Genomic DNA, 144,179 nt, shown 5'->3' with positions numbered 1-144,179 from the left:
CTTCTGCTCTCTCAACCACGCTCTTTTTATTTCCACACATCTCTCTTACCCTTACGTTACTTACTCGATCAAACCACCTCACACCACACATTGTCCTCAAACATCTCATTTCCAACACATCCATCCTCCTGCGCACATCTCTATCCATAGCCCACGCCTCGCAACCATACAACATTGTTGGAACCACTATTCCCTCAAACATACCCATTTTTGCTTTCCGAGATAATGTTCTCGACTTCCACACATTTTTCAAGGCTCCCAAAATTTTCGCCCCCTCCCCCACCCTATGATCCACTTCCGCTTCCATGGTTCCATCCGCTGACAGATCCACTCCCAGATATCTAAAACACTTCACTTCCTCCAGTTTTTCTCCATTCAAACTCACCTCCCAATTGACTTGACCCTCACCCCTACTGTACCTAATAACCTTGCTCTTATTCACATTTACTCTCAACTTTCTTCTTCCACACACTTTACCAAACTCAGTCACCAGCTTCTGCAGTTTCTCACATGAATCAGCCACCAGCGCTGTATCATCAGCGAACAACAACTGACTCACTTCCCAAGCTCTCTCATCCCCAACAGACTTCATACTTGCCCCTCTTTCCAGGACTCTTGCATTTACCTCCCTTACAACCCCATCCATAAACAAATTAAACAACCATGGAGACATCACACACCCCTGCCGCAAACCTACATTCACTGAGAACCAATCACTTTCCTCTCTTCCTACACGTACACATGCCTTACATCCTCGATAAAAACTTTTCACTGCTTCTAACAACTTGCCTCCCACACCATATATTCTTAATACCTTCCACAGAGCATCTCTATCAACTCTATCATATGCCTTCTCCAGATCCATAAATGCTACATACAAATCCATTTGCTTTTCTAAGTATTTCTCACATACATTCTTCAAAGCAAACACCTGATCCACACATCCTCTACCACTTCTGAAACCGCACTGCTCTTCCCCAATCTGATGCTCTGTACATGCCTTCACCCTCTCAATCAATACCCTCCCATATAATTTACCAGGAATACTCAACAAACTTATACCTCTGTAATTTGAGCACTCACTCTTATCCCCTTTGCCTTTGTACAATGGCACTATGCACGCATTCCGCCAATCCTCAGGCACCTCACCATGAGTCATACATACATTAAATAACCTTACCAACCAGTCAACAATACAGTCACCCCCTTTCTTAATAAATTCCACTGCAATACCATCCAAACCTGCTGCCTTGCCGGCTTTCATCTTCCGCAAAGCTTTTACTACCTCTTCTCTGTTTACCAAATCATTTTCCCTAACCCTCTCACTTTGCACACCACCTCGACCAAAACACCCTATATCTGCCACTCTGTCATCAGACACATTCAACAAACCTTCAAAATACTCATTCCATCTCCTTCTCACATCACCGCTACTTGTTATCACCTCCCCATTTACGCCCTTCACTGAAGTTCCCATTTGCTCCCTTGTCTTACGCACCCTATTTACCTCCTTCCAGAACATCTTTTTATTCTCCCTAAAATTTACTGATAGTCTCTCACCCCAACTCTCATTTGCCCTTTTTTTCACCTCTTGCACCTTTCTCTTGACCTCCTGTCTCTTTCTTTTATACTTCTCCCACTCAATTGCATTTTTTCCCTGCAAACATCGTCCAAATGCCTCTCTCTTCTCTTTCACTAATACTCTTACTTCTTCATCCCACCACTCACTACCCTTTCTAAACAGCCCACCTCCCACTCTTCTCATGCCACAAGCATCTTTTGCGCAATCCATCACTGATTCCCTAAATACATCCCATTCCTCCCCCACTCCCCTTACTTCCATTGTTCTCACCTTTTTCCATTCTGTACACAGTCTCTCCTGGTACTTCCCCACACAGGTCTCCTTCCCAAGCTCACTTACTCTCACCACCTTCTTCACCCCAACATTCACTCCTCTTTTCTGAAAACCCATACTAATCTTCACCTTAGCCTCCACAAGATAATGATCAGACATCCCTCCAGTTGCACCTCTCAGCACATTAACATCCAAAAGTCTCTCTTTCGCACGCCTGTCAATTAACACGTAATCCAATAACGCTCTCGAAGGCTCAGAGTGGGGTGCCTAAATGTGTGTGGATGTAACCAAGATGTGAAAAAAGGAGAGATAGGTAGTATGTTTGAGGAAAGGAACCTGGATGTTTTGGCTCTGAGTGAAACGAAGCTCAAGGGTAAAGGGGAAGAGTGGTTTGGAAATGTCTGGGGAGTGAAGTCAGGGGTTAGTGAGAGGACAAGAGCAAGGGAAGGAGTAGCAATACTCCTGAAACAGGAGTTGTGGGAGTATGTGATAGAATGTAAGAAAGTAAATTCTCGATTAATATGGGTAAAATTGAAAGTTGATGGAGAGAGGTGGGTGATTATTGGTGCATATGCACCTGGGCATGAGAAGAAAGATCATGAGAGGCAAGTGTTTTGGGAGCAGCTAAATGAGTGTGTTAGCGGTTTTGATGCACGAGACCGGGTTATAGTGATGGGTGATTTGAATGCAAAGGTGAGTAATGTGGCAGTTGAGGGAATAATTGGTATGCATGGGGTGTTCAGTGTTGTAAATGGAAATGGTGAAGAGCTTGTAGATTTATGTGCTGAAAAAGGACTGATGATTGGGAATACCTGGTTTAAAAAGCGAGATATACATAAGTATACTTATGTAAGTAGGAGATATATATATATATATATATATATATATATATATATATATATATATATATATATATATATATATATATATATATATATATATATATATGAGATGGCCTTGATTAAGGCATTCGGTTGCCTGTGTTCGTCTTAGCTAACAAGAAAAAGTAGGTCATATAATGATAATGATTATGAAAGATTAAATGTATGAACACTGAAACGTCAAACATGAACCTTGGGAGGAGAGTAGCTTACGGAGAGAAACAGACAGCTTCACACCTCAACTGCTTCGTCAGACAAACTTCTCCAGTGAAGATCTTACTTGATTCGACAGCTTCGATGGTGAACAGTTGCATTATCGGTTCACTAACTCGGCCTACAGCTTCTTTAGTGACCTACTTTGATGCAGCTGCAGTAGTTAAATGTTCCGTTAAGCAATAGTTTTGATAACTGGATCTTTCCTCAGCCAGTATCGTTATCACTCAGCACTAGGACCTCTCACGGCCTGCATTAGTCCACTCTCAGCTGCGTTATGAAATACGGCCTCAGGTGTTGTGAGGGTGTGGCGGGCCCCGTTCCACCACCACAGTAAGGGAGGGAGGAGAGACAGCAAGAGACGAGAGCACTTCTATCGCGACCTGCGACCTCTGGAGAACACCCGCCCCGCCAATACCCACGTCCTCTCACCACCGCTCCACCATAATCTCCAACAATCTCCGCGGTTCCCTCTTGACCATAATTCCACCGGTGGCCCTTCCCTCCTTCCCTCCCCCAAATCATCCTGAATACAGAGCATAAATTACGTGATGCGGTTCATATAACTGCTAATGGCCATGTGCACAATGCAATGACTCAATTGCGCCTCAGGATTACCACGACGAACCAGTTACAATTGTAGACGGTGGACGGCAGATCCAGGCTCGCCTGGGCTGGGGTCGGCTCATCTAGGAGTCTGCCTCTCTCCCGTTACTGATAATTACTATGACCTGCTCATCATCATACTCATCATCATCATCATCATCATCATCATACTCATCATAATCATACTCATTATCATCATCATCATACTCATCATCATTATACTCATTATCATCATCATCATACTCATCATCATTATCATACTCATCATCTTAATCATTATCATACTCATCATCATCATCGTGATCATCATCATCATCATGATCATGATCATGATCATGATCATCATCATCATCATCATCATCATCATCACCTTGAGTGCATCACTCACCAATACCTGTCATCATGATAGTCATAATGACAGTCAACATGACAATCGTAATGAATCTTATCATATCGGTGATAATTAGCGTCATCATGACACACATAATGACGGTCATATTGAGTCATTATGGCAGTCAGAATGAGAGTCATCATGATCATCTCAGTATTGGAAGGAAGGGAAACGACACAATCTATATACAATAAAAGGAAGGTCTTGTATTCTGCATGTAGACGCACGATGACTAACCCCCATTCACAGTTGCCAATACTTCAACCATTTCCTGGGCAGGTTGGTGATGTGTTTTCGAGAAAATATGTTTATGTTTGAGAGAAAAGGTTATGCAGGCAATATTGTAGATAGAAAGAGGAAAAATGACGGGGGATGGTTACACACACTGGAAAACGTCATTCCGCCTTCCTTACTTAATACAAGGTTTGTTGTTGTCGGAGCAACTGCTTAATGTAAGTCCGAGTCTAAAGCTCATTGGCCAGGTGGCCAGTGGTAACCCAGTCCTCCGCAGGAGCAAGCAGATTATACATACATACACACATACACTTTCGTGTGATGATCACATCGTCAGGGGAGATACAAGAATGAGATAGAAGACGTAGAACAGTCAGTTGTCGTACAAGGGATGGTAGTGTTCGGGTTGGTGTTGTTTGGATCTGGCAACATGCCTGTCACAGAATTTTTTAATAATGTGGACAGGAGAGGGAACTGTTTACAAATTTTGCCTACGACAAATCAATCCAGTTTGTAAAGACCACTAATATTAATGTTACAACTTCTTGTGTATCTAATAATAGAAGATTCAATGATATTGCTCGTAGTAAATGAGTTACCGTTAATAAGTGAATTAAAGTTACGACAGTTAATACGATGACGATAATTTTCAACATGATTAAATAGAGCATTTGATTTTTGTCATGTTTCTATACTGTATACAAGTTGCTTAAGTCTAACACAGAGATCCTTACCAGTCTGCGCAATATAAAAGATATTATAACTTTTAGAAGGTATTCTGTAAACACAGCCGTCAGAATTTTCTGGCAAGTTTTATATCAAGGTATTGTATTATTGTTATTACTGAAGGCAACATTTAGATTAAAGGATTGAAACAAATTAGGATTATCATAAAATTATCACTAAAAGGGCGAACTAAAAGATTCTTGGTATAAATGGGAATTTTGGTTTTAACTCTATAAAATGAGTACGTTGCCAACTTAAAAGATTTATCAATTAAAGATCTAGGATACTTTAACTTGGATCCAATAGAATATATCTTAAACTCATCAATAAATTCTAAGTGCATGTACGTAATGCCCTAAGAAACATCGACTGGAATAATGATAATTTAACTCTGTCATGTTGAGTTGAGCAATAATGAATAGAAGAACAAACATTGGTAGGTTTTCTGTATGTGCTAAACTAAAACATGTTTCTACCCCTATGGATCATGCAATCTAGAAATGGTAGCATACTATTATTTTCCACTTCAACAGATTAGAAAGAAGGTACTTAATTGTTAAGTAGAAGGAGAAATGCTTGTAAATTTTCATTTGTTGGCCAAACACAAAGAACATCATCTACATACCTGAACCAAATTGCCTTAGAGGGTAAGATATCCCTTAGTAGTTTCCTTTCAGAGAATTCTATGTAAATATTACTTGATACTGGTGAAAGAGGGTTATCCATGACCATACCAAATTTCTAAGCATAACATCTATCATCAAATTAGAATACACAGTATTCTATACACAAGTTTCTCAATACAATAAACAAAGAATTTGAAACAGGTAAATCAAGATTATCCAAGACATCAACCAGATATTCTTTTAGCTCAACAACTGAAACTTTTGTGAACATGGATGACACATCAAAACCTACCAGTTTGAAATCAAAATAAACATGGATATATATAAGCTTGTTACCAAAATCTACATTGTTCATGATATTAGAATTTAAAATGTCACCAGCTAGTGGGCTTAATATAGAAACAAACTATTTTGATAATCTATTTGTTATTGAGCTCAATGAACTCACCATGGATCTTGCTGGAAAATTTGGCTTATGTTTCTGATAAGTCCATACATATGTGGCAATAAGGAGACAATGATATAAATCATTTGATGAATCATTATCTTTCAATATCTTCAGTTCTTTATTGAAGAGAAAATTAACTGCTTCTGTGGGATTTCTACTGATTTTTACAATGTGTTGTATCATCACATAAATGATCATTCACTTTTGACAATTGATTTTGTCCATAAAAGACAACTGTGTTAGCCTTATCTGCTTTAGTTATGTATCTTTCATTATCATTCTTCAAGTTGTAACAGCAATGATGAATCTTTTTGGACGATTTGGAGCAGCTGGTTTTGACAAACTGGCTACACTACACCATCACATATGTTCAGACACGTCAGGTCACATAATTAGTGACCACCTGCTCTCCACGGGGATTAGTAAAGCCACGTCTCAGTGCTGCTTGTGTGCTTTTAAGGACTTCAACACTTGTATCCCTCCACTCTGTGTGAGGACGTAATAAACGAAAGTACTCACCGTTTCGTATTTTCTCCTTCAAGTGGTAATTGTGCATATATCACTTCACGGTGAAGTGAAGGTTCTGCATCTCTCTCTCTCTCTCTCTCTCTCTCTCTCTCTCTCTCTCTCTCTCTATATATATATATATATATATATATATATATATATATATATATATATATACATATAGCGTATATATAGCGTTAATCTGATGGCCTTGATCAGGGCCTCAGCTGCCCGTGCCGTCTCACCTAACCAAACATCTCCAGGGTTTCATTACAGACATGAGAGATGTAACCTAATCATGTGATCATAACGTTAGTGTCGTAATTCCACGTTCAGCACTACCCCATAAGACAGGCAACACCTTCCCCAGCCACCCTACACAGTGTTAAGGACAGAGTGATCCTCAACGTGACGAGATGAAGACCTTGAGAAAGAAAAATGAAGAACTTGAGGAAAATAACGAGGAAATAAAGAACATACAGAGAACTTCTGGAACGTAACGGGGAAATAAAGAATGTACAAAGAACTTGAGGAAATTAACGAGGAAATAAGTAATGTACAAAGAACTTGAGGAAATTAACGAGGAAATAAGTAATGTACAAAGAACTTGAGGAAATTAACGAGGAAATAAATAATGCACAAAGAACTTGAGGGAATTAACGAGGAAATAAATAATGCACAAAGACCTTGAGGAAATTAACGAGGAAATAAATAATGCACAAAGAACTTGAGGGAATTAACGAGGAAATAAATAATGTACAAAGAACTTGAGGAAATTAACGAGGAAATGAATAATGCACAAAGAACTTGAGGAATATTACAGGTAAAAAAGAATATGATGAGAACTTGAGAAATACAATGGGGACTATGCAAAGAACTTGACGAATATTACAGGGAAAAAATATACTGAGAACTTCAGGAATATAATGGAGATTATACAAAGAATTTGGGATATATAATGAGCAATAATACGATTATTGCTCTTCTGGAAGAGGAAGATAAAAACCTATGATGGTGTCGCTGATCCCAGGCCATGAGCGGATTTTCCAACCCATGAAAGAGGTGCTAACCTCACTAACTGAACCCATGGAGGGGTTCCAACTGCCCTATCCAACTGTACCATCAGTCCGTCATACGGGCCACACAGAATAACTGAGGACATGGTTAATGCAGGCAGCATACACAATCTAGAGAAGCTGTATGTTAGTTAAGACACTTCAAGAGATGGGGTCCCACCAGTATAAAACTCTCTACCCGTACGATACAAACAAGTAATTACACACACACACACACACACACACACACACACACACACACACACGCACTATCCAAACGGAACAATATCATTTCACGAGCGCTCAGCAAGGAAGCTCTGGCGTTCTCATGCGTCGGCCGTGCCTTTGCTGTGAGTGGTCACTTCCTGAGGCTCTCATCTCGGTCTAGCACAGCCCAGTCCTGGCGGCTGCTTGGCCCAGGCCTCAGACTGGGGAACTTACTGAGAAAAGGAGAAAATGATCACTAACAGCTGCACGAACGAGGGAAGGCTGATTTAATGTAAATACGTTTGTTACAGAAATGGTACAGACAATAGACAAGAGGTGAGAGTGATGCACGCACATAGGAAGAGATAGATGGTTGTTAGCAACAAAATCTGACCCTCACCACCACAGTGACAGTTGGGTTTTTATACCAAAATGTGTCACACGGATGGATGTTGGCAACAACATCTGGTACCGCTCCCCGAACATCATTAGCTTGGCCAACCGCTCTCCAAATAACATCAGCTTGGCCAGCCGTTTCCTGAACATCGTCAGCTTGGCCAACCGCTCCCTAAACATCATTAGCTTGGACACCTGCTCCCTGAACATCTCAATCTTGGTTAACTGCTCCCCAAACATCATCAGCTTAGCCATCTGCTCCCAAAACATCACCAGCTTGGCCAATTGTCACCTGAACATCATCAGCTTAGCCAACCGCTTCCTGATCAACATCAGCTTGGCTAATTACACCCCAAACATCATCAGCTTGGCCAAGCGCTTCCCAGCATCATAAGCTTAGCCAGCCGCTCCCTAAACATCATCAGCTTGGCCAACAGCTCTCCGAACATCATCAGCTTGGCCAACCGCCCAGAATTACATCATGAAACACGAACAATTACACTAAAAAGCTAGATTAAGTTTATGCTGAGAGAAGCACCCACGTCTCACTACCTGCAGGAGACGGGGCGACACCTCACCACCAGCAGGAGCGACTTCCTCCTCAGCCAAACCTCACCCTACACACGATGACGATGGTATCCAACCTGGGCCATATGCACACTAACATACATACCAAACCACATGAATATATGTGTATGAGAGAGAGAGAGAGAGAGAGAGAGAGAGAGAGAGAGAGAGAGAGAGAGAGAGAGAGAGAGAGAGAGAGAGAGAGAGAGAGAGAGAGGCTTACGGACTGACACTGTACCTGCTGCCACGTCGAGGAAACATTGCGTCATGGACATTGTAATGAAGACAAAATGGCAGACATCAAATATCAAAATTATTTCAAGGTACACGGATATGTTCAGCAAGCTTCCCACACTATATATAAAACCCACAACAATGTGCTTCTCGAGTCTGGCCGCAGCTCTTCCAAGAAGCTCGACGAACAAGCAGAGAACTTCCAGAGGAGAACAAGAAAAGATGGTGTTCGTATCAAGGACTCTGAGTTACATTGAAAGGGTAAAGGATCTATGTTTTTGCCCAAGAACAGCTTTGAAGTTTCCAGACCAGTTGGATGATGTCAACAATCAACAGTTTTTTGAGAGAAGTGAATATAAAGCGATCAGAGTTCGAGTAAAAGAAGCAAAGCAAAGAACGTGCTTGAAGAGATGTAAAAAAGATACTTTTATAGTATGAGAGTAAAAAAGGAATAAGGTGACTCATAAAACAATGAACGCTGACAGTATACAGAGGTTCTAAAACTGCTAAATAGTAGGGAAAGTTCAAGAGATGGTGCCCCTCGGGTGTAGAACTCCCTCGACGTTTTTAAAAAAACAGGGCACAAACAAACAAAACAACTCACGGGGACATATCCTTGATATGGAAGATTGAAAGTTGGACGTCTTTACTGGAGTCTACACTGATGATCATTACCGCTGGTGCTGGTGGCTGACCAATAGACACTGTGGCTCTACCAAACATATGATACCATTTTCACCTCCGTCCACAACACAGGATCTCTTGCTTCTAGCGTCCTTCTCTCCTCAAATTTCTACTTTGTCTCTCACCTTCTCCACTCACCTGGTCCTCTTCACTTGTCCCTCGCCCGTAACATGACTTCCTCAGAGTCATCATCCGCTGTGGTGGGTGGCTGGGCTTCCTCCCTCGCCCTCCCGTCGCTGATCTCCACGTGCCAGCATGATCTTATGTGATTTCCTCCCAACCATCGCCAGGTGTCACGCCACTTAATCTCACAATTTTATTTCACTGTTAATCCAAAACCAACACGTAGGTTTGTCTCTCTCTCCATCTTCAGAGCGGCGGACGCTGGGAAAGGCTAACATCCTAGTGAGGGCGCCAGCAGTCAAGCGCTTCCTGTCACTCCGTGCGTCGGGAATAAGAACGCAGACAATCCCGCACCTGCAGGGGGCACCGATAACCAGGCAAGACTTTATCACAGTCCAGATGGCAGCAATAAGCAGTAAGCTCCTCCTCAGCACTACGTGTTGCCGGCAAGCAAGCAGGTGCGAGCCATTCCCCTAAAGAGGCGCCTCTCCTCAGGAGCCGTCCCTCGGCCGTCGCCGCAGCGCAACCTTAATGTGATAATCTGGAGGAAAATTGAGGCGTTGGTCGGAGGGTGTTTACTGTGGGTGGCGGCTGGCGCGGGTGTCGCAATAAACAACAATTACGTGGGGTCCCGATTCTCGTAGCACCGGGGTGCATGTCGGTCCTCAGGGGGGCAGACGACCACAACTGATGACGATGGGCAGAGGAAGAGACCTCATGATGATAGTGAATGGAAGAGATAGTGATGGGAGGAAGAAAATGAGGTTATGGCGTCGCTAGTCTGGGGAGAAGATGATTTGACGTGATGATGAGGGAAAGAACTGCTACTGAATGCACGATGGAGAGAGATATAGATAGGTAGTAGATAGATAGAGAGATAGATAGATAGATAGATAGATAGAGAGAGAGAGAGAGAGAGAGAGAGAGAGAGAGAGAGAGAGAGAGAGAGAGAGAGAGAGAGAGAGAGAGAGAGGAGAGTCAAGAACAAAACCAAAGTGTGTTAGCACTCAGGCAAGCACGTGAACACCATATAGAAACATATATGTATGAACCATTAAATACTACAGTAATACCAGTAAGGACAGGTACCTAAGTCAGTATCTGAAAGCTTGACACGTGCTGAAGAATATCATCTAAATCAACATTTACCACTCCAGGGCAGTCTGACGCCATACTGGCTTACAGCGTTGCCTTAATACCCTTTCTTCCTGTAGATCAGCCTGAGGAAGCAGAGAAAATTTGGTTGAAATAACCAGAATATTATTCACATGATACTGAAAAAGATGATTGGGATTGTCTTCGTTCGACCCAAGCAAAGTTGGAGGACACTAGCCCGATCATATCATACCACAATAAATGAGTAAAGTTAACTCCTCTCTGCTTTCTCTTCTCTTCATATAAGATTCTTATTACTATATTTAAGGGCGATAATTATTCACCAAAATTTACGACCACACACGCAAAAAAAAAAGAAATACTTCTCATTCAAATAACCTAAGCAGCGTTACGAGCCGAGTGTCGATCGGTAGCGGAGCTATTTCGTTCACCACTGGAAATTCTTCCAGAGTATCATCATAACCACACCATCTACAGCAAAAGTTTCCGTTCAGTTTAACCAGGCCTCCAGGTGATGAAATGATGAGCTTGGGAGTAGCCAGCCAGCTGTGACAGCGGCACCTGTCAGTCCCACCCAACAGTCACTGTTTCATGTCCAGAACCTACAGAGACTAACTCATCATCAGCGAAACACAGCGATACATGCACTGGAGCATGACAAAATTAATCATGTTTAAAAATCATGTGATTAATCTCTGCAGTTTAAAATTCTATACTCGTCATATTACGTCTAAAGGCGTATAGGCAAAAACAGAATCAAATTTGAAATATAAAGTTACTAAGCTTAATACCAAATATCGATAAAATAAAAGATTATCGGACATGAGAAGGCGAGAATAGGCATTTATACGACGCCCAACGTTTCTTTCTTTTTCTCGTGAAAGGAAATTCATGGTAACAAAGGAAGCTAAGGCGACTCACAACGGCTACAAAAATAATGAGCGAGATTTTTTGAACACTTCACTGCAAATGATACCACAGTGTGATTGGAGACGAGAAGTAAATGAGACATCTTGGAAACCATGGTCAAGGTCGGTAATGGCAAATGAACGAACAGATAATTACCATTGTTTGTTGGGTCAGTTAAACATATGATCCACAGCCGTCGTATATGAAGTGTCAGGTTTACAGTCATTACCTAACCAATCAGCCAGTTATTATACACGAAAAACAATCGTGTAACAGTTCAAATTGTTCGACTGTGTGACATGAAAATGTCTTGTTGCCATTAGCTATCTTGATACCCTATATACTGTCGTGGATTTACATTGGGAACAGTATAGTCGGACCTTATGATGTCATGTTAGTGTTAAGAGGACATATACGCCACACAAAACCATAAACCCATGGTCATAAAACGGGAGAACACTAAGACGTTCCACTCCGGGGGTCGGCAAACTCCATGCACGATTTCCAAAGGTGGCAAGCGAAGAGTTTGTTGTGATAATGATAATGATACTCATTACTAAAATCTATAAATGATAAATATTTATCATTCAAAGGTACGCTTTTTTTCTATTTACCATATGTACACCTGAATTTACGTATTAACCTAACCTGCATACACCATGATAAATGTGTTTTTGACATCATACTGTACACCGCATTTGGAGTAAGACATTGGTGTCGCTCGCACACACTCTTGTGAGACAGGATGGCATCCATACAGCAAGAAGTTGTGTCCTGGTCTTTCCTCTCCTCACTTGACTGGAGCACCGTAGGACGACGCGCGTTAATTGTTGATACATTACATCTTTCTGTGTGTGTGTATGTGTGTGTGTGTGTGTGTGTGTGTGTGTGTGTGTGTGTGTGTGTGTATGAGTGTGTGTGGTGGGAGGGGGGTAAGAGGATAGGATCTGTTATGGGCTAACATACGATTTTGAATAGCTAGACTCCATACGTAGTTTTATCATGAGAGTGTCTGTATGATTGTGTGACCCAAGATATAACATATCTATAGTGATCCAAGATCCACACATGATGTGATCTCGGGCACAATACATGATCCAAGATCCACACATGATGTGATCTCAGGCACAACACATGATCCAAGATCCACACATGATGTGATCTCGGGCACAACACATGATCCAAGATCCACACATGATGTGATCTCGGGCACAACACATGATCCAAGATCCACACATGATGTGATCTCGGGCACAACACATGATCCAAGATCCACACATGATGTGATCTCGGGCACAATACATGATCCAAGATCCACACATGATGTGATCTCAGGCACAACACATGATCCAAGATCCACACATGATGTGATCTCGGGCACAACACATGATCCAAGATCCACACATGATGTGATCTCGGGCACAACACATGATCCAAGATCCACACATGATGTGATCTCGGGCACAACACATGATCCAAGATCCACACATAATTTGATCTTAGGCACAACACATGATCCATTCATTATGTGATCTCGGGCACAACACATGATCCAAGATCCACACATAATTTGATCTCGGGCACAACACATGATCCAAGATCCACACATAATTTGATCTTAGGCACAACACATGATCCAAGATCCACACATGATGTGATCTCGGGCACAACACATGATCCAAGATCCACACATAATGTGATCTCGAGCACAACACATGATCCATGATCCATTCATTATGTGATCTCAGGCACAACACATGATCCAAGATCCACACATGATGTGATCTCGGGCACAACACATGATCCAAAATCCACACATGATGTGATCTCGAGCACAACACATAATCCAAGATGCTCACATGATGTGATCTCGGGCACAACACATGATCCAAGTGTGATCTCGAGCACAACACACAAGACCCACACATACGGCGATGCAGGACACAGCGCACCTGGTGATCCAAGACTCGACATGTCATGTGATCTGCCACACGAGTCCTCCAGTAATCCCGAACACAACACAGTTTTCATATCTAAAAATGTCATTAAGTAATGGATTTACACGAAAAAATAATATGATGTAAAACTTCCAATATGAAATTTCTAAAACTCAACAAAATAGGATATTGCTTAAGCAGTTAACAAAACCAACACGCAATTCTTAATGTTTTTGAACTTTTTTCTGCTAGATTATGTGTTGCAGAGTAGGAAATATCAAATATTTCTTAGAGCTGATATTTTCCCCTCTGGATATTAAAAGATTTCATATTCAAATTTACAATTCAATTATGAAAAAGAAAAATATTAGTTCTTAAGATAGTACTGAACGTGAGGCATTCACAGGGCGAACTGGGTCAAGACAACATACATTCGAGTCTATTTGCGGCAGTCGGTCCACACTCCACACCGCTGTTCATCTTCCCGAAGTGATTGGTACAAAAATTGAGGACAAGGCTCAGGCTAAAGCACACACACACACACACACACACACACACACACACACACACACTCATATGCACCTGTGCACCTGGTCATGAGAAGAAAGATCACGAGAGGCAAGTGTTTTGGGAGCAGCTGAGTGAGTGTGTTAACAATTTTGATGCACGAACCGGGTTATAGTGATGGGTGATTTGAATGCAAAGGTGAGTAATGTGGCAGTTGAGGGCATAATTGATATACATGGGGTGTTCAGTGTTGTAAATGGAAATGGTAAAGAACTTGTGGATTTGTGTGCTGAAAAAAGACTGGTTATTGGGAATACCTGGTTTAAAAAGAGACAGACAGACATGTGAGAAGGAGAATTGGTCAAAGGGGTACCATGGGACTACGTGTTGATTGATAGGAGTGTAAAAGAGAGACTTTTGGATGTTAATGTGCTGAGAAGAGCAGCTGAAGGGATGTCTGATCACTATCTTGTGAGGCGAAGGTGAAGATTTGTACAGGCTTTCAGAAAAGAAGAGATTGTTGGGGAGAAGAGGGTGGGGAGAGTAGGTGAGCTTGAAAGATTGAGTGTAGAATGGCAAAAGGTGAGAGCATATGACGTGAGAGGAGTGGGAGAGGGGTGGGATGTATTTAGGGAAGCACTGATGCATGTGGTATGAGAAAGGTGGGAGGTGGGCAGGTTACAAAGGGTAGTGAGTGGTGGGATGAAGAGGCAAGATTGTTAGTGAAAGAAAAGAGAGGCGTTTGGATGATATTTGCAGGGAAGTAGTGCAAATAACTGGGAGATGTATAAAAGAAAGCGGCAAGAGGTCAAGAGAAAGGTGCAAGAGTTACAAAAGAGGGCAAATTAGAGTTGAGGTGAGAAAGTATCATTAGATTTTAATGAGAATATAAAGATGCTTTGGAAGAAGGTAAATAAAGTGCGTACAACAAGAGGACTAACGGGAACATCGGTGAAGGGAGCAAGTGGGGAGGTGATAACATATGGTGATGGAAAGACAGGATAGAGTGAGCATTTTGAAGGTTTTTGAATGTGTTTGATGATAGAGTGGCAGATATAGGGTGTTTTGGTCGAAGTTGTGGACGAAGTGAGAGGGTCAGGGAGAATGGTTTGGTGAAGAGAGAAGAGGTAGTGAAAGCTTTGCGGAGGGTGAAATCCGGCAAAACGGCGGGATTGCATGGTATTGCAGTGAAATTTATTAAAAAACGGGGTGACTGTGTTGTTGACTGGATGGTAAGGATATTCAGTGCATGTATGGACCATGGTGAAGTGCCTGAGGATTGGCGGAATACTTGCATGGTGCCATTCTACAAAGGCAAAGGGGATAAATGTGAGTGTTTAAACTATAGAGGCATAAGTTTGTTGAGTATTCCTGGGAAATTATATGGGAGGGTATTGATTGAGAGGATAAAGGCATGTACAGAGCATCAGATTGGGAAGGAGCAGTGTGGTTCTCGAAGTGTTAGAGGATGTATGGATCAGGTATTTGCTTTGAAGAAATACTTAGAAAATCAAATGGATTTGTATGTAGCATTTATGGATCTGGATAAGGCATATGATAGGTGTTGATAGAGATCCTTTGTGGAGGGTTTTAAGAGCATATGGTGTGGGAGATAAGTTGCTAGGAGAAGTAAAAAGTTTGTACCAAGGATGTAAAGCATGTGTACGAGTAGGAAGCCAGGAGACTGATTGGTTCCCAGTGAATGTCTGTCTGCGCAGGGGTGTTTGATGTCACCATGGTTGTTTAGTTTGTTTATGTATGGGGTGGTTAGGGAGGTAAATGGAATAGTTTTGGAGAGAGGGGCGAGCATGCATGCATTCGGTTTTGGATGAGAGGGCCTAGGAAGTGAGTCAGTTGTTGTTCGCCGATGATACAGCTCTAGTGACTGATTCGTTTGAGAAACTGTAGAAGTTGCTGACTGAGTTTGGAAAATTGTGTGAAGGGAGAAACTTGCGAGTAAATTTGAATAAGTGCAAGGTTATTAGGTTCAATAGGATTAAGGGACAAGTTAATTGGGATGTAAGTTTGAATGGAGAAAAATTGGAGGAAGTGACGTGTTTTAGAAATCTGGGAGTGGACTTAGCAGCGGATAGAACCATGGAAGCGAAAGAGTAACTTGGTGGGGGAGGGGGCGAAGGTTCTGGGAGCGATGAAGAATGTGTGAAAGGAGAGAACATTATCTCGGAGAGCAAATATGGAAATGTTTGAAGGAATAGTAGTTACAACAATGTTATATAGTTGCAAGGCATTGGCTATAGATAGGGTTGTACGGAGGAGGGTGGATGTGTTAGAAATGAAATGTTTGAGGACAATATGTGGTGTGAGGTGATTTGATCGAGTAAGTAATGTAAGGGTAAGAGAGATGTGTGGAAATAAAAAGAGTTTGGTTGAGAGAGTAGAAGAAGGTGTGCTGAAATGTCTGGGACATATGGAGAAAATGAGTGAGGAAAGATTGACAAAGAGGATATAAGTGTCAGAGGTAGGGGAAAAAGGAGAAACGGGAGACCAAATTGAAGGTTGGGGGATGGAGTAAAAAAGATTTTGAGTGATCGGGGCCTGAACATACAGGAGGGTGAAAGGCGTGCAAGGAATAGAATGTATTGAAACGATTTGGTATACCGGGGTCGGCGCGCTATCAGTGGACTGAACCAGGGCATGTGAAACGGCCGGGGTAAACCATGGAAAGTTTTGTGAGGCCTGGATGTGGAAAGGGAGCTGTGGTTTCGGTGCATTACATATGACAGCTAGAGACTGAGTGTGGACGAATGTGGCCCTTGTTGTCTTTTCCCATCGCTACCTCATGCGCACGCGGGGGGAGGTGGGGTGCCGTTTCATGTGTGGTGGGGTGGCGGCGGAAATGGATGAAAGCAGCACGGAGGGATATGTACATGTGTATATATGCATATGTCTGTGTACATATATGTATGTATACGTTGAAATGTATAGGTGTGTATATGTGCGTGTGTGGGCGTTTATGTATATACATGTGTATGTGGGTGGGTTGGGCCATTCTTTCGTCTGTTTCCTTGTGCTACCTCGCTAACGCGGGAGACAGCGACAAAGTATAATAATAATCATAATAATGATATATATATATATATATATATATATATATATATATATATATATATATATATATATATTGGAAAGGATCACAATTTTGCGCGTGATCAAGATATTCCTATGAGTCCACGGGGAAAATGAAACACGATAAGTTCCCAAGTGCACTTTCGTGTAATAATCACATCATCAGGGGAGGCACAAGAGAGAAATATAACAGTCTCTTCGATGTATATCAACTGACTGTTATATTTCTCTCTTGTGTCTCCCCTGATGATGTGATTATTACACGAAAGTGCACTTGGGAACTTATCGTGTTTCATTTTCCCCGAGGACTCATAGGAATATATATATACATATATATATATATATATATATATATATATATATATATATATATATATATATCATTTCACAATCGATCGCCGTTTCCTGCGGTACCGTCAGGAACAGATGAAGAAAAGCTGCCGTCGCTCACATCTATTCTCCAGCTGTCATGTGTAATGCACCGAAACCGTCATCAAGAGTTTTAATGTCTGCCCTGCTGTAGCACTGTTCGTTCCTTTTAGTCGAAGAAAAGAAAACTTTAATGTGCGACGTGGCTGAATGGAAGGGGTGAAGGAGTGCATATAGGAAGCGGAGGATCAAGGTTCGGGATTAAACAAGGAGTTGTGAGAAGGATCACTTGTACAGATGAAGTACAATCGAATCCCAAGAGGACTGAAGAACGAGGACTGAAGCCTGTAACCAGCACGTTGGTCAGACGTGAATCAACACCTGTGTACGCCACATAAGGCACAGAAACACACACAAAGAACTCAGCAACACACATAAGGCAGAGCAACACATAAAAAAGAACAACATACATAAGGCAGAACAACATACATAAGGCTCTCAGCAACACACACAGGACACTCAACAACACCCAAGACACAGTGAAACACAAGAGACTCATGAACACCCAAGACACGGAAAAACACGACTTGGCAGCACCCGGATACAGCAACACGTCGCTCAGCCAGACATAGGAGACTCACTGTACCCTACTTGTAAGGCCATTGGTGCCTATCATACAATACCATTAACCTTCTTAAGATATCACGGTGGTGATTCTAAGCCAAAGTCGATGCAGGTAACCGCTGGCGGCGGCGCTCAGTGGTCGGACGCGCCACCAGAATGAGGTAAATAAAGCGCCTCAATGCGCCTGGTAAATTGTTCCTGCTCACTGACGGATCACTTATATGATGGTGTGTGACTGCTGGCTCCGTGTCCTCACCAACACCGCTTGTGATGGTAATAAACTACCGACGAATTCCACGTGACACATACACATAAGAGGTTCATTCCACGGTGAGGGGCTGTGTGTGCGTGATTCCATAAGCACGTGCTTTCCCATCAGGTAGAGAAGACGAGCAGAACCTATGGGAACTCCCTCACCTCAGCCTGGGCGAGGGATCGCAGGGCTCGACGAACGCTACTGGACACGATAAGAAAATCGTCCGCCCAGGCCACTTGCACACTTCTGTACGATTATAACGCATATATAACGACATTCATCAGAACACATCTCCAGAGACAAGAGAGTATCATTACCCTCAAGGTGGACGTCATTACCTTATGCATACCAAGACGTATAACTGCCATGGAACCTCGTTGCCAAAAATCTTGCGTAATAACAAATGACGACACCGTTGGCCACCAGCTGAACGGAAGAGCGTATACAAACCACGCATGAACTATATAGCTTCCCTGTTCCTCTGCAACCATTTCCTTTATCCCTGATTTCCTCTCCGACCATCTTCACTACCAACAGTTTCTCTTGTATTATATCCATATCGTCATACCTCAGGTACGTGCGACCTCAGTGGCTCTAAATACACTCATTATCTTGATATTTTCAGCTTATTCTTTCCCAGTCCCACGGCACGGAGCCAGCAATCCATCATAAAAAGGTACTTCGCCAATATTGAGGAACATCAAGAGTGTGCAATGAGATGAACAGGAAATTGTGTGGCATTGCGAGTGTATAGTTATACGTCATGATGAGACCCTGAGTTACGTGTGGATGACAGCTGATGAGGCCGACGATGCAAGCAGGGGCAATCATGGGCGCCCCGGCTGCCCTCCCACCCGTCCACACGCACCACACCCATCCAATAGAACCTCACCATATATGTCACCCACTTCGCCCTCCCCGGGTGGCTCCACCAACTCTGTCGTCCACCTCACCCACCGTTGACGTCCGAGGTTCTGACACCGCCTCACCGACTACCGTGCCTGGTGTGGGTGAGGCAATTGTCGACGTGTTAACCGCATGTGACGTGAGTCCTAGGCACACCAGCGGCCTTACAAGTGGTGTTCAGTGAGTCTGTCTTGCTGAGTGACGCACTTGTGTTGCTGTATTCTGGGTGTTGCTGAGTTGTGTTTTGTTTGTCTTGGGGTGTTGATAAGTATCATGTGTTTACTGTGTCTTGGATATTGTAGAGTGTCTTGTGTTGCTGAGTATCTTGTGCGCTCTTGAGCGTCTCCTGTTTTACTCTCTCTTGGGATGTTGCTAAGTGTCTTGTGTGTTGGTAAGCCTTATGAGTGTTGCTGAGTGTACTGTGAGTGTTACTGTGCCTTAAGTGTGCTGCTGAATGTTTTGTGTGTATCACTGTGCCTAATGTGTGTTGCTGAGTGTCTTGTGTGTTGGTGAGCGTCTTCTGTTTTACTGTATCTTGGGTTTTGCTGAGTGTTGTGTGTGTTGGTATGCTTATGCATGTTGCTGAGTGTCCTGTGTGTGCGTTGCAGTGCCTTATGTGTGTTGCTGAGTGACTTGTGTGTGTTACCATACCTAAAGTGTGTTGCTGAGTGTCTTGTGTGTGTTGCTGAGTGCCTTGTGTTTTATTGTGCTTGGATGTTGCTGTCTTAAATAAATAAGAATTGCACAATGAATTCAGATGAGTGTCTTGCAGTATGTTACGTGCTGCAGTGTGTGTCGTATGATGCAGTGTCTTGTGTTACATGCCGCAAGATATGTCGTGTGTTGCTGTGTCCTTGTGTTACGTATTTCAAGGTATGTAGTGTGTTGTGTCCTTGTGTTATGTGTTGCAAAGTATGTCGTGTATTGTTGTGTCCTTGTGTTAAGTATCACAAGGTATGTCGTGTGTTGCTGAGCTTTATGTTACGTGTTGCAGAGTATGTTGTGTGTTCCTGAAAGCCGCGTTACATACTAGATGGTATGTCATATGTTGCTGTCCTCTGTTTAAGTGTTGCATGGACTGTCATGTGTCGCTGTGTTACGTGCTAAACGGCATGTCGTGTTCTCTATTTCGTTTGCCACGATGTACATCACAAGTGTTTCTCTGAGTATGTTCTTGAATGCTTGAATGTGTTGTCTTTGTGTTGCTGGACGTACTGTACCTTAGTTGTTTTCGTTAGTGTGTGATGTGTTGCCTCCCTCCACAAGGGGTAGGCAGGCTCCCTCCTTATCACGACCCTCTTCGCACGTATGGAATTTCCTCATTACGTTAGACCACAACAAACCCTCACACTCGTCTCCACCAAGATGTGTGCAGACTTCCCACCCTTCACCCTATGCAACTAAAAAGAGGGAGACAGTCCTCATCTCATTCTCAGGGATCACGTTCATTCTTCGCGAGTTGTCTGGCTGATTTGCGTCCTGACACGACTGCAGACTGACTCAACATACCTCCTGGCTACACGTGAGACACCGCACTTTAAAAAGCCTATTTAACTCAAGACCGTATGACCACAACACTCCTCTCTGACTCAGCTGTGTCCGTCCTCTATGTGACCTATCCTTTCTGTCACTATCATAGCTTGAAAGGATAGCAAAGGATAGTCTCCTCGTAATGGATGAGGATGTGGCTGTTTGTGGCTGCACTGAGGTGGGTCGACCAGTGTGTTGCCGGGTGCTGGCGGCGTCCTCACGTTGCTGGGGTGGCTTACACCATCACTGCCGAACATGACCTGCCTCAAACACTCGGTTTACACCATCACTGCCGAACATGACCTGCCTAAAACACTCGGTCTACACCATCACTGCCGAACATGACCTCTTTTATGCACTTTCTCCACACTGTCACTGTTGAAAATGACCCTTCTCAATGTCGCTTTATGATAAACGTTCTAAAAAGACGCCAAAGATAACCACAGCAAGTTATCTTTATCTTCCTAACTTCAGCTTGGTGGGTTTGAGTCTTCTTTCACTTTTAAGACACAGGGTCGAGGCTTACACCTGGAGCAGGTAGTTATCTTCTTGCCTTACTAAGTATGCCATTAACAACGTAATTTCACTCCTTGCATAAACACATCCTGGACAGAAATTGTGGGCTGGCTGGCCTGATTAATACGTACAAGAGTAATTACCGTACTTAATAAATCTGGAGTCAGCTGGCGCGCGATGCCTGGGGTCGAGAGAGCATACGGCTCTCCCTAATCCCACACTGTCTTCCTGGAATCAATTAATCCCCATCTTTCATACCAGTCGCTTGATAATTGCTCTTATTTAATCAGCGGGTTATATATCTAAGAATGAAAACACTGGAAATTACTGAAGATCATGTATTTCCCTCGTAAGTAACTTTTCTCATCCGGTTGGATACTGGAAACAATATTTCATCTAACATTTGATTAATGTCTTGTTCTCTACGATCTTAGACACCGGGGTCCAACCACTGTACTGCCGCAGGTGCACGGAACAGCGGGCGTGGGACGCACGCCCGAGCACAAGCCACATGCAGGTGAGCAGTGTTCACTCGTCCTCTGCCACACAAACTGCGTATCTTGTAGGCAGATGGATCCGTCTATTGCGAGCTGGTGGAGTGCCGTCAGAAGGAGCAGTACTAGTGGTGCCAGCAGAGCAGCAGCAATACAGGTAAAAGAAGCATTGGCAGCGACCGTAGCAGTAACAGTAGTACCAGCAGCACCACCAAAAGCAGCAGTGATGGCGGTAGTAAAACAGAAGCCGAAGTGCCATCTGTAGTAATCGCAGGAGCAGCAACAGCAGCAGCAGTATTACAGGCAACACCAATACAAACAGCAGAAAACACCAGCAGCAACAGCTGCTCCTGGTTATGGCGGGATAATAGGTCACCACGACCTGCTAGCCTGGTGACTTCTGCCTGGCACCGTGGCGCTACCACCTCAGATGGCACCCACCTCGTCAAGTGCCAAAGGTGGAGGACTCCTTGCCCTTGAGAATGGGCGAGCGAAGTCATACTCGAAAGTTACCGAAATCGTCTTGGTTCCCTTCGGTCTGGCCTACAATGCAGCAGCCGTTGCTGGAGACTAGACTGAAGTGTGGAATTATCTTCCCTCCGCTCCTCCACCAACTGCAGCAACCTCAAATAGTGGCGACGTTCCCAGGACGCTGAGGTTAACCTCTAACACCGACACACTAAGCCCTAACGTGTAGAATGGCAGTCTGTCCCTTCCGTATTTGAAAAATAAGTTGAACACTCTCACATACACGAAGTATAGAGCTGAGCTTTGATATTCTCCAATATATGACTGAATTCGTAAGCTTCACAAACGTGAAGCGTAGGATATTTACAGTCTTTTGCCGCAGCACCTCATTTTTTTTTTTCGCTTCTTTCTCCCCACAAGAGTTGCCCTCCATGACCCCAACAGCCACAGGACGACCGCCCCGGCACACCGCAGTCTCCCTCCTCCTTTGCTCAAAGCCGAAGCCGCCATGACGCCACACCTCCGCTAGACATACGACACCGTCATCAGTTGTCACACCTGGTGACGCCAGCCAGCCAGGCAGGATGGCCAGGTATGCTGAGCGAGTACCTCGGGCGGGAAGGTACCTTACTTTCCATGTAGATAAAAGCAACGTATGCTGGTTTTAGGAACAATATCCAGCAGCCTCTTCTCCCAGGCAGTTTGATGCCGCAGGACGTCAATCAAGCACTTTTTATGCAATAGCAAAAGTGGACCTCTAATATCAGTCACATCATCCGCCACAGCATTTCTAACTCACTGGATTTAATTTGCATTATTTTCTGGTTCAGGTTTTCCTCTATCTCATATATATGTATATATATATATATATATATATATATATATATATATATATATATATATATATATATATATATATATATATATATATATATATATGAGGATAGGGGAGAAAGAATACTTCCCACGTATTCCCTGCGTGTCGTAGAAGGCGACTAAAAGGGGAGGTAGCGGGGGGGCTGGAAATCCTCCCCTCCTGTTTTTTTTTAATTTTCCAAAACAAGGAACAGAGAAGGGGGCCAGGTGAGGATATTCCCTCTAAGGCCCAGTCCTCTGTTCTTAACGCTACCTCGCTAATGCGGGAAATGGCGAATAGTATGAAAGAAAAAGAATATATATATATATTTATATATATATATATATATATATATATATATATATATATATATATATATATACATATATATATATATATATATATATATATATATATATATATATATATATATATATATATATATATATTTTATTTATTTTATTTATTTTGCTTTGTCGCTGTCTCCCGCGTTAGCGAGGTAGCGCAAGGAAACAGACGAAAGAATGGCCCAACCCGCCCACATACACATGTATATACATACACGTCCACACACGCAAATATACATACCTATACATCTCAATGTACACATATATATATACACACACAGACATATACATATATACACATGTACGTAATTCATACTGCCTACCTTTATTTGTTGCCATCGCCACCTCGCCACACATGGAATAACAACCACCCCCCCCCCCTCATATGTGCGAGGTAGCGCTAGGAAAAGACACCAAAGGCCCCATTCGTTCACACTCAGTCTCTAGCTGTCATGTAATAATGCACCGAAACCACAGCTCCCTTTCCGCATCCAGGCCCCACACAACTTTCCATGGTTTACCCCAGACGCTTCACATGCCCTGGTTCAATCCATTGACAGCACGTCGACCCCGGTATACCACATCGTTCCAATTCACTATATATATATATATATATATATATATATATATATATATATATATATATATATATATATATATATATATATATATACATTCTTATGAGTCCACGGGGAAAATGAAACACGATAAGTTCCCAAGTGCAATTTCGTGTAATAATCACATCATCAGGGGAGATACAATAAAGAAATATTAGTCAGCTGATATACAGCTTTATTGTTGATAAAATTTATAAACAATTTCCCTTCTTGTCCACATAATAAGTTTATGATACGGTCATTGTCTGTCTTGGACGATCACATGTTTACCAAGTGGCGTCCTAACTACGTCTCTTCGTTATATATCAACTGACTGTTTTATTTTTCTCTTGTGTCTCCTGTGATGATGTGATCATTACACTAAAGTGCGCTTGGGAACTTATCGTGTTTCATTTTCCCCGTGGACTCATAGGAATATACTTGATCATGCGCAAAATTGTGATCCTTTCCAATATATATATATATATATATATATATATATATATATATATATATATATATATATATATATATACACAGAGAAGGGGGCCAGGTGAAGATATTCTCTCAAAGGTCCAGTCCTCTGTTCTTAACGCTACCTTGCTAATGCGGGAAATGGCGAATAGTTTGGAAGAAAAAAAAAAAAAAAATATATATATATATATATATATATATATATATATATATATATATATATATATATAAATATATATATATCTTTTTTCTTTCAAACTATTCGCCATTTCCCGCATTAGGAAGGTAGCGTTCAGAACAGAGGACTGGGCCTCTGAGGATATATATATATATATATATATATATATATATATATATATTGAAACATCTGAACCTACGTTCTAGTGCGACGGGTTATGAAGCTCTTAGTCATTGCTCATTCTTTGTATTTCACGAAGTTTACTAAATCGATGCAGACGTTAACGGTTGTTTGGATGCCTTTGGTTTTTCGCAATTTCTCCCGTTTGGTATTCTTTTTTTTTTTTTTTTTTTATTAGCTGACACACCATGGGGAAATGAAACCTTAAACCTGTATACATGCTGTAAATACCCTACTTAAATAGGCACCCATTTTATCGACCAACCGCTAAGGGTGGATGAACAGCTGGGTTTACAGTGGACCCCTTGTCGCAACCAGAATTTGAATCCGGGCGGCCTGTGTATACGTCAGGACGCTAACCACTACACCAAGGAGGTCCATAACAGTGTTATTCCGATCAGGTGAAATTAAAGACTTTGATTAGTTATGCCATTTCTTGCTCCTCTGGTCTTCAATATTCTCAATATCCAACTGATTATCTTCGATGATTACTTATTTTCTCTGCTGTGCGCTCCAAAGGTAAGGTCATCCACACCTGGATCTTGGACGCGTCTCTCTCGTCTTACCATCAGTTCCATTACGGTCTTGTACTCTCGAGTTCTTCGTTCCTTCAGTATCGCATCTGACTATTTTCCTCACTAGTCATCATATCAGATGTAAGGGATCCACTGGGAGACTTGGGTGAATCATCCTTGTAGGTTCTCAAACATCCTCAGTCGGCGAGTTTCCTCTATCAAGTCCTTCATCGTCCACAGGGATAGTAAGACGCGTGGCTGCGTTGCTCTGCACCGTCAGACAGTTATTGTAGGGGGAACATTTCGTTATGAACTGAATTACTTCTTAAAGGCACAGTTAGAACCTTCTAATTGTGTCTGGACATGAGAATAAAGTGCTAAGATAAGGGTTTAAGGACAATATATAGGCGACTGAAAACATCCAGTGCGGGAAGGAAGCAGTTAAAGTGAGTGAAAGGAGTCCACGAGGTCCCCATGTATTAAGGTACGGCACCGACCACCTCCTCCTCCAGGCACGTCCTCACGTCCTGCTTACGGGTCTACAGGTCACCAGTCTCCTTCTACCGTAGGACATATTAGTCTTCTGGTCTTCCTTCCTTCAACACTTCGTCAGAAACAGCGATGTCTCTCATTGAGACCTTCATCCGCTACCACTGTCGCCCTAAAGAGCAAAGGTTTAACCTCGAACTTATGTTTTCCTCCACAGTAAATGCCAAGTATCACTTTCTCACTGACCTTTTCTTAACCTCTCGTCAGGAAACCACGACTTTGCTTCCACACGCGAACTCCTGAAGGTGGTAAAGTGGCAAAATACTTGATGTTTATGACGGTACGTGGCAACTTTTCTATGAAAACAACCAGTTATGAGAAATCTCTCCGTTCATGCAAGAAAAAAGAAAACGTTGAGGAAAATCTCGACCAGTTGTTGACATATCTGAAATGGCAAAGAAGAGCAGAGAAATAAACATCAAAATCTCAGGGTGAAGGAATGATAAGACCGACCTTATAAACTCCAAAGCAAGTCTGGCTCTGAACACCACGAACACATTAGCTCGAGGCGAGGAGGACCTGCGTTCAGTCCATTAACTTAGGCACAGTTGTATTTAGGCTCATGGCCTTCCTCCTACCCCTCGAGGGCACGATAACATAGCAAGGTGAGGAAGTGTCATGATCAAGTCCCCTGGGAACTTATTCCCTATATATCTACTGTCTACCATACAGCCAGAGAGACGGACGAACAGAGAACACTTTAGCAACGCGCATAACTCTGAGGTATGAAAGAAACAGAAATATTGGCAAAGAAGGAAAGAACGAACTGTCACACGAATCCCTGAAGCCCCTGGGGTCATATGGGGTCTTACCCCCGGCATGAAGATCCCAGATATTTGTGGGGAAACTCTACAACGTGTGCGGAAAAGATCGATTTGAATGTTCAATATACATTTTCTTTACTGAAAATTTTCTTGACAAGATTTTCAAATAAACAAATGAACGACACTCCTCTGCAACCTAGTACCTACACTGCTGATGTGGCAACCCAATACCTACACTGCTGAATAGGCAGCCCAGTACCTACACTGCTGATGTGGCAACCCAGTACCTATACTGCTGAGATGGCAACCCAGTACTTACACTGCTGAGAGATGGTAAACTAGTGCCGACACTGACAAGAGATGGCAAAGGAGCACCTATAATGCTAAGGGATAGCAACCTAATACCGACGCTGTTGAGAGACGGCAACCCATTATCTATACTGCTAAGAGATGGCAACTCAGTACCTACACTGCTGAGATGGCAACCAAGTACCTATAGTACTGAGAGATAGCAACCACAACCTATACTGATGCGGGATGGCAACCCAGTTCCTGTACTGCTGAGAGGTGGCAACCCGTCACCTATAGTGCTGAGAGATGGCAACCCATACCTATGTTGTTAACAGACAGGGACCCACTGCCTATATTGCTGAGCGGTGGCAATCCAGTATCTACGCTGTTGATAGATGGCAACCCAATACTGCTGAAAGAAAGCAGTATATTGTTAAGAGATGGCAACCTAATGCCTTTTCTTGTGACAGATGGCAACCTAATGCCTTTTCTTGTGACAGATGGCAACCTAATGCCTTTTCTTGTGACAGATGACAACCTAATGACTTTACTTGTGACAGATGGCAACCTAATGCTTTTGCTTGTGACAGATGGCAACCTAATGCCTTTGCTTGTGACAGATGGCAACCTAATGCCTTTGCTTGTGACAGATGGCAACCTAATGCTTTTGCTTGTGACAGATGGCAACCTAATGCCTTTGCTTGTGACAGATAGTAACCTAATGCCTTTGCTTGTGACAGATGGCAACCTAATGCTTTTGCTTGACAGATGGCAGCCTAATGCTTTTGCTTGTGACAGATGGTAACCTAATGCTTTTGCTTGTGACAGATGGCAACCTAATGCCTTTGCTTGTGACAGATGGCAGCCTAATGCTTTTGCTTGTGACAGATGGTAACCTAATGCTTTTGCTTGTGACAGATGGCAGCCTAATGCTTTTGCTTGTGACAGATGGCAACCTAATGCTTTTGCTTGTGACAGATGGTAACCTGATACCTTTGCTTGTGACAGATGAGAACGAAGTACCGATACCTGGCTGGTGGACAGTGATTACTCCGAGGATTTACTCTGAAGACCTCGCATGGAAAGTGATTAAGCAATTGCGATGAAGATCCGTCATGCCGGAGACCTGTCTGTCCTCGCTTCTTACCACTAGTGAGATGTGCACTGAGAGAGCTGATGGTCTTCTAATTATCTTAAACACGTATAAAGGTGTTCGAAATGTTTCCTATGATCGCTTTAACTTGACGTTGACGCCCTCATTATTCTAGTAGTTGATGGCCCACAGCCTATATAATCAAGCAACTCTCCAGCAACAAATAACTTCACTTCATTTTTCTTTCCCTGATAATATGAGGCATCTATGGCGACATACGACCAGATAACAGAACCCTCATGTGTTATCTTATATATGTACCATCTGATCCTCTTCCATTTGAAGTATCCGTGTTCCTTTTAAAGTTAAAATCTCATTCTCATTCTCATCTTAGCTAACCACAACCTGGGGATCTCTCGTACACAGTAAAGTTGATTCGACCAAAGACAGTGAGATAATGATCATAATGTTATCATCCAGGTTCCTCTCCCTGAAGCTTGAGCATCCAGCCTGACCTGGACCAGTAGAAAATGATGAGTTTTGTGGCGTAATATCAACTTCAGTGGTGAAAAAATTGACGTTTATTTTATAATACTTTTGTATTTGTTTTCAGTACGACTCGTTCTAATGGTGCAGTGGTTAGTGTTGCTGACCATGACGCATTCAGGGGCTACCGGGGAGTCGAACGCGAAGGTTCGAATCCTGGTTGCGGCAGTCGCTCCACAGTCAACACAGATGGTCATCCTGCCGTAGGGTTTGATGAACTGGGTACCTGGCTTAGGCTAGGGTATATGTATATACAAAGCGTTAATGAGATGGCCTTGATTCAGGCATTCAGTTGCCCGTGGTCAGCATAAGACTAACTAGCCACCACACCACCTACTGGTCATTGAACCATCTGGTGCTCCCACAGCACCTGCTGGTCAGCAAACCATGTGGTGCTCAGCACACCATCTGGTGCTCAGCACAACACTCGGTGGTCAGAACACCAATAGCAGGTTAGCTCACCAGTACCTGATCAACATATCACAAGCTGGTCAACATAGAAAGCACAATTGGTTAGCACACCACCAACTGGTCAGCACACTTGGTCAGCACAGAACGTGTTCATCAACACACCATCACCTGATCATCACATGACGAGCTGTCACATGCAAGCCTTTCAACCTCCTAAATGTTCAGGCTTCGATACCCTAAACACTTACCATACCTTACGCACTGTGTTCTATGAAAAGTATGCGTTCATATGCACTATTATTGTATATATATATATATATATATATATATATATATATATATATATATATATATATATATTAGACTTTGTCGCTGTCTCCCGCGTTAGCTAGGTAGCGCAAGGAAACAGACGAAAGAATGGCCCAACACACCCACATACACATGTATATACATACACATCCACACACGCACATATACATACCTATACATCTCAACGTATACATATATATACACACACAGATATGTATATATATACATATATTCACATGCACATAATTCATACTGTTTGCCCTTATTCATTCCCGTCCCCACCCCGCCACACATGAAATAACAACCCCCTCACCCCGCATGTGCGCGAGGTTGCGCTAGGAAAAGACAACAAAGGCCGCATTCGTTCACGCTCAGTCTCTAGCTGTCAAGTATAATGCACCGAAACCACAGCTCCCATTCCACATCCAGGCCCCACAAAACTTTCCATGGTTTACCCCAGAAGCTTCACATGCCCTGGTTCAATCAATTGACAGCACGTCGGCCCCGGTATATCACATCGTTCCAATTCACTCTATTCCTTGCACGCCTTTCACCCTCCTGCATGTTCAGGCCCCGATCACTCAAAATCTTTTTCACTCCATCTTTCCACCTCCAATTTGGTCTCCCACTTCTCGTTCCCTCCACCTCTGACACATATATCCTCTTGGTCAGTCTTTCTTCACTCATTTTCTCCATGTGACCAAACCATTTCAAAACACCCTCTTCTGCTCTCTCAGCCACACTCTTTTTCTTACCACACATCTCTCTTACCGTTTCATTACTTACTCGATCAAATCACCTCACACCACATATTGTCCTCAAACATCTCATTTCCAGCACATCCACCCTCCTCCGCACAACTCTATCTATATAGCCCACGCTTCGCAACCATATGTCATTATTGGAACCACTATTCCTTCAAACATACCCAATTTTGCTCTCCAAAATAACATTCTCGACTTCCACACATTCTTCAACGCTCCCAGAACTTTCGCTCCCTCCCCCACCTTATGATTCACTTCCATTTCCATGGTCCCATCCGCTGCCAAATCCACTCCCAGACACCTAGAACACTTCACTTCCTCCAGTTTTTCTCCATTCAAACTTACCACCTCCCAAATGACTTTTCCCTCAACCCTACTGTACCTAATAACCTTGTTCTTATTCACATTTACTCTCAGCTTTCTTCTTTCACACACTTTACCAAACTCAGTCACCAGCTCCTGCAGTTTCTCACCCGAATCAGCCACCAGTGCTGTATCATCAGCGAACAACAACTGACTCACTTCCCAAGCTCTCGCATCCACAACAGACTGCATACTTGCCCCTCTTTCCAAAACTCTTGCATTCACCTCCCTAACAACCCCATCCATAAACAAATTAAACAACCACGGAGACATCACACACCCCTGCCGCAAACCAACATTCACTGAGAACCAATCACTTTCCTCTCTTCCTACACGTACACATGCTTTACATTTTTTTTTTTTTTGATTAGCTGACACACCATGGGCAAATGAAACCTTCAATCGGTATACAATGCTGTAATACCTTATATTCGACCAACCGCTAGGGGTGGATGAACAGCTGGGTTTACAGGGGACCCCTTTGTCGCAACCAGAATTTGAATCTGGGGGGCCCTGTGTAAAAACTCAGGACGCTAACCACGACACCAAGGAGGTCCATAAACAGTTTTATTCCGATCAGGTGAAATTAAAGACTTTGATTAGTTATGCCATTTCTTTCTCCTCGTGTCTTCAATATTCTCAATATCCAACTGATTATCTTCGATGATTACTTATTTTCTCTGTTGTGCGCCCCAAAAGGTAAGGTCATCCAACCTGGATCTTGGTCGCGTCTCTCTCGTCTTACCATCATTTTCCTTTACGGCTTGTACTCTCGAGTTCTTCGTTCCTTCAGTATCCCCATCTGACTATTTTCCTCCTAGTCATCATATCAAGTAAGGGATCCATTTGGGAAACTTTTGAATCATCCTTGTAGGTTCTAAAAACATCCTCAGTCCTTTTTTCCCTCTACCCAAGTCCTTCATCGTCCACAGGATAGAATACCACGTAGCAGCTTGCTCTGCACCGTCAACAGTTTTTGGGGGGGAAAAATCTCGTTATGAACTGAATTACTTCTTAAAGGCACAGTTAAAACCCTTTTCTAATTGTGTCAGAACAGAAAAACGAGAATAAAGTGCTAAGATAAGAGTTTAAGGACAATTTTGTAGGCGACTGAAAACACCCAGTGGGGGAAGGAAGCAGTTAAATTGAGTGAAAGGAGCCCAAACCAAAAGGCCCCCCAATGTATTAAGGTACGGAAACCGACCACCTCCTCCTCCGGGAAAACGTCCTCACGTCCTGCTTACGGGTCTAATACAGGTCACCAGTCCTCCTTCAAAACCGTGGGACAATTAGCCCTTCTGGTCCCCTTTCCCTTAAACATTTTCGTCGAAACAGCGATGTCTCTCATTGAGCCCTTTCTTTCCGCTACCACTGTCCCCCTAAAGAGAAAAAGGTTTAACCTCGAATTTAAATTTTTTCCTCCACAGTAAATCCAAGAAACCATTTTCCCAAACTGACCTTTTTTTAACCCCCTCGTCGGGAAAACCACGACTTTGCTTCCACACCAAACCCTGAAGGGGGTAAATGGCAAAATACTTATGTTTATAGGGTTTAGGGTGGCAATTTTTCCCTGGAAAACAACCATTATGAGAAATCCCCCTTCCGTTAAAAGCAAGAAAAAAAGAAAACATTGAGGAAAATCTCGACCATTGTTGACATATCGGAAAGGGCAAAAAAAGAGCAAGAAAAAAAACATCAAAATCTCAGGGTGAAGGAATGATAAGACCGCCCTTTTAAAACTCCAAAGCAAGTCTGGCTCTGAACACCATGAGCCATTAGCTCGAGGCGGGGAGGCCCTGTGTTTAAAGTCCATTAACTTGGGGCACAGTTGTATTTAGGCTCATGCCTTGCCTACTACCCCTCGAGGGTACGATAACATCAAAAGGTGAGGAAGTGTCATGATCAGCAAGTCCCCTGGAACTTATTCCCTAAAATATCACTGTCTACCCATACAGCCAGAGAACGGACGAACAGAGAACATTTTAAGCAACGCGCAAAACTCTGAGGTATGAAAAAAACAAAAATATTGGCAAAGAAGGAAAGAACGAACTGTCACAGAATCCCTGAAGCCCCTGGGGGCATATGGGGCTTACCCCCGGCAGGAAACTCCACAACTGTGCGGGAAAAAATCGATTTGAATGGGCAATAAACATTTTCTTTACTGAAAATTTCCTGACAAAGATTTCAAATAAACAAAAGAACGACGCTCCTCTGCAACCCAGTACCTACACTGCTGATATGGCAACCCAGTACCTACACTGCTGATATGGCAACCCCGTACCTACACTGCTGATATTTTGGCCAAAACCCCGTACCTATACTTTCTGAGATGGCAACCCAGTACTTACACGCTGAGAGATGGTAAACCCAGTTTCCGACACTGACAAGAGATGGCAATGGAGCACCTATAATGCTAAGGGATAGCAACCCCAATACCGACGCTGTTGGAGAAGGCAACCCCCTTATCTATAATGCAAAAAGATGGCAACCCAGTAAACCCACACTGCTGAAATGGGAACCCCGTAAACCCATACGCTAGAGGCAACCCAGTTCCCAACAACCCCCTACCCGGAGTGGCAACCCAGTACCTTCTGCTGAAAATGGAAACCCCTACCTATACTGCTTTAAAATGGCAACCCAGTACCTACACTGCTGAGATTTGGGAACCAAGTACCTATATTACTGAGAATAGCAACCACAAACCCATACTGATGCGGGAGGCAACCCCTTTTCCCGTACTGCTGAGAGTGGCAACCCTTTACCTATAGTGCTGAGAGATGGCAACCCCCAAAAAAACCTATGTTGTTTTAAAAACAGGGACCCCCCTGCCTATATTGCTGAGCGGTGGCAATCCAGTATCTACGCTGTTGAAAAAATGGGGAACCCAATACTGCTGAAAGAAAGCAGTATAATTTTTAAGAGATGGCAACCTAATGCCTTTTCTTGTGACAGATTGGCAACCAAAACCTTTTCTGTGACAGATGGAACCAATGCCTTTTTTTGTGACAGAAAGGGCAACCTAATGAATTTGCTTTTACAGATGGTAACCTAATACCTTTTCTTGTGACAGATGACAACCAATGCCTTTTCTTGTGACAGTGGCAACCCCAATGCCTTTTTTTTGTGAAAGATGACAACCTAATGACTTTGCTTGTGACAGATGGTAACCTAATCCTTTCTTGGACAGATGGCAACCTAAAACTTTTGCTTGTGACCGATGGTAACCCAATCTTTTTCTTGTGACAAAAGGCAACCCCAATGCTTTTGCTTGTAAAAGATGGAAAATAATGCCTTTGCTTGTGACAGATGGCAACTAATGCCTTTGCTTGTGACAGATGCAAACCCAATGCCTTTGCTTTTTGACAATTTCAACCTAATGCTTTTGCTTGTGACAGATGCAACCTAATGCCCTTTTTTTGGGGACAGATGGCAAACCCAATGCTTTTGCTTGTTTCAGATGGCAACCTAATGCCTTTTCTTGTACAGGAAAGACAACCTAATGCCTTTTTTGTGACAGATGGCAACCTAATGCCTTTTCTTGTGACAGATGACAACCTAATGACTTTTCTTGTGACAAAAAATGGTAACCTAATCCTTTTTCCCTTTTGACAGAGATGGCAACCTAATGCTTTTGCTTGTGACAGATGGAAAACCCAATCTTTTGCTTGTACAGAAAAGCAACCCCAATGCTTTTTCTTGTAACAGATGTAACTAATGCCGTTTGCTTGTGACAGAAAGCAACCTAATGCCTTTGCTTTTGACAGATGGCAACCCAATGCTTTACTTGTGACAGATGGCAACCTAATGCTTTTGCTTGTGACAGATTGTAACCTAATGCTTTTGCTTGTGACAGATGGCAACCTAATGCTTTTGCTTGTACAGATGGCAACCTAATGCCTTTGCTTTTTGACAGATGACAACCTAATGCCTTTGCTTGTGACAGATGGCAACCTAATGCCTTTTCGGGGACGATGGCAATCAAAAACTTTTGCTTGGAAAAGATGCAACCTAATGCTTTTGCTTGTGACAGAATGGCAACCTAATGCTTTTGCTTTTGACAGAGGGAACCTAATACTTTTGCTTGTGACAGATGGCAATCTAATGCTTTTGCTTGTGACAGATGGTAACCTAATGCCTTTGCTTGTGACAGATGGCCCCCAAATTTTGCTTTTGCTTGTGACAGATGGTAACCAATGCTTTTGCTTTTGACAGAATGGTAACCTAAGGCTTTTGTTTGTGACAGATGCACCCTAATGCTTTTGCTTGTGACAGAGGGAAACCAAAAGGCTTTTGCTTGTGACAGAGGGTAACCTAATCCCTTTGCTTGGGGGGGACAGATGAAACGAAGTACCGATACTGGCTGGGGACAGTTTTACCCGAGGATTCACTCTGAAGTACCTCGGCATAGCAAAGTGGTTAAGCAATTGCGAGGGAAATCCTTTTCATGCCGGGGGGACCTTCTGTCCTCCCCTTCTTACCACTAGTGAGATGTGCACTGAGAGAGCTGAGGGCCCTTCTGATTATCCTAAACACGTATAAAGGTGTTCAAAAACGTTTCCTATGATCGCTTTAAACTTGACGTTGAGGGCCCTCTTTTATTCAAAGTAGTTGATGGCCCACCACCTATATAATCAAGCAACTCCCCCAGCAACAATATCTTCACTTCATTTTTCTTTCCCTGAAATATGAGGCATCTATGGCGACATACGACCAGTTTAACAGAACCCTCATGTGTAATCTTATATAGTACCATCTGATCCTCTTCCTTTTTAAGAAACCGTTTTCCTTTTAAATTTTAAAATCTCTTTCTCATTCTCATTTTAAAGCTAACCACAACCTGGGATCTCTCGTACCACAGTAAAGTTGATTCAAACCAAAGACAGTAAAGATAATGTCATAATGTTATCATCCAGTTCCTCTCCCTGAAGCTTGAGCATCCAGCCTGACCTGGATCAGTAGAAAATGATGATTTTTGTGGTGTAAAAATTCAACTTCAGTGGTGAAAAAATTGACGTTTTTTTTAATAATACTTTTGTTTTTGTTTCAGTACGACTCGTTCTAATGGGGCAGTGGTTTGGTTGCTGACCATGACGCATTCAGGGCTACGCCGTGGAGTCGAACGCGAAGGTTCGAATCCTGGTTGCGGCAGTCCCCCACAGTCAACACAATGGTCATCCTGCCGTAGGGGTTTTATGAACTGGGGACCTGGCTTAGGGTAGGGTAAAATGTATATACAAAGCCCTTAATGAGATGGGCCCTTTATTCAGGCATTCAGTTCCTGTCAACATAAGACTAAAATTGCCACCACCCCACCTACTGGTCCCTTTTAAAACCCTCTGGGCTCCCACAGCACCCCGCTGGGCACAAACCCTGTGGTGCTCAGCAAAAAACCATCTGGTGCTCACACAACACTCGGTGGTCAAAACACCAATAAACAGGTTAGCCACCAGTACCTGATCAACATATCACAAGCTGGTCAACATAGAAAGCACAATTGGTTAGCACACCCCCAACTGTTTAGCACAAAATTGGTCAGCACAAAAACGTGTTCATCAACAAAACCATCACCTGAACATTTACATGACGAGCTGTCACATGCAAGCCTTTTAACCCCCTAAATGTTCAGGCTTCGATACCCTAAAACATTTACCGAACCTTACGTAAACACTGTGTTCTATGAAAAGTAGCGTTCATTAAAGCACTAATTTTTGTATTTTTTTTTTTTTTTTTCAAACTATTTCGCCCAATTTCCCGCGGTTAGACGAGGAAGCGTTAAGAACAGAGGACTGGGCCTTTATTTTGGAATATCCTCACCTGGCCCCCTCGTTTCCTTCTTTTGGAAACAAAAAAAAAAAAAAAAAAACAGACGAAAGAATGGCCCAACACACCCACATACACATGTATATCCCTACAAAAATCCACACACGCACCTATACATACCTATACATCTCAACGTATAAAATATATATACACAAAACAGATATGTATATATATACATATATTTCACATGCACATAATTTTATACTGTTTTTCCCTTTTTCATTCCCGTCCCCACCCCGCCACACATGAAATAACAACCCCCCCACCCCGCAGTGCGCGAGGTTTCCCCCAGGAAAAGACAACAAAGGGCCGCATTTTGTTCACGCTCATCCCCTAGCGTCAAATAAAATGCCCCGAAACCACAGCCCCATTCCACATCCAGGGGCCCCCCAAAACTTTTTTCCTTATATATCTTAACTAATAATTTAATTTTTTTTCCAATTGTTTTACCCCAGAAGCTTCACATGCCCTGGTTCAATCAATTGACAGCACTGTGAAACGCCCCGGTATATCAAAATCGTTCCCAAATTTACTCTATTCCTTGCACCCTTTCACCCTCCGCATGTTCAGGCCCCGATCACTCAAAATTTTTTCACTCCATCTTTCCACCTCCAATTTGGTCTCCCAAAAACCTTTGTTTTCCCCCCACCTCTGACACATATATCCTCTTGGGCAGTTTTTTTCTTCACCATTTTCTCCAGTGACCAAACCCCCCTTTAAAACAAACCCTCTTCGCTCTCTCAAACCACCTCTTTTTCTTACCCACATCTCCCCTAAACCCCACTTTTCTCTTACCGTTTCATTACTTTTCTCGAAACAAATCACCTCAAAACCAAAATATTGTCCTCAAAAAATCTCATTTCCAGCACATCCACCCTCCTGCGCACAACTCTATCCATAGCCCACGCCTCGCAACCATACAACATTGTTGGAACCACTATTCCTTCAAACATACCCTTTTTTTGCTTTCCGAGGTAATGTTCTCGACTTCCACACATTCTTCAAGGCCCCCAGGATTTTCGCCCCCTCCCCCACCCTATGATCCACTTCCGCTTCCATGGTTCCATCCGCTGCCAGATCCACTCCCAGATATCTAAAACACTTCACTTCCTCCAGTTTTTCTCCATTCAAACTCACCTCCCAATTGACTTGACCCTCAACCCTACTGTACCTAATAACCTTGCTCTTATTCACATTTACTCTTAACTTTCTTCTTCCACACACTTTTCCAAACTCAGTCACCAGCTTCTGCAGTTTCTCACATGAATCAGCCACCAGCGCTGTATCATCAGCGAACAACAACTGACTCACTTCCCAAGCTCTCTCATCCCCAACAGACTTCATACTTGCCCCTCTTTCCAAAACTCTTGCATTTACCTCCCTAACAACCCCATCCATAAACAAATTAAACAACCATGGAGACATCACACACCCCTGCCGCAAACCTACATTCACTGAGAACCAATCACTTTCCTCTCTTCCTACACGTACACATGCCTTACATATATATATATATATATATATATATATATATATATATATATATATATATATATATATATATTGAAACATCTGAACCTACGTTCTAGTGCGACGGGTTATGAAGCTCTTAGTCATTGCTCATTCTTTGTATTTCACGAAGTTTACTAAATCGATGCAGACGTTAACGGTTGTTTGGATGCCTTTTGTTTTTCGCAATTTCTCCCGTTTGGTATTCTTTTTTTTTTTTTTTTTTTGATTAGCTGACACACCATGGGCAAATGAAACCTTCAATCTGTATACATGCTGTAAATACCCTTTATCGACCAACCGCTAGGGGTGGATGAACAGCTGGGTTTACAGTGGACCCCTTGTCGCAACCAGAATTTGAATCTGGGCGGCCTGTGTATACGTCAGGACGCTAACCACTACACCAAGGAGGTCCATAACAGTGTTATTCCGATCAGGTGAAATTAAAGACTTTGATTAGTTATGCCATTTCTTGCTCCTCTGGTCTTCAATATTCTCAATATCCAACTGATTATCTTCGATGATTACTTATTTTCTCTGTTGTGCGCTCCAAAGGTAAGGTCATCCACACCTGGATCTTGGTCGCGTCTCTCTCGTCTTACCATCAGTTCCATTACGGTCTTGTACTCTCGAGTTCTTCGTTCCTTCAGTATCGCATCTGACTATTTTCCTCACTAGTCATCATATCAGATGTAAGGGATCCACTGGGAGACTTGGGTGAATCATCCTTGTAGGTTCTCAAACATCCTCAGTCGGCGAGTTTCCTCTATCAAGTCCTTCATCGTCCACAGGGATAGTAAGACGCGTAGCTGCGTTGCTCTGCACCGTCAGACAGTTATTGTAGGGGGAAAATCTCGTTATGAACTGAATTACTTCTTAAAGGCACAGTTAGAACCTTCTAATTGTGTCTAGACACGAGAATAAAGTGCTAAGATAAGAGTTTAAGGACAATATGTAGGCGACTGAAAACATCCAGTGCGGGAAGGAAGCAGTTAAAGTGAGTGAAAGGAGTCCACGAAGTCCCCATGTATTAAGGTACCGCACCGACCACCTCCTCCTCCAGGCACGTCCTCACGTCCTGCTTACGGGTCTACAGGTCACCAGTCTCCTTCTACCGTAGGACATATTAGTCTTCTGGTCTTCCTTCCTTCAACACTTCGTCAGAAACAGCGATGTCTCTCATTGAGACCTTCATCCGCTACCACTGTCGCCCTAAAGAGCAAAGGTTTAACCTCGAACTTATGTTTTCCTCCACAGTAAATGCCAAGTATCACTTTCTCACTGACCTTTTCTTAACCTCTCGTCAGGAAACCACGACTTTGCTTCCACACACGAACTCCTGAAGGTGGTAAACTGGCAAAATACTTGATGTTTATGACGGTACGTGGCAACTTTTCTGTGAAAACAACCAGTTATGAGAAATCTCTCCGTTCATGCAAGAAAAAAGAAAACATTGAGGAAAATCTCGACCAGTTGTTGACATATCGGAAATGGCAAAGAAGAGCAGAGAAATAAACATCAAAATCTCAGGGTGAAGGAATGATAAGACCGACCTTACAAACTCCAAAGCAAGTCTGGCTCTGAACACCATGAGCACATTAGCTCGAGGCGAGGAGGACCTGTGTTCAGTCCATTAACTTAGGCACAGTTGTATTTAGGCTCATGGCCTTCCTCCTACCCCTCGAGGGTACGATAACATAGCAAGGTGAGGAAGTGTCATGATCAAGTCCCCTGGGAACTTATTCCCTATATATCTACTGTCTACCATACAGCCAGAGAGACGGACGAACAGAGAACACTTTAGCAACGCGCATAACTCTGAGGTATGAAAGAAACAGAAATATTGGCAAAGAAGGAAAGAACGAACTGTCACACGAATCCCTGAAGCCCCTGGGGTCATATGGGGTCTTACCCCCGGCATGGAAACTCCACAACGTGTGCGGAAAAGATCGATTTGAATGGTCAATATACATTTTCTTTACTGAAAATTTTCCTGACAAAGATTTCAAATAAACAAATGAACGACGCTCCTCTGCAACCCAGTACCTACACTGCTGATATGGCAACCCAGTACCTACACTGCTGATATGGCAACCCAGTACCTACACTGCTGATATGGCAACCCAGTACCTATACTGCTGAGATGGCAACCCAGTACTTACACTGCTGAGAGATGGTAAACTAGTGCCGACACTGACAAGAGATGGCAATGGAGCACCTATAATGCTAAGGGATAGCAACCTAATACCGACGCTGTTGAGAGACGGCAACCCATTATCTATAATGCTAAGAGATGGCAACCCAGTACCTACACTGCTGATATGGCAATCCAGTACCTATACTGCTGAGACGGCAACCCAGTGCCTACACACTCCCGAGAGATGGCAACCCAGTACCTGTGCTGCTCAGAGATGGTAATCCAGTACCTATACTGCTTGAAGATGGCAACTCAGTACCTACACTGCTGAGATGGCAACCAAGTACCTATATTACTGAGAGATAGCAACCACAACCTATACTGATGCGGGATGGCAACCCAGTTCCTGTACTGCTGAGAGGTGGCAACCCGTCACCTATAGTGCTGAGAGATGGCAACCCATACCTATGTTGTTAACAGACAGGGACCCAGTGCCTATATTGCTGAGCGGTGGCAATCCAGTATCTACGCTGTTGATAGATGGCAACCCAATACTGCTGAAAGAAAGCAGTATATTGTTAAGAGATGGCAACCTAATGCCTTTTCTTGTGACAGATGGCAACCTAATGCCTTTTCTTGTGACAGATGGTAACCTAATGCCTTTTCTTGTGACAGATGACAACCTAATGACTTTGCTTTTGACAGATGGTAACCTAATACCTTTTCTTGTGACAGATGACAACCTAATGCCTTTTCTTGTGACAGATGGCAACCTAATGCCTTTTCTTGTGACAGATGACAACCTAATGACTTTGCTTGTGACAGATGGTAACCTAATACCTTTTCTTGTGACAGATGGCAACCTAATGCTTTTGCTTGTGACAGATGGTAACCTAATACTTTTGCTTGTGACAGATGGCAACCTAATGCTTTTGCTTGTAACAGATGGTAACCTAATGCCTTTGCTTGTGACAGATGGCAACTAATGCCTTTGCTTGTGACAGATGGCAACCTAATGCTTTTGCTTGTGACAGATGGCAACCTAATGCTTTTGCTTGTGACAGATGGCAACCTAATGCCTTTTCTTGTGACAGATGGCAACCTAATGCTTTTGCTTGTGACAGATGGCAACCTAATGCCTTTTCTTGTGACAGATGACAACCTAATGCCTTTTCTTGTGACAGATGGCAACCTAATGCCTTTTCTTGTGACAGATGACAACCTAATGACTTTGCTTGTGACAGATGGTAACCTAATACCTTTTCTTGTGACAGATGGCAACCTAATGCTTTTGCTTGTGACAGATGGTAACCTAATACTTTTGCTTGTGACAGATGGCAACCTAATGCTTTTGCTTGTAACAGATGGTAACCTAATGCCTTTGCTTGTGACAGATGGCAACCTAATGCCTTTGCTTGTGACAGATGGCAACCTAATGCTTTTGCTTGTGACAGATGGCAACCTAATGCTTTTGCTTGTGACAGATGGTAACCTAATGCTTTTGCTTGTGACAGATGGCAACCTAATGCTTTTGCTTGTAACAGATGGCAACCTAATGCCTTTGCTTGTGACAGATGACAACCTAATGCCTTTGCTTGTGACAGATGGCAACCTAATGCCATTGCTTGTGACAGATGGCAATCTAATGCTTTTGCTTGAGACAGATGGCAACCTAATGCTTTTGCTTGTGACAGATGGCAACCTAATGCTTTTGCTTGTGACAGATGGCAATCTAATACTTTTGCTTGTGACAGATGGCAATCTAATGCTTTTGCTTGTGACAGATGGTAACCTAATGCCTTTGCTTGTGACAGATGGCAACCTAATGCTTTTGCTTGTGACAGATGGTAACCTAATGCTTTTGCTTGTGACAGATGGTAACCTAATGCTTTTGTTTGTGACAGATGGCAGCCTAATGCTTTTGCTTGTGACAGATGGCAGCCTAATGCTTTTGCTTGTGACAGATGGTAACCTGATACCTTTGCTTGTGACAGATGAGAACGAAGTACCGATACGTGGCTGGTGGACAGTGATTACTCCGAGGATTCACTCTGAAGACCTCGCATGCAAAGTGGTTAAGCAATTGCGATGGACATCCGTCATGCCGGAGACCTGTCTGTCCTCGCTTCTTACCACTAGTGAGATGTGCACTGAGAGAGCTGATGGTCTTCTGATTATCCTAAACACGTATAAAGGTGTTCGAAACGTTTCCTATGATCGCTTTAACTTGACGTTGACGGCCCTCATTATTCTAGTAGTTGATGGCCCACAGCCTATATAATCAAGCAACTCTCCAGCAACAAATAACTTCACTTCATTTTTCTTTCCCTGAAAATATGAGGCATCTATGGCGACATACGACCAGATAACAGAACCCTCATGTGTAATCTTATATATGTACCATCTGATCCTCTTCCATTTGAAGTATCCGTGTTCCTTTTAAAGTTAAAATCTCATTCTCATTCTCATCTTAGCTAACCACAACCTGGGGATCTCTCGTACACAGTAAAGTTGATTCGACCAAAGACAGTGAGATAATGATCATAATGTTATCATCCAGGTTCCTCTCCCTGAAGCTTGAGCATCCAGCCTGACCTGGATCAGTAGAAAATGATGAGTTTTGTGGTGTAATATCAACTTCAGTGGTGAAAAAATTGACGTTTATTTTATAATACTTTTGTTTTTGTTTTCAGTACGACTCGTTCTAATGGTGCAGTGGTTAGTGTTGCTGACCATGACGCATTCAGGGGCTACCGGGGAGTCGAACGCGAAGGTTCGAATCCTGGTTGCGGCAGTCGCTCCACAGTCAACACAGATGGTCATCCTGCCGTAGGGTTTGATGAACTGGGTACCTGGCTTAGGCTAGGGTATATGTATATACAAAGCGTTAATGAGATGGCCTTGATTCAGGCATTCAGTTGCCCATGGTCAACATAAGACTAACTAGCCACCACACCACCTACTGGTCATTGAACCATCTGGTGCTCCCACAGCACCTGCTGGTCAGCAAACCATGTGGTGCTCAGCACACCATCTGGTGCTCAGCACAACACTCGGTGGTCAGAACACCAATAGCAGGTTAGCTCACCAGTACCTGATCAACATATCACAAGCTGGTCAACATAGAAAGCACAATTGGTTAGCACACCACCAACTGGTCAGCACACTTGGTCAGCACAGAACGTGTTCATCAACACACCATCACCTGATCATCACATGACGAGCTGTCACATGCAAGCCTTTCAACCTCCTAAATGTTCAGGCTTCGATACCCTAAACATTACCATACCTTACGCACTGTGTTCTATGAAAAGTATGCGTTCATATGCACTATTATTGTATTTTTTTTTTTTTTTTCAAACTATTCGCCATTTCCCGCGTTAGCGAGGTAGCGTTAAGAACAGAGGACTGGGCCTTTTTTGGAATATCCTCACCTGGCCCCCTCTGTTCCTTCTTTTGGAAAAAAAAAAAAAAAAAAAAAAAAAACAGACGAAAGAATGGCCCAACACACCCACATACACATGTATATACATACACATCCACACACGCACATATACATACCTATACATCTCAACGTATACATATATATACACACACAGATATGTATATATATACATATATTCACATGCACATAATTCATACTGTTTGCCCTTATTCATTCCCGTCCCCACCCCGCCACACATGAAATAACAACCCCCTCACCCCGCATGTGCGCGAGGTTGCGCTAGGAAAAGACAACAAAGGCCGCATTCGTTCACGCTCAGTCTCTAGCTGTCAAGTATAATGCACCGAAACCACAGCTCCCATTCCACATCCAGGCCCCACAAAACTTTCCATGGTTTACCCCAGAAGCTTCACATGCCCTGGTTCAATCAATTGACAGCACGTCGGCCCCGGTATATCACATCGTTCCAATTCACTCTATTCCTTGCACGCCTTTCACCCTCCTGCATGTTCAGGCCCCGATCACTCAAAATCTTTTTCACTCCATCTTTCCACCTCCAATTTGGTCTCCCACTTCTCGTTCCCTCCACCTCTGACACATATATCCTCTTGGTCAGTCTTTCTTCACTCATTTTCTCCATGTGACCAAACCATTTCAAAACACCCTCTTCTGCTCTCTCAGCCACACTCTTTTTCTTACCACACATCTCTCTTACCACACATCTCTCTTACCGTTTCATTACTTACTCGATCAAATCACCTCACACCACATATTGTCCTCAAACATCTCATTTCCAGCACATCCACCCTCCTCCGCACAACTCTATCTATATAGCCCACGCTTCGCAACCATATGTCATTATTGGAACCACTATTCCTTCAAACATACCCAATTTTGCTCTCCAAAATAACATTCTCGACTTCCACACATTCTTCAACGCTCCCAGAACTTTCGCTCCCTCCCCCACCTTATGATTCACTTCCATTTCCATGGTTCCATCCGCTGCCAAATCCACTCCCAGATATCTAGAACACTTCACTTCCTCCAGTTTTTCTCCATTCAAACTTACCACCTCCCAAATGACTTTTCCCTCAACCCTACTGTACCTAATAACCTTGTTCTTATTCACATTTACTCTCAGCTTTCTTCTTTCACACACTTTACCAAACTCAGTCACCAGCTCCTGCAGTTTCTCACCCGAATCAGCCACCAGTGCTGTATCATCAGCGAACAACAACTGACTCACTTCCCAAGCTCTCGCATCCACAACAGACTTCATACTTGCCCCTCTTTCCAAAACTCTTGCATTCACCTCCCTAACAACCCCATCCATAAACAATTAAACAACCACGGAGACATCACACACCCCTGCCGCAAACCAACATTCACTGAGAACCAGTCACTTTCCTCTCTTCCTACACGTACACATGCCTTACATCCTCGATAAAAACTTTTCACTGCTTCTGATAACTTGCCTCCCAAGTTTCACAGAACATCTCTATCAACTCTATCACATGCCTTCTCCAGATCCATAAATGCTACATACAAATCCATTTGCTTCTCTAAGTATTTCTCAAATACATTTTTCGAAGCAAACACCTGATCCACACATCCTGCACCACTTCTGAAACCACACTGCTCTTCCCCAATCTGATGCTCTGTACATACCTTCACCCTTTCAATCAATACCCTCCCATATAATTTCCCAGGAATACTCAACAAACTTATACCTCTGTAAGTTGAGCAGTCACTCTCATCCCCTTTGCCTTTGTACAATGGTACTGTGCAAGCATTCCGCCAATCCTTAGGCACCTTATCATGAGTCATACATGCAGTAGATAATATTACCAACAAGTCAACAATACAGTCACCCCTTTTTTTGATAAATTCCTCTGCAATACTATCCAAACCCGCTGCCTTGCCGGCTTTCATCTTCCGCAAAGCTTTTACTACCTCTTCTCTGTTTATCAAATCAATCTCCCTAACACTTTCACTTTGGACACCACCTCGACCAAAACACCCTATATCTGCCACTCTGTCATCGAACACATTCAAGAAAGCTTCAAAATACTCACTCCATCTCCTTCTCACATCACCGCTACTTGTTATCACCTTCCCATTAGCCCCCTTCACTGATGTTCCCATGTGTTCCCTTGTCTTAGGCACTTTATTTACCTCCTTCCAAAACATCTTTTCATTCTCCCTAAAACTTAATGATACTTTCTCACCCCAACTCTCATTTGCCCTCTTTTTCACCTCTTGCACCTTTCTCTTGACCTCTTGCCTATTTCTTTTATACATCTCCCACTCATTTGCATTATTTCCCTGCAAAAATCGTCCGAATGCCTATCTCTTCTCTTTCACTAATAATCTTACTTCTTCATCCCACCACTCACTACCCTTTCTAATCTGCCCACCTCCCACACTTCTCATGCCACAAGCATCTTTTGCACAAGCCATCACTGCTTCCCTAAATACATCCCATTCCTCCCCAACTCCCCTTACATCCTTACATCCTTTGTTCTCACCTTTTTCCATTTTGTACTCAGTCTCTCCTGGTACTTCCTCACACAAGTCTCCTTCCCAAGCTCACTTACTCTCACCACTCTCTTCACCCCAACATTCTCCCCTCTTTTCTGAAAATCTCTACAAATCTTCACTTTCGCCTCCACAAGAGAATGATCAGACATCTCTCCTATTGCACCTCTCAGCACATTAACATCCAAAAGTCTCTCTTTCGCGCGCCTCTCAATTAACACGTAACGCTCTCTGGCTACCTCTCCTACTTGCATACGTATACTTATGCATATCTCTCTTTTTAAACCAGATATTCCCAATCACCAGCCCTTTTTTAACACATAAATCTACAAGCTCCTCACCATTTCCATTTACAACACTGAACACCCCATATACACCAATTATTCCCTCAACTGCCACATTACTCACCTTTGCATTCAAATCACCCATCACTATAACCCGGTCTCGTGCATCAAAACTACTAATACACTCACTCACCTGCTCCCAAAATACTTGCCTCTCATCATCTTTCTTCTCATGCCCAGGTGCTTATACACCAATAATCACCCATCTCTCTCCATCAATTTTCAGTTTTAGCTATATCAATCTAGAGTTTACTTTCTTACACTCTATCACATACTCTCACCACTCCTGTTTCAGGAGTAGTGCCACTCCTTCCCTTGCTCTCATCCTCTCACTAACCCCTGACTTTACTCCCAAGACATTGCCAAACCACTCTTCCCCTTTACCCTTGAGCTTCGTTTCACTCAGAGCCAAAACATCCAGGTTCCTTTCCTCAAACATACTACCTATCTCTCCTTTTTTCTCATCTTGGTTATATCCACACACATTTAGACACCCCAATCTAAGCCTTCGAGGAGGATGAAAGTTAGAATACAAGGAGGGGAGGGTTTCTAGCCCCCCGCTCGGGTCCCCTTTAGTCGCCTTCTACGACACGTGAGGAATGCGTGGGAAGTATTCTTTCTCCCTTATCCCCAGGGGGCTGTGAAACTGTTCCGATGACAAAATCCAGAATTTCGGCGGACAATAGCGAATTATTACCCTCACAGGAGAGAGTAACATCTGGCTTCACAGGAACCAGTGACACCTAAGTTCACAAAAGCCAGTGACAGTAAGCTTAACGGAAGCCACTAACTCCTTGCCTCATACGAACCAGTGACACCTCGCATCAGAAGCAAGTGAGAACAAGCCTCTCACGAGCAAGTGACACCTAAACTCACAAGAGTCAGTGACAGCCTCACAATAGCAAGTAATACATGGCCTCACTAAAGACAGGTGACTCCTAGCCTCACAGGGGGAAGTGTCACCTAGCCACCTAACCCCGTAGGAGAATGCTAAACCTAACCTTTCTACAATACTGTGACGCAGTATATCTCTAGGACTTCGACGCACCCATAAAAATATGAGACCTCTGAAACATGAAGCAGTACAAGGATCCCAGCGCTGGTCATCGGCACTGGCCTCCCCCGGGTCACTAGCCTTCCTCAACACCGACTGATTATTATCCTCCTGCATCATGTAACCGGGTCAAGAGAGCGGCCACATCTTTACACTACGCATGCGCGGGGAGCGTCACTGGAGCGCCGCTGGACAAAGTTAAATTCCAGCCCGGCCGTGATTACGATTTCAGAAGGCACGGGTTCCAGAAGGTGGTGGCACTCCCTGGAAGCTATGTACAAGGTTCTCCAATTAAGAGAGGTGTCCCACGATGCATAATTCTGAGCGGGAGAGGCCAGGGTTCCGCCCTACTGTAAGTGGTGCCACGCTTGATCATTTATAAAGGCTCGCGTCTCGCGGGACGACCCTAGAGTGTCCAGCCAACAGTGTGTCTTACTTCCCACCTGTCCGCCGGTCTCATTGTGCCAACACTATCGCCTTTATGACCAAAAACTTACCTTCGTGTAATGCATGCTGACCTTGATCTGTCTCCAAAAGCTGTCTCATTATATTAACATTAAACTGATTTCTATTGAGGGACTCTTTCTTATATATATATATATATATATACATATATATATATATATATATATATATATATATATATATATATATATATACATCACTTCTACCATCTGTTGGTAACTGAACTACCTTGAGCGTGACAGGTGGTAGGCAACCAGTCGTCAGCACCGTAAGCAACTGGCTATGGAGGGACCATCTTGTTCCTTATTGCTCTTATTTACCAGCATCAACACAACGATTCTCCTCCCATCATCGCTCGTCTGCTCCTCGCGTATAGAACCATGATTCACACGTATTCTTTCCCGCAGTTTTCTGAGCACGAATTATATTTACATCCAGAATATTTACTCAGCTTATATAGTATTCACACGCTAGCTGGACTTGTGTAGATATACATACATATATTTAGGTACTGATATATATATGTGTGTATTTATATATGCAAGAAGGTATAATAGTAATGATGATGATGGTGATGATAATGATAATTATAATGATAACAATAATAATAATAATAATAATAATAATAATAATAATAATAATAATAATAATGATACTAATTATAATGATAATAATGATAACAATAATGATAATATAAATAATAATGATAATAATGATAATAATAATAATAATAATAATAATAATAGTAATAATAATAATAATAATAATAATAATGATAATGATAATAATAATAATGATAATAATAATAATAATAATAATAACAATGATAAAATAATGATAAATAATAATGATAATATCAATAGTTAGTAATAATGATATTCATGATAACAATAAGAATGATAACAATAACATGTATTAGTACTTATTCATTGACCCTCTTCCCTTTAAGGAAGGGAGTACATCCTGAGTCACAGTACATCTTAGGTCACAGTACATCTTAGGTCACAGCACAGCCTAGGTCACAGTACATCTTTGGACACAGTACATCCTAGGTAATACTGTAGTACATCCTAGGTCACAGCACAGCCTAGGTCACAGTACATCTTTGGACACAGTACATCCTAGGTAATACTGTAGTACATCCTAGGTCACAGCACAGCCTAGGTCACAGCACATCTTTGGACACAGTACATCCTAGGTAATACTGTAGTACATCCTAGGTCACAGTATAGCCTAGGTCACAGGACATCTTAGGTTACAGGGCAACCTAGGTCGCAGTACATCCTTGGTCACAGTACATCTTACGTCACAGTACATCCTTGGTCACTGTACATCCTAGGTCACAGGATATCCTAGGTCACAGTACATCCTAGGTCACAGACTGTAGGAAGACACAGCGGGGGACTGTGAAAGCCGGCCTCCTGAGGGTAGGAATATCCGACCGGGTTCCAGCGAGGTGTGGCTGGCCTGCAGGGACACAGCGACCCGCATCTTACTATCTGTGGACAACAGTGGCAACATGTCCCTCGTCCAGCACTATATGATACGTGTTGACGACTTATGGCAACGTTTATGATAGTAATATTGACGAAACTTTCGCCCGTGTGGTCTTTCTGTATCACGTCTTCGATATAACTTCAAACCGTTGTTTCTGGTCATCAGATCTTTGTTTAACGTGAAGAATGTATCGCAAATCATACCATCGAAATAATTATCTTAAAGACATCTGTTTAATCTTCCATTTAGCCCAAGTGATGACCTCAGCTGTCTTCCATACGACCAATGGTCTTGACTCACGACAATGTTAAAGTAGACGTGTGAGTGACCAGTGGGAGCCAAGCATGCTGGTGGAGGTGTGAGGAAGGCGATCTGTCTGCACGAGTGGCAGCAGGTGTTGTGCTGCCACAACAGGTGCACCGTGCTACTGGTATGGGGACAACATGAGTGATGGGTGACTCAATTCTTTATTTAGAAGTGTACATAAAGTAGGGTATGATACAGCGTGAGTCAACTTCTATTTGTCTATCTATCTATATATCCATCTACCTGCCCATAAACACAAACAAAAAAGATATGTATCATCTATCTATCTATCTATCTATCTATCTATCTATCTATCTATATATATATATATATATATATATATATATATATATATATATATATATATATATATATATATATATATTGTCCCTGGGGATAGGGGAGAGAGAATACTTCCCACGGGTTCCCTTCGTGTCGTAGAAGGCGACTAAAAGGGGAGGGAGCGGGGGGCTGGAAATCCTCCCCCCTCGTTTTTTTTTTTACTTTTCCAAAAGAAGGAACAGAGAACGAGGCCAGGTAAGGCTATTCCCTCAGAGGCCCAGTCCTCTGTTCTTAACGCTACCTTGCTAACGCGGAAAATGGCGAATAGTATGAAAGAAAAGAAAGATATATATATATATATATATATATATATATATATATATATATATATATATATATATATATATATATATATATATATATATATATATATTTGTCCCTGGGGATATAGGATTAAGAATACTTCCCACGTATACCCTGCGTGTCGTAGAAGGCGACTAAAAGGGGAGGGAGCGGGGGGCTGGAAATCCTCCCCTCTCGTTTTTTTTTTTCTTTTTTTAATTTTCCAAAAGAAGGAACAGAGGGGGCCAGGTGAGGATATTCCAAAAAAGGCCCAGTCCTCTGTTCTTAACGCTACCTCGCTAACGCGGGAAATGGCGAATAGTTTAAAAGAATATATATATATATATATATATATATATATATATATATATATATATATATATATATATATATATATATATATATATATTTTTTTTTTTTTTTTTTTGCTTTGTCGCTGTCTCCCGCGTTTGCGAGGTAGCGCAAGGAAACAGACGAAAGAAATGGCCCAACCCACCCCCATACACATGTATATACATACGTCCCCACACGTAAATATACATACCTACACAGCTTTCCATGGTTTACCCCAGACGCTTCACATGCCTTGATTCAATCCACTGACAGCACGTCAACCCCGGTATACCACATCGCTCCAATTCACTCTATTCCTTGCCCTCCTTTCACCCTCCTGCATGTTCAGGCCCCGATCACACAAAATCTTTTTCACTCCATCTTTCCACCTCCAATTTGGTCTCCCTCTTCTGCTCGTTCCCTCCACCTGCAACACATATATCCTCTTGGTCAATCTTTCCTCACTCATTCTTTCCATGTGACCAAACCATTTCAAAACACCCTCTTCTGCTCTCTCAACCACGCTCTTTTTATTTCCACACATCTCTCTTACCCTTACGTTACTTACTCGATCAAACCACCTCACACCACACATTGTCCTCAAACATCTCATTTCCAGCACATCCATCCTCCTGCGCACAACTCTATCCATAGTCCACGCCTCGCAACCATACAACATTGTTGGAACCACTATTCCTTCAAACATACCCATTTTTGCTTTCCGAGATAATGTTCTCGACTTCCACACATTCTTCAAGGCTCCCAGAATTTTCGCCCCCTCCCCCACCCTATGATCCACTTCCGCTTCCATGGTTCCATCCGCTGCCAGATCCACTCCCAGATATCTAAAACACTTCACTTCCTCCAGTTTTTCTCCATTCAAACTCACCTCCCAATTGACTTGACCCTCAACCCTACTGTACCTAATAACCTTGCTCTTATTCACATTTACTCTTAACTTTCTTCTTTCACACACTTTACCAAACTCAGTCACCAGCTTCTGCAGTTTCTCACATGAATCAGCCACCAGCGCTGTATCATCAGCGAACAACAACTGACTCACTTCCCAAGCTCTCTCATCCCCAACAGACTTCATACTTGCCCCTCTTTCCAAAACTCTTGCATTCACCTCCCTAACAACCCCATCCATAAACAAATTAAACAACCATGGAGACATCACACACCCCTGCCGCAAACCTACATTCACTGAGAACCAATCACTTTCCTCTCTTCCTACACGTACACATGCCTTACATCCTCGATAAAAACTTTTCACTGCTTCTAACAACTTGCCTCCCACACCATATATTCTTAATACCTTCCACAGAGCATCTCTATCAACTCTATCATATGCCTTCTCCAGATCCATAAATGCTACATACAAATCCATTTATATATCCATATATATATATATATATATATATATATATATATATATATATATATATATATATATATATATATATACCTATACATCTCAACGTATACATATATATACACACACAGACATATACATGTACATAATTCATACTGTCTGTCTTTATTCACTTACATCGCCACCCCGCCACACATGAATATAACAACCCCCTCCTCCCCTCATGTGCGCGAGGTAGCGCCAGGAAAAGACAACAAAGGCCACATTCGTTCACACTCAGTCTCTAGCTGTCATGTAATAATGCACCGAAACCACAGCTCCCTTTCCACATCCAGGCCCCACAGAACTTTCCATGGCTTACCCCAGACGCTTCACATTTCCTGGTTCAATCCATTGACAGCACGTCGACCCCGGTATATCACATCGTTCCAATTCACTCTATTCCTTTCACGCCTTTCACCCTCCTGCATGTTCAGGCCTCGATCACTCAAAATCTTTTTCGCTCCATCTTTCCACCTCCAACTTGGTCTCCCACTTCTCCTCGTTCCCTCCACCTCTGACACATATATCCTTTCGGTCAATCTTTCCTCACTCATTCTCTCCATGTGACCAAACCATTTCAAAACACCCTTTCCTGCTCTCTCAACCACACTCTTTTTATTACCACACATCTCTCTAACCCTATTATTACTTACTCGATCAAACCACCTCACACCACATATTGTCCTCAAACATCTCATTTCCAGTACATCCACCCTCCTGCGCACAACTCTAACTATAGCCCACGCCTCGCAACTATATAACATTGCTGGAACCACTATTCCTTCAAACAAACCCAATTTTGCTTTCCGAGATAATGTTCTCGACTTCCACACATTCTTCAACGCTCCCAGAACTTTCGCCCCCTCCTCCACCCTATGATTCACTTCCGCTTCCATGGCTCCATCCGCTGCCAAATCCACTCCCAGATATCTAAAACATATATATATATATATATATATATATATATATATATATATATATATATATTCTATGAATGCGATTCATAAACCTTAGACCAAAAGCACGGAGGAGGGGAGGTGGGTTAGATATGCAATGCTTGAGATCAGTGTGTCGTGTAAGGAAGGTTAATCAAGTAAAAATGACAGGGCAAGAGAGATGTGTGGTAGTAAAGAAGACGTATGACATAGCCGAAGAGGGTGTGTTGTAATGGTTTGGACATATGGAGAAGATGAGTGAGGAAAAGTTGACTAAAAGGACGATGGAAGATTGGTCAGGTGATGGAAGGATGACGATGGACAGAGCGATCCCTAAATATCCGCCAGGTTGCACAAACCACACAAAATATGGTGCTCATCACAGATTCATCCTGTGCATTGTCCTAGGCTTGTCGTAGGCTTATAGGATTACAAGGAGCAACAGTTACTAATGCACAGTGAGAGGTTGTTTGACCTCCAACCCCATAACTTCCTGTGAAAGACCTAATGAAAGAAACGAACGAAAGTGTCTGGTACGCACTGAACCCAGTCACTTGGCCCCAAAATGAAGAAATGGCGCAAAACCTGGAATGTTTGATGGAAGAAAAGACAGAGTAGAAGAGAGACGAAGATATTTAACGAAACGAACGTATTTTTCTCAATAGGGAGTATGATATAAATACGAAATGCCAACAGATGAATCAGCATAAATACCATCAGCTGTATTAGTATATATACCAGAAGATGTATTAGTATAGATAATGATAATAACTAGACCAGAGAACATCAGTAGAGATGCTCTAGGGTGTACACCAGTCTAGCATCAGCATCACTACAAAGGAGCGCTACAGGACAGCACCGGAACACCTTCAGTAAGCAGGCGGGCGTAGCAACAACTCGAGGTAACAGACCAGGGTAGAAGCAGCAGCACCATCATCCCTACCAGCACCACCACCAGCACCACTACCACCACCACTACCACCACCACCACAACCACCAAGACCACCACCAGCACCACTACCAGCACCACCACCATCAGCACCACTACCACCAACACCACCACCACTACCACGAACACCACCACCACCACCATTACCACCAACACAACCAGCACTACCACCAACACCACCTCCACCACCATTACCACCATTACCACCAACACCACCAGCACCACTAGCACCACCAGCACCACCACCATTACCACCAACACCATCAGCACCACCACCACCAACACCACCACTACCATCACCACCATCACCACTACCACCACTACCAACAGCACCACCGCCACCACCACCACCACTACCACCAACACCACCCGCACCACCACCACTACCAGCAGCAGCAGCAGTAGCAGCAGCAGCTCCAAGGAGCAGGACAGGGAGCAGAAGGAGCAGATCCACGAGGTGTGGATAGGTACAGCAGTAACACTGGTCTGGGGAACAAGACAGAGTAACACAAGCTGCAGCAGCTGTAGGGAGCAAGATAGGGCAGCAGCAACAGCGGCAGGGAGCAATACAGGACAATACCAGTGATAACTGTTCCAAGAAGAAGGGCAGGGCAACAACAGTAGCCGAAGCAATTGCAGCAACAAGTACAGGGAGCAAGACAGGGCATCAAAAGCAGCGGCAGCAGCAGCAGCAGCAGCAGCAGTATCAGCAGTTGCGGTAGCAGAACAGAAGAACAGCTGCTCCAGAATGCAGGAGAGGATGGCAGTAGCAGCCACAACAGCAGCAGCGGTTTCAAGCGACAGAGAAAAGAAAGGAGCAACAGTTGCTTCGTCGAACAAGACAGGACAGCAGTACCAACAGAAGCAGTGGCACCAGGAAGCGGGACGGGTACCAACAGAAGCAGTGGCTCCAGGAAGCGGGACGGGCCAGCAGTACCAGCAGAAGCAGTGGCTCCAGGAAGCGGGACGGGCCAGCAGTACCAGCAGAAGCAGTGGCTCCGGGAAGCGGGACGGGCCAGCAGTACCAGCAGAAGCAGTGGCTCCAGGAAGCGGGACGGGCCAGCGGTACCAGCAGAAGCAGCAGTTCCAAGAAGCGGGACGGGGCAGCGGTACCGAGAGAAGCAGCAGTTCCAGGAAGCGGGGCAGGGCAGCAGCTGCAGGAAGTGGGAGAGAGTAAAAGAAGGTAGCGGCAGCAGCAGTAGCAACTCTAGCAGCATGAAAAGGTAACAAGAGCAACAGCAGCAACTCCAGGGATCAGGAGAGGGTAGCAGGAACAGCAGCAGCAACTTCAAGGAGGAAGATTGGGAAGCAGAGGCAGCAGGAGAGGGTAACAGAGGCAGCAGCAGCAACTTAGGGGAACAGTAAAGGATAACAGAGGCAGCAGCAGCAACTTTAAGGAGTAAAAGAGGGCAGCAGAAGCAGCAGCACCATCTACATTAAGCAGAATTTGGCAGCAGCAACAATAATAGTCCGGTGGAGCAGGACAGGGCAGCAGCAGCAGCAGCTCTAGGGTTGCAGCAGCTGCTCCTGGGACCAAGAGAGAGGAAGGCAGGTGTGGGTGCAGTGGCACCAGAAGCGGGACGGGCCAGCAGTACCAGCAGAAGCAGTGGCTCCAGGAAGCGGGACGGGCCAGCAGTACCAGCAGAAGCAGTGGCACCAGGAAGCGGGACGGGCCAGCAGTACCAGCAGAAGCAGTGGCTCCAGGAAGCGGGACGGGCCAGCAGTACCAGCAGAAGCAGTGGCTCCAGGAAGCGGGACGGGCCAGCAGTACCAGCAGAAGCAGTGGCTCCAGGAAGCGGGACGGGCCAGCAGTACCAGCAGAAGCAGTGGCTCCGGGAAGCGGGACGGGCCAGCAGTACCAGCAGAAGCAGTGGCTCCAGGAAGCGGGACGGGCCAGCAGTACCAGCAGAAGCAGTGGCTCCGGGAAGCGGGACGGGCCAGCAGTACCAGCAGAAGCAGTGGCTCCAGGAAGCGGGACGGGCCAGCAGTACCAGCAGAAGCAGTGGCTCCAGGAAGCGGGACGGGCCAGCAGTACCAGCAGAAGCAGTGGCTCCAGGAAGCGGGACGGGCCAGCAGTACCAGCAGAAGCAGTGGCTCCGGGAAGCGGGACGGGCCAGCAGTACCAGCAGAAGCAGCAGCACCATCTACATTAAGCAGAATTTGGCAGCAGCAACAATAATAGTCCGGTGGAGCAGGACAGGGCAGCAGCAGCAGCAGCAGCAAGCAGCAGCAGCAGCAGCAGCAGCAAGCAGCAGCAGCAGCAGCAAGCAGCAGCAGCAGCAGCAGCAGCAGTATCAGCAGTTGCGGTAGCAGAACAGAAGAACAGCTGCTCCAGAATGCAGGAGAGGATGGCAGTAGCAGCCACAACAGCAGCAGCGGTTTCAAGCGACAGAGAAAAGAAAGGAGCAACAGTTGCTTCGTCGAACAAGACAGGACAGCAGTACCAACAGAAGCAGTGGCTCCGGGAAGCGGGACGGGCCAGCAGTACCAGCAGAAGCAGTGGCTCCAGGAAGCGGGACGGGCCAGCAGTACCAGCAGAAGCAGTGGCTCCAGGAAGCGGGACGGGCCAGCAGTACCAGCAGAAGCAGCAGCACCATCTACATTAAGCAGAATTTGGCAGCAGCAACAATAATAGTCCGGTGGAGCAGGACAGGGCAGCAGCAGCAGCAGCAGCAGCAGCAGTATCAGCAGTTGCGGTAGCAGAACAGAAGAACAGCTGCTCCAGAATGCAGGAGAGGATGGCAGTAGCAGCCACAACAGCAGCAGCGGTTTCAAGCGACAGAGAAAAGAAAGGAGCAACAGTTGCTTCGTCGAACAAGACAGGACAGCAGTACCAACAGAAGCAGTGGCTCCAGGAAGCGGGACGGGCCAGCAGTACCAGCAGAAGCAGTGGCTCCAGGAAGCGGGACGGGCCAGCAGTACCAGCAGAAGCAGCAGCACCATCTACATTAAGCAGAATTTGGCAGCAGCAACAATAATAGTCCGGTGGAGCAGGACAGGGCAGCAGCAGCAGCAGCAGCAGCAGCAGCAGCAGCAGCAGCAGCAGCAGCAGCAGTATCAGCAGTTGCGGTAGCAGAACAGAAGAACAGCTGCTCCAGAATGCAGGAGAGGATGGCAGTAGCAGCCACAACAGCAGCAGCGGTTTCAAGCGACAGAGAAAAGAAAGGAGCAACAGTTGCTTCGTCGAACAAGACAGGACAGCAGTACCAACAGAAGCAGTGGCACCAGGAAGCGGGACGGGCCAGCAGTACCAGCAGAAGCAGTGGCACCAGGAAGCGGGACGGGCCAGCAGTACCAGCAGAAGCAGTGGCTCCAGGAAGCGGGACGGGCCAGCAGTACCAGCAGAAGCAGTGGCACCAGGAAGCGGGACGGGCCAGCAGTACCAGCAGAAGCAGTGGCTCCAGGAAGCGGGACGGGCCAGCAGTACCAGCAGAAGCAGTGGCTCCAGGAAGCGGGACGGGCCAGCAGTACCAGCAGAAGCAGTGGCTCCAGGAAGCGGGACGGGCCAGCAGTACCAGCAGAAGCAGTGGCTCCGGGAAGCGGGACGGGCCAGCAGTACCAGCAGAAGCAGTGGCTCCGGGAAGCGGGACGGGCCAGCAGTACCAGCAGAAGCAGCAGCACCATCATCCCTACCAGCACCACCACCACCACCACCATTACCACCATTACCACCAACACCATCAGCACCACCACCACCACTACCACCAACACCATCAGCACCACCACCACCCAGGAGCGGTGAGTTCAGTCACCTCCTCCCAGGTCGACGTATATAAGACATAAACGTTCGTGATATGAGGTGTGGCAGGCTGGCAGGGGAATGACAGTGAGAAATGTCTGGCTTCCTCCTGACCTGTCATAATGACTCCTCCTTCCCAACCCATCCCCCCAGCCCGCCTTCCAACTGCCCCCCCCCCCCCCCCCCCACACACACACACACACACACACACACACACACACTCTCATGCCCGCTCTGCTAACGACCTCCTTCCCTATTCATCAACCTGAGTTTCGTACAAAATATCAGGGTTAACAAAGTTGTTAGAGATCTTTAGGGTATATATATATATATATATATATATATATATATATATATATATATATATATATATACGTGTGAAGCGTCTGGGGTAAACCATGGAAAGCTGTGTAGGTATGTATATTTGCGTGTGTGGACGTGTGTATGTACATGTGTATGGGGGGGGGGTTGGGCCATTTCTTTCGTCTGTTTCCTTGCGCTACCTCGCAAACGCGGGAGACAGCGACAAAGTATAAAAAAAAAAAAAAAAAAAAAAAAAATATATATATATATATATATATATATATATATATATATATATATATATATATATATATATATATATATATACGAACATAGTGCATAGGAACGCGCACCTTCATAGAACATAAAAAACCTCCAACAGCCAGGATGAGTCCGGGACCCTTGTGCAAGAGGCGGGAATGCTAACCGTTAAGTTATATCCCATAGCCTAGCAGTTATTAGCATTCCTGCTTCTTGCACAGGGGTCCCGGGTTCGATCCTGGCTGATGGAGGTTTGTATGATATATATATATATATATATATATATATATATATATATATATATATATATATATATATATATATATATATATATATGTTATACTCCATTCTGTACAACACTGGTGGATTCCCTCCCTTATAAACCACTCTATAATTACACACTAACCCCCAAGTAGAAATAAAAATCTTACCCTTGCCTTATACATCAGTAACCTCACCTCACAAACTCCCCCACCTCCTAGGCCATCACACACACACACACACACACACACACACACACACACACACACACACACTGAAATAACTCGACAAGCAATAAACAAACACCATATTCCGACTTGGTCGTCTACTCTGCCCCACCAGACGCAAGTCCACCCATCACAATCAGCATTCTCCAGACAAACACGAGTCCCGTGTCTGGGCTCCAGATATCAACCATCCCTGCAACACTATAATAACTATTTTGATACATCGCAAGACACGTCATGCCCACAATGCAACCATCACAACGAAGACATAGAGCACTTATAGCTCAGCTGCCCTGCACTCTCTGAACATATCCACATACACACACACACACACACACTTCATGACCCATTGTCCCGACTGCAAGTGCCACATATAGACAGAAGTGACTCTTGGAACAGGAAGTAACTGTATTATATAAAGGGAATGAGGAACAGGAGTGGTTCTAAACGAAAATGTGTTTACATGAAGGCTGTTTAAACTGTTTATGGTTGGGGTGGTAGTGAAGGTAAATACGAGGCCCTAAAATATAGTACAGGGTGATTCAGTGGTAAGCTGCATGTGGTTAAGGGATCAGATTGCGTAATTTTAACTTTTTACGGAATATTTTTCTGATCTAACAAAGGAGATTATTTACTTCTGGTCACAAAACTTAACCAAAGACCTAAGAAAAATTGGAAAGAATACAAGAAAGAAAAAAACAAAACCAATTTTACTGCTCAGAGATAAACCTTATGATGGAAGATTCAGAAATAAAGCAGACTCCAAAAAGATCTAACAGGAGTTTTCAAATTGCTTGATATATATATATATATATATATATATATATATATTATCCCTGGGGATAGGGGATTAAGAATACTTCCCACGTATTCCCTGCGTGTCGTAGAAGGCGACTAAAAGGGGAGGGAGCGGGGGGCTGGAAATCCTCCCCTCTCGTTTTTTTTTTTTTTTTTTTTTTTTCCAAAAGAAGGAACAGAGAATTGGGCCAGGTGAGGGTATTCCCTCAAAGGCCCAGTCCTCTGTTCTTAACGCTACCTCGCTAATGCGGGAAATGGCGAATAGTTTGAAAGAAAAGATATATATATATATATATATATATATATATATATATATATATATATATACGAACGTAGTGTATTGAAACGCGCACCTTCATAGAGCATACAAATACATAAAGAACATAAGAAGTGAGGACACTACAAGAGGCCTACTGGCCCATGCTAGGCCGGTCCTGAGTCTGTCCATCCTACAACTAACCGCCTGAACCCATAAATACATCCAACCTTGGTTTAAAGCTACCTAAAGACATAGCTTCCGCTATTCCCGAACCAATGATTACTCACATCCGACCTGAATCTATTTTTTTCTAATTCGAATCCATTATTTCTTGTCCTATGCGGTGGCGCCATTCTAAGAACTTTATTCATGTTACCTATATTAATGCACTTCACCCATCTAAAACCTCCTTCCTCCTTTTAGGTGAGTGTGAATATTCAGTCTTTTTCACCTTTCTTCATAAATGAGGTTTATAATTTCAGAGATTCTTTTTGTCATTCACGATTGGGGCCTGACCGTGCAGGAGGGTGAAAGGCATGCACGGACTACAGGTGAATTGGAACCATGTGGTATATTGTAGTCAACTTACTGTCAGTGGACTAAACCAGGGCATGTGTAACGTCCGGAGTCAACCATGGAAAGGTCTGTGGGGCCTGGTTGTAGACAGGGAGCTGTGGTTACAGTGCATTACATATGACAGCTCGTGTAAGGATGTGAGCGGATATGAACTTGCTTAATTTATTTCCTGACACGGTGGGCGGCGATCAGGTGTGGGGGAGAGGAAGAGAATGTATATGTTATATTCTTCTACTTTTCTTTCATGCATTTGTCCTGTTTCCTCTGGGGCGGGGTGGCGTCTGAAACGGATGTTGGCGAGCAAGCATGAATATGTGTGCATATGTATACATGTCATCCCTGGGAAGAGGGGAGAAAGAATACTTATATATATATATATATATATATATATATATATATATATATATATATATATATATATATATGTATATATGTATATATATATATATATATATATATATATATATATATATATATATAAATATATATATATATATATATATATATATATATATATATATATATATATATATATATATATATATATATATATATATGCGTATGTGAGTGGATTATCTTTCTTCGTCTCTTTCCTTGCGCTACCTCCCTAATGCGGAAAACGACGATAAGAAGAAGAATATATATATATATATATATATATATATATATATATATATATATATATATATATATATATATATACACACACTTTTTTCCTTCATACATATTCGCCATTTCCCGCGTCAGCGAGGTACCGTTAAGAACAGAGGACTGAGCCTTAGAAGTAATATCCTCACTTGGCCCCCTTCTCTGTTCCTTCTTTTGGAAAATCAAAAAACGGGAGGGGAGGATTTCCAGCCCCCCAGCTCCCTCCCCTTTTATATCATCTTCTACGACACGCAGGGAATACGTGGGAAGTATTCTTTCTCCCCTATCCCCAGGGATGATATATATATATATATATATATATATATATATATATATATATATATATATATATATATATATTTATTTATTTATTTATATCTATTTATTTCGTTTTGTCGCTGTCTCCCGCGTTAGCGAGGTAACGCAAGGAAACAGACGAAAGAATGGCCCAGCCCACCCACATACGCATGTATATACATACACGTACACGCACGCAAATATACATACCTATAAATCTCAATGTACACATATATATATACACACACAGACATATACATATATACACATGTACATAATTCATAATGTCTGCCTTTATTTATTCCCATCGACACCTCGCCACACATGGAATAACAACCCCCTCCCCCCTCATGTGTGCGAGGTAGCGCTAGGAAAAGACAACAAAGGCCCCATTCGTTCACACTCAGTCTCTAGCTGTCATGTAATAATGCACCGAAACCACAGCTCCCTTTCCACATCCAGGCCCCACAGAACTTTCCATGGTTTACCCCAGACGCTTCACATGCCCTGATTGAATCCATTGACAGCACGTCGACCCGGTATACCACATCGTTCCAATTCACTCTATTCCTTGCGCGCCTTTCACCCTCCTGAATGTTCAGGCCCCGACCACTCAAAATCTTTTTCACTCCATCTTTCCACCTCCAATTTGGTCTCCCACTTCTCCTCGTTCCCTCCACCTCTGACACATATATCCTCTTGGTCAATCTTTCCTCACTCATTCTCTCCATGTGACCAAACCATTTCAAAACACCCTCTTCTGCTCTCTCAACCACACTCTTTTTTATTTCCACACATCTCCCTTACCCAATTATTACTTACTCGATCAAACCACCTCACACCACATATTGTCTTCAAACATCTCATTTCCAGCACATCCTTCCTCCTGCGCACAACTCTATCCATAGCCCACGCCTCGCAACCATACAACATTGATGGAAATACTATTCCTTCAAACATACCCATTTTTGCTTTCGGAGATAATGCTCTCGTCTTCCAAACATTCTTCAAGGCTCCAAGAATTTTCGCCCGCTCCCCCACCCTACGATTTACTTCCACTTCCATGTTTCCATGCGCTGTCAGATCCACTCCCAGATACCTAAAACACTTTACTTCCTTCAGTTTTTCTCCATTCAAACTTACCTCCCAATTGACTTGACCTTCAACCCTACTGTACCTAATAACCTTGCTCTTATTCACATTTACTCTTAACTTTCTTCTTTCACACACTTTACCAAACTCAGTCACCAGCTTCTGCAGTTTCTCACATGAATTAGCCACCAGCGCTGTATTATCAGCGAACAACAACTGACTCACTTCCCAAGCTCTCTCATCCACAACAGACTTCATATTTGCCCCTCTTTCCAAAACTCTTGCATTCACCTCCCTAACAACCCCATCCATAAACAAATTAAACAACCATGGAGACATCACACAACCCTGCAGCAAACCTACATTCAGTGAGAACCAATCACTTTCCTCTCTTCCTACACGTACACATGCCGTACATCCTCGATAAAAACTTTTCACTGCTTCTAACAACTTGCCTCCCACACCGTATATTCTTAATACCTTCCACAGAGCATCTCTGTCAACTGTATCATATGCCTTCTCCAGATCCATAAATGCTACATACAAATCCATTTGCTTTTCTAAGTATTTCTCACTTACATTCTTCAAAGCAAACACCTGATCCATACATCCTCTACCACTTCTGAAACCACACTGCTCTTCCCTAATCTGATGCTCTGTACATGCCTTCACCCTCTCAATATATATATATATATATATATATATATATATATATATATATATATATATATATATATATATATTTTTTTTTTTTTCTTTTTTTTTGCTTTGTCGCTGTCTCCCGCGTTTGCGAAGTAGCGCAAGGAAACAGACGAAAGAAATGGCCCAACCCACCCCCATACACATGTATATACATACACTTCCACACACGCAAATATACATACCTACACAGCTTTCCATGGTTTACCCCAGACGCTTCACATGCCCTGATTCAATCCACTGACAGCACGTCAACCCCGGTATACCACATCGATCCAATTCACTCTATTCCTTGCCCTCCTTTCACCCTCCTGCATGTTCAGGCCCCGATCACACAAAATCTTTTTCAATCCATCTTTCCACCTCCAATTTGGTCTCCCACTTCTCCTCGTTCCCTCCACCTCCGACACATATATCCTCTTAGTCAATCTTTCCTCACTCATTCTCTCCATGTGCCCAAACTATTTCAAAACACCCTCTTCTGCTCTCTCAACCACGCTCTTTTTATTTCCACACATCTCTCTTACCCTTACGTTACTTACTCGATCAAACCACCTCACACCACATATTGTCCTCAAACCTCTCATTTCCAGCACATCCACCCTCCTGCGCACAACTCTATCCATAGCCCACGCCTCGCAACCATACAAAATTGTTGGAACCACTATTCCTTCAAACATACCCATTTCTGCTTTCCGAGATAATGTTCTCGACTTCCACACATTCTTCAAGGCTCCCAGGATTTTTGCCCCCTCCCCGACCCTATGATCCACTTCCGCTTCCATGGTTCCATCCGCTGCCAGATCCACTCCGAGATATCTAAAACACTTTACTTCCTCCAGTTTTTCTCCATTCAAACTTACCTCCCAATTGACTTGACCCTCAACCCTACTGTACCTAGTAACCTTGCTCTTATTCACATTTACTCTTAACTTTCTTCTTCCACACACTTTACCAAACTCAGTCACCAGCTTCTGCAATTTCTCACATGAAACAGCCACCAGCGCTGTATCATCAGCGAACAACAACTGACTCACTTCCCAAGCTCTCTCATCCACAACAGACTTCATACTTGCCCCTCTTTCCAAAACTCTTGCATTCACCTCCCTAACAACCCCATCCATAAACAAATTAAACAACCATGGAGACATCACACACCCCTGCCGCAAACCTACATTCAGTGAGAACCAATCACTTTCCTCTCTTCCTACACGTACACATGCCTTACATCCTCGATAAAAACTTTTCACTGCTTCTAACAACTTGCCTCCCACACCATAAATTCTTAATACCTTCCACAGAACATCTCTATCAACTCTATCATATGCCTTCTCCAGATCCATAAATGCTACATACAAATCCATTTGCGTTTCTAAGTATTTCTCACATACATTCTACAAAGCAAACACCTGATCCACACATCCTCTACCACTTCTGAAACCACACTGCTCTTCCCCAATCTGATGCTCTGTACATGCCTTCACCCTCTCAATCAATCCCCTCCCATATAATTTACCAGGAATACTCAACAAACTTATACCTCTGAAATTTGAGCACTCACTCTTATCCCCTTTGCCTTTGTACAATGGCACTATGCACACATTCCGCCAATCCTCAGGCACATCACCATGAGTCATACATACATTAAATAACCTTACCAACCAGTGAATAATACAGTCACCCCCTCTTTTAATAAATTCCACTGCAATATCATCCAAACCTGCTGCCTTGCCGGCTTTCATCTTCCGCAAAGCTTTTACTACCTCTTCTCTGTTTACCAAATCATTTTCCCTAACCCTCTCACTTTGCACACCACCTCGACCAAAACACCCTATATCTGCCTTTGTACAATGGCACTATGCACACATTCCGCCAATCCTCAGGCACCTCACCATGAGTCATACATACATTAAATAACCTTACCAACCAGTGAATAATACAGTCACCCCCTTTTTTAATAAATTCCACTGCAATATCATCCAAACCTGCTGCCTTGCCGGCTTTCATCTTCCGCAAAGCTTTTACTACCTCTTCTCTGTTTACCAAATCATTTTCCCTAACCCTCTCACTTTGCACACCACCTCGACCCAAACACCCTATATCTGCCACCCTATATCAAACACATTCAACAAACCTTCAAAATACTCACTCCATCTCTTTCTCACATCACCACTACTTGTTATCACCTCCCCATTTGCGCCCTTCACCGAAGTTCCCATTTGCTCCCTCGTCTCACGCACTTTATTTACCTCCTTCCAGAACATCTTTTTATTCTCCCTAAAATTTAATGATACTCTCTCACCCCAACTCTCATTTGCCCTCTTTTTCACCTCTTGCACCTTTCTCTTGACCTCATGTCTCTTTCTTTTATACATCTCCCACTCAATTGCATTTTTTCCCTGCAAAAATCGTCCAAATGCCTCTCTTTTCTCTTTCACTAACAATCTTACTTCTTCATCCCACCACTCACTACCCTTTCTAATCAACCCACCTCCCACTCTTCTCATGCCACAAGCATCTTTTGCACAATCCATCACTGATTCCCTAAATACATCCCATTCCTCCCCCACTTCCTTTACTTCCATTGTTCTCACCTTTTTCCATTCTGTACTCAGTCTCTCCTGGTACTTCCTCACACAAGTCTCCTTCCCAAGCTCACTTACTCTCACCACCCTCTTCACCTCAACATTCACTCTTCTTTTCTGAAAACCCATACAAATCTTCACCTTAGCCTCCACAAGATAATGATCAGACATCCCTCCAGTTGCACCTCTCAGCACATTAACATCCAAAAGTCTCTCTTTCGCGCGCCTGTCTATTAACACGTAATATAATAACGCTCTCTGGCCATCTCTCCTACTTACATACGTATACTTATGTATATCTCGCTTCGTAAGCCAGGTATTCCCAATTACCAGTCCTTTTTCAGCACATAAATCTACAAGCTCTTCACCATTTCCATTTACAACACTGAACACCCTATGTATACCAATTATTCCCTCAACTGCCACATTACTCACCTTTGCATTCAAATCACCCATCACTATAACCCGGTCTCGTGCATCAAAACCACTAACACACTCATTCAGCTGCTCCTAAAACACTTGCCTCTCATGATCTTTCTTTTCATGCCCAGGTGCATATGCACCAATAATCACCCATCTCTCTCCATCAACTTTTAGTTTTACCCATATCAATCGAGAATTTACTTTCTTACATTCTATCACATACTCCCACAACTCCTGCTTCAGGAGTACAGCCACTCCTTCCCTTGCTCTTGTCCCCTCACTAACCCCTGACTTTACTCCCAAGACATTCCCAAACCATTCTTCCCCTTTACCCTTGAGCTTCGTTTCACTCAGAGCCAAAACATCCAGGTTCCTTTCCTCAAACATACTACCTATCTCTCCTTTTTTCACATCTTGGTTACATCCACACACATTTAGACACCCCAGTCTGAGCCTTCGAGGAGGATGAGCACTCCCCGCGTGACTCCTTCTGTTTCCCATTTTTAGAAAGTTAGAAAATACAAGGAGGGGAGGATTTCTGACTCCCCGCTCCCGTCCCCTCTTTGTCGCCTTCTACGACACGGGAGGAATACACATATACATATATATATATATATATATATATATATATATATATATATATATATATATATATATATATATATACACATACATATATTCCTTCTTTGTCCTGTGTACAAATTATCTATTTTCTAATCTACTTTTGCCCACTGTGTTCACATCTATCAAGACGAAGTCGTTATAGAGAAACGGAAGCTTCCGTTGTCGTCCAACAGCATCGAAACTGAAACTGGATATTATACACCTCTTGATATATATATATATATATATATATATATATATATATATATATATATATATATATATATATATATATATATATATATATCATCCCTGGGGATAGGGGAGAAAGAATACTTCCCACGTATTCCCTGCGTGTGGTAGAAGGCGACTAAAAGGGGAGGGAGCGGGTGGCTGGAAATCCTACCCTCTTTTTTTTTTTTTTTAATTTTCTGTTCTTAACGCTACGTTGCCAACGCGGGAAATGGCGAATAGTATGAAAGAAAGAATATATATATATATATATATATATATATATATATATATATATATATATATATATATATAACGCAAGGAAACAGACGAAAGAATGGCCCAACCTGCCCACATACACATGTATATATATACATGTCCACACACGCACAATATACATACCTATACATCTCAATGTACACATATATATACACACACAGACATATACATATATACACTTGTACATAATTCATACTGTCTGCCTTTATTTGTTCCCATCACCACCTCGCCACACATGAAATAACAACCCCCTCCCCCCTCATGTGTGCGAGGTAGCGCTAGGAAAATCACCAAAGGCCCCATTCGTTCACACTCAGTCTCTAGCTGTCATGTAGTAATTCACCGAAACCACAGCTCCCTTTCCACATCCAGGCCCCACACGCTTTGCATGGTTTACCCCAGACGCTTCACATTCCCTGGTTCAATCCATTGACAGCACGTCGACCCCGGTATACCACATCGTTCCAATTCACTCTATTCCTTGCACGCCTTTCACCCTCCTACATGTTCAGGCCCCGATCACTCAAAATCTTTTTCACTCCATCTTTCCACCTCCAATTTGGTCTCCCACTTCTCGTTCCCTCCACCTCTGACACATATATCCTCTTGGTCAATCTTTCCCCACTCATTCTCTCCATGTGACCAAACCATTTCAAAACACCATCTTCTGCTCTCTCAACCACACTCTTTTTATTTCCACACATCTCTCTCGCTCTTAATTACTTACTCGATCAAACCACCTCACACCACATATTGTCCTCAAACATCTCATTTCCAGCACATCCACCCTCCTGCGCACAACTCTATCCATAGTCCACGCCTCGCAACCATACAACATTGTTGGAACCACTATTCCTTCAAACATACCCATTTTTGCTTTTCGAGATAATGTTCTCGACTTCCACACATTCTTCAAGGCTCCCAGAATTTTCGCCCCCTCCCCCACCCTTTGATTCACTTCCGCTTCCATGGTTCCATCCGCTGCCAAATCCACTCCCAGATATCTAAAACACTTCTCTTCCTCCAGCTTTTCTCCATTCAAACTTACTTCCCAATTGACTTGACCCTCAACCCTACTGTACCTAATAACCTTGCTCATATTGACATTTACTCTTAACTTTCTTCTTTCACATACTTTACCAAACTCCGTCACCAGCTTCTGCTGTTTCTCACATGAATCAGCCACCAGCGCTGTATCATCAGCGAACAACAACTGACTCACTTCCCAAGCTCTCTCATCCACAATAGACTGCATACTTGTCCCTCTTTCCAAAACTCTTCCATTCACCTCCCTAACAACCCCATCCATAAACAAATTAAACAACCATGGAGACATCACACACCCCTGCCGCAAACCTACATTCACTGAGAACCAATCACTTTCCTCTCTTCCTACACGTACACATGCCTTACATCCTCGATAAAAACTTTTCACTGCTTCTAACAACTTGCCTCCCACACCATATATTCTTAAAACCTTCCACAGAGCATCTCTATCAACTCTATCATATGCCTTCTCCAGATCCATAAATGCTACATACAAATCCATTTGTTTTTCTAAGTATTTCTCGCATACATTCTTCAAAGCAAACACCTGATCCACACATCCTCTACCACTTCTGAAACCACACTGCTCTTCCCCAATCTGATGCTCTGTACATGCCTTCACCCTCTCAATCAATACCCTCCCATATAATTTACCAGGAATACTCAACAAACTTATACATCTGTAATTATATATATATATATATATATATATATATATATATATATATATATATATATATATATATATATATATATACATCATCGTCAATAAACTCTGGACTGCAAATACGTAATGCCCTAAGGAACATAGATTACAATGATGATAATTTAACTCTGTCATTTTGAGATGTATGCTCATATAGCCATTATTACTCATCTCAACATGACAGAGTTAAATTAACATTTCAATCTATGTTCCTTAGGGCATTGCGTATTTGCAGTCCAAAGTATATTGATGATGGTTTTGAGAAGATATATTCTATTGTATCTAAGTTAAAGTACCATAGATCTTTCATTGATAAGCCCCTTAAGGTAGCAAAGAAATAGTTTTATAGAGTTGAGCCCAAAACTCCCACTGATATCAAGAATCTTTTGGTTCTCCCTTTAAATAATGATTTCACTTTACTTCCCATGTTGCTTAAATCCTTTAATGTAAATGTTGCCTTCAGCCACAACAATATTATAAAGAATATCTTAATTTGGAACTCACCCGAAAATTCTCTTGGATGCATCTATAAAGTGCCATGTCGAAATTGTATTAAGTTTTACGTTGGGCAGACTGGTAAGGATGTTTCTGTTAGACTTAAGCAACATGAATATAGTATAAGAACAGGACAAGAATCAAATTCCTTGTTTAATCATGTTAAACACTATTATAATTGTACTGACTGGAGTAATGCCATCTCAGTTATCAACTCCAACTCCAATACTACGAGAAATAGCATTGAATCTTATATCATCAAATACACAAAGGATTATAACCTTAGTATTAGTGAAGGTCTATACAAATAGGATAACTTTATTGCTGATAAGATTTGTAAACAATTCACCTTCTTGTCCACATAAGTTTATGATACGCTTGTTGTCTGTCTTGGACAATCACATGTTTGCTGACTGATATTTCTCTCTTGTGTCTCCCCTGATGATTTGATTATTGCACGAAAGTGCACTTGGGAACTTATCGAGTTTCATTTTCCCCGTGGACTCATAGGAACATACTTGATCACTTGGGGAAGAGCAGTGTGGTTTCAGAAGTGGTAGAGGATGTGTGGATCAGGTGTTTGCTTTGAAGAATGTATGTGAGAAATACTTAGAAAAACAAATGGATTTGTATGTAGCAATTATGGATCTGGAAGAGGTCTATGATAGAGTTGATAGAGATGCTCTGTGAAAGGTATTAAGAGTATATGGTGTGGGAGGTAAGTTGCTAGAAGCATTGAAAAGCTTTTATCGAGGATGTAAGGCATGTGTACGAGTAGGAAGAGAGGAAAGTGATTGGTTCTCAGAGAATGTCGGTTTGCGGAATGGATGGGTGATGTCTCCATGGTTGTTTAATTTGTTTTTGGATGGGAATGATAGGGAGGTGAATGCAAGACTTTTGGAGAGAGGGGCAAGTATGCAGTCTGTTTGGGATAAGAGGGCTTGGAAAGTGTCAGTTGTTCGCTGATGATAGTGCGCTGGTGGCTGATTCGAGTGAGGAACTGCAAAAGTTGGTGACTAAGTTAGGTAAAGTGTGTGAAAGAAGAAAGCTGAGAGGAAATGTGAATAAGAGCAAGGTTATTAGGTTCAGTAGGGTCAAGGGACAAGTAAATTGGGAGGAGAGTTTGAATGAAGAAAAACTGGAGGAAGTGAAGTGTTTTAGATATCTGGGAGTGGATTTCGCAGCGGATGGAACAATGGAAGCGAAAGTGAGTCAGGGTGGGAGAGGGGGTGAAGGTTCTGGGGGCGTTGAAGAATGTGGGAAAGTCGAGAACGTTATCTCGGTAAGTAAAATCTGGTATTTTTGAAGGAATAGTGGTTCCAACAATGTTATATGGTTGTGAGGCATGGGCGATAGATAGGGTTGTGCGGAGGAGGGTTGATGTGTTGGAAATGAGATGTTTGAGGACAATATGTGGTGTGAGGTGGTAAGAGAGATGTGTGGTAATAAAAAGAGTGTGGCTGAGAGAGCAGAAGAGTGTGTATTGAAACGGTTTGGTCATATGGAGAGAATGAGTGAGGTAAGATTGACAAAGAGGACATATGTATCATAGGTGGAGGGGACGAGAAGTGGGAGACCAAATTGGAGGTGGAAGGATGGAGTGAAAAAGATTTTGAGCGATCGGGGCCTGATCATACAGGAGGGTGAAAGGCGTGCAAGGAGTTAATTGGAACGATGTGGTATACCGGGGTAAACATACTGTTAGTGGATTGAACCAGGGCATGTGAAGCATCTGGGGTTAACCATGGAAGGTTTTGTGGGGTCTGGATGTGGAAAGGGAGCTGTGATTTCGGTGCATTACACATGACAGCTAGAGTTTGAATGTGGACGAATGTAGCCTCTGTTGTCTTATCCTAGAGCTACTTCGCGCGAGCGCGGGGGGAAGGGGGGTGTCATTTCATGTGTGGCGAGGTGGCAGCGGAGTGGATGAAGGCATGATGTATGAATATGTGCATGTGTATATTTGTATATGTCTGTGTATGGCTATGTATGTATACGTTGAAATGTATAAGCATGTATATGTGCGTGTGTGGGAGTTTATGTACATACACGTGTATGTGGGTGGGTTGGGCCATTGTTTCGGTTGTTTCCTTGCGCTACCTCGCTAACGCGGGAGACAGCGACAAAGTATAATGAATATAATAATATATATATATATATATATATATATATATATATATATATACAAAACTAAAACATCCAGGATCGAACCTGGGACCCCTGAGCAACAGGCGGGAGCGATACCGCTAGGCTGTGATCGACCCTGATAGGGAAATAACTATTCGAATACTATGTACTCGAATACCCTTCGTCACACGTTGGTGAGCAACGGGGTGTACACCGGTCATTTCCCATCAGGCTCACACAGCCAGCAGATAGCATTTTACCGAACCTAACTGTACAACGCGGAGGTATATGAATACGATCGAAGTGCATATGAACGCGCACCTTCATAGAAGGTACTACTGAACTAAACCTGTTCAATAGGAATATAATACTCTGAGATTTCACCTATATTCTCTTCAGATTTTGGCCTTCTAACTACAGACAATCTGGTTGTCTGTGTTGGCCATAATCCCTTTTCTATAGAATTTCTATATCAGTATATTCTCTCCACACTGCACGTTGTTCCTCCGAATATGTTTCCTGCCAACTGATGCGTCGGAGGGACTGGTGGGTGAGCGGGGAGGTCTTCCAGCAGATGACCTTGTCTCAGACCATCACGGACGCTGTACTAGGCAATACTCCTCTCCAAGTTTACACCTGTTCGGGCTGGTGTGTGTGTGTGTGTGTGTGTGTGTGTGTGTGTGTGCACCAGGAGAGGATGTCAGCCGGACCACAGATAACACTGTATTTCATCCTCTGTTACTGGCTAGTCGATAAAATGGGTACCTGGTTTAGGACAGGGTTTATATATATATATATATATATATATATATATATATATATACAGCATTAATGAGATGGCCTTGAATAGGGCTTTCGGTTGCCCGTACCGTCTCAGCTAACAGACAGTACATCAGGTTATGAGACAGGGGCAACACAAGTGTAAAACTCTCGCCGTAACAGCAGATGATGATCACATCCTCCCCTTCCTCTCCAAGTTCAAGTTCCGCCGCTGGTCAGCCCACATCCAATTCGTATCGCCCTTGGCCGTAACGACATCATCACAGTCGATTTTCCTGCCAGTATTCTACGACCATCACTCTACTGGCACCATACGACATTTGCGACAGAATTCAGTGACAGGAAGATCCATTCTTCTTCCTGAGGTGGGAGGCTGGCCAGGGCTGCTGGTGGGAGGCTGGCCAGGGCTGCTGGTGGGAGGCTGGCCAGTGTTCTCCCATGTTGACATGCTGCTGTTGCAGCTGCTCCCCACGCCCTACCCTCGCCTGCCACCCAAGCTACCGCTCTGCCTGGTACTCCCTATCTACAAGCCTCATCATTTTTTCCTCCTGCTAACCTGCCTCCTGCCACAGCTCTCAACTTGCTTGCCACTCCCGTCTGCCACTCCCTGTCTACCACCCTCACCTGACATCGTCTTGCCCACCTAACCCTGTGACACGCTGAACCTGGTGAAGCCAAACTAGTGAGCGTCAGTTGGCACCCTGTCACGGAGCGCCTTACTGTGACACCAGCTCCATGGCCACACATGCATCACCTCCTGACATTATTCAAGTTTTACACTCAATACAAAAAATGTATATTGAAAAATATGCCTTCCAGATAAAGCTCGTCCAGACAGAGTCTATGGTGTTAGTCCATCCTATGTATTCCAGAGAAGGTATTTCCAGACGTAGGATATCAGTCCCATCCTTGGTACTCCAGACAGGTATTTCCAGACCTATAATACCAGCGTCTGTCTGGACACTCGGAGATCCACCTGCCGTAGCTAGAGCCGAGCTCTGGTACATCGCTGCAGAAACCTGGTGGAAATTATCAGCCAAAATGGAAGAGAAAAATTCGTTCTTACACTGAATGTGTTGACATTTGGAGGTACAGCCTCACTCGCAACATTCCCGAGGTCTTCCGATGAACCACATTCTTACGAACCCGAAACATGTTTTCTCGACTTCGATAAATACGTCTTACATCACGACCATCATGAACACCTAACTTTCACGTACAAAAAAAGATGATTGGCTTACTTTTGGAGTTTACGTGTTCAGTCGAGTGAAGATCTGTGTTGTTATTGGTATAAGCGTGTACAACCGATTGTGTTTGTGTGTGTGTGTGTGTGTGTGTGTGTGTGTGTGTGTGTGTATGTGCGTTTCATAAATGAATGACAGTTCATTGGATTTAGGCAGCCATTCGGATGAAAACTCACAGTTCGTGTGTTACGGAACTGGGAGTCATAATTGTAACTAGTTAATTAATCATAAAAGAAATCAATATTAAAGTGAGGCAAATATTTCCCCACTCTGGATAAGCATATGGACGAGTTCCATGTAAACAGACAAGGTAGTAGATATACGGGGAGTATACGGGGTAATTAGTATGGTACATACATTAAGAACAGTTAAACATTGAGTGATGAATGGTTACGGTGGTACAGCTGTTGACATACCACACAGCCTAACAGAAAACTGAACTGTTCACTTGCATAGCTATGCAATTGTTCATAGATTATTGATGACATTCAAAATGGTAGTTCTGGGACTGTTTTTACGTATGCCTTTACGAGCTCTGGTTAGAACTAGTCAATTGTGGTGACAAACGGGGGTCCGTGGTGGAGGAACGTCTAGGTCTCTGTAACAGGGGTGTCTCAGCATTATTGCTAAACTGTCTCGTGAGTTGCAGGTGTTGGTCGAAGAGGGGTAGATAGAGGTTCAGCGAGATGAGGGCCACAAGGTAAGAGGTGTTAGAACGGCCCAGGTTGATTATGCATTTCTATTTCTGCACTTTATCTAGCTGGTCCCTCTGTGGAGCTGGTAGTGAGGAGGACCAAAGTGGGGAGACTTAAGTATGCTCAGGTAGAATGAAGATGGTATAGATATTCCTGAGCTCAACTGGCAGGACTCCTAGTAATTCCAGTCCGCGGAGAAGGTACAGATGGTATGAGGAAGATTTGATGATAGTGCTGACATGACTCTTCCAGCGACACCAGGAAGTTTGAAGTTTCTGACGACTCAAAGGATGTCAAGGACTAGTGTGATGTCAGGGGGCAGGATGTCGTCTGCGCCCAGGATGATTTGCATCATCACAGTCGGTGTTGTTGATGACAACGTCGTTAGTTGTAATCTACTCCTGAAGGTTTTTGATGATGTGCTGATGGGCACTGAAGTCACGAGAATTGTTAATGATAGTGATGCCAAAGAGGGAGTGGTTTACGTCCCTCCAGCAGTGGTTCATGGTCACTGCTAAGTACGAGGAAGCAGTGTGGTATGATCTTGGTGCCCTGTCGGACACCGCATATGTGTGTGTGTGTGTGTGTGTGTGTGTGTGTGTGTGTGTGTGTGTGTGTGTGTGTGTATGCGTGTTCTATCACTTTTGGGTATGGAGACACGGGAAGGAAACTTACACTGTCGGTCCCTACCTCATAACCCTATCGATTCTTTTCGTATACAATATATATATATATATATATATATATATATATATATATATATATATATATATATATATTTTTTTTTTTTTTTTTTCTTTTTTTTTTTTATACTTTGTCGCTGTCTCCCGCGTTTGCGAGGTAGCACAAGGAAACAGACGAAAGAAATGGCCCAACCCCCCCCCAAACACATGTACATACACACGTCCACACACGCAAATATACATACCAACACAGCTTTCCATGGTTTACCCCGGACGCTTCACATGCCCTGGTTCAATCCACTGACAGCACGTCAACCCCTGTATACCACATCACTCCAATTCGCTCTATTTCTTGCCCTCCTTTCACCCTCCTGCATGTTCAGGCCCCGATCACACAAAATCCTTTTCACTCCATCTTTCCACCTCCAATTTGGTCTCCCTCTTCTCCTCGTTCCCTCCACCTCCGACACATATATCCTCCTGGTCAATCTTTCCTCACTCATTCTCTCCATGTGCCCAAACCATTTCAAAACACCCTCTTCTGCTCTCTCAACCACGCTCTTTTTATTTCCACACATCTCTCTTACCCTTACGTTACTTACTCGATCAAACCACCTCACACCACACATTGTCCTCAAGCATCTCATTTCCAGCACATCCAACCTCCTGCGCACAACTCTATCCATAGCCCACGCCTCGCAACCATACAACATTGTTGGAACCACTATTCCTTCAAACATACCCATTTTTGCTTTCCGGGATAATGCTCTCGACTTCCACACATTTTTCAAGGCTCCCAAAATTTTCGCCCCCTCCCCCACCCTATGATCCACTTCCGCTTCCATGGTTCCATCCGCTGCCAGATCCACTCCAAGATATCTAAAACACTTCACTTCCTCCAGTTTTTCTCCATTCAAACTCACCTCCCAATTGACTTGACCCTCAACCCTACTGTACCTAATAACCTTGCTCTTATTCACATTTACTCTTAACTTTCTTCTTCCACACACTTTACCAAACTCCGTCACCAGCTTCTGCAGTTTCTCACATGAATCCGCCACCAGCGCTGTATCATCAGCGAACAACAACTGACTCACTTCCCAAGCTCTCTCATCCCCAACAGACTTCATACTTGCCCCTCTTTCCAAAACTCTTGCATTTACCTCCCTAACAACCCCATCCATAAACAAATTAAATAACCATGGAGACATCACACACCCCTGCCGCAAACCTACATTCACTGAGAACCAATCACTTTCCTCTCTTCCTACACGTACACATGCCTTACATCCTCGATAAAAACTTTTCACTGCTTCTAACAACTTGCCTCCCACACCATATATTCTTAATACCTTCCACAGAGCATCTCTATCAACTCTATCATATGCCTTCTCCAGATCCATAAATGCTACATACAAATCCATTTGCTTTTCTAAGTATTTCTCACATACATTCTTCAAAGCAAACACCTGATCCACACATCCTCTACCACTTCTGAAACCACACTGCTCTTCCCCAATCTGATGCTCTGTACATGCCTTCACCCTCTCAATCAGTACCCTCCCATATAATTTACCAGGAATACTCAACAAACTTATACCTCTGTAATTTGAGCACTCACTCTTATCCCCTTTGCCTTTGTACAATGGCACTATGCACGCATTCCGCCAATCCTCAGGCACCTCATCATGAGTCATACATACATTAAATAACCTTACCAACCAGTCAACAATACAGTCACCCCCTTTTTTAATAAATTCCACTGCAATACCATCCAAACCTGCTGCCTTGCCGGCTTTCATCTTCCGCAAAGCTTTTACTACCTCTTCTCTGTTTACCAAATCATTTTCCCTAACCCTCTCACTTTGCACACCACCTCGACCCAAACACCCTATATCTGCCACTCTGTCATCAGACACATTCAACAAACCTTCAAAATACTCATTCCATTAATTATATATATATATATATATATATATATATATATATATATATATATATATATATATATATTGTATACGAAAAGAATCGATAGGGTTATGAGGTAGGGACCGACAGTGTAAGTTTCCTTCCCGTGTCTCCATACCTAAAAAAGATAGAACACGCGCACACACACACACACACACACACACACTCAGGGTGGGGAGGGGGCAAAAGTTCTGGGAGCGTTGAAGAATGTGTGGAAGTCGAGAACATTATGTCGGAGAGCAAAAATGGGTATGTTTGAAGGAATAGTGGTTCCAACAATGTTATATGGTTGCGAGGCGTGGTCTATGGGTAGGGTTGTGCGGAGGAGGGTGGATGAATTAGAAATGAGATTTTTAAGAACAATATGTGGTGTGAGGAGGTTTGATCGAGTAAGTAATGAAAGGGTAAGAGAGATGTGTGTTAATATAAAGAGTGCGGTTGAGAGAACAGAAGAGGGTGTATTGAAATGGTTTGGTCACATGGAGAGAAAGAGTAAGGAAAGATTGACAAAGAGGATATATCTGTCAGAGGTGGAGGGAACGAGGAGAAGCAGGAGACCAAATGGCATGTGGAAGGATGGAGTGAAAAAGATTTCATGCGATCGGGGCCTAAACATGCAGGAGGGTGAAAGGCGTGCAAGGAATAGTGTGAATTGGAACGATGTGGTATACCGGGGTCGATGTGCTGTCAATGGATTGAACTAGGGCATGTGAAGCATCTGGGGTATGCCTTGGAAAGTGTTGTGGGGCCTGGATGTGCGAAGGGAGCTGTGGTTTCGGTGCATTATACATGACAGCTAGAGACTGAGTGTGATCGAATGTAGCCTTTGAGGTCTTTTCCTAGCGCTACCTCGCGCACGTGCGGGGGGAAGAGTTAAGGGGGTGTCATTTCATGAGTGACGGGGTGGCGACGGGAATGAATAAAGACAGCAAGTATGAATTATGTACATGTGTATATATGTATATGTCTGTGAATGTATATATATGTATACGTTGAAATCTATGGGTATGTATATGTGCGTGTGTGGACGTGTATGTATATACATGCGTATGTGGGTGGGTTGGGCCATTCTTTCGTCTGTTTCATGGCGCTGCCTCGCTAACGTGGGAGACGGCGACAAAGTATAATAATGATAATAGAATATACATATATTGGAAAGGATCACATTTTTGCGCGTGATCAAGTATATTCCTATGAATCCACAGGGAAAATGAAACACGATAAGTTCCCAAGTGCACTTTCGTGAAATAATCACATCATCAGGAGAGACACAAGAGAGAAATATAACAGTTAGATGATATACAACGAAGAAACGTAGCTAGGACGCCATTTGGTAAACATGTGATTGTCCAAGACAGACAACGAGCGTATCATAAACTTATCAAGTGGACAAGAAGGTGAATTGTTTACAAATTTTATCAAAATAAAGTTATCCAGTTTGTATAGATCTTCACTAATATTAAGGTTATGATTCCTTGCATATTCAATGATAGAAGATTCAATGGTATTTATCGTGGTACTGGAGTTAGAGTTAATAACTGAGATGGCATTACTCCAATCAATACAATGATCATAGTTCTTAACGTGATTAAACAAGGCATTTGATTCTTGTCATGTTCTTATTTTATATTCACGTTGTTTAAGTCTAACAGAAAGATCCTTACCAGTCTGCCCAACATAAAAACTTATCACAATATCTGTATGGCACGTTATAAATGCATGCAGGAGAATTTTCTGGGGAGTTCATGATTAAGATATTTGTTATAGTATTATCGTTGCTGAAGGCAGCATTTACATTAAAGGATTTAAGCAACATGAGAAGCAAAGTAAAATTATTATCAAAAGGGAGAACTAAAAGATTCTTGATGTCAATGGGAGGTTTGGGCTCAACTCTATAAAATGATTTCTTTGCTAACTTAAGGGATTTATCAATGAAAGATCTAGGGTACTTTAACTTAGATCCAATAGAATATATCTTCTCAAACTCATCATCAATAAACTCTGGACTGCAAATACGTAATGCCCTAAAAAAGACAGACTGAAATGATGATTTAACTCTGTCATGTTAAGATGATTAATAATGGATATATGAGCATACATTGGTGGGTCTTCTGTATATGCTAAACTTAAACTTGTTTCCTTGCCTATGGATCATGCAATCTAAAAATGGTAACATACAATTTTTTCATTTTCTACAGTAAATCTGATGGAAGGTACTGAATTGTTATGGAATTTTTTGAAACAAAATTACTAAAGGATATTTTACCTTCTAATGCAATTTGGTTTAGGTATGTAGATGATATTCTTTGTGTTTGGCCAACAAATATGAATTTGCAAAAATTTCTCCACTATTTCAACAATTTAGTACCTTCCATCAAATCTACAGCAGAAAATGAAAATAATATATCTTCTCAAACTCATTATCAATATACTCTGGACTGCAAATACATATTCGATTGGATCTAAATTAAAGTACCCTAGATCTTTCATTGATAAATCCCTTAAGTTGGCAAAGAAATCATTTTATAAAGTTGAGCCAAAACCTCCCATTGACACCAAGAATCTTTTAGTTCTCCCTTTTAATAATAACTTTACTTCCCATGCTGCTTGAATCCTTTAATGTAAATGTTGCCTTCAGCAACAATAATACTATAAAGAATATCTTAACCAGGAATTCACCAGAAAATTCTCCTTTGTGCATCTATAAAGTGTTATGTAGAAATTGTGATAAATTTTATGTTGGGCAGACTGGTAAGGATCTTTCTGTTAGACTTAAGCAACATGAATATAGTATAAGAACAGTACAAGAATCAAATGCCATGTTTAATCACGTTAAAAACTATGATAATTGTATTGACTGGAATAATGCCATCTCAGTTACTAACTCTAACTCTATTACCACGAGAAATATCATTGAATCTTCTATTATCAAATACACTAAGAATTATAATCTTATTATTGGTGAAGGTCTATACAAATTGGATAACTTTATTGCTGATGAAATTTGTAAAAGAATAAGTTTATGATACGCTCGTTGTCTGTCTTGGACTGTCGCATGCTTTCCAAATGACGTACTAGGAATATATATATATATATATATATATATATATATATATATATATATATATATATATATATATATATATATATATATATGTGTGTGTGTGTGTGTGTGTGTGTGTGTGTGTGTGTGTGTGTGTGTGTTCTCCATTTCCCGGGGTAGAGAGGCAGAATCAAGAACAGATGACTAACAGAGGAAAGAATCCTCCCTTGAACCCCTTTTCTGTTTCTTCTTTTGGAAAAATGCAACAGGAAGCGAGGATTTCCAGCACCCTGTTCCCACCACTTTGAGTCCCCTTCTACGACACCCAGGGATATATAGGGGTGGGGATGGGACAAAGGTTCTGGTAGCGATGAAAAATGTGTGGAAAGAGAGAACGTTATCTTGGAGATCAAAAATGGGTATGTTTGAAAGTTCCAACAATGTTATATGGTTGCAAGGGATGAGCTATAGATAGGGATGTATGGAGGAGGGAGGATGTGTTGAAAAGTGAAATGTTTGAGGACAATATGTGGTGTGAGGTGGTTTGATCAAGTAAGTAGTGAAAGAGTGAGAGATATGTGTGGTGATCAAAAGAGTGGTTGAGAGAGCCAGAAGAGGGAGCTGAAATGGTTTGGATGTATGAAAAGAATGAGTGAGGAAAGGCTGACAAAGAGGTATATGTGTCAGAGGTGGAGGGAACAAAGAGAAGTGGGAGATCATATTGGAGGTGGAAGGATGGCGGGAAAAAGATTTTTGAGCGAACGAGGCCTAAACATGCAGGAGGGTGAAGCTTGCAAGGAATAGAGTGAATTGGAACAGTGTGGTATACCGGGGTCGACGTGCTGTGAATGGATTAAATCAGGTCATGTAAAAAGTCTAGGGTAAACCATGAAAAGGTCTATGGGGCCTGGATGTGGATAAGGAGTTGTGGTTCCAGTGCATTACACATGACAGGTAGAGACTGATTGTGAACAAATGTGGCCTTTTTCGTCTGTTTTTCTAGCGCTACCTCGCTGACGCAAGGGGTGGCCATGCTGTTTCCTGTGGGGTGGGGTGACCTCGGGAATGGATAAGGGCAAGCTACTATGATTATGTACATGTGCATATATGTATGTGGCTGTGTGTGGATATGTATGTATATGTGTATGTGTATATGTGCGTGCATGTACATAGGTGTGTATACGAGAGGATGGGTCTTTTATTCGTCTGTTTCATGGCGCTAACTCATTGACGCGGGAAACGGTGATTAAGTATTATCATTATTATCATTATTATATATATATATATATATATATATATATATATATATATATATATATATATATATATATATATATATATATACTTTACTTTTTTCATACACATTCGCCATTTCCCGCGTTAGCGAGGTAGCCTCATGAACAGAGAACTGAGCCTTAGAGGGAATATCCTCACTTGGCCCCCTTCTCTGTTCCTTCTTTTGGAAAATTACAAATGGGAGGGGAGGATTTCCACTAAACCTGCCATCACACACTCCATACACCTCCTTGATGATGTTCTTTTTCATGACTCCAAAGTTCTCTCTACAGCTTTACTTCCTAGAGTTCCAGGATCCTGTGTTTCAATGACATCCACACATCTCTGCTCCTCTACAAAAACCTCTTTGTCTCTCTCCCTTCTAGAATTATTTCCTGTTCTCTGGCCTCATTTTTCCCACGCCAGCCTCTGATCTGTGTGTTATGGGTAATTCATCTGGTTGATCTATATGAGGTCTCATTGTGAGGACTCTCTCTCTCTCTCTCTCTCTCTCTCTCTCTCTCTCTCTCTCTCTCTCTCTCTCTCGGCCCATTACCAGCGCTATATATGTTCTCTTTTTTTTCTCCCAGGCTGTATCCTTCCATGATTCCAACAGAAGCAGGTCCAGTACCAGCAGCAGGTAACAACAGGAGCAACAGCAGGTCCAGCACCAGCACCAGGTAACAACAGCAGGTAGCAAGAATGGTAACACAAACAATGCAGTACCAGCAGCAGTGTTAGTACCATCAATATCCACCACACTACCACAACCGTGGCAGTGCCACCAACGGACACTACAGTGCCAGCAACAATGGTACTGACACCAACAGGTATTACCAACAACAATGGTACTGCCAACAGTAAAAACTTGTGGAGGGAGATGAGGAGGAGTGGGTGGATGGTCAGGAGGGTCGTATAGCGACCGTTCTCCCCTCCCCTGGCCAGGTACCAGCAGAACCCAGGACGGTGACAGCCACACCTCACCCCCACACTCAGCCTGCCTGACACACTCTGAATAATTGTCAGCCACTGCAACCCGTCTCTTGTGACGGCCGGGGACTCCTCTGCTTCTCCCATTATTCTCTCTCTCTCTCTCTCTCTCTCTCTCTCTCTGTGTGTGCCTTCCTTTGGTTTCACTTACCAGCACCTGTACTTGCGTCAAGCCTGTGTATCGTCTTGCGTCAGTCTGCGCCATTGGTCCATCAGGGGCAAGGATGACAGCGCCAGTGAGGACGGACGGGTAGGTTTGCCTCGTGATATTTCCATCAACAGCGTCACTTTATGTGCGTTGTGCCAGGCATGATCGACACTACAGAAGTCAGGTCCACGAACTGGATAGTCCCTCCACGAACACAACTAATTAGTGGCTTTGAAACAGCATTACCACATCATCTCCGGACACCATCACAAGTCTCTCTCTCTCTCTCTCTCTCTCTCTCTCTCTCTCTCTCTCTCTCTCTCTCTCTTTTCTTTTTTCATACATATTTGCCATTTCCCGCTTTAGCGAGGTAGCGTTAAGAACAGAGGACTGAGCCTTAGAGGGATTAACCTTACTTGGCCCCCTTCTCTGTTCCTTCTTTTGGAAACACTAAAACGAGAGGGGGTGATTTCCAGCCGCCCACTCCCTCCCCTTATAGTCACCTTCTACGACACGCAGGGAATACGTGGGAAGTATTCTTTCTCCCATATCCCCAGGGATAATCATATATATGTATATATATATATATATATATATATATATATATATATATATATATATATATATATATATATATATATATATATATTGGAAAGGATCACAAGTATATTCCTATGAGTCCACGGGGAAATGAAACACAAGTTCCCAAGCGCACTTACGTGTAACAATCACATCATCAGGAGAGATATAAAAAAGAAACGTAACAGTCAGTTGATATACAACTTATCAAAACACATAAACCAAATTTTCCAGCAAGACCCATAGTGAGGTCAGTGGACTCCATCACATATGAATTGTCAGAATGGTTAGTTTCTTTATCAAGCCCATTGTGGATAAGATATCAAATTCTAATATCATGAATAGTGTAGACTTAGTAAACAAACTTAATGATATCCATGATGATTATGATTTCAAACTGGTTAGCTTTAATGTCTCATATCTGTTCACAATCTGTTCACAATAGTTCCAGTTGATGACTTCTTTCAATACTTAATTGAAGCCTTGAAAAATATTCATTTACCTGTTTGAAGGTATCAAGGTCATTTTTTATTGAAATGATAGAATTATGTATAATTGATTGTGTATTTCAACTTAATGGAGGGAGAAATTTTATGCTTAAAAACCAGGTATGGCAATGGGTAACCCTCTTTCACCTGTACTAACTAATCTTTATATAGAATTCCTTGAAACAAAATTACTAAAGGATATCTTACCTTCTAATGCCATTTGGTTCAGGTATGTAGATGATGTTCTTTGTATTTGGCCAACAAATTAAGATTTACAAATATTTCTCCCCTTACTTACAAATTTAGTACCTTCCATCAAATCTACTGTAGAAATTGAAGTTAATGGTATGTTACCATTTTTAGATTGCATGATCCATAGGCAAGGAAACAAGTTTAAGTTTAGCATATACCAATGTATGCTCATATATCCATTATCACTCATCTCAACATGACAGAGTTAGATTATCATAATTTCAATCTATGTTCCTTAGGACATTACTATTGCAGTCCAGAGCTGACTGATGATGAATTTGAGAAGATATATCATATTGGATCCAAGTAAAAGTATCCTAGATCTTACACTGATGAATTTCTTAAGTTAGCAAATATATCATCCTATAGAGTACCAAGAAGCTTTTAGCTCTCCCTTTTAGTAATGATTTTACTTTACTTCTCATTTTACGTAAAACCTTTAATGTAAATGTTGCCTTCAGCAACAACGGTATTATAAAGAATATTTTAATCAGAAACTCACCAGAAAGTTCAGCATGTAGAAACTGTGATAAATTTCATGTTGGGCAGACTGATAGAAATCTTTCTAGTAAACTTAAGCAACATAAATATAAGAACAGGACAAGAATCAACTGCATTGTTTAATCATATCAAGAACTATGATCATTGTAGTGACTGGAGTAATGCCATCTCAGTTATCAACTCTAACTCTTGTACCACAAGAAATATCATTGAATCTCCAGTATCAAATACACAATGAATTATAAAATTGATATCAGTGAAAATGTATGCCAATTGGATTGCCTTATTGTTGATAAAATTTGTAAACAGTTCCCTTTCTTGTCCAAATAATCAATTCATGATACGCATGTTGCTAGATGTGAACGCTCCTGACCTCCATTCAGGGAGTCACTTGCTTACCAAACGGCGTCCTAGCTACGTCTCTTCCTTGTGTATTAACTGACTGTCATATTTCTTTCTTGCTTCTTCTCTGATGATGTGATTATTACACGAAAGTGCGCTTGGGAACTTATCGTCTTTCGTTTCCCCGTGAACTGATAGGATCATAGGAATATATATATATATATATATATATATATATATATATATATATATATATATATATATATATATATATATATGCTTGTGTCATGAGGAGCGTGGGAAGTGGGCAAATTAGAAAGGGTAGTGAGTGGTGAAGAAGTGAGATTGTTAGTGAAAGAGAAGGGAGGCATTTGGACAATTTTTGCAGGAAAATAGTACAAATGACTGAGAGATTTATAAAAGAAAGAGGCAGGAGGTCAAGAGAAAGGTGCAAGAGTTGAAAAAGAGGGCAAATAAGAGTTGGGGTGAGAGAGTATCATTAGATTTTAGGGAGAATAAAAAGATGTTTGGAAGGACGTAAATAAAGTGCGTAAGACAAGAGAACAAATGTTAACATCGGTGAAGGGGGCAAATGGGGAGGTAATAGCAAGTAGTGGTGATGTGAGAAGGAGATGGAGTGAGTATCTTGAAGGTTTGTTGAATGTGTTTGATGATAGAGTGGCAGATATAGGGTGTTTTGGTCGAGGCGGTGTGCGAAGTGAGAGGGTCAGGGAGAATGATTTGGTAAACAGAGAAGAGGTAGTGAAAGCTTTGCGGAAGATGAAAGCCGACAAGACGGCGGTTTGGATAGTATTGCAGAGGTATCTATTATAAAAGGGGGTGACTGTGTTGTTGTCTGGTTGGTGAGGATATTCCATGCATGTATGGCTCATGGTGAAGTGCCTGAGGGTTGGTGGAACGCATGCATAGTGCCATTGTACAAAGGCAAAGGGGATAAAGGGGAGTGCTCAAATTGCGATGTTTACCAAATGGCGTCTTACCTACGTCTCTTCGTTGTATATCAACTGACTGTCATATTTCTCTCTCGTGTCTCCCCTGATGATGTGATTATCACACGAAAGTGCACTTGGGAACTTATCTTATTTCATTTACCCCGTTGACTCTTAGGAATATACTTGATCATACACAAAACTGTGATCCTTTCCATATATATGTATGTATATATATATATATATATATATATATATATATATATATATATATATTTTTTTTTTTATTATTATACTTTGTCGCTGTCTCCCGCGTTTGCGAGGTAGCGCAAGGAAACAGACGAAAGAAATGGCCCAACCCCCCTCCCCCCATACACATGTATATACATACGTCCACACACGCAAATATACATACCTACACAGCTTTCCATGGTTTACCCCAGACGCTTCACATGCCCTGATTCAATCCACTGACAGCAAGTCAACCCCGGTATACCACGTCGCTCCAATTCACTCGATTCCTTGCCCTCCTTTCACCCTCCTGCATGTTCAGGCCCCGATCACACAAAATCTTTTTCACTCCATCTTTCCACCTCCAATTTGGTCTCCCTCTTCTCCTCGTTCCCTCCACCTCCGACACATATATCCTCTTGGTCAATCTTTCCTCACTCATCCTCTCCATGTGCCCAAACCACTTCAAAACACCCTCTTCTGCTCTCTCAACCACGCTCTTTTTATTTCCACACATCTCTCTTACCCTTACGTTACTCACTCGATCAAACCACCTCACACCACACATTGTCCTCAAACATCTCATTTCCAGCACATCCATCCTCCTGCGCACAACTCTATCCATAGCCCACGCCTCGCAACCATACAACATTGTTGGAACCACTATTCCTTCAAACATACCCATTTTTGCTTTCCGAGATAATGTTCTCGACTTCCACACATTCTTCAAGGCCCCAGAATTTTCGCCCCCTCCCCCACCCTATGATCCACTTCCGCTTCCATGGTTCCATCCGCTGCCAGATCCACTCCCAGATATCTAAAACACTTCACTTCCTCCAGTTTTTCTCCATTCAAACTCACCTCCCAATTGACTTGACCCTCAACCCTACTGTACCTAATAACCTTGCTCTTATTCACATTCACTCTTAACTTTCTTCTTCCACACACTTTACCAAACTCAGTCACCAGCTTCTGCAGTTTCTCACATGAATCAGCCACCAGCGCTGTATCATCAGCGAACAACAACTGACTCACTTCCCAAGCTCTCTCATCCCCAACAGACTTCATACTTGCCCCTCTTTCCAAAACTCTTGCATTTACCTCCCTAACAACCCCATCCATAAACAAATTAAACAACCATGGAGACATCACACACCCCTGCCGCAAACCTACATTCAGTGAGAACCAATCACTTTCCTCTCTTCCTACACGTACACATGCCTTACATCCTCGATAAAAACTTTTCACTGCTTCTAACAACTTTCCTCCCACACCATATATTCTTAATACCTTCCACAGAGCATCTCTATCAACTCTATCATATGCCTTCTCCAGATCCATAAATGCTACATACAAATCCATTTGCTTTTCTAAGTATTTCTCACATACATTCTTCAAAGCAAACACCTGATCCACACATCCTCTCCCACTTCTGAAACCACACTGCTCTTCCCCAATCTGATGCTCTGTACATGCCTTCACCCTCTCAATGGGATGTATTTAGGGAATCAGTGATGGATTGCGCAAAAGATGCTTGTGGCATGAGAAGAGTGGGAGGTGGGTTGATTAGAAAGGGTAGTGAGTGGTGGGATGAAGAAGTAAGAGTATTAGTGAAAGAGAAGAGAGAGGCATTTGGACGATTTTTGCAGGGAAAAAATGCAATTGAGTGGGAGATGTATAAAAGAAAGAGACAGGAGGTCAAGAGAAAGGTGCAAGAGGTGAAAAAAAGGGCAAATGAGAGTTGGGGTGAGAGAGTATCATTAAATTTTAGGGAGAATAAAAAGATGTTCTGGAAGGAGGTAAATAAAGTGCGTAAGACAAGGGAGCAAATGGGAACTTCAGTGAAGGGCGCAAATGGGGAGGTGATAACAAGTAGTGGTGATGTGAGAAGGAGATGGAGTGAGTATTTTGAAGGTTTGTTGAATGTGTTTGATGATAGAGTGGCAGATATGGGGTGTCTTGGTCGAGGTGGTGTGCAAAGTGAGAGGGTTAGGGAATATGATTTGGTAAACAGAGAAGAGGTAGTGAAAGCTTTGCGGAAGATGAAAGCCGGCAAAGCAGCAGGTTTGGATGGTATTGCAGTGGAATTTATTAAAAAAGGGGGTGACTGTATTGTTGACTGGTTGGTAAGGTTATGTAATGTATGTATGACTCATGGTGAGGTGCCTGAGGATTGGCGGAATGCGTGCATAGTGCCATTGTACAAAGGCAAAGGGGATAAGAGTGAGTGCTCAAATTACAGAGGTATAAGTTTGTTGAGTATTCCTGGTAAATTATATATATATATATATATATATATATATATATATATATATATATATATATATATATATATATATATATATATATATATATATATATATAAACTCATTTCCCGTATTACTCTTTCCCTGTATAGTACAAAAAAGTGAATACATACATACGCACAAGCACAGACGCACGCACACACACACACACACACACACACACACACACACACACACACACACACACACACACACACACGCACAAAAACACACACACGCACACACACACACACACACACACACACACACACACACACACACACACACACACGCACAAACACACACACACACACATACACAGGAGTGTACAACTCTCTACATGTACCGTAGAAAAATAGTTCAATACACAAAGTTCATTTGTATAGGGTTTCATCAGTTATGTCAATACTAGACATCGTAAGGAAAGCTTCAGCAAGTCTCACAGACATTGAAGGAATGAGTAATATTATGAATAAGCATTTTCCGTCTGTTTTTACAATAGAAGAAACAACAAATATCCCTCACGCATCTTCGCACACAATACGTCGCTGTAAATTAGCAGTATATAGAAAAGGCGTTCTGAACTTAATCTTACTGATAACCTGGAAGTGAAGAAGTCTCTCTGTTCCTGACAGAAATGATCCCAGTCTTAAGCGAACATAAGGAAGGAACGAGAAGTCTATTGGTTAATCTATTCAGTGAGTTTCAGGGTTCAGTTGACGTCCTGAACTGTAAAAGTGGATGTTTGTTTACCTCAAATTTCTGGCCAGGGAGGGCCAGCCGCAGCCGCAGCCGCAGCCGCAGCTTCCAGGAGAGAGGAACGCCCACGCCCACGAGAGCTACACTCTGACGTCTTAGATCACTAATTTATGCTGAGTACATTAACCCTAACCCTTGACCAGCAGTGTGCCTCTGCCCACAGTAACAACTGACGATCACCAAACAGCACTACTCCACCAGATGCTCCAACTGCACTCCGTGGTATCACCTCCACTGTACATCACTGTCATCCACTGGAAACTACTGCACTCAGTGGTATCACCTCCACTGTACATCACTGTCATCCACTGGAAACTACTGCACTCAGTGGTATCACCTCCACTGTACATCACTGTCATCCACCGGAGACTACTGCACTCAGTGGTATCATCTCCACTGCACGTCACTATCATCCACTGGAGACTACTCAGAACACTGGAAATGCAGCAACCACTTAAACAGCATCTCCTAAGACCCCATAAAAAACCCACTCACCTCCAGCACAAACACCCAACAAACAACATCACAGAACGCACACTCTCCCCCTGTACAAACAAACCACTCTCCTCCATACTACCCCCAGCTACATACTAAACATCTTGCAAATGAAGGCCAAAATGCCATCCGAGACAGACACAGAAATACTCAACCAGCTCAGAAAACACAATATTCAAGGCACCAAACTCACACCCAGACCACTCCTCCCACCTGGCTACAGCAACACAAGTGTAAGGAAGGACACAGAACATAACGAGGGGGAGGACTCATAACACTCGTCCTCCTAACCGTAACCTTCTTCAAGGCCGGGGTCACCAGACAACAACTTTTAGAATCCAAAAGACAAAACCCTTGCGATACAACCCATGAAAATAAAACTTCTTAGGATCAGTTACAACATAATCAACATCTACGACCTCCCTCTTCCACATGCCCCCTACATACACTCCCCAACGGCAAAACCTCACCAGCATACCCATCACCTCTCTCTGTAAAAGTTCGATGCACACGTACATCCACTCCGTCCTGATTACACCCCATCTATCCCGCCTAATACACAACCATCAGAAAACCTCCACAAACCACAGGAGAGCAGACTGGCCAGCCTTCACACAATACGTGGAAATAAAACCTCCGTGAATACGGACAGAGCCGATGTGCGTCTGTACCGAACCTCCAGCTCGCTTGTCCTACGCTTAAATGAATGGTGACCCTTGCCGTAACAGCAAGAAGCCAGGATAACCAAGATAACCAAGGGGATGGTAAAGTAACTGAGGCTCCACATATAACAACAAATACTGTTATAAAGCATCAGGAAGAATTCCTCTGCTTGTCAAAAGCTGCGGGAAAACTGATGATGACGTCCTCGAAGGAGACGCAGCCGGCAGTCAACACCAGCCGATCACTGGGAGAAAACGTATAGACGGCCGGCAAGATAGAAGTTTGTTCTTTATGTAAACAATGTTTTTTTCTCTCACGTTGTTAGTCTGCGTGAACCAGGCTTCTCGCCGAAACGTAAACAGAATAAAACTCCAACTCCTTCCTGTGTTTCTCTAGCACCCTGATCCTCTCATATATATATATATATATATATATATATATATATAGAGGTCATAGGATAGAAGCGTTGGTCAAGTAGATATCTGATTGTGTGCATTAAAGTCATCGCAAAACAAGCAGACGGAGTCAACAAGGAAGCAGATGGTCGCCAGTGTTGTCATATCTGTCTAACCTGTATAGCATTTTTGACTTAAAGTTGTTATTTGATACGTTAGGAATATTATGTCTTGCAATTAAGAATATACATTATTAATAGAGCCACTATATGGTGGAGGAAGATTCTATGTTGCAAACCCCATGGTGTTGATCGTGCCTAGTTTCAACAGGGAGAGGCCGACAGCCACCTAATATCCCCCTATCACATCTCTCCCGCGGGGGGGGGGGAGATGCCAATTATGGGTACTCTTGTAATATTGTTAAGCTAGTAAGGAGCAAAGTATCTATATCATTAGAATAATTTATGGAATTAACACGTGAAAGAACCCGTAGCATATATCATGACTACTTCTGTAGGTTAATTATAGAAATTAAATTGTACGGGACATGTCCTCATCCATAGCAGTTTCTATATAGGATTACGCCAAGTGCAAAAGTTTCCTATTAACAGCGCTTAAATAAGTACATACGGTGATATAGTTTTAAATAATGACACCACGAAAATCTATAGAGTGTGGAAAAGTGACAATATGAAGTGGAAGAGTGACAAAGTGACGTAGTCCAGTAATTAACCAGGGAAACTTAAATGTTCGCCTGTGCAACCCAACGTGATTCCGGGTCACGCAGTACACAGACAAGTGTACTTAGTAAGTACACTACCTCCTTGGAGACAGTTACCCAGCCCAGGAGATATAGCATTCAACATCCACTAAGAAATCCCGGTCAGCTAGCACCTCGATCTGTTGCAATACAGTGTGCATGGCTCGCCCCCTGTGAGGGTAATGAACCAATAATGTGTCTACAAGAGACACTGATAACTTTGATTCCAAAACGGGAGCTTGTGTGGGCCGAGTAGCCTGGTCGAGCCTGGTCGAGTGCTGCCAGGTCGATCAGTAGGGCACCAGTCAGGGTCCCAGCTGGGAAGGGTCTTAAGGACGTGCTTAACCCAGCGCCGTTGCAGGAAATGCTAGCACGGACCAACCTGATTTGGAGTACGAGGGTCCATTGCTTGGCCATAGCCACACTCACGGCCAGAGACCCAGCTTCAGTCCACCTACTAAAAACCCAGCTAAGACCATGTGTTACCCACTCAAGTGAAGTTTTAGCACCTGAGAAGAAGAAGTCCCTTGCAATTGTGAACTAGGATGTTTAGTTACTCTTGGTATTTGTGTTAGGATAGATACCACATTATTCCTGATACTAATATGTATACCACATTATTCCTGATACTAATATGTATACCACATTATTCCTGATACTAATATGTATACCACATTATTCCTGATACTAATATGTATGCCATATTATTCCTGATACTAAGTATGTATACCACATTATTCCTGATACTAATATGTATACCACATTATTCCTGATACTAATATGTATGCCACATTATTCCTGATACTAAGTATGTATACCACATTATTCCTGATACTAATATGTATACCACATTATTCCTGATACTAATATGTATACCACATTATTCCTGATACTAAGTATGTATACCACATTATTCCTGATACTAATATGTATACCACATTATTCCTGATACTAAGTATGTATACCACATTATTCCTGATACTATGTATACCAAATTATTCCTGATACTAATATGTATACCACATTATTCCTGATACTAAGTATGTATGCCACATTATTCCTGATACTAAGTATGTATACCACATTATTCCTGATACTAATATGTATACCACATTATTCCTGATACTAATATGTATACCACATTATTCCTGATACTAAGTATGTATGCCACATTATTCCTGATACTAATATGTATGCCACATTATTCCTGATACTAATATGTATACCACATTATTCCTGATACTAATATGTATACCACATTATTCCTGATACTAAGTATGTATACCACATTATTCCTGATATTAATATGTATACCACATTATTCCTGATACTAATATGTATACCACATTATTCCTGATACTAAGTATGTATACCACATTATTCCTGATACTAATATGTATACCACATCATTCCTGATACTAATATGTATACCACATTATTCCTGATACTAAGTATGTATACCACATTATTCCTGATACTAATATGTATACCACATTATTCCTGATACTAAGTATGTATACCACATTATTCCTGATACTAATATGTATACCACATTATTCCTGTTAAAAAAAAAAAAAAAAAAAAAAAAAAAAAAAAAAAAAAAAAAAAAAAAAAAAAAAAAAAAAAAAAAAAAAAAAAAAAAAAAAAAAAAAAAAAAAAAAAAAAAAAAAAAAAAAAAAAAAAAAAAAAAAAAAAAAAAAAAAAAAAAAAAAAAAAATTTTTTTTTTTTTTTTTTTTTTTTTTTTTTTTTTGAATATTGTTACCAATTATTCCTGATACATTTTCCAATTATTCCTGATACTAGAGTAGCAATTATTCCGATATAATAGATCTTATCTGATATATTTATACCATTTCCTGTACTAATGTATAATTTCCTGTACTATAGTATACACATTATTCTGTATAATATGTTACCATTATCCTGATATAATATGTTCACATTTTCTGATATAATTGATCCACTTATTCTATATAATTGTATCCATTATTCTATAATATGTAACCACATTATTCTATATATATGTATGATTCCTGAACTAATTGTACCAATTATTCCTGATACAATATGTTCACTTATTCTAAAATATACCACATTATTCTTAATATTCATATTCCTGATTATTGTATCACATTATTGATTAATATGTTAACTATTCTGATATAATTATACTTTCTGATATAATGTTACAATTATCGATATAATATGTATCCCTTATTCTCTAATAGTACCATTATTCCTGATAAAATGTCCACATATTCTGATACATGTATCCATTTCTGTATAATATCACTTATTCTGTATAATATGTCACTATTCTGATACTAATATGTATCCACTATTCTATACAAATGTATCCAATTATCTGATATAATTATACAATTTTCTGATACTAATATGTATCCACATTTCTGATATAATATGAACCACTTATTCTGATACTATATGTAAAATTTGATCTAAGTATCACATTATTCCTGATATAATGTATCAATTATTCTGATATAATATGTATCCATATTCCGATATAATATGTATCACATTATTCCTGATACTAAGTATGTATGCCACATTATTCCTGATACTAATATGTTATACAACATTATTCATAGATACTAATGTGTATACCTCATAATTCCTATACTATATGTATACCACAATTATTCCTGTTACTAATATGTATACCAAAATATCCTGATACTGAAGTATTATGCCCATTTTCATGTTACTAATATGTATACCACATTATTCATGATACTAATAAGTATACACATTATTCCTGATATAAGTATGGATGCAATTATTCATGATACTATAGTAATGTATGCCAATTATTCCTGATACTAATATGTATACCACATTATTCCTGATAACTAATATGTATACCACATTATTCTGGATACTAAGTTTGTATGCACATTATTCAGGATAGTATACCACATATTCCTGATACTAATATGTATACCACATTATTCCTGATACTAAGTATGTATGCCACATTATTCCTGATACTAATATGTATACCACATTATTCCTGATACTAATATGTATACCACATTATTCCTGATACTAATATGTATACCACATTATTCCTGATACTAATATGTATACCACATTATTCCTGATACTAAGTATGTATGCCACATTATTCCTGATACTAAGCATGTATGCCACATTATTCCTGATACTAAGTATGTATGCCACATTATTCCTGATACTAAGTATGTATACCACATTATTCCTGATACTAATATGTATACCACATTATTCCTGATACTAAGTATGTATACCACATTATTCCTGATACTAAGTATGTATACCACATTATTCCTGATACTAAGTATGTATGCCACATTATTCCTGATACTAATATGTATGCCACATTATTCCTGATACTAATTATGTATGCCACATTATTCCTGATACTAATATGTATACCACATTATTCCTGATACTAAGTATGTATGCCACATTATTCCTGATACTAATATGTATACCACATTATTCCTGATACTAATATGTATACCACATTATTCCTGATACTAATATGTATACCACATTATTCCTGATACTAATATGTATACCACATTATTCCTGATACTAAGTATGTATGCCACATTATTCCTGATACTAATATGTATACCACATTATTCCTGATACTAATATGTATACCACATTATTCCTGATACTAATATGTATACCACATTATTCCTGATACTAAGTATGTATACCACATTATTCCTGATACTAATATGTATACCACATTATTCCTGATACTAAGTATGTATGCCACATTATTCCTGATACTAAGCATGTATGCCACATTATTCCTGATACTAAGTATATATGCCACATTATTCCTGATACTAAGTATGTATACCACATTATTCCTGATACTAATATGTATACCACATTATTCCTGATACTAAGCATGTATGCCACATTATTCCTGATACTAATATGTATACCACATTATTCCTGATACTAAGTATGTATACCACATTATTCCTGATACTAATATGTATACCACATTATTCCTGATACTAAGTATGTATACCACATTATTCCTGATACTAATATGTATACCACATTATTCCTGATACTAAGCATGTATGCCACATTATTCCTGATACTAAGTATGTATGCCACATTATTCCTGATACTAAGTATGTATGCCACATTATTCCTGATACTAATATGTATACCACATTATTCCTGATACTAAGTATGTATACCACATTATTCCTGATACTAAGTATGTATACCACATTATTCCTGATACTAATATGTATACCACATTATTCCTGATACTAATATGTATGCCACATTATTCCTGATACTAAGTATGTATGCCACATTATTCCTGATACTAATATGTATACCACATTATTCCTGATACTAAGTATGTATACCACATTATTCCTGATACTAAGTATGTATACCACATTATTCCTGATACTAATATGTATACCACATTATTCCTGATACTAAGTATATATGCCACATTATTCCTGATACTAAGTATGTATACCACATTATTCCTGATACTAAGTATGTATACCACATTATTCCTGATACTAATATGTATACCACATTATTCCTGATACTAAGTATGTATACCACATTATTCCTGATACTAAGTATGTATACCACATTATTCCTGATACTAATATGTATACCACATTATTCCTGATACTAAGTATGTATGCCACATTATTCCTGATACTAATATGTATACCACATTATTCCTGATACTAAGTATGTATACCACATTATTCCTGATACTAAGTATGTATACCACATTATTCCTGATACTAAGTATGTATACCACATTATTCCTGATACTAATATGTATACCACATTATTCCTGATACTAATATGTATACCACATTATTCCTGATACTAAGTATGTATGCCACATTATTCCTGATACTAATATGTATACCACATTATTCCTGATACTAATATGTATACCACATTATTCCTGATACTAAGTATGTATACCACATTATTCCTGATACTAAGTATGTATACCACATTATTCCTGATACTAAGTATGTATGCCACATTATTCCTGATACTAAGTATGTATACCACATTATTCCTGATACTAATATGTATACCACATTATTCCTGATACTAAGTATGTATACCACATTATTCCTGATACTAAGTATGTATGCCACATTATTCCTGATACTAAGTATGTATGCCACATTATTCCTGATACTAATATGTGTACCACATTATTCCTGATACTAAGTATGTATACCACATTATTCCTGATACTAAGTATGTATGCCACATTATTCCTGATACTAAGTATGTATACCACATTATTCCTGATACTAAGTATGTATACCACATTATTCCTGATACTAAGTATGTATGCCACATTATTCCTGATACTAAGTATGTATGCCACATTATTCCTGATACTAAGTATGTATGCCACATTATTCCTGATACTAAGTATGTATACCACATTATTCCTGATACTAATATGTATACCACATTATTCCTGATACTAAGTATGTATGCCACATTATTCCTGATACTAAGTATGTATGCCACATTATTCCTGATACTAAGTATGTATACCACATTATTCCTGATACTAAGTATGTATACCACATTATTCCTGATACTAAGTATGTATGCCACATTATTCCTGATACTAAGTATGTATACCACATTATTCCTGATACTAATATGTATACCACATTATTCCTGATACTAAGTATGTATACCACATTATTCCTGATACTAAGTATGTATGCCACATTATTCCTGATACTAAGTATGTATGCCACATTATTCCTGATACTAATATGTATACCACATTATTCCTGATACTAATATGTATACCACATTATTCCTGATACTAATATGTATACCACATTATTCCTGATACTAAGTATGTATGCCACATTATTCCTGATACTAAGTATGTATGCCACATTATTCCTGATACTAAGTACTTGTATACCACATTATTCCTGATACTAAGTATGTATGCCACATTATTCCTGATACTAAGTATGTATGCCACATTATTCCTGATACTAAGTATGTATGCCACATTATTCCTGATACTAAGCATGTATACCACATTATTCCTGATACTAATATGTATACCACATTATTCCTGATACTAAGTATGTATACCACATTATTCCTGATACTAAGTATGTATGCCACATTATTCCTGATACTAATATGTATACCACATTATTCCTGATACTAATATGTATACCACATTATTCCTGATACTAATATGTATACCACATTATTCCTGATACTAATATGTATACCACATTATTCCTGATACTAAGTATGTATGCCACATTATTCCTGATACTAAGCATGTATGCCACATTATTCCTGATACTAAGTATGTATGCCACATTATTCCTGATACTAAGTATGTATACCACATTATTCCTGATACTAATATGTATACCACATTATTCCTGATACTAAGTATGTATACCACATTATTCCTGATACTAAGCATGTATACCACATTATTCCTGATACTAAGTATGTATGCCACATTATTCCTGATACTAATATGTATGCCACATTATTCCTGATACTAATTATGTATGCCACATTATTCCTGATACTAATATGTATACCACATTATTCCTGATACTAAGTATGTATTAAGTATGTATACCACATTATTCCTGATACTAATATGTATACCACATTATTCCTGATACTAATATGTATACCACATTATTCTTGATACTAATATGTATACCACATTATTCCTGATACTAAGTATGTATGCCACATTATTCCTGATAGTAATATGTATACCACATTATTCCTGATACTAATATGTATACCACATTATTCCTGATACTAATATGTATACCACATTATTCCTGATACTAAGTATGTATACCACATTATTCCTGATACTAATATGTATACCACATTATTCCTGATACTAAGTATGTATGCCACATTATTCCTGATACTAAGCATGTATGCCACATTATTCCTGATACTAAGTATATATGCCACATTATTCCTGATACTAAGTATGTATACCACATTATTCCTGATACTAATATGTATACCACATTATTCCTGATACTAAGCATGTATGCCACATTATTCCTGATACTAATATGTATACCACATTATTCCTGATACTAAGTATGTATACCACATTATTCCTGATACTAATATGTATACCACATTATTCCTGATACTAAGTATGTATACCACATTATTCCTGATACTAATATGTATACCACATTATTCCTGATACTAAGCATGTATGCCACATTATTCCTGATACTAAGTATGTATGCCACATTATTCCTGATACTAAGTATGTATGCCACATTATTCCTGATACTAATATGTATACCACATTATTCCTGATACTAAGTATGTATACCACATTATTCCTGATACTAAGTATGTATACCACATTATTCCTGATACTAATATGTATACCACATTATTCCTGATACTAATATGTATGCCACATTATTCCTGATACTAAGTATGTATGCCACATTATTCCTGATACTAATATGTATACCACATTATTCCTGATACTAAGTATGTATACCACATTATTCCTGATACTAAGTATGTATACCACATTATTCCTGATACTAATATGTATACCACATTATTCCTGATACTAATATGTATACCACATTATTCCTGATACTAATTATGTATGCCACATTATTCCTGATACTAAGTATGTATGCCACATTATTCCTGATACTAATATGTATACCACATCATTCCTGATACTAATATGTATACCACATTATTCCTGATACTAATTATGTATGCCACATTATTCCTGATACTAATACGTATGCCACACTATTCCTGATACTAAGTATGTATGCCACATTATTCCTGATACTAAGTATGTATGCCACATTATTCCTGGTACTAAGTATGTATGCCACATTATTCCTGATAGTAAGTATGTATACCACATTATTCCTGATACTAATATGTATACCACATTATTCCTGATACTAATATGTATACCACATTATTCCTGATACTAATATGTATACCACATTATTCCTGATACTAATTATGTATGCCACATTATTCCTGATACTAATATGTATACCACATTATTCCTGATACTAATATGTATACCACATTATTCCTGATACTAATATGTATACCACACTATTCCTGATACTAAGCATGTATACCACATTATTCCTGATACTAAGTATGTATGCCACATTATTCCTGATACTAAGTATGTATGCCACATTATTCCTGATACTAATATGTATACCACATTATTCCTGATACTAAGTATGTATACCACATTATTCCTGATGCTAAGTATGTATGCCACATTATTCCTGATACTAGTATGTATACCACATTATTCCTGGTACTAATATGTATACCACATTATTCCTGATACTAATATGTATGCCATATTATTCCTGATACTAAGTATGTATGCCACATTATTCCTGATACTAAGTATGTATACCACATTATTCCTGATACTAATATGTATACCACATTATTCCTGATACTAAGTATGTATGCCACACTATTCCTGATACTGAGTATGTATGCCACATTATTCCTGATACTAAGTATGTATGCCACATTATTCCTGATACTATGTATGTATACCACATTATTCCTGATACTAATATGTATGCCACACTATTCCTGATACTAAGTATGTATGCCACATTATTCCTGATACTAATATGTATGCCACATTATTCCTGATGCTAAGTATGTATGCCACATTATTCCTGATACTAAGTATGTATATCACATCATTCCTGATACTAAGTATATATGCCACATTATTCCTGATACTAAGTATGTATGCCACATTATTCCTGATACTAATATGTATACCACATTATTCCTGATACTAATATGTATGCCACATTATTCCTGATACTAAGTATGTTAGCCACATTATTTCTGATATTATGTCAACGTCCGCAGACCCATGTATAATGATTATGTAAGCAGTGTTGCAGCCAGTTTGATATGAAGACTCCAGTCACTTCATGCTTACGCACATTAAATTGTCAGGTTATATGTACCCATATCATTCTACTTAGTTATCAAATGTAAGAAAGTTATTGGCTTTTCCTTATCCTACAGGAAAGTGAGTAGTCAAAGTATGCTTGGCAGTCCATTAGCCTAGCTAGGACATCCATGTCTGAATTAAGGGGTTTTACTTAAACCATGGCTATGTACCCCTAGGGTAATCTTACCTGAACATCTCTAGTAATTACTACTAGCAATGATAACGCTACAACGACAGTATTCTCTCGTAACTCTTTCTTTTCTCTCTTTTTTCAAGCCCCAATATATATGTATATATCGTTCTATTCGTAACTATTCCATTGTAAAAAGAAGGACCTATTTGTAAACAAAAAAACTGGTGTTACCTACATACTCTTTCCTGCAACTACAAGTGTGCGCTTCTCCCAGCAGCTGGGAAATGATGGACTCCTCTGGAGTGGAATGATCTGTAATGATACTGTACTCCCAGGATTACAGCCTTGTTAAAGGGTATGTTAGTAGGGAATCAGTGATGGATTGCGCAAAAGATGCTTGTGGCATGAGAAGCGTGGGAGGTGGGTTGATTAGAAAGGGAAGTGAGTGGTGGGATGAAGAAGTAAGATTATTAGTGAGAGAGAAGAGAGAGGCATTTGGACGATTTTTGCAGGGAAAAAATGCAATTGACTGGGAGATGTATAAAAGAAAGAGACAGGAGGTCAAGAGACAGTTGCAAGAAGCGAAAAAGAGGGCAAATGAGAGTTGGGGTGAGAGAGTATCATTAAATTTTAGGGAGAATAAAAAGATGTTCTGGAAGGAGGTAAATAAAGTGCGTAAGACAAGGGAGCAAATGGGAACTTCAGTGAAGGGCGCTAATGGGGAGGTGATAACAAGTAGTGGTGATGTGAGAAGGAGATGGAGTGAGTATTTTGAAGGTTTGTTGAATGTGTTTGATGATAGAGTGGCAGATATAGGGTGTTTTGGTCGAGGTGGTGTGCAAAGTGAGAGGGTTAAGGAAAATGATTTGGTAAACAGAGAAGAGGTAGTAAAAGATTTGCGGAAGATGAAAGCCGGCAAGGCAGCAGGTTTGGATGGTATTGCAGTGGAATCTATTAAAAAATGGGGTGACAGTATTGTTGACTGGTTGATAAGGTTATTTAATGTATGTATGACTCATGTTGAGCTGCCTGAGGATTGGCGGAATGCGTGCATAGTGCCATTGTACAAAGGCAAAGGAGATAAGAGTGAGTGCTCAAATTACAGAGGTATAAGTTTGTTGAGTATTCCTGGTAAATCATATGGGAGGGTATTGATTGAGAGGGTGAAGGCATGTACAGAGCATCAGATTGGGGAAGAGCAGTGTGGTTTCAGAAGTGGTAGAGGATGTGTGGATCAGGTGTTTGCTTTGAAGAATGTATGTGAGAAATACTTAGAAAAGCAAATGGATTTGTATGTAGCATTTATGGATCTGGAGAAGGCATATGATAGAGTGGATAGAAATGCTCTGTGGAAGGTATTAAGAATATATGGTGTGGGAGGCAAGTTGTTAGAAGCAGTGAAAAGTTTTTATCGAGGATGTAAGGCATGTGTACGTGTAGGAAGAAAGGAAAGTTATTGGTTCTCAGTGAATGTAGGTTTGCGGCAGGGGTGTGTGATGTCTCCATGCTTGTTTAATTTGTTTATGGATGGGGTTGTTAGGGAGGCGAATGCAAGAGTTTTGGAAAGAGGGGCAAGTATGAAGTCTGTTGTGGATGAGAGAGCTTGGAAAGTGAGTCAGTTGTTGTTCGCTGATGATACAGCGCTGGTGGCTGATTCATGTGAGAAACTGCAGAAGCTGGTGACTGAGTTTGGTAAAGTGTGTGGAAGAAGAAAGTTAAGAGTAAATGTGAATAAGAGCAAGGTTATTAGGTACAGTAGGGTTGAGGGTCAAGTCAATTGGGAGGTAAGTTTGAATGGAGAAAAACTGGAGGAAGTAAAGTGTTTTAGATATCTGGGAGTGGATCTGGCAGCGGATGGAACCATGGAGGAGGAAGTGAATCATAGGGTGGGGGAGGGGGCGAAAATCCTGGGAGCCTTGAAGAATGTGTGGAATTTGAGAACATTATCTCGGAAAGCAAAAGTGGGTATGTTTGAAGGAATATTGGTTCCAACAATGTTGTATGGTTGCGAGGCGTGGGCTATGGATAGAGTTGTGCGCAGGAGGGTGGATGTGCTGGAAATGAGATGTTTGAGGACAATGTGTGGTGTGAGGTGGTTTGATCGAGTTAGTAATGTAAGGGTAAGAGAGATGCGTGGAAATAAAAAGAGTGTGGTTGAGAGAGTAGAAGAGGGTGTTTTGAAATAGCTTGGTCACATGGAGAGAATGAGTGAGGAAAGATTGACCAAGAGGATATATGTGTCAGAGGTGGAGGGAACGAGGAGAAGTGGGACACCAAATTTTAGGGGGAAAGATGGAGTGAAAAAGATTTTGAGTGATCGGGGCCTGAACATGCAGGAGGGTGAAAGGCGTGCAAGGAATAGAGTGAATTGGAACGATGTGGTATACAGGGGTCGACGTGCTGTCAATGGATTGAACCAGGGCATGTGAAGCGTCTGGGGTAAACCATGGAAAGTTGTGTGGGGCCTGGATGTGGAAAGGAAGCTGTGTTTTCGGTGCATTATTACACGGCAGCTAGAGACTGAGTGTGAACCAATGGGGCCTTTAAAGTCTTTTTCTAGCGCTACCTCGCACACATGAGGCTGTTTCCTTGCGCTACCTCGCAAAGGCGGGAGACAGCGACATAGCAAAAAAAAAAAAAAATTATATATATATATATATATATATATATATATATATATATATATATATATATATATATATATATATATCCCTGGGGATAGGGCATTAAGAATACTTCCCACGTATTCCCTGCGTGTCGTAGAAGGCGACTAAAAGGGGAGGGAGCGGGGGGCTGGAAATCCTCCCCTCTCGTTTTTTTTTTTTAATTTTCCAAAAGAAGGAACAGAGGGGGCTAGGTGAGGATATTCCAAAAAAGGCCCAGTCCTCTGTTCCTAACGCTACTTCGCTAACTCGGGAAATGGCGAATAGTTTAAAAGAAAGAAAGAATATATATGTATATATATATATGGGGAGGTGATAACAAGTAGTGGTGATGTGAGAAGGAGATGGAGTGAGTATTTTGAAGGTTTGTTGAATGTGTTTGATGATAGAGTGGCAGATATAGGGTGTTTTGGTCGAGGTGGTGTGCAAAGTGAGAGGGTTAAGGAAAATGATTTGGTAAACAGAGAAGAGGTAGTAAAAGATTTGCGGAAGATGAAAGCCGGCAAGGCAGCAGGTTTGGATGGTATTGCAGTGGAATCTATTAAAAAATGGGGTGACAGTATTGTTGACTGGTTGATAAGGTTATTTAATGTATGTATGACTCATGTTGAGCTGCCTGAGGATTGGCGGAATGCGTGCATAGTGCCATTGTACAAAGGCAAAGGAGATAAGAGTGAGTGCTCAAATTACAGAGGTATAAGTTTGTTGAGTATTCCTGGTAAATCATATGGGAGGGTATTGATTGAGAGGGTGAAGGCATGTACAGAGCATCAGATTGGGGAAGAGCAGTGTGGTTTCAGAAGTGGTAGAGGATGTGTGGATCAGGTGTTTGCTTTGAAGAATGTATGTGAGAAATACTTAGAAAAGCAAATGGATTTGTATGTAGCATTTATGGATCTGGAGAAGGCATATGATAGAGTGGATAGAAATGCTCTGTGGAAGGTATTAAGAATATATGGTGTGGGAGGCAAGTTGTTAGAAGCAGTGAAAAGTTTTTATCGAGGATGTAAGGCATGTGTACGTGTAGGAAGAAAGGAAAGTTATTGGTTCTCAGTGAATGTAGGTTTGCGGCAGGGGTGTGTGATGTCTCCATGCTTGTTTAATTTGTTTATGGATGGGGTTGTTAGGGAGGCGAATGCAAGAGTTTTGGAAAGAGGGGCAAGTATGAAGTCTGTTGTGGATGAGAGAGCTTGGAAAGTGAGTCAGTTGTTGTTCGCTGATGATACAGCGCTGGTGGCTGATTCATGTGAGAAACTGCAGAAGCTGGTGACTGAGTTTGGTAAAGTGTGTGGAAGAAGAAAGTTAAGAGTAAATGTGAATAAGAGCAAGGTTATTAGGTACAGTAGGGTTGAGGGTCAAGTCAATTGGGAGGTAAGTTTGAATGGAGAAAAACTGGAGGAAGTAAAGTGTTTTAGATATCTGGGAGTGGATCTGGCAGCGGATGGAACCATGGAGGAGGAAGTGAATCATAGGGTGGGGGAGGGGGCGAAAATCCTGGGAGCCTTGAAGAATGTGTGGAATTTGAGAACATTATCTCGGAAAGCAAAAGTGGGTATGTTTGAAGGAATATTGGTTCCAACAATGTTGTATGGTTGCGAGGCGTGGGCTATGGATAGAGTTGTGCGCAGGAGGGTGGATGTGCTGGAAATGAGATGTTTGAGGACAATGTGTGGTGTGAGGTGGTTTGATCGAGTTAGTAATGTAAGGGTAAGAGAGATGCGTGGAAATAAAAAGAGTGTGGTTGAGAGAGTAGAAGAGGGTGTTTTGAAATAGCTTGGTCACATGGAGAGAATGAGTGAGGAAAGATTGACCAAGAGGATATATGTGTCAGAGGTGGAGGGAACGAGGAGAAGTGGGACACCAAATTTTAGGGGGAAAGATGGAGTGAAAAAGATTTTGAGTGATCGGGGCCTGAACATGCAGGAGGGTGAAAGGCGTGCAAGGAATAGAGTGAATTGGAACGATGTGGTATACAGGGGTCGACGTGCTGTCAATGGATTGAACCAGGGCATGTGAAGCGTCTGGGGTAAACCATGGAAAGTTGTGTGGGGCCTGGATGTGGAAAGGAAGCTGTGTTTTCGGTGCATTATTACACGGCAGCGAGAGACTGAGTGTGAACCAATGGGGCCTTTAAAGTCTTTTTCTAGCGCTACCTCGCACACATGAGGCTGTTTCCTTGCGCTACCTCGCAAAGGCGGGAGACAGCGACATAGCAAAAAAAAAAAAAAAAAATATATATATATATATATATATATATATATATCCCTGGGGATAGGGCATTAAGAATACTTCCCACGTATTCCCTGCGTGTCGTAGAAGGCGACTAAAAGGGGAGGGAGCGGGGGGCTGGAAATCCTCCCCTCTCGTTTTTTTTTTTTAATTTTCCAAAAGAAGGAACAGAGGGGGCTAGGTGAGGATATTCCAAAAAAGGCCCAGTCCTCTGTTCCTAACGCTACTTCGCTAACTCGGGAAATGGCGAATAGTTTAAAAGAAAGAAAGAATATATATGTATATATATATATGGGGAGGTGATAACAAGTAGTGGTGATGTGAGAAGGAGATGGAGTGAGTATTTTGAAGGTTTGTTGAATGTGTTTGATGATAGAGTGGCAGATATAGGGTGTTTTGGTCGAGGTGGTGTGCAAAGTGAGAGGGTTAGGGAAAATGATTTGGTAAACAGAGAAGAGGTAGTGAAAGCTTTGCGGAAGATGAAAGCCGGCAAGGCAGCAGGTTTGGATGGTATTGCAGTGGAATTTATTAAAAAAGGGGGTGACTGTATTGTTGACTGGTTGGTAAGGTTATTTAATGTATGTATGACTCATGGTGAGGTGCCTGAGGATTGGCGGAATGCGTGCATAGTGCCATTGTACAAAGGCAAAGGGGATAAGAGTGAGTGCTCAAATTACAGAGGTATAAGTTTGTTGAGTATTCCTGGTAAATTATATGGGAGGGTATTGATTGAGAGAGTGAAGGCATGTACAGAGCATCAGATTGGGGAAGTGCAGTGTGGTTTCAGAAGTGGTAGAGGATGTGTGGATCAGGTGTTTGCTTTGAAGAATGTATGTGAGAAATACTTCGAAAAGCAAATGGATTTGTATGTAGCATTTATGGATCTGGAGAAGGCATATGATAGAGTTGATAGAGATGCTCTGTGGAAGGTATTAAGAATATATGGTGTGGGAGGAAAGTTGTTAGAAGCAGTGAAAAGTTTTTATCGAGGATGTAAGGCATGTGTACGTGTAGGAAGAGAGGAAAGTGATTGGTTCTCAGTGAATGTAGGTTTGCGGCAGGGGTATGTGATGTCTCCATGGTTGTTTAATTTGTTTATGGATGGGGTTGTTAGGGAGGTAAATGCGAGAGTTTTGGAAAGAGGGGCAAGTATGAAATCTGTTGGGGATGAGAGAGCTTGGGAAGTGAGTCAGTTGTTGTTCGCTGATGATACAGCGCTGGTGGCTGATTCATGTGAGAAACTGCAGAAGCTGGTGACTGAGTTTGGTAAAGTGTGTGAAAGAAGAAAGTTAAGAGTAAATGTGAATAAGAGCAAGGTTATTAGGTACAGTAGGGTTGAGGGTCAAGTCAATTGGGAGGTGAGTTTGAATGGAGAAAAACTTGACGAAGTGTAGTGTTTTAGATATCTGGGAGTGGATCTGGCAGCGGATGGAACCATGGAAGCGGAAGTGGATCATAGGGTGGGGGAGGGGGCGAAAATTCTGGGGGCCTTGAAGAATGTGTGGAAGTCGAGAACATTATCTCGGAAAGCAAAAATGGGTATGTTTGAAGGAATAGTGGTTCCAACAATGTTGTATGGTTGCGAGGCGTGGGCTATGGATAGAGTTGTGCGCAGGAGGATGGATGTGCTGGAAATGAGATGTTTGAGGACAATGTGTGGTGTGAGGTGGTTTGATCGAGTAAGTAACGTAAGGGTAAGAGAGATGTGTGGAAATAAAAAGAGCGTGGTTGAGAGAGCAGAAGAGGGTGTTTTGAAGTGGTTTGGGCACATGGAGAGAATGAGTGAGGAAAGATTGACCAAGAGGATATATGTGTCGGAGGTGGAGGGAACGAGGAGAAGAGGGAGACAAAATTGGAGGTGGAAAGATGTAGTGAAAAAGATTTTGTGTGATCGGGGCCTGAACATGCAGGAGGGTGAAAGGAGGGCAAGGAATAGAGTGAATTGGAGCGATGTGGTATACCGGGGTTGACGTGCTGTCAGTGGATTGAATCAAGGCATGTGAAGCGTCTGGGGTAAACCATGGAAAGCAGTGTAGGTATGTATATTTTCGTGTGTGGACGTATGTATATACATGTGTATGGGGGGGGGGGGTTGGGCCATTTCTTTCGTCTGTTTCCTTGCGCTACCTCGCAAACGCGGGAGACAGCGACAAAGTATAATAAAAATATAAATATATACATATATATATATATATATATATATATATATATATATATATATATATATATATATATATATATATATACATACATACATATATATATATATATATATATATATATATATATATATATATATATATATATATATATATATATATATATATGTACGTATATGCAAACGTGAGTAATGTGGCAGTTGAGGGAATAATTGTTATACATGGGGTGTTCAGTGTTATAAATGGAAATGGTGAAGAGTTTGTAGATTTATGTGCTGAAAAAGGACTGGTGATTGGGAATACCTGGTTTAAAAAGAGAGATATACATAAGTATACGTATGTAAGTAGGAGAGATGGCCAGAGAGCGTTACTGGATTACGTGTTAATTGATAGGGGCGCGAAAGAGAGACTTTTGGATGTTAATATGCTGAGAGGTGCAACTGGAGGGATGTCTGATCATTACCATGTGAAGGCGAAGGTGAAGATTTGTATGGGTTTTCAGAAAAGAAGAGAGAATGTTGGGGTGAAGAGAGTGGTGAGAGTAAGAGAGCTTGGAAAGGAGACTTATGTGAGGAAGTACCAGGAGAGACTGAGCACAGAATGGAAAACGGTGAGAACATAAGGGGAGTGGGGGAGTAATGGAATGTATTTAGGGAAGCAGTGATGTCTTGCGCAAAAGATGCTTGTGGCATGAGAAGCGGAAGAGGTGGGCAGATCAGAAAGGGTAGTGTGGTAGGATGAAGAAGTATGATTATTAGTGAAAAAGAAGAGTGAGGCATTTGGACGATTTTTGCAGGGAAATGATGCAAATGAGTGGGAGAGGTATAAAAGAAAGAGGCAGGAGGTCAAGAGAAAGGTGCAAGAGGTGAAAAAGAGGGCAAATGAGGGTTGGGGTGAGAGAGTATCATTAAATTTTAGGGAGAATAAAAAGATGTTTTGGAAGGAGGTAAATAAAGTGCGTAAGACAAGGGAGTCAATGGGAACTTCAGTGAAGGGGGCTAATGGGGAGGTGACAACAAGTAGTGGTGATGTGAGAAGGAGATGGAGTGAGTATTTTGAAGGTTTGTTGAATGTGTTTGATGATAGAGTGGCAGATATAGGATGTTTTGGTCGAGGTGGTGTGCAAAGTGAGAGGGTTAGGGAGAATAATTTGGTAAACAGAGGAGAGGTAGTAAAAGCTTTGCGTAAGATGAAAGCCGGCAATGCAGCGGGTTTGGATGGTATTGCTGTGCAATCTATTAAAAAAGGGGGTGACTGTATTGTTGACTGGCTGGTAAGGTTATTTAATGTATGTATGACTCATGGTGAGGTGCCTGTATTGATTGAGAGGGTGAAGGCATGTACAGAGCATCAGACAGGGGAAGAGCACTGTGGTTTCAGAAGTGGTAGAGGATGTGCGGATCAGGTGTTTGCTTTGAAGAATGTATGTGAGTAATACTTCGAAAAGCAAATTGATTTGTATGTAGCTTTTATGGATCTGGAGAAGGCATATGATAGAGTTGATAGAGATCCTCTGTGGAAGGTATTAAGAATATATGGTGTGGGAGGCAAGTTGTTAGAAGCAGTGAAAAGTTTTTATCGAGGATGTAAGGCATGTGTACGTGTAGGAAGAGAGGTAAGTGATTGGTTCTCAGTGAATGTAGGTTTGCGACAGGGGTGTGTGATGTCTCCATGGTTGTTTAATTTGTTTATGGATGGGGGTGTTAGGGAGGTGAATGCAAGAGTTTTGGAAAGAGGGGCAAGTATGCAGTCTGTTGAGGATGAGAGAGCTTGGGAAGTGAGTTAGTTGTTGTTCGCTGATGATACAATGCTGGTGGCTGATTCGTGTGAGAAACTGCAGAAGCTGGTGACTGAGTTTGGTAAAGTGTGTGAAAGAAGAAAGCTGAGAGTAAATGTGAATAAGAGGAAAGTTATTAGGTACAGTAGGGTTGAGGGACAAGTCAATTGGGAGGTAAGTTTGAAAGGAGAAAAACTGGAGGAAGTAAAGTGTTTTAGATATCTGGTAGTGGATTTAGCAGCAGATGGAACCATGGAAGCGGAAGTGAATCATAGGGTGGGGAGGGGGGAAAGTTCTGGGAGCGTTGAAGAATGTTTGGAAGTCGAGAACATTATCTCGGAAAGCAAAAATGGGTATGTTTGAAGGAATAGTGGTTCCAAGAATGTTATATGGTTGCGAGGCGTGGGCTATGGATAGAGTTGTGCGGAGAAGGGTGGATGTGCTGGAAATGAGATGTTTGGGGACAATATGTGGTGTGAGGTGGTTTGATCGAGTAAATGATAATAGGGTAAGAGAGATGAGTGGTAATAAAGAGTGTGGTTGAGAGAACAGAAGAGGGTGTTTTGAAATAGCTTGGTCACATGGAGAGAATGAATGAGGAAAGATTGACCAAAGGATATATGTGTCAGAGGTGGAGGAAACGAGAAGTGAGAGACCAAATTGGAGGTGGAAAGATGGAGTGAAAAAGATTTTGAGTGATCGGTTCCTGAACATACAGGAGGGTGATAGGCGTGCAAGGAATAGAGTGAATTGGAACGATGTGGTATACCGGGGTCGACGTGCTGTCAATGGATTGAACCAGGGCATGTGAAGCGTCTGGGGTAAACCATGGAAAGTTCTGTGGGGCCTGGATGTGGTAAGGGAGCTGTGGTTTCTGTGCATTATTACAGGACAGCTGGAGACTGAGTGTGAACGAATGTGGCCTTTGTCTTTTCCTAGCGCTACCTCGCACACATGAGGGGGAAAAGGGTTTTTATTTCATGCATGGCGAGGTGGCGATCGGAATGAATAAAGGCAGACAGTATGAATTATGTACATGTGTATATATGTGTATGTCTGTGTGTGTGTATATATATGTATACGTTGAGATGTATAGGTATGTATATGTCCGTGTGTGGACGTGTATGTATATACATGTGTATGTCGGTGGGTTGGGCCATTCTTTCGTCTGTTTCCTTGCGCTACCTCGTTAACACGGGAGACAGCGACAAAACAAAATGAATAGAATAAATAAATAGAAATAAACATATATGTTTATATGTTCTTTTTTTTTTCTTTTTGCTTTGTCGCTGTCTCCCGCCTTTGCGAGGTAGCGCAAGGAAACAGACGAAAGAAATGGCCCAACCCACCCCCATACACATGTATATACATACACGTCCACGCACGCAAATATACATACCTACAAAGCTTTCCATGGTTTACTCCAGACGCTTCACATGCCCTGATTCAATCCACTGACAGCACGTCAACCCCGGTATAACACATCGCTCCAAGTCACTCTATTCCTTGCCCTCCTTTCACCCTCCTGCATGTTCAGGCCCCGATCACACAAAATCTTTTTCACTCCATCTTTCCACCTCCAATTTGGTCTCTCACTTCTCGTTCCCTCCGCCTCCGACACATATATCTTCTTGGTCAATCTTTCCTCACTCATTCTCTCCATGTGCCCAAACCATTTCAAAACACCCTCTTCTGCTCTCTCAACCACGCTCTTTTTATTTCCACACATCTCTCTTACCCTTACGTTACTTACTCGATCAAACCACCTCACACCACACACTGTCCTCAAACATTTCATTTCCAGCACATCCACCCTCCTGCGCACAACTCTATCCATAGCCCACGCCTCGCAACCATACAACATTGTTGGAACCACTATTCCTTCAAACATACCCATTTTTGCTTTCCGAGATAATGTTCTCGACTTCCACACATTCTTCAAGGCTCCCAGGATTTTCGCCCCCTCCCCAACCCTATGATCTACTTCCGCTTCCATGGTTCCATCCGCTGCCAGACCCACTCCCAGATATCTAAAACACTTTACTTCCTCCAGTTTTTCTCCATTCAAACTTACCTTCCAATTGGCTTGACCCTCAACCCTACTGTACCTAATAACCTTGCTCTTATTCACATTTACTCTTAACTTTCTTCTTTCACACACTTTACCAAACTCATTCACCAGCTTCTGCAGTTTCTCACATGAATCAGCCACCAGCGCTGTATCATCAGCGAACAACAACTGACTCACTTCCCAAGCTCTCTCATCCCCAACAGACTTCATACTTGCCCCTCTTTCCAAAACTCTTGCATTCACCTCCCTAACAACCCCATCCATAAACAAACTAAACAACCACGGAGACATCACACACCCCTGCCGCAAACCTACATTCGCTGAGAACCAATCACTTTCCTCTCTTCCTACACGTACACATGCCTTGCATCCTCGATAAACACTTTTCACTGCTTCTAACAACTTGCCTCCCACACCATATATTCTTAATACCTTCCACAGAGCATCTCTATCAACTCTATCATATGCCTTCTCCAGATCCATAAATGCTACATTCAAATCCATTGGCTTTTCTAAGTATTTCTCACATACATTCTTCAAAGCAAACACCTGATCCACACATCCTCTACCACTTCTGAAACCACACTGCTCTTCCCCAATCTGATGCTCTGTACATGCCTTCACCCTCTCAATCAATAACCTCCCATATGATTTACCAGGAATACTGAACAAACTTATACCTCTGAAATTTGAGCACTCACTCTTATCCCCTTTGCCTTTGTACAATGGCACTATGCACGCATTCCGCCAATCCTCAGGCACCTCACCATGAGTCATACATACATTGAATAACCTTACCAACCAGTCAATAATACAGTCACCCCCTTTTTTAATAGATTCCACTGCAATACCATCCAAACCTGCTGCCTTGCCGGCTTTCATCTTCCGCAAAGCTTTTCCTACCTCTTATCTGTTTACCAAATCATTTTCCCTAACCCTCTCACTTTGCACACCACCTCGACCAAAACACCCTATATCTGCCACTCTATCATCAAACACATTCAACAAACCTTCAAAATACTCACTCCATCTCCTTCTCACATCACCACTACTTGTTATCACCTCCCCATATATATATACATATATATTCTTTCTTTCTTTCTTTCTTTCTTCACTGAAGTTCCCATTTGCTCCCTTGTCTTACGCACTTTATTTACCTCTTTCCAGAACATCTTTTTATTCTCCCTAAAATTTAATGATACTCTCTCACCCCAACTCTCATTTGCCCTCTTTTTCACCTCTTGCACCTTTCTCTTGACCTCCTGTCTCTTTCTTTTATACATCTCCCACTCAATTGCATTTTTTCCCTGCAAAAATCGTCCAAATGCCTCTCTCTTCTCTTTCACTAATACTCTTACTTCTTCATCCCACCACTCACTACCCTTTCTAATCAACCCACCTCCCACTCTTCTCATGCCACAAGCATCTTTTGCGCAATCCATCACTGATTCCCTAAATACATCCCATTCCTCCCCCACTCCCCTTACTTCCATTGTTCTCACCTTTTTCCATTCTGTACTCAGTCTCTCCTGGTACTTCCTCACACAAGTCTCCTTCCCAAGCTTACTTACTCTCACCACCCTCTTCACCCCAACATTCACACTTCTTTTCTGAAAACCCATACAAATCTTCACCTTAGCCTCCACAAGATAATGATCAGACATCCTTCCAGTTGCACTTCTCAGCACATTAACATCCAAAAGTCTCTCTTTCGCGCGCCTGTCAATTAACACGTAATCCAATAACGCTCTTTGGCCATGTCTCCTACTTACATAAGTATACTTATGTATATCTCGCTTTTTAAACCAGGTATTCCCAATCACCAGTCCTTTTTCAGCACATAAATCTACAAGCTCTTCACCATTTCCATTTACATGTATATATGTATATACATATATATATTTTTCTTTCACACTATTTGCCATTTCTCGCACTAGCAAGGTAGCGTTAAGAACAAAGGATTAAGCCTTAGAGGGAATATCCTCACTTGGCTCCCTTCTCCGTTCCTTCTTTTGGAAAATTAAAAAAACGAGAGGGGGGATTTCCAGAACCCCGCTCCCATATATATATATACATATATATATATATATATATATATATATATATATATATATATATATATATATATATATATATTATCCCTGGGGATAGGGGATTAAGAATACTTCCCACGTATTCCCTGCGTGTCGTAGAAGGCGACTAAAAGGGGAGGGAGCGGGGGGCTGGAAATCCTCCCCTCTCGTTTTTTTTTTAATTTTCCCAAAGAAGGAACAGAGGGGGGCAGGTGAGGATATTCCAAAAAAGGCCCAGTCCTCTGTTCCTAACGCTACCTCGCTAACGCGGGAAATGGCGAATAGTTTAAAAAAAAATATATATATATATATATATATATATATATATATATATATATATATATAAGTGTCTGGCCAGCTGGTCCTAGGATGAGTGCAACATTCTTCCTGATGACCAATTCTTTACACTTAACTCTGCTCATTCCTTCGGATAGACGGGGTTCCTGGTGGCAACTCTCGCCTGAAGACAAAGTTGTGTTGGTGAAGGCTCTGGCAACCGCTGTCACCCTTGGTGTCACCGCCACCACAACCACAACACCATAAACTTCGTCAATCACACAATTGATAGCCATTTATATTGTTGGTGTAAGAGCCCGCTTGCCATGGAGGTTGCAGCTGACACCTCACACACTCCCTGAGCTGCGCGAGCTGCAGCTGCTGATGGAAAAAGCTAAGGAGGACATGAAGAATGGAGGCGAGGTGGCTGGCCAGCAGCCAGCCTCGCCCGGTGGAACCCACCACACACCGGCTCAACACACACACACTGCACCTCAGTGTTGTAGACAAACACTTGGGAAAATCATTAGACAATAACTCTTATCTTAACTAAGTACTTATTTTCCTTGTAAAACAGAGTTGTTGAACTTCTTCAAGATCGATATATGTTTAAAGCTCACATTATAATGTTACAAACTTACTATAGTATAGCTAAGAAATTTACCTTCCTTCAGCGCACCACAAGCAGCAGTTTCATGAACAGGAACGATTACCAGCTCAGCTTAAGGTGACTGAGGTGAAGATATGCTACGGGATGACCTCTAACCACTGAGCCAGCCACCTACCCACTTGCCCTCCTCTGGTCATCAAGATATGACCTCTGGTCCTGCTGACCACACCCTCACTGTCAAATGCAAACAGTCAACATTTGGCGACCTTTCTTTTTCCGTACCATAGCATTTTTAAATTTCCCGCTGAAGGCTGGCTGGCTTGTTGTGAGGCAGTCTGGTGGTTGGCTGGTTTGTTGTGAAGCAGCCTGGTGGCTGGCTGGCTTGTTGTGAGGCAGTCTGGCGGCTGGCTGGTTTGTTGTGAGGCAGTCTGGTGGCTGGCTGGTTTGTTGTGAGGCAGTCTGGTGGCTGGCTGGTTTGTTGTGAGGCAGTCTGGTGGCTGTCTGGTTTGCTGTGAGGCAGTCTGGTGGCTGGCTTGCTTGTTGTGAGGCAGCCTGGTGGCTGGCTTGCTTGTTGTGAGGCAGTCTGGTGGCTGGCTGGTTTGTTGTGAGGCAGTCTGGTGGCTGGCTGGCTTGTTGTGAGGCAGTCTGGCGGCTGGCTGGTTTGTTGTGAGGCAGTCTGGTGGCTGGCTGGTTTGTTGTGAGGCAGTCTGGTGGCTGGCTGGTTTGTTGTGAGGCAGTCTGGTGGCTGTCTGGTTTGCTGTGAGGCAGTCTGGTGGCTGGCTTGCTTGTTGTGAGGCAGCCTGGTGGCTGGCTTGCTTGTTGTGAGGCAGTCTGGTGGCTGGCTGGTTTGTTGTGAGGCAGTCTGGTGGCTGGCTGGCTTGTTGTGAGGCAGTCTGGCGGCTGGCTGGTTTGTTGTGAGGCAGTCTGGTGGCTGGCTGGTTTGTTGTGAAGCAATCTGGTGGCTGGCTGGCTTGTTGTGAGGCAGTCTGGTGGCTGGCTGGTTTGTTGTGAAGCAGTCTGGTGGCTGGCTGGCTTGTTGTGAGGCAGTCTGGCGGCTGGCTGGTTTGTTGTGAGGCAGTCTGGCGGCTGGCTGGTTTGTTGTGAGGCAGTCTGGTGGCTGGCTGGTTTGTTGTGAGGCAGTCTGGTGGCTGGCTGGTTTGTTGTGAGGCAGTCTGGTGGCTGGCTGGTTTGTTGTGAGGCAGTCTGGTGGCTGGCTGGTTTGCTGTGAAGCAATCTGGTGGCTGGCTGGCTTGTTGTGAGGCAGTCTGGTGGCTGGCTGGTTTGCTGTGAGGCAGTCTGGTGGCTGGCTTGCTTGTTGTGAGGCAGCCTGGTGGCTGGCTTGCTTGTTGTGAGGCAGTCTCGTGGCTGACTGGCTTGTTTTGAGGCCGTCTGATGGCTGGTTGGCATGTTGTGAGGCAGTCTGGTTGCTTCCTGGCTTGCTGTGAGGCAGTCTGGTGGCTGGCTGGCTGGCTGGCTTAAGAGGAAGGAAGAATATCAATCGTTTTATCACCCAAGATTATGGGTCCTTATTTCTTCGTAATCAGCCAGCCGGTGAAAACACACGGAATAATCTCTATTTTCACCGAGGGTAGATGCCTATCATGCTATACACAGTGTGATTACTTCCAGTGACTGGGGGTAACAGCACATGATGTGTTCCGTCCCATACAGTGGACAGACGGTGATGGGGTTATTCCCCTACCTATCTTCACACGCGCGCGCGCGCACACACACACACACACACACACACACACACTTCATCAGGTGACAGGGTAAAGAGTACACCTTGTTTAACGATTGTAAAACTTGAATATATAATACATTCCTAAACTTTCCTGTGATCCCTAACGTTGATGCTTTCAGCGCCTGCCTGGTGCAAGCATCGTTCATCACCTCGAGCATAAGCAAGGTCCAGCGGCGATAGTGTGTCAAAGTTCAGATTGGATCGGTCTGAGCCACACCAACCCTGGCGCTTGTTCTGATGACTCGTCAAGGTAGTGGCCCAAATTGAGCTCAATTGCGAAGATTGAGTCCAGGTCAGTCAGGGTCAAGGGTAGTGAGTAGGGATAATGAATACGAGCGCGTACTCTCTGTACAGCCCTCTTCAGGTCAATCAGGGTCAAGGTTGGTGGGTAGGTGTGTTGAGTGGGATGGTGTACCCTTAGCACATCCCTGGTCAGGTCAGGTCAGTTCACTTCTCGTGACGGTGAGGTCAGCGCAGACTGAGGGACGATAGAGTTCGTACAGAGATGATGGAGGGCTAGCGAGCACTTCCTCACGACCCTCCTGCACTACACCCTGGCTGCAGCCTTCTACACCGCTACCTAACATTGGCCTCACTGAGGAGCCATCCAGATATCAGCTCCGACATAGTTCGTCAACCTCTTGCGTGGCAAGACTGGCTCTGTGAAGGGCATCTCTTCACCACCAGCAGATCGTGATGGTACTATAGTGGTTCACGTCTACTCTCGTCACGTTTCTAGCATACAGTAGGTATATACTGTACGGTGGTACACAGTAGGTATATACTGTACGGTGGTACACAGTAGGTATATACTGTACGGTGGTACACAGTAGGTATATACTGTACGGTGGTACACAGTAGGTATATACTATACGGTAGCACACAGTAGGTATATACTGTACGGTGGTACACAGTAGGTATACACCGTACGGTGGTACACAGTAGGTATATACTGTACGTTGGTACGCAGTAGGTATATACTGTACGGTGGTACACAGTAGGTATATACTGTACGGTGGTACACAGTAGGTATATACTGTGCGGTGGTACACAGTAGGTATATACTGTACGGTGGTACACAGTAGGTATATACTGTACGGTGGTACACAGTAGGTATATACTGTACGGTGGTACACAGTAGGTATATACTGTACGGTGGTACACAGTAGGTATATACTGTATGGTAGTACACAGTAGGTATATACTGTACGGTATACACAGTAGGTATATACTGTACGGTAGCACACAATAGGTATATACTGCACGGTAGTACACAGCAGACATACACTCTACCTCATCAGGCAGTAGGTGTATATTCTACTATAACACACATTAGGTATACACTCTAACTTAGCAGAAAGGAGGTATACACTCAAACTTAGCAGACAGGCGGTGTACACCCTACCGTAGCACACAGTAGTTATACATTCTACCGTAGCAGACAGTAGTTATACATTCTACCATAGCAGACAGTAGATATACACCCTACTGTAGCAGACAGTTGCTACAGAATAGCAAAATGCGAGAGTGGGTGAGGTATTTAGGGAAGCAGTGCTGGCATGTGAGAGAGAAGTGTGTGGTATACGGAAGCTGGAAGGTGGGCAGGCAAGAAGGATAGTGACAAGTGGAATGACGAAGTAAAGCTGCTAATGTTTAAAAGAAGTGTATGGGCGGTACTCACAGGAGAATGTGTGCGTATGATTGGGAGATGTACAAGAGAAAGCTGCAGGAGGTCAGGAGGGAGGTGCAGAGGCTGAAAAAGGGGGCATGTGAAAGTCGGTGTGAGCGTGTGATCATCAAACGTCAGGGAAAATAAGGTGTTCTGGAAGGGGGTTAATAGTGTGAGAAAAACTAAAGAATAAATGGACACAACGGTGAAGGAGGCAAATGGGAATATGGTAACAGACAGTGATGAGGTGAAGAGACGGGGTGAATTGTTTGAAGGGCTGCAGAATTTGTCTGATGCAGGGTTGCAAATATAGGGTGCTTGGGACGGAAGGAATACGTATTGAGAGAGTCACGGGAAGAGTTTTGGTGAAAAGAGAAGTTGGAGTAGATGGTATGGCAAGTGAATTACTTTTAGACAAGGGATAATTGTGTTGGGTGATCGGTTAGTTAGGATTTTCAGTTAATGAGGGGATCATGGTGAAGTGCCTGAAGATTGGCAGAATACGTGTACAGTGTTAATGTATAAAAGCAAGGGGGAGAAAGGCGAGTGTTCAACTTACAAAAGGATAAGTTTGTTTAGCATACCTGGTAAGTTGCATGGCAGAGTGGTGATTGAGAGGGTGGCATGCACAGAGCACCGGACTGGTGAGAACGATGTGTTTTCAGGAATGGTCAAGGATGTGTGGACCATGTGTTTGCTATGAAGATTGTGTGTGAGAAATGACTGAGAAACGGAAGAGTTTGTATGTGGCATTTGTGGATCTGGGAAAAGCATACGGTAGGGTTGCTTTGTGGAAGGTGTTATGAATATATGGTGTGAGAAGAAATATGTCTAAAGCATCGAGGAATCTTTATCAAAAGAGCAAGGCGTGTGTGCGAATACGAGGCAGAGCGGAGGGTGAGTGATTGCATGTGAAGGTGGATCTGCAGCAAAGGTATGTGATGCCACCATGGCTGTTTGTCGTGAGAGGCGGCCTCGGGAGTGAGTCACTTGTTCCTAGCTTATGACAGGGCACCGGTGGCAGAATTAAAAGATAAAATGCAGAATGTAGTGTATGTGTTTGTGTGAAAGGAAAAAGTTGAGAGTAAATGTTGATAAAAGTTAGGTTATTTGGTTGATCGAATAGAGAGACAGGTTAGTTGTGGTGTGAGTTTGAACGGAGAAAATATGGAGAAAGTTAAGCACTTTAGATACAAGGGAGTGGACATGGCGGCAGATGGAACCATGGAAGCGGACGTGAGTCAGAGGGTGGTTGTTGGGGCGAAGGTTTAGGGAGTATTAAGAGATGTGTGGGAAGAAAGGTCACTATCTAGGAGGGCAAACAATAGCATGTTTGAAGGTATAATAATCCTAACAATGTTGTATGAATAAAGGCACGGACTGTAGCTAAGGATGTACGGAGGAGGTTGGCTGTGTTATAAATGAAATGTTTGAGGGAAATATATGGCGTAAGGAGTGTTGATCGAGTTAGTAATGGTAGAGTAAAAGAGATGTGATGATAAGGAGAGCGTGATTGGATGAGCTGAAGGGGTTGTGCTGGAATGGCTTGGATATATAGAGGGAATGAATGAGGAGAGGATGACAGAGGGTATATTTGTGTCAGAGGTGGAGGGAACAAGGAGAAGCGGGAGACCAAACTGCAAATGGAAGGATGGAGTGAAAAAGATTGTGAGTGCTTGGGACCTGAACATGAAGGAGGATGAAAATCGTGCACAAGGTGGAGTTAATTAGAACAATGTGGTATACAGGGGCGACGTGCTGTAACCAAGGCAAAATTAGCAGCCGGAAGAAACCATGGAAAGGTATGTGGGTCCTGGTTGAGAATAGGGAGGCTGTGGTATGGGTATATCATACATCACAGATTGAGAATGGATATGAGTGAATAAGGCCTTTCCTTCGTCTATTCCTGGCGCCACCTTGATCTCGCGGGAATAGGCGACGAAGCACAAAAGAGCGATTAAGGTAGATAATTGTATGTATATTCACTTAGTTGCTGTATCACTTCTCTTTCTGTCTAAGCACTTGACCACCAGTGCTGAATGAGGTAGCGTTTGTGTGGCTTCGTGTAAGGAGACCAGCATCATTCTCTTTGAGCTGGATATCACCTTTCCACGTAACAAGTCGTCGAATCGATGTCTTCCCTCACTGTCATGTTAGCACTGAGAGGTACCCATCATCTGCCCTGCTTAGTACGCCGCACTCAGTCAGCCCTCGCTATCCTAACGTGATCTATGCAGACATTCAGTTTGCATGCATCCTCAGGTACCCTACGTCGGTTGCACCACTTTCCCCCTCATTACGTCCAGTCTACAGTTTGTGACTGCTTAAAATCTACGGCAGCTGCGTGCCCCAGTCCAGTCAGACGCATTATCCTCAACCTGTATCATTATACTGATGATTCGTTACATTTTTATAGCACCTAAGTGTATAGCCCACGATAGTCATCATAACTAACATGATCATAATCCTCTGTAACCTGACTCTTGCCCTCGACTTCCTCTGCTTACAAGACCACTTCCAAAGGGTTTTGCTCATGATTTGGCCCTTGTTATTTCCTAGATGTGCCTAGACTAGCAAGAACATGTCCTTCCATGAATCTTATCTCCCACCAGGGTATACATGTTGCCCCGACACCTGGTTGACAAACTCCTCTGCACCTTTGACATTTTTCAGACATTCCGGAACACACTGGCCCCATCACCCTGTCCTTCAGCTTCCCAGCCACGCTTGCCACCCGCAAACCACTAGACTCCCACTCACGTTGTCTCCCTCTAATCTTTCTCTTCTTTACTCGGGCATCGTCGCCAGATTCCCTCGAAGAAAAAGGTTTATTAAGGTTCATACATCGTGCTCATGTATATACTCGTCCCTCTTGTCTCTTAATGTCTTCTTACATTACTATGCTTTTTATCCTTCATCTCCCTCTCCTCGGTAACCTTCTGTCCTCACTACATAATTCTCTTTCTTCATCAAAAGAACAGCATCACCCAACCTCCTCTTTGAAGTTGATTCACTTTGTCTACAAATCCACTATCAACAAAATCAGCGTTTTCAAGCATCAGTGATTTAATCTCTCCTTGTCTCCTAATTCAGTTAGTTGTTTTGAACTGCATCAAACACGTGTGATCTGTCTTTATTTTTGTGCAAGGTTCCTAAGCATCTTATTCTTCATATGCGAACAATATGCAAACACTCCACGAAAATGTTACTATTCGAAGAAGACTTAACTTCATTCCCTCAAGTGATGTTCTTTGTAATACAGTGTCACCCTTTTACACTTCTCGTCCGAGTTTTTAATTCTTATGAAATAATACACATGTTCCTTCACCTGGTAAGGTCGATCTGTTCCCTCATGTTTCAGTAGGGTAACTGTTCATCCTACACCATCATCACCCACCTCACTCGCTCCAACATCCAGTGATATCGTCACCTATAACAACACGAGTCTGGAAGACGTTATCACATGTCAACAAACATAATTCGTCTCAGTCATCGCTACACAGTAAGATGATGTCGTCCTTGCATGATCCTGAACCATTACAAAACACCACTGGCTCAAAAGGCTAACCTTATATTCCAGAGCAAATAAAAGAGTCTGACAAGCAAGCCCCTTTCCCTTCCAATACACTATAAAAGTCTTTGGGGAAGAACATCTGGGGCATTTTCAACCTTCTCCAGCTAATCTTTAGCAAACCCAAACTTCTAACGTCATCTATTGTCAGCAGCTTCATCCTTCTTGATCAGCTCTGTTCCATATATCATCAGCTGCTCGCCAACAGCTGCTACAGGATCGATCCACCTGCCTCACCTATCCTCCTCCTCCAGTATGCAGCTGGGTCCTGCTTCATATCTTCCACCATTAATTTGCCCCTATACACTTTCCCACATGTGAGGCCTCGTGTTGCATCATGTACAGAGTTTTACTGAGCTCCTTTCTCACATACCAGCCGTTTCCCTCCCCACCATCACCTCACCTCCTCAACACAACACAGACGTAAGTTGCAACCCCACCATCACCATCTTCAGCAATCCCTGATGGTGCTCATACCTCCATCCCTTCCTCAGAAAGGGTGTATTTCAATCTCTTATTTCTAGAGAGAATTCTCGTATCCTATTTATTCCTTGACGCGATTGTGGTCCTGCATAAAATCTAGTAATAACTGAATTATCGTAAATTTAGGCGATTATGTTAATTTGTTATATCTTAAGTCCCTTCTTCCTGCCGTATCTCAACACCATACAAGGAAACGCTGCTCACTCCAGTAAGATCATTCTACTACTCTCCTTGACTATGGCCAGACATCTTCGCCTCCTCTATGATCTTCCTCGTTTTATAGCACAACTTCTCGTGCACTTATCCTCTTCTCACACACCTGTGCGAGGAGACTCTTGAGTTACGGTGGTGATAATCTTGCGTCCTCCTCGGCGTCCGCCTCCAAACTCGAACCAAAGTACAATTTACGAAGTTGTTTTGTAGCAGTAGACAACGAGTGTCATGATGCATGGTTACCTCCCTCCTGCACCAACCATCTGTACCTCTCTTGGCACCTCCTTGTGTGTCACTGTTTTACCTCGAGAATGTTAGCCATCAAAATCTTTGATGACACATATCTTCTGGTCGTCATACCGGGACTGTTCCTGCTGTACACTACAGGCGCTACCTAGTGGTGCCCACACCCGTCTTCGCCTTTAGTTGTGTCGCACTCTGGCCTAGGGACTCTACTTGCCGCTCTGGTCTTCACACAAAGGCAGGGTTGTGTTGCCAACATTCCCTCATAACATGAGGGATAAGTCATGGCGACCCACAGCGCCATCTCTCCTGGTGCAATGAAATCACATCAAGAGAACGTGCATCGGCTTCCTTGTATTATATCCTGGCCTGCACTTCAGATACCCTCACAGGAACCTCTGAAGGAAACATAGATCATACACACAAGATGTGTACGTAAGAATGTATCATTATCTTGACTTACACGTACGACGAGCTGGAGCTGTTGGAAGTAAACACAGTCAACATGGTAGAAATGTCTCTCAAGCTCAAATCTACAGTCGGCTTCAACCTACTGTGTGGGGCAAACGTCAGAAGATCTAACAGGATGTTATGACAAATATTCGTAACCTGATTGATAATGCTGTTCTTCTGTCGTCTCTAGTGTCTGACAGAGGTCTGGAAGGGTCGAGAGAATGCAAAATGAAATGATGAGAATCATTATTAGCTGTTCCAGAACAACAAAAGAATCTACATGAGAGAATAAACTTGGTCCTTTTAGCATCAAAAACAAAATATTGAAGTCACACGTCTCCCTGATATTCGGCTGGCCAGACAAACACACAAAAACCTTCAAAATATATTTTCCCAGCAAATGAAGACGTTTGCTGTGGAGCTGAGAATATGTGGTATTCACGTAGCTTATCAAGTGAGATAGATGGATCTGCTTGTATGCTCCTGTTTGTGGTTAGTTTGGTGTGCACCCATGCTCATCTCGTGAGCGGTAGCGCAAAAGTATTACAGAGTCACAAGAGTCTTTGTCAGACGCCAGTGGGCAGATACTCACTACATAAGCTGTTACAAAGTTGGGTTATCATTGGGGCTAACTTTAGTAGTCAGTCAAATAATAAGTTTACCGACTATATGCAGAAAGTGGACACAGTCTTATTATTTCAGGCAATTTGTTATTAACAATAAGGTGTTATGCCATCTGTTGCCGGATTTGTTAAGACCTATTCGTAAAAGGCTCTCTATTTTTGCAGTCTGAGACATATTGTTCTGGTTTGTTTCCATATATCTGGCCACAACTTTTATAACTGATCATTAACATCTCCAGGTGGTTCAAAGCGTCAATAGTTCCTATAACCTAGGATGGATCATCAATGACATCTTGTATATCTGATAATCTTATCACTTTCTACGTATACGAGGCTTATCATACACACTTCGTTGCGATGGAAAATGTTTCTACTGTTGCCTCTTTGCAATGGTCTCTTTGCCTCAAAGACGTCTATTGGGTCCTTCCTAATTGCATTTCTAGAACTTCTGATTGATAGCCCAATGTTGTTTTTCAACAGTTTAGTACAGTACTAACTCGCATATCTTCAACCTCACTCTCGTAGCCTTGAAATAACAGAGCAGATTTCCTGTAGGAGAGATAACCCAGCATCCAGGACGAGAGCCGGCCACCTGATATCCACATTACGTCGCTTAGTAACAATATCAAATCCATCCATTTTTCCCCGTGTGAGGTAAGAGCTATATTATCCTGCCCCTGGGATACTAACTCCTTCAGCATCCACGTTTCTTCCTTTCCTCCAAAGGGTCGCCTCAGCTGACAGCCTGATGTGTGGCTGGGAGGCAAATTATGAAGCTCTTACTCAACACTGACATCCTCACCAGGGACGGTAGTAACCTCTTGAAAATTACATACACAGAAGGTGGTCTGCGTCCAGCTTTTGTTTCAGAATACACCGACGGTTCCTGTCTGGCATGAGGCGTCGGGATCAGCGCCTGGGCTGTTCTCATGTCCTTGGGATCTGTTAACATCTTCCCGGGAGACCATCTGGCTGTCAGGGATTTTGTGTGACACCATAATTCATGAACGGGTTATGAACGTATTTTCTATGGATTTCTTTATATCTTAGGTTAAACATTAACTTGTCATCTATGGATTTCTTTATATCTTAGGTTAAACATTAACTTGTCATCTATGGATTTCTTTATATCTTAGGTTAAACATTAACTTGTCATCTATGGATTTCTTTATATCTTAGGTTAAACATTAACTTGTCATCTATGGATTTCTTTATATCTTAGGTTAAACATTAATTTGTCATCCAAAATTACAGTTAACTATACATAATGTGGATCTACCTGTACTTAACTTAAAAGCATTCACCTAAAAAGAACTTGAGCCAAATTTTTGAAATCAAGATAAATGGAAGAGGAATGTATCATTGCCCCTCACAATGATACACAGATCTACACTGATTATAGTCAGACATAACATACAAGTAGACATACACTGGTCCTGATAAACAGTGGTAGAATAATAATGATAATGATGAGCATCACCGGAACTCAAAATATTCTGTGTTCCGTGCTGGCTCCTGGCAGCAGCCCACCCCTCTGATCCTGGCAGCAACCCACACGTCTGGTCCTAGCAGCAGCCCACCCGTCTGGTCCTGGCAGCAGCCCACCCGTCTGGTCCTGGCAGCAGCCCACCCGTTTGATCCTGGCAGCAGCTCACTCCTCTGGTCCTGGCAGCAGCCCACCCCCCTGGTCTTGGCAGCAGCCCACCCGTCTGGTGTGAGTCCCTTTCCCCCTCCGGCCCTTTGACGACCCCCCAGGAACTGGGGCGCACCCAGCACCCAGGGAGGGAGGGAGGGAGGGAACCAAAAAGGATAATTGCAGTGCTCTAGTTACTAAATTTGTGCTTAACGTTACCCTGGCCAGGGGCAAAAGCTACCTCTCCCTGGCAAAGCTACGTCGCCATGACAAAGCTACGCCTCCCTGGCAAAGCCACTCCTCCAAGCTAAGCTACGTCTCCAGGTAAGATGGCATTACTTATGAAATTCAGACTCCCATGCAAAGCACCCGGCAATGCCTATCTTGCGCTGTTTAACATGAATTATGTGACAAGAGATGTCCCTACTGCCTCCTGGACGAATATCTCGTTGCTCACACCCAACCAACCTAATGCCTTTAGACCTATATCTTGGTCAAGCAGTTTGTGTAAAACTTTTGAAAAAAATGATCCTCGATTGTTTACACAGACATGAAGGTCTTCTGTCTCCCAGTATATATGGTTTATGCACACACAGAAAAAAATATGTATCACAGTATTGTCACCCTATCAACTCTATATACTGCGTACAATCAAGCCACCTCCCTTGACCTTTAAGCTGCTTTGGGCATCGTCAGTGGCTATATAGTCTTGTACGAACTGGTCGTTTGCGGGATCTATCTAGCTGCCTGCCAGAGAGCAAGTCATCTGCGTTCTGTTTCAAGGACAGAGAAGATCTTGAACTGGGCACTCCGCAGGGCCGCGTGCTGAGCCCCACCTTGTTCAGGGTCTTAATTAATGCCTTTCAGTTTATACTGAAGTGCACCGAATACTGCATACTCAGTCATACTGACACTAGCATGATAACGTCCCTTGGTATAATAATACACTTGAGATACTCAGCCACGTATTAGATGAGATAAATGTGAGAGGCAAGGGCTTCTTGTCATTCTACTCAGAAAACCAGAATCCTCGAGGGACGTCATTCCTAAAGAGCGAGACTCACCAGAAAATTTTTGTTGAATAATTGATCACACACAGAGCACGTAAGAAGCTGTTGTAACTAGATTTAATCATCAATCTCGAGAGAGGATTCGAGTACCCAAAGTCGTTGTTGGCTTCGCTCCACAATCTGAGGCAAATGTCAGAATGGTTCAAATTTCGTACATCGGTCCTCTGGTTGATCATGCTGCACCTGTGCTTGGTTTAGCTTGAAAAAATACGAAATGAAACTATCATAATCCTCCTTGGCTTTCCCAGAATAACAAAAAAACTTGTCCTACCCAGAATCAGAGATAGGTTCACTTTTTTCTCATTTTTATATCAGCTTAGACGACATGAGTAAATGAATGTTCTAATAAAGGCTAACTCATAAAAGCTATACACACACACACACACACACACACACACACATATATATATATATATATATATATATATATCATTCATTACACTTTGTCGCTGTCTCCCACTTTGGCGAGATAGCGCAAGGAAACAGACGAAAGGATGGCCCAAAACATCCACATACACATGTATATATGTACACGACCACTCACGCACCTATACATTTCAACGTATACATATAAATATATACATACACAGACATATAAATATATACACATGTACATAATTCACACTTGCTGCCTTTATTCATTCTCGTCGCCAACCCGCCACACACGAAATAAGACCCCCTCCCCCCGTACGCACGCGAGGTAGCGCTAGGAAAGAACAACAAAGGCCACATTCGTTCACACTCAGTCTCTAGCTATTATGTATAATGTACCGAAACCACAGCCCGCTTTCCACATCCAGGCCCCACGAAACTTTCCATGGTAAACCATGCAAAGGTGAGTAATGTGGCAGTTGAGGGAATAATGGGTATGCATGGGGTGTTCAGTGTTGTAAATGGAAATGGTGAAGAGCTTGTAGATTTATGTGCTGAAAAAGGACTGATGATTGGGAATACCTGGTTTAAAAAGCGAGATATACATAAGTATACTTATGTAAGTAGGAGAGATGGCCAGAGAGCGTTAATGGATTACGTGTTAATTGACAGGCGTGCGAAAGAGAGACTTTTGGATGTTAATGTGCTGAGAGGTGCAACTGGAGGGATGTCTGATCATTATCTTGTGGAGGCTAAGGTGAAGATTAGTATGGGTTTTCAGAAAAGAGGAGTGAATGTTGGGGTGAAGAAGGTGGTGAGAGTAAGTGAGCTTGGGAAGGAGAACTGTGTGAAGAAGTATCAGGAGAGACTGTGTACAGAATGGAAAAAGGTGAGAACAATGGAAGTAAGGGGAGTGGGGGAGGAATGGGATGTATTTAGGGAATCAGTGATGGATTGCGCAAAAGATGCTTGTGGCATGAGAAGAGTGGGAGGTGGGCTGTTTAGAAAGGGTAGTGAGTGGTGGGATGAAGAAGTAAGAGTATTAGTGAAAGAGAAGAGAGAGGCATTTGGACGATTTTTGCAGGGAAAAAATGCAATTGAGTGGGAGAAGTATAAAAGAAAGAGACAGGAGGTCAAGAGAAAGGTGCAAGAGGTGAAAAAAAGGGCAAATGAGAGTTGGGGTGAGAGACTATCAGTAAATTTTAGGGAGAATAAAAAGATGTTCTGGAAGGAGGTAAATAGGGTGCGTAAGACAAGGGAGCAAATGGGAACTTCAGTGAAGGGCGTAAATGGGGAGGTGATAACAAGTAGCGGTGATGTGAGAAGGAGATGGAATGAGTATTTTGAAGGTTTGTTGAATGTGTCTGATGACAGAGTGGCAGATATAGGGTGTTTTGGTCGAGGTGGTGTGCAAAGTGAGAGGGTTAGGGAAAATGATTTGGTAAACAGAGAAGAGGTAGTAAAAGCTTTGCGGAAGATGAAAGCCGGCAAGGCAGCAGGTTTGGATGGTATTGCAGTGGAATTTATTAAAAAAGGGGGTGACTGTATTGTTGACTGGTTGGTAAGGTTATTTAATGTATGTATGACTTATGGTGAGGTGCCTGAGGATTGGCGGAATGCGTGCATAGTGCCATTGTACAAAGGCAAAGGGGATAAGAGTGAGTGCTCAAATTACAGAGGTATAAGTTTGTTGAGTATTCCTGGTAAATTATATGGGAGGGTATTGATTGAGAGGGTGAAGGCATGTACAGAGCATCAGATTGGGGAAGAGCAGTGCGGTTTCAGAAGTGGTAGAGGATGTGTGGATCAGGTGTTTGCTTTGAAGAATGTATGTGAGAAATACTTAGAAAAGCAAATGGATTTGTATGTAGCATTTATGGATCTGGAGAAGGCATATGATAGAGTTGATAGAGATGCTCTGTGGAAGGTATTAAGAATATATGGTGTGGGAGGCAAGTTGTTAGAAGCAGTGAAAAGTTTTTATCGAGGATGTAAGGCATGTGTACGTGTAGGAAGAGAGGAAAGTGATTGGTTCTCAGTGAATGTAGGTTTGCGGCAGGGGTGTGTGATGTCTCCATGGTTGTTTAATTTGTTTATGGATGGGGTTGTTAGGGAGGTAAATGCAAGAGTCCTGGAAAGAGGGGCAAGTATGAAGTCTGTTGGGGATGAGAGAGCTTGGGAAGTGAGTCAGTTGTTGTTCGCTGATGATACAGCACTGGTGGCTGATTCATGTGAGAAACTGCAGAAGCTGGTGACTGAGTTTGGTAAAGTGTGTGGAAGAAGAAAGTTAAGAGTAAATGGGAATAAGAGCAAGGTTATTAGGTACAGTAGGGGTGAGGGTCAAGTCAATTGGGAGGTGAGTTTGAATGGAGAAAAACTGGAGGAAGTTAAGTGTTTTAGATATCTGGGAGTGGATCTGTCAGCGGATGGAACCATGGAAGCGGAAGTGGATCATAGGGTGGGGGAGGGGGCGAAAATTTTGGGAGCCTTGAAAAATGTGTGGAAGTCGAGAACATTATCTCGGAAAGCAAAAATGGGTATGTTTGAAGGAATAGTGGTTCCAACAATGTTGTATGGTTGCGAGGCGTGGGCTATGGATAGAGATGTGCGCAGGAGGATGGATGTGCTGGAAATGAGATGTTTGAGGACAATGTGTGGTGTGAGGTGGTTTGATCGAGTAAGTAACGTAAGGGTAAGAGAGATGTGTGGAAATAAAAAGAGCGTGGTTGAGAGAGCAGAAGAGGGTGTTTTGAAATGGTTTGGGCACATGGAGAGAATGAGTGAGGAAAGATTGACCAAGAGGATATATGTGTCGGAGGTGGAGGGAACGAGGAGAAGAGGGAGACCAAATTGGAGGTGGAAAGATGGAGTGAAAAAGATTTTGTGTGATCGGGGCCTGAACATGCAGGAGGGTGAAAGGAGGGCAAGGAATAGAGTGAATTGGAGCCATGTGGTATACAGGGGTTGACGTGCTGTCAGTGGATTGAATCAAGGCATGTGAAGCGTCTGGGGTAAACCATGGAAAGCTGTGTAGGTATGTATATTTGCGTGTGTGGACGTGTGTATGTACATGTGTATGGGGGGGGGGGGGGGCCATTTCTTTCGTCTGTTTCCTTGCGCTACCTCGCAAACGCGGGAGACAGCGACAAAGTATAAAAAAAAAAAAAAAAAAAAAATATATATATATATATATATATATATATATATATATATATATATATATATATATAAATATATATATCTTTCATTTTCATTCATACTATTCGCCATATATATATATATATATATATATATATATATATATATATAGTATGCAGTCTGTTCTGGATGAGAGAGCTTGGGAAGAGAGTCAGTTGTTGTTCGCTGATGATACACCGCTGGTGGATGATTCGGGTGAAAAACTGCAGAAGCTGGTGACTGAGTTTGGTAAAGTGTGTGAAAGAAGAAAGCTGAGAGTAAATGTGAATATGAGCAAAGTTGTTAGGAACAGTAGTGTTGAGGGACAAGTCAATTGGAAGGTAAGTTTGAATGAAGAAAAACTGGAGGAAGTGAAGTGTTTTAGAGATCTGGGAGTGGATTTGGCAGCGGATGGAACCATGGAAGCGGAAGTGAATCATAGGGTGGGGGAGGTGGTGAAAGTTCTTGGAGCGTTGAAGAATGTGTGGAAGTCGAGAACATTATCTCGGAAAGCAAAAATGGGTATGTTTGAAGGAATAGCGGTTCCAACAACGTTATATGGTTGCGTGGCGTGGGCTATAGATAGAGTTGTGCGGAGGAGGGTGGACGGGCTGGAAATGGGATGTTTGAGGACAATATGTGGTGTGAGGTGGTTTGATCGAGTAAGTAGTAATAGGGTAAGAGAGATGTGTGGTAATAAAAAGAGTGTGGTTGAGAGAGCAGAAGAGGGTGTTTTGAAATGGTTTGGTCACATGGAGAGAATGAGTGAGGAAAGATTGACCAAGAGGATATATTTGTCAGAGGTGAAGGGAACGAGGAGAAGTGGGAGACCAAATTGGAGGTGGAAAGATGGAGTGAAAAAGATTTTGAGTGATCGGGGCATGAACATGCAGGAGGGTGAAAGGCGTGCAAGGAATAGAGTGAATTGGAACGATGTGGTATACCAGAGTCGACGTGCTGTCAGTGGAATGAACCAGAGCATGTGAAGCATCTGGGGTAAACCATGGAAAGTTCTGTGAGGCCTGGATGTGGAAAGGGAGCTGTGGTTTCGGTGCATTATACATAACAGCTAGAGACTGAGTGTGAACGAATGTGGCGGGTTGGCGATGGGAATGAATAGAGGCAGACAGTACATGTGTATATATGTATATGTCTGTGTGTGTATATATATGTGTACGTTGAGATGTATAGGTATGTATATTTGGGTGTGTGGACTTGTATATATATACAAGTGTATGTGGGTGGGTTGGGCTATTCTTTCTTCTATTTTCTTGCGCTACCTCGCTAACGCGGGAGACAGCGACAAAGGAAAATATATATACATATTTTTTTTTTTTTTGCTTTGTCGCTGTCTCCCGCGTTTGCGAGGTAGCGCAAGGAAACAGACGAAAGAAATGGCCCAACCCACCCCCATACACATGTATATACATACGTCCACACACGCAAATATACATACCTACACAGCTTTCCATGGTTTACCCCAGACGCTTCACATGCCCTGATTCAATCCACTGACAGCACGTCAACCCCGGTATATCACATCGATCCAATTCACTCTAATCCTTGCCCTCCTTTCACCCTCCTGCATGTTCAGGCCCCGATCACACAAAATCTTTTTCATTCAATCTTTCCACCTCCAATTTGGTCTCCCACTTCTCCTCGTTCCCTCCACCTCCGACATATATATCCTCTTGGTCAATCTTTCCTCACTCATTCTCTCCATGTGCCCAAACCATTTCAAAACACCCTCTTCTGCTCTCTCAACCAAGCTCTTTTTATTTCCACACATCTCTCTTACACTTGCGTTACTTACTCGATCAAACCACCTCACACCACACATTGTCCTCAAACATCTCATTTCCAGCACATCCATCCTCCTGCGCACAACTCTATCCATAGCCCACGCCTCGCAACCATACAACATTGTTGGAACCACTATTCCTTCAAACATACCCATTTTTGCTTTCCGAGATAATGTTCTCGACTTCCACACATTCTTCAAGGCTTCCAGAATTTTCGCCCCCTCCCCCACTCTATGATCCACTTCCGCTTCCATGGGTCCATCCGCTGCCAGATCCACTCCCAGATATCTAAAACACTTTATATATATATATATATATATATATATATATATATATATATATATATATATATATATATATATATATATATATATATATATGCTCTTTGGAAGGTATTAAGAGTATATGGTGTAGGACTCAAGTTGCTAGAAACAATGAAAAGTTTTTATCGAGGATGTAAGGCATGTGTACGTGTAGGAAGAGAGGAAAGTGATTGGTTCTTAGTGAATGTTGGATTGCGGCAGCGGTGCGTGATGTTTCCATGGTTGTTTGATTTGTTTATGGATGGGGTTGTTAGGGAGGTGAATGAAAGAATTTTGGAGAGAGGGGCAAGTATGTAGTCGGTTGTTGATGAGAGGGCTTGGGAAGTGAGTCAGTTGTTGTTCGCTGATGATACAGCGCTGGTAGCTGATTCGTGTGAGAAACTGCAGAAGCTGTAGACTGAGTTTGGTAAAGTGTGTGAAAGAAGAAAGCTGAGAGTAAATGTGAATAAGAGCAAGGTTATTTGGTACCGTAGGGTTGAGGGACAAGTTAATTGGGAGGAAAGTTTGAATGGTGAAAAACTGGGTCTGGTAAACACACGTGTACCAAATGGAGTCCTAGCTACGTCTGTTCGTTGTATATCAGCTTTACTTATATTTCTTTCTTGTATCTCCACGCGCAAATTTGTGATCCTTTCCAATATATCTATCTATCTATCTATCTATCTATCTATCTATATATATATATATATATATATATATATATATATATATATATATATATTTTTTTCACTGCTTCTAACAACTTGCCTCCCACACCATATATTCTTAATACCTTCCACAGAGCATCTCTATCAACTCTATCATATGCCTTCTCCAGATCCATAAATGCTACATACAAATCCATTTGCTTTTCTAAGTATTTCTCACATACATTCTTCAAAGCAAACACCTGATCCACACATCCTCTACCACTTCTGAAACCACACTGCTCTTCCCCAATCTGATGCTCTGTACATGCCTTCACCCTTTCAATCAATACCCTCCCATATAATTTACCAGGAATACTCAACAAACTTATACCTCTGTAATTTGAGCACTCACTCTTATCCCCTTTGCCTTTGTACAATGGCACTATGCACGCATTCCGCCAATCCTCAGGCACCTCACCATGAGTCATACATACATTAAATAACCTTACCAACCAGTCAACAATACAGTCACCCCCTTTTTTAATAAATTCCACTGCAATACCATCCAAACCTGCTGCCTTGCCGGCTTTCATCTTCCGCAAAGCTTTTACTACCTCTTCTCTGTTTACCAAATCATTTTCCCTAACCCTCTTACTTTGCACACCACCTCGACCCAAACACCCTATATCTGCTACTCTGTCATCAGACACATTCAACAAACCTTCAAAATACTCATTCCATCTCCTTCTCACATCACCACTACTTGTTATCACCTCCCCATTTACGCCCTTCACTGAAGTTCCCATTTGCTCCCTTGTCTTACGCACCCTATTTACCTCCTTCCAGAACATCTTTTTATTCTCCCTAAAATTTACTGATAGTCTCTCACCCCAACTCTCATTTGCCCTCTTTTTCACTTCTTGCACCTTTCTCTTGACCTCCTGTCTCTTTTTTTTATACATCTCCCACTCAATTGCATTTTTTCCCTGCAAAAATCGTCCACATGCCTTTCTCTTCTCTTTCACTAATAATCTTACTTCTTCATCCCACCACTCACTACCCTTTCTAATCAACCCACCTCCCACTCTTCTCATGCCACAAGCATCTTTTGCGCAATCCATTTCTGATTCCCTAAATATATCCCATTCCTCCCCCACTCCCCTTACTTCCATTGTTCTCACCTTTTTCCATTATGTGACATTAATTTTTTCATTTCATTTGAAGCTAGAAGTTTCAGTTTTCTAAATTGTTTCTTACATTTTTCATATGTATATATATGTATATGTGTGTGTGTATATGTGCGTATGTATGTGTATGTATATATATATATATATGTATATATATATATATATATATTATCCCTGGGGATAGGGGTGAAAGAATACTTCCCACGCATTCCTCGCGTGTCGTAGAAGGCGACTAGAGGGGACGGGAACGGGGGGGCCAGAAATCCTCCCCTCCTTGCATTTTTTTTAACTTTCTAAAATGGGAAACAGAAGAAGGAGTCACGCGGGGAGTGCTCATCCTCCTCGAAGGCTCAGACTGGGGTGTCTAAATGCGTGTGGATGTAACCAAGATGTGAAAAAAGGAGAGATAGGTAGTATGTTTGAGGAAAGGAACCTTGATGTTTTGGCTCCGAGTGAAACGAAGCTCAATGGTAAAGGGGAAGAGTGGTTTGGGAATGTCTTGGGAGTAAAGTCAGGGGTTAGTGAGAGGACAAGAGCAAGGGAAGGAGTAGCAGTACTCCTGAAACAGGAGTTCTGGGAGTATGTGATAGAATGTAAGAAAGTAAATTCTCGATTAACATGGGTAAAACTGAAAGTTGATGGAGAGAGATGGGTGATTATTGGTGCATATGCACCTGGGCATGAGAAGAAAGATCAAGAGAGGCAAGTGTTTTGGGAGCAGCTGAATGAGTGTGTTAGTGGTTTTGATGCACGAGACCGGGTTATAGTGATGGGTGATTTGAATGCAAAGGTGAGTAATGTGGCAGTTGAGGGAATAATTGGTATACATGGGGTGTTCAGTGTTGTAAATGGAAATGGTGAAGAGCTTGTAGATTTATGTGCTGTAAAAGGACTGGTGATTGGGAATACCTGGTTTAAAAAGCGAGATATACATAAGTATACGTATGTAAGTAGGAGAGATGGCCAAAGAGCGTTATTGGATTACGTGTTAATTGACAGGTGCGCGAAAGAGAGACTTTTGGATGTTAATGTGCTGAGAGGTGCAACTGGAGGGATGTCTGATCATTATCTTGTGGAGGCTAAGGTGAAGATTTGTATGGGTTTTCAGAAAAGAAGAGTGAATGTTGGGGTGAGGAGGGTGGTGAGAGTAAGTGAGTTTGGGAAGGAGACTTGTGTGAGGAAGTACCAGGAGAGACTGAGTACAGAATGGATATATATATATATATATATATATATATATATATATATATATATATATATATATATATATATATATATACATATATATATATACATATATATATATATATATATATATATATATATATATATATATATATATATATATATATATATATATATATACACATATATATCATCCCTGGGGATAAGGGAGAAAGAGGACTTCCCACGCATTCCCACGTGTCGTAGAAGGACGGGAATGGGGGGCTAGAAAACCTCCCTCCTTGTATTTCAACTTTCTAAAAGGGGAAACAGAAGACGGAGTCACGCAGGGAGTGCTCATCCTCCTCGAAGGCTCAGATTGGGGTGTCTAAATGTGTATGGATGTAACCAAGATGAGAAAAAATGAGAGATAGGTAGTATGTTTGAGGAAAGGAACCTGGATGTTTTGGCTTGGAGTGAAATGGAGCTCAAGGGTAAAGGAGAAGAGTGGTTTGGAAACGTTTTGGGAGTAAAGTCAAGGGTTGGTGAGAGGACAAAAGCGAGGGAAGGAGTAGCACTACTCCTAAAACAGGAGTTGTTGGAGTATGTGATAGAGTGTAAGAAAGTAAACTCTAGATTGATATGGGTAAAACTGAACGTGGATGGAGAGAGATGGGTGATTACTAGTGCCTATGCATCTGGGCATGAGAAGGAAGATCATGAAAGGGAAGTGTTTTAGGAGCAGCTGAGTGAATGTGTTAGCAGTTTTGATGCACGAGACCGGGTTATAGTGATGGGTGATTTCAATGCAAAGGTGAGCTCTGTGGCAGTTGAGGGAATGATTGGTGTACATGGGGTGTTCAGTGTTCAGTGTGTTCAGTGTTGTAAATGGAAATGTAAAGAGCTTGTAGATTTGTGTGCTGAAAAAGGACTGGTAATTGGGAATACCTGGTTCAAAAAGAGAGACATACATAAATATACGTACGTAAGTAGGAGAGATGGCCAGAGAGCGTTATCGGATTACGTGTTAATTGATAGGCGCGTGAAAGAGAGACTTTTGGATGTTAATGTGCTGAGAGTGGCAACTGGAGGGATGTCTGATCATTATCTTGTGGAGGTGAAGGTGAAGATTTGTAGAGGTTTTCAGAAAAGAAGAGAGAACGTTGGGGTGAAGAAAGTGGTGAGTAAGTGAGCTTGAGAGGGAGACTTGTGTTAGGGAGTACCAGGAGAGACTGAGTGCAGAATGGAAAAAGGTGAGAGCAAAGGACGAAAGGGAAGTGGGGGAGGAATGGGATATGTTTAGGGAAGCAGCGATGTCTTGCGCAAAAGACGCTTGTGGCATGAGAAGCGTAGGAGGTGAGCAGATTAGAAAGAGTAGTGAGTGGTGGGATGAAGAAGTAAGACTATTAGTGAAAGAGAAGAGAGAGGCATTTAGACGAGGTTTGTAGGGAAATAGAGCAAATGAGTGGGAGATGTACAAAAGAAAGAGGCAGGTCAGGAGAAAGCTGCAAGAGGTGAAAAGGAGGGCAAATGAGAGTTGGGCTGATAGAGTATCATTAAATTTTAGGGAGGATAAAAAGATGTTTTAGAAGGAGGTAAATAAAGTGCGTAAGACAAGAGAACAAATGGGAACATCGGTGAAGGGGGATAATGGGGAGGTAACGACAAGTAGTGGTGATGTGAGAAGGAGCTGGAGTGAGTACTTTGAGGGTGTGTTGAATGTGTTAGATGATAGAGTGGCAGATATAGGGTGTCTTGATCGAGGTGGTATGCGAAGTGAGAGGGTTAGGGAGAATGAATTGGTAAACAGAGGAGAGGTAGTGAACGCTTTGCGGAAGATGAAAGCCTGCAAGGCGGCGGGTTTGGATGGTATTGCAGTGGAATTTATTAAAAAAAGGGGTTGTACTGTTTTGTTGAGGGTTTGGGTAAGGTTATTTAATGTATGTATGACTCATGGTTTGAGAGTGCCTGAGGATTGGCGGAATGCTGCATAGTGCCATTGTACAAAGGCAAAGGGGAATAAGATGAGTGCTCAAATTACAAAAGGTATAAGTTTTGTTGAGTATTCCTGGTAAATTTATGGGAGGGTATTGATTGAGAGGTTGAAGGCATGTACAGAGCATCAGATTGGGGAAGAGCATTTGGGTTTCAGAAGTTGGTAGAGGAGGGTGTGGATCAGTGTTTCTTTGAAAATGTATGTGAGAAATACTTAGAAAAGCAAATGGATTTGTATGTAGCATTTATGGATCTGGGAGAAGGCATTTTGATAGAGTTGATAGAGATGCTCTGTGGAAGGTATTAAAAATATATGGTGTTTGGGAGGAAAGTTGTTAGAAGCAGTGAAAAGTTTTTTATCGAGGATGTAAGGCATGTGTAACGTTAGGAAAGAGGAAAGTGTTTGGGTTCTCAGTGAATTAGGTTTGCGGCAGGGGTGTGTGATGTCTCCATAGGTTGTTTAATTTGTTTTAAAGGATTTGGGGTTGTTAGGAGGTTTAAAAGCAAGAGTTGGAAAGAGGGGGAAGGGATGAAGTCTGTTGGGGATGAAGAGCTTGGGAAGTTGAGTCAGTTGTTGTTCGCTGATGATACACCGCTGGTGGATGATTCGGGTGAAAAACTGCAGAAGCTGGTGACTGAGTTTGGTAAAGTGTGTGAAAGAAGAAAGCTGAGAGTAAATGTGAATATGAGCAAAGTTGTTAGGAACAGTAGTGTTGAGGGACAAGTCAATTGGAAGTAAGTTTGAATGAAGAAAAACTGGAGGAAGTGAAGTGTTTTAGAGATCTGGGAGTGGATTTGGCAGCGGATGGAACCATGGAAGCGGAAGTGAATCATAGGGTGGGGGAGGTGGTGAAAGTTCTTGGAGCGTTGAAGAATGTGTGGAAGTCGAGAACATTATCTCGGAAAGCAAAAATGGGTATGTTTGAAGGAATAGCGGTTCCAACAACGTTATATGGTTGCGTGGCGTGGGCTATAGATAGAGTTGTGCGGAGGAGGGTGGACGGCTGGAAATGGGATGTTTGAGGACAATATGTGGTGTGAGGTGGTTTGATCGGTAAGTAGTAATAGGTAAGAGAGATGTGTGGTAATAAAAAGAGCGTGGTTGAGAGAGCAGAAGAGGGTGTTTTGAAATGGTTTGGGCACATGGAGAGAATGAGTGAGGAAAGATTGACCAAGAGGATATATTTGTCAGAGGTGAAGGGAACGAGGAGAAGAGGGAGACCAAATTGGAGGTGGAAAAGATGGAGTGAAAAAGATTTTGAGTGATCGGGGCCTGAACATGCAGGAGGGTGAAAGGCGTGCAAGGAATAGAGTGAATTGGAACGATGTGGTATACCAGAGTCGTCGTGCTTTGTCAAGTGGAATGAACCAGAGCATGTGAAGCATTGGGGTAAAACCATGGAAAAGTTCTGTGAGGCCTGGATGTGGAAAGGGAGCTGTGGTTTCGGTGCATTATACTTGACAGCTTAGAGTCGAGCTGTGAACGATTGTGGCGGAGGTGTCGATGGGAAATTGATAGAGGCATTGCAGTTCTGTGTATATATTGTATATGTCGGTGTTTCTTCTTAGTCCTGTGTGTGTATTATATATGTGTACGTTGAGATGTATAGGTATGTATATTTGGGTGTGTGGACTTGTATTATATACAAGTGTATGTGGGTGGGTTGGGCTATTCTTTCTTCTATTTTCTTGCGCTACCTCGCTAACGCGGGAGACAGCGACAAAGGAAAATATATATATAATATATATTATATATATATTTTTTTTTTTTTTGCTTTGTCGCTGTCTCCCGCGTTTGCGAGGTTAGCGCAAGGAAACAGACGAAAGAAATGGCCCAACCCACCCCCATACACATGTATATACATACGTCCACACACGCAAATATACATACCTACACAGCTTTCCATGGTTTACCCCAGACGCTTCACATGCCCTGATTCAATCACTGACAGCACGTCAACCCCGGTATACCACATCGATCCAATTCACTCTAATCCTTGCCCTCCTTTCACCCTCCTGCATGTTCAGGCCCTGATCACACAAAATCTTTTTCATTCAATCTTTCCACCTCCAATTTGGTCTCCCACTTCTCCTCGTTCCCTCCACCTCCGACATATATATCCTCTTGGTCAATCTTTCCTCACTCATTCTCTCCATGTGCCAAACCATTTCAAAACACCCTCTTCTGCTCTCTCACCAGCTCTTTTTATTACCACACATCTCTCTTACACTTGCGTTACTTACTCGATAAACCACCTCACACCACACATTGTCCTCAAACATCTCATTTCCAGCACATCCATCCTCCTGCGCACAACTCTATCCATAGCCCACGCCTCGCAAACCATACAACATTGTTGGAACCACTATTCCTTCAAACATACCCATTTTTGCTTTCCGAGATAATGTTCTCGACTTCCACACATTCTTCAAGGCTTCCAGAATTTTCGCCCCCTCCCCCACTCTATGATCCACTTCCGCTTCCATGGGTCCATCCGCTGCCAGATCCACTCCCAGATATCTAAAACACTTTATATATGTATATATATATATTTTTATATATATATATAGATATATATATATATTATATATATATTATATATATATTATATATATATATATATATATATGCTCTTTGGAAGGTATTAAGAATATATGGTGTGGGAGGCAAGTTGTTAGAAGCAGTGAAAAGTTTTTATCGAGGATGTAAGGCATGTGTACGTGTAGGAAGAGAGGAAAGTGATTGGTTCTCAGTGAATGTAGGTTTGCGGCAGGGGTGTGTGATGTCTCCATGGTTGTTTAATTTGTTTATGGATGGGGTTGTTAGGAGGTAAATGCAAGAGTCCTGGAAAGAGGGCAAGTATGAAGTCTGTTGGGGATGAGAGAGCTTGGGAAGTGAGTCAGTTGTTGTTCGCTGATGATACAGCACTGGTGGCTGATTCATGTGAGAAACTGCAGAAGCTGGTGACTGAGTTTGGTAAAGTGTGTGGAAGAAGAAAGTTAAGAGTAAATGGGAATAAGAGCAAGGTTATTAGGTACAGTAGGGGTGAGGGTCAAGTCAATTGGGAGGTGAGTTTGAATGGAGAAAAACTGGAGGAAGTTAAGTGTTTTAGATATCTGGGAGTGGATCTGTCAGCGGATGGAACCATGGAAGCGGAAGTGGATCATAGGGTGGGGGAGGGGGCGAAAATTTTGGGAGCCTTGAAAAATGTGTGGAAGTCGAGAACATTATCTCGGAAAGCAAAAATGGGTATGTTTGAAGGAATAGTGGTTCCAACAATGTTGTATGGTTGCGAGGCGTGGGCTATGGATAGAGATGTGCGCAGGAGGATGGATGTGCTGGAAATGAGATGTTTGAGGACAATGTGTGGTGTGAGGTGGTTTGATCGAGTAAGTAACGTAAGGGTAAGAGAGATGTGTGGAAATAAAAAGAGCGTGGTTGAGAGAGCAGAAGAGGGTGTTTTGAAATGGTTTGGGCACATGGAGAGAATGAGTGAGGAAAGATTGACCAAGAGGATATATGTGTCGGAGGTGGAGGGAACGAGGAGAAGAGGGAGACCAAATTGGAGGTGGAAAGATGGAGTGAAAAAGATTTTGTGTGATCGGGGCCTGAACATGCAGGAGGGTGAAAGGAGGGCAAGGAATAGAGTGAATTGGAGCCATGTGGTATACAGGGGTTGACGTGCTGTCAGTGGATTGAATCAAGGCATGTGAAGCGTCTGGGGTAAACCATGGAAAGCTGTGTAGGTATGTATATTTGCGTGTGTGGACGTGTGTATGTACATGTGTATGGGGGGGGGGGGGCCATTTCTTTCGTCTGTTTCCTTGCGCTACCTCGCAAACGCGGGAGACAGCGACAAAGTATAAAAAAAAAAAAAAAAAAAATATATATATATATATATATATATATATATATATATATATATATATATATATATATAAATATATATATCTTTCATTTTCATTCATACTATTCGCCATATATATATATATATATATATATATATATATATATATAGTATGCAGTCTGTTCTGGATGAGAGAGCTTGGGAAGTGAGTCAGTTGTTGTTCGCTGATGATACACCGCTGGTGGATGATTCGGGTGAAAAACTGCAGAAGCTGGTGACTGAGTTTGGTAAAGTGTGTGAAAGAAGAAAGCTGAGAGTAAATGTGAATATGAGCAAAGTTGTTAGGAACAGTAGTGTTGAGGGACAAGTCAATTGGAAGGTAAGTTTGAATGGAGAAAAACTGGAGGAAGTGAAGTGTTTTAGAGATCTGGGAGTGGATTTGGCAGCGGATGGAACCATGGAAGCGGAAGTGAATCATAGGGTGGGGGAGGTGGTGAAAGTTCTTGGAGCGTTGAAGAATGTGTGGAAGTCGAGAACATTATCTCGGAAAGCAAAAATGGGTATGTTTGAAGGAATAGCGGTTCCAACAACGTTATATGGTTGCGTGGCGTGGGCTATAGATAGAGTTGTGCGGAGGAGGGTGGACGGGCTGGAAATGGGATGTTTGAGGACAATATGTGGTGTGAGGTGGTTTGATCGAGTAAGTAGTAATAGGGTAAGAGAGATGTGTGGTAATAAAAAGAGCGTGGTTGAGAGAGCAGAAGAGGGTGTTTTGAAATGGTTTGGTCACATGGAGAGAATGAGTGAGGAAAGATTGACCAAGAGGATATATTTGTCAGAGGTGAAGGGAACGAGGAGAAGTGGGAGACCAAATTGGAGGTGGAAAGATGGAGTGAAAAAGATTTTGAGTGATCGGGGCCTGAACATGCAGGAGGGTGAAAGGCGTGCAAGGAATAGAGTGAATTGGAACGATGTGGTATACCAGAGTCGACGTGCTGTCAGTGGAATGAACCAGAGCATGTGAAGCATCTGGGGTAAACCATGGAAAGTTCTGTGAGGCCTGGATGTGGAAAGGGAGCTGTGGTTTCGGTGCATTATACATGACAGCTAGAGACTGAGTGTGAACGAATGTGGCGGGTTGGCGATGGGAATGAATAGAGGCAGACAGTACATGTGTATATATGTATATGTCGGTGTGTGTATATATATGTGTACGTTGAGATGTATAGGTATGTATATTTGGGTGTGTGGACTTGTATATATATACAAGTGTATGTGGGTGGGTTGGGCTATTCTTTCTTCTATTTTCTTGCGCTACCTCGCTAACGCGGGAGACAGCGACAAAGGAAAATATATATATACATATATTTTTTTTTTTTTTGCTTTGTCGCTGTCTCCCGCGTTTGCGAGGTAGCGCAAGGAAACAGACGAAAGAAATGGCCCAACCCACCCCCATACACATGTATATACATACGTCCACACACGCAAATATACATACCTACACAGCTTTCCATGGTTTACCCCAGACGCTTCACATGCCCTGATTCAATCCACTGACAGCACGTCAACCCCGGTATACCACATCGATCCAATTCACTCTAATCCTTGCCCTCCTTTCACCCTCCTGCATGTTCAGGCCCTGATCACACAAAATCTTTTTCATTCAATCTTTCCACCTCCAATTTGGTCTCCCACTTCTCCTCGTTCCCTCCACCTCCGACATATATATCCTCTTGGTCAATCTTTCCTCACTCATTCTCTCCATGTGCCCAAACCATTTCAAAACACCCTCTTCTGCTCTCTCAACCAAGCTCTTTTTATTACCACACATCTCTCTTACACTTGCGTTACTTACTCGATCAAACCACCTCACACCACACATTGTCCTCAAACATCTCATTTCCAGCACATCCATCCTCCTGCGCACAACTCTATCCATAGCCCACGCCTCGCAACCATACAACATTGTTGGAACCACTATTCCTTCAAACATACCCATTTTTGCTTTCCGAGATAATGTTCTCGACTTCCACACATTCTTCAAGGCTTCCAGAATTTTCGCCCCCTCCCCCACTCTATGATCCACTTCCGCTTCCATGGGTCCATCCGCTGCCAGATCCACTCCCAGATATCTAAAACACTTTATATATGTATATATATATATATATATATATATATATATATATATATATATATATATATATATATATATATATATATATATATATATGCTCTTTGGAAGGTATTAAGAGTATATGGTGTAGGAGTCAAGTTGCTAGAAACAATGAAAAGTTTTTATCGAGGATGTAAGGCATGTGTACGTGTAGGAAGAGAGGAAAGTGATTGGTTCTTAGTGAATGTTGGATTGCGGCAGCGGTGCGTGATGTTTCCATGGTTGTTTGATTTGTTTATGGATGGGGTTGTTAGGGAGGTGAATGAAAGAATTTTGGAGAGAGGGGCAAGTATGTAGTCGGTTGTTGATGAGAGGGCTTGGGAAGTGAGTCAGTTGTTGTTCGCTGATGATACAGCGCTGGTAGCTGATTCGTGTGAGAAACTGCAGAAGCTGTAGACTGAGTTTGGTAAAGTGTGTGAAAGAAGAAAGCTGAGAGTAAATGTGAATAAGAGCAAGGTTATTTGGTACCGTAGGGTTGAGGGACAAGTTAATTGGGAGGAAAGTTTGAATGGTGAAAAACTGGGTCTGGTAAACACACGTGTACCAAATGGAGTCCTAGCTACGTCTGTTCGTTGTATATCAGCTTTACTTATATTTCTTTCTTGTATCTCCACGCGCAAATTTGTGATCCTTTCCAATATATCTATCTATCTATCTATCTATCTATCTATCTATATATATATATATATATATATATATATATATATATATATATATATATAAAAAAAAAACTTTTTTCACTGCTTCTAACAACTTGCCTCCCACACCATATATTCTTAATACCTTCCACAGAGCATCTCTATCAACTCTATCATATGCCTTCTCCAGATCCATAAATGCTACATACAAATCCATTTGCTTTTCTAAGTATTTCTCACATACATTCTTCAAAGCAAACACCTGATCCACACATCCTCTACCACTTCTGAAACCACACTGCTCTTCCCCAATCTGATGCTCTGTACATGCCTTCACCCTTTCAATCAATACCCTCCCATATAATTTACCAGGAATACTCAACAAACTTATACCTCTGTAATTTGAGCACTCACTCTTATCCCCTTTGCCTTTGTACAATGGCACTATGCACGCATTCCGCCAATCCTCAGGCACCTCACCATGAGTCATACATACATTAAATAACCTTACCAACCAGTCAACAATACAGTCACCCCCTTTTTTAATAAATTCCACTGCAATACCATCCAAACCTGCTGCCTTGCCGGCTTTCATCTTCCGCAAAGCTTTTACTACCTCTTCTCTGTTTACCAAATCATTTTCCCTAACCCTCTTACTTTGCACACCACCTCGACCCAAACACCCTATATCTGCTACTCTGTCATCAGACACATTCAACAAACCTTCAAAATACTCATTCCATCTCCTTCTCACATCACCACTACTTGTTATCACCTCCCCATTTACGCCCTTCACTGAAGTTCCCATTTGCTCCCTTGTCTTACGCACCCTATTT

The sequence above is a fragment of the Panulirus ornatus genome, chromosome 19, assembly GCF_036320965.1.
Source record: "Panulirus ornatus isolate Po-2019 chromosome 19, ASM3632096v1, whole genome shotgun sequence".
Classification (NCBI taxonomy): domain Eukaryota; kingdom Metazoa; phylum Arthropoda; class Malacostraca; order Decapoda; family Palinuridae; genus Panulirus; species Panulirus ornatus.
This window is presented reverse-complemented; position numbering follows the sequence as displayed.